This window comes from Pseudopodoces humilis, chromosome 24 (genome assembly GCF_049639895.1).
Source record: "Pseudopodoces humilis isolate 2021_Gansu_Grassland_sample_001 chromosome 24, ASM4963989v1, whole genome shotgun sequence".
Lineage (NCBI taxonomy): Eukaryota > Metazoa > Chordata > Aves > Passeriformes > Paridae > Pseudopodoces > Pseudopodoces humilis.
The window spans coordinates 5,645,621-5,750,819 of NC_142223.1; the positions used below are offsets into that span (position 1 = coordinate 5,645,621).

At 47.3% G+C, this 105,199-nt stretch overlaps 8 protein-coding genes across 18 annotated transcripts in view; 5 read left to right on the forward strand and 3 right to left on the reverse strand.

Annotated features, from left to right (window-relative positions):
• Positions 1-732: 732 nt before the first annotated feature.
• LOC102099107 (ATPase family AAA domain containing 3A) lies at positions 733-23,340 on the reverse strand. The gene is made up of 16 exons (XM_005530428.3): positions 23,075-23,340; positions 22,218-22,294; positions 21,525-21,626; positions 20,016-20,075; positions 19,630-19,699; positions 18,651-18,816; positions 17,781-17,850; positions 15,699-15,854; positions 15,451-15,507; positions 14,420-14,545; positions 13,480-13,604; positions 11,533-11,584; positions 9,850-9,920; positions 7,465-7,632; positions 7,089-7,197; positions 733-1,128 (listed from the first exon to the last, which is right to left on the reverse strand). Exons 1-16 carry the CDS (start codon positions 23,304-23,306, stop codon positions 949-951), a joined length of 1,821 nt encoding a protein of 606 aa, XP_005530485.1. The 5' UTR covers positions 23,307-23,340; the 3' UTR covers positions 733-948.
• A 1,442-nt stretch (positions 23,341-24,782) lies between these two features.
• Positions 24,783-46,020, reverse strand: VWA1 (von Willebrand factor A domain containing 1). Of its 3 annotated transcripts, none has more exons than XM_088066616.1 (7): positions 45,921-46,020; positions 38,235-38,355; positions 33,382-33,945; positions 28,655-28,933; positions 27,932-28,204; positions 26,973-27,242; positions 24,783-26,400 (listed from the first exon to the last, which is right to left on the reverse strand). In XM_088066616.1, the coding sequence occupies exons 1-7, from the start codon at positions 45,927-45,929 to the stop codon at positions 26,360-26,362; spliced, it is 1,557 nt and encodes a 518-aa protein (XP_087922742.1). In that variant the 5' UTR covers positions 45,930-46,020; the 3' UTR covers positions 24,783-26,359. The 3 variants fall into 3 exon arrangements, with proteins under 3 accessions (XP_087922742.1, XP_087922743.1, XP_087922744.1); XM_088066617.1 differs by lacking the exon at positions 45,921-46,020 and adding an exon at positions 38,433-38,854; XM_088066618.1 differs by lacking the exon at positions 45,921-46,020 and having other exon boundaries at positions 38,335-38,854.
• A 6,646-nt stretch (positions 46,021-52,666) lies between these two features.
• Positions 52,667-56,924, reverse strand: TMEM278 (transmembrane protein 278). Its single transcript, XM_005530430.2, has 2 exons — positions 55,913-56,924; positions 52,667-54,090 (listed from the first exon to the last, which is right to left on the reverse strand). Exons 1-2 carry the CDS (start codon positions 56,180-56,182, stop codon positions 53,848-53,850), a joined length of 513 nt encoding a protein of 170 aa, XP_005530487.1. The 5' UTR covers positions 56,183-56,924; the 3' UTR covers positions 52,667-53,847.
• A 2,264-nt stretch (positions 56,925-59,188) lies between these two features.
• MRPL20 (mitochondrial ribosomal protein L20) lies at positions 59,189-62,434 on the forward strand. The gene is made up of 4 exons (XM_005530431.3): positions 59,189-59,438; positions 60,504-60,614; positions 60,929-61,006; positions 61,822-62,434. Exons 1-4 carry the CDS (start codon positions 59,352-59,354, stop codon positions 61,996-61,998), a joined length of 453 nt encoding a protein of 150 aa, XP_005530488.1. The 5' UTR covers positions 59,189-59,351; the 3' UTR covers positions 61,999-62,434.
• Positions 62,435-63,143: 709 nt separating this feature from the next.
• On the forward strand, positions 63,144-72,496 carry CCNL2 (cyclin L2). 4 transcript variants are annotated; one of them, XM_005530472.3, is made up of 11 exons: positions 63,144-63,388; positions 64,188-64,262; positions 64,550-64,659; positions 64,910-65,030; positions 66,123-66,187; positions 68,956-69,055; positions 69,147-69,251; positions 69,464-69,605; positions 70,290-70,407; positions 70,489-70,581; positions 70,876-72,496. In XM_005530472.3, exons 1-11 carry the CDS (start codon positions 63,293-63,295, stop codon positions 71,228-71,230), a joined length of 1,380 nt encoding a protein of 459 aa, XP_005530529.2. In that variant the 5' UTR covers positions 63,144-63,292; the 3' UTR covers positions 71,231-72,496. The 4 variants fall into 4 exon arrangements, with proteins under 4 accessions (XP_005530529.2, XP_087922806.1, XP_087922805.1 ...); XM_088066680.1 differs by lacking the exons at positions 63,144-63,388; positions 64,188-64,262; positions 64,550-64,659; positions 64,910-65,030; positions 66,123-66,187 and adding an exon at positions 66,930-67,043; XM_088066679.1 differs by lacking the exons at positions 63,144-63,388; positions 64,188-64,262; positions 64,550-64,659; positions 64,910-65,030; positions 66,123-66,187 and adding an exon at positions 66,951-68,595.
• A 150-nt stretch (positions 72,497-72,646) lies between these two features.
• Positions 72,647-84,357, forward strand: LOC102099838 (uncharacterized). Of its 2 annotated transcripts, XM_014259160.2 has the most exons (7): positions 72,647-74,955; positions 81,665-81,716; positions 81,951-82,138; positions 82,481-82,636; positions 83,418-83,528; positions 83,712-83,742; positions 83,898-84,357. In XM_014259160.2, the coding sequence occupies exons 1-7, from the start codon at positions 74,815-74,817 to the stop codon at positions 83,927-83,929; spliced, it is 711 nt and encodes a 236-aa protein (XP_014114635.1). In that variant the 5' UTR covers positions 72,647-74,814; the 3' UTR covers positions 83,930-84,357. The 2 variants fall into 2 exon arrangements, with proteins under 2 accessions (XP_014114635.1, XP_005530489.1); XM_005530432.3 differs by having other exon boundaries at positions 83,712-84,357.
• A 1,106-nt stretch (positions 84,358-85,463) lies between these two features.
• AURKAIP1 (aurora kinase A interacting protein 1) lies at positions 85,464-89,547 on the forward strand. 3 transcript variants are annotated; one of them, XM_014259161.2, is made up of 4 exons: positions 85,464-86,263; positions 86,702-86,790; positions 87,446-87,888; positions 88,894-89,547. In XM_014259161.2, the coding sequence occupies exons 2-4, from the start codon at positions 86,739-86,741 to the stop codon at positions 88,999-89,001; spliced, it is 603 nt and encodes a 200-aa protein (XP_014114636.1). In that variant the 5' UTR covers positions 85,464-86,263; positions 86,702-86,738; the 3' UTR covers positions 89,002-89,547. The 3 variants fall into 3 exon arrangements, with proteins under 3 accessions (XP_014114636.1, XP_005530490.1, XP_087922800.1); XM_005530433.3 differs by lacking the exon at positions 85,464-86,263 and adding an exon at positions 86,264-86,371; XM_088066674.1 differs by lacking the exon at positions 85,464-86,263 and adding an exon at positions 86,443-86,578.
• An 11,260-nt stretch (positions 89,548-100,807) lies between these two features.
• MXRA8 (matrix remodeling associated 8) overlaps positions 100,808-105,199 on the forward strand; it is a 19,169-nt gene continuing 14,777 nt past the window's right edge. The window contains exons 1-3 of one of the 3 annotated variants that reach the window (XM_088066693.1): positions 100,808-101,029; positions 101,576-101,702; positions 102,051-102,141. In XM_088066693.1, the coding sequence (XP_087922819.1) occupies positions 102,093-102,141 (49 nt within the window). In that variant the 5' untranslated portion in view covers positions 100,808-101,029; positions 101,576-101,702; positions 102,051-102,092. Of the gene's footprint in view, positions 101,030-101,575; positions 101,703-101,922; positions 102,142-105,199 lie in introns of those variants that run through there. The other 2 variants (XM_088066692.1, XM_005530434.3) reach the window with 2 other exon arrangements.

The window sequence follows — 105,199 nt, forward strand, 5'->3', positions numbered from 1 at the left end:
AGCAAGGTACTCAAGGGCACAGATTTAGGTCAGGCCAATGTGCTTGTGCTGTGTAGCTACAGAAGAGGCCTCAGAGCAGAGCACTGAGTTCATATTCAGTTCAAATGCAGGAAAAAAAAAATCAAGATATTTTCTAACCTGTCTCTCATATGCACAGAAGAAGAACAAATGCCATCTCATCAAGACAGGCTCGTGTTCAGGGCTTGACAATGGCACATTTTCTCAGCTGTTCCAGAAATGCAGGAGAAAACCCATGTTGCAAGAGCAGCTTGATGGCAGCAGCGGGAGCAAACAAGCCCCATTCATCTCTCTCTCTTCAGACCATGCTGGATCTGTGTTCCCCAAACTCATCTCTTTAAGGAGAAAAGTGGTTCAGCTGGGGGAAAAAATATATGGAGCTGCTCTCAGACCACCTGTGTTGACTCCAACTCAACCAATTAATCCTCCTAAATGCACCTTTGTAAGAAAAATTTACTCTGAGACTCTGAAAGGCAACTCAAGTGATGCCACCCAGAGATGTGAGCGAGGAGCTGTCATGGACAGGATGCAGGGAAAATGGTGAGAAATGCCTCTGCTGGAGCACAAGCCCTACAGATTTAAATGTATGGCAGTGTCAGGCTTGGACAAGCCCTAGCTTCCCTTGGTGCTGGGACACTGCAGAAATGGCAGAGAAGCATTTGGGGTTTGTGCCTCTCCAGCAGGACAGACCATAGAGACCAACACAGCCAGTGGTATTTCAGCAAGGAGTCCTTTAATTCAGTTACTTCTCCCTTATTAAAACCATTTTGTTTTTCTGGTGCAGTTTAAAGCCACAAGACCCAAGGCAGCCTGCAGCAGCACGCCCTCCCTGGCACCAAGGGCCGTGCTGCTCTCCACAAGTGATTCCACCAAACCTTTGCCCAGAAGCCCCTCCCAGCTTTCTCTCCTCAGGTGAAGCCTGCAGGCTTCTCATACCGGTGTCTCTTTAGGGAAAGGTAGCAAGGGGCTCCTGTCAGTCCCTTTGTTTGCTTCAGCACCTTCTGTTTTCAGCCACTCCATCTTCTGTCGGTGCTGCTGCATCGCATCGGCCACGCGGGCATCGATCATGGCCTCAGTGAGCACCCCATCCTCCGAGGCATAGGCTGCTGCCTGTGGGGACAAGGACACCTCAGACAGCTCAGGGATGGCATTGCCCAGGACCAGGAGACATCTCAGACTGCTCCCTCTCTGTTGTTCTCCATGCATGGTTTCCCCCACAACACCCTCATTCCAGGTGGCACACAGAGCGATCACCACCAAGAAGCTCTGCCCACCTCTGTATTTCCTGGGAATCAAAGCCCTTGTTTTCAGAAGAAAAGGTCCCATACTTGGCTCGTTTAAATTTCTTCTCTTGTTCTTGAAGAGCTGCATGTGTGAAGCCAATAAGGTGAAGAGAGGTTGGGTGCAGGGGGGTGATGGAACAACTCCATCCAAGCAACAGAAATTGTTTAAACACTTGCACAGCCGAATGAATGTCAGTGCTGGGGGGAAACATGGGCAATGTGGTGCCTCTAAAATGATGTTTCATGTGCACTGATCCTGCTTTCCTAATACACTTTACTCAGGAATCTCCCCTGCATCACTTCTGTGCTGTGTCAGCTCCCACCCTGCACTCAAAAGCCCACAGGACCTTCCCTTTCCTCCCCTCTCCCAACTCCCCTCTCCAGTTCTGCTTGGCAAACACTCCATCCTGGAGCTGGGAGAGTCAGCACAGACGTGACCACAGCTCCTTGGGGAAAGGGCTGGCAACTCCTGCCCCCCTTGTCCAACAGTCTGCAGGGGGAACAGGCCTGTGAGGCAGCAGCAGAGGGACTGTCCCTTGGGAAGGGGACAGACAGGACAGCTGGGGCTCTGCCCAGCCATCCTGCAGATGCCAGCACAGCCGGTCCCGCCAAGTGAGGCAAGGATGCTTGTGCTGTCAGCTGTACCCATCTCCAAGGTAACAGAGCAGCCCCCAAGCTGCAGATTTCTAAATCTGGTTCCTCCCTCTGCAAGTGCTCCTATGAGCAGCTCTGTGTTGCGCTTAGGGAATGAAGGAGCTTGGGATGAGGAGCGGGATCCCTCCAGCTCCCCACAGCCATCCTGCCTGGCCCTAAGAGCCCCAAACCTCTCCCCACATCCACAGAGCCACATCCTGGATTGCCACATGCCAACCCTTCTGTCTCCTGTCCCAGTGAGGAATATTAACTTTGGTTTCAGACACACTGCAGTGTGATTCTGAGGCAGCACACAGAGGCTTCATTAATTATTGATGGTGCAAAACATCAGTTCCTGCAAGAAACAAGTCTGACAGCAAAAGCAGCACAGAAACAAACTCAAGTGTGACCCTTTTACACCTCCACTGCCCAGGGATGTCCACAGGGCAGAAGACAAAGCCCAGGATGAGCTGTTGCTTTGCTGTCACCACAGCGTTGTGGGTTAGAGCTGCCTATTACATCAGTGCTACCTCACTGCAGGAGGAGTAACTATTTCCAGAAATGAGCAAAAGGTTACCCAGGCTGGTTTTCAGGCTCCTCTAACCTACTTTCCAACCATTTTTTTGGGGGAACTGGTTAGAGCACAAAAGGTCTCACTTGCACAACTCACCAGAGCTGGCTGTTTTTTCATGCACGCAGCATCAAATCCTTTCCCTGTGCAAACCCTTTGCAATCCTTCCTCCAGGCAGCACTGACAAGTCAGGCTGGTGGTCCTACTTAAAAGCAGGAGTAAACACTGGCCTGGGGGAGGGAGTGCAGAGAAGGGGCAGAATTCTCTGTAAATAGAGAATTCTCTCTGCACAAAGGCTCTTGTGCTGCACTCACTGCCTGAGCAGGATCCTCAGCACTGAGGCTGCTACTTCTGCTTCCAAAACCTGCCAAATATTCCCACAGCACCTCTCCCAACCCCTCCTGTCCTCTCTGTAAAAGGGGAACACTGGAAAGGTTTTATTCAGACCTCACTCATCCAGTTTACATCCCCTCTCAATCCAGCCCTGGTGAGGTATTTTAAAATGAAAAAGCACCTTCCTGGGATGCATTTTTGTGCTTCCAGAGCTCAGAGAGGAAGGATGCCTGGCCTGCTCTCCTCCCTGCCACTGCACAGCCCATCCAGCCCAGTGTGGAACCTCCTGCAAAGCTGTGCAGTTCACGCTCTGCTGATTTTGTCAATGACTTTCTATTTTTAGAAAGCCTTAGGCCCTCACTGTCAAGAAAGCAAATGGGAGAAGCAGCTGCCCCTTCTGGGAGTAGCTTGCACACACACAAAAATGGTACCAAGCTTCATTTATATTCATACCTCTGCCTCCTGCATGGACAAATTTTAACCCATTTTATCCAGTGCAGCAATTCCTGTTTTATTCCTCAAAACGAATTATGAAATAATTTTGTTTGGTGGGGATGGAACAGATGACAAGTCCAGCCTAAATGACCTCATGTTTCATTTCAGCCAAGACTTGTGGTTTATTTTAACCTGGCCAGACTAATCTGTATCATTTGAATCCCATTGATAATGAAAATAGCCTGATTAAAAAAAACTCTACACAAAAATACAACAGCTATTTTAAAAATATAAACAGGGTTGAGGGAACAAAAGAAAGGCATTTATATCAGTGGCATAAAAAGGCAAGGAAATGACAGGAAGCTCACACTGGGACATAAAACTCCTGGGATTTCTCCTGAAGTGCTGCCAAAACAATTCTCCAAGATTATAGTTTAGAATAGTGAAAGGTTGCTTTTTGGTTTTGACATTTTATCTAAAGCACATCTGTAGATTTGAGTACAGTGCTGGGAAATCTGCACATGACTATAAACAGAGCTGAGGGGAATTTTTTTAAGGGGAAAATGCATCTGGTCCATGCTAGAGCCATAAAGGTCAGTGGAAAAGCACAAGGACAAAAGGGAATGCCGTCTTCTGCAGAAGAGATTAAAATGGATTTCTAGCAAACACACTGTTAGCTGTGCCAGACAGAAATATTTTTCCCAGTGCTAGAGGTTACACTTTTGGCTTTTCTGCATCATTTTTTTTTCCTCTTGGTAAATACAGGCCAGACCAAAACAGCAGTGGGCTAGAATTTTCATGTAAATGACAGGCAATCAATCTCAAATTCAGTTTATGGTGGAGTTAAGCCTCTGAATGCTGCAGCTATTGCTCAGTTTAACTGAGATGTTTTTTCAAAAACAATATTGGCAGAAGAATCCTTGTGGGAACTGACTGCAAGGGCACAGGACAGAGTGGCCACTGCTGCTGTCCCAGAGAAGAGCAAATGGTTGTGATGCTTTCACCTCCTAAAGCTTCCCCTTTCCCCAAACCACCTCTGGGATCAAGTTCTGGGAAGGGAAGATGATCCCAGAGCTGCTGAGGATTCCAGAGGCTCCAAACTCCATCAGGGCTGCACAAACACCTTCCTGTGCACAGGATTAAAGCTAAGGTGTGCACTCAGAAAGGGGCTGCTCACATCAGGCACAGGGTGGGATTGCGGGGTTTGACCCCTGCAGGGCCCAGAGATGGGCTTGGATGATCCCTGTGGGTTTTTCCCAGCTCAAAATATTCTGTAATCAGATTATTTCCCACCTTTGTCTGGCAGCACCTTGAATTAAAAGACCAAAAATGATATTTTGATACGAGATATAAGAAATACAGAGTGTCTGTGGTACATAAGCACCCTACAGCTGCTGCATCCAGCTGAGGAAAGCCTGATAAGGATTTTTTGGAGTCAGTTCCTAGTTCCTCCAGCCCCTACCTACCCTGAGCACTGTAGCTATGCAGTTAAGTCATCTTGCCAAGCTATTTTTAGCTCTGCTCAGCTCCCTGACCCAGTTCAGAGCACAGCCATCCACAGGGGTGCACCAGCACCACAGGAAGCAGAGCAGGAAGGCAGGAATTTGAGGCAGGAAAACACTGCCAGAAAGGCTTGACAACTGTGGCCTTAAACCTTCCCTGACAGCCCAGAGCACTGGAGCAGCTACAAAGGCACCTACAACGAGTCCCCAGTGCTAAAACAGGGCCTAAAATACCAACAGCTCCCAGGAGATCAGCTGGATGTGTGCAAAAAACACCTGCCTGGAGAGGGGCTTTACCCCAAACCCGCTGAGGGGCTTCGCACAGGCAAACCCAAAGGCAGGTGGGACATGTGGCCAGGCAGGTGGCCAAGGTCAGTGGCCAGAGCTGGCAGAACAGCAGCTCCAGCCAAGCTCTAGTCAGTCACAGCTCGTCCAAAAAATTGACCATGGCTCATGGGTTTTCCTATTTTTATAAGTTGAGTCCATTTGCAGATTGGGGGTTAATCCTCCAATGCCAGCTTCAGGAAATGAAGGAATTTACCCCAAGTTTGCTGCCCCCAACTCACTTTTGTTTCCATCTCTCAGGCCTGGGGCAGTGAGGTGTCCTTGATTCCCAGGCCAGGAGAGGAATTGCTGTGTCTGCCCAAAATGGGAAGGCAGCAGCTCCCACTGTGTGTGGAGTGTAGAGTTCTGCACTGAACCTCTGCAGGGTTACAAATCCATGGAATAAAGAAAAGCTAAAATCCTGAGGCATTACAAAGTGACTGAAAAAGAACCCCCAGAGCATCAACAGCTCTGACAGGCAGCTCCTAGGACAGTGTTCAAGACAACCCTTATCCCACCCTGGATGCCGTCAGGGCCCCATGTCCAGCCCCTGGGCTGCTCACTGACCCTTGGCACATCCCACTCCCCTTCCTGACCAACAAGAAATGAGGCCCCTTTGATTTTAACACAGATGAAGTTTCTTGCTACATCCAACCAACTCCAGCATTTCTTCCCACCCTCTCCTGCATGTTTGTTTTTTTCAAGCCCTTTGAGTGTTTCATGAGAGCAGAGGAACACAACTTCCCGCTGCAATTTTACATCAAACTTTGTTAATAGTGAATAGTGCTGGCAGCACAAGATACATTTTAAAAAGCTGTCAGGGAAAATTAATCACCCCCACCTTTTTCCTCCCTTCACCAGCACTTAAAGGATAATTGACGAAAGCCGAGATCATTCCTGGGGAGTAATGACAAACTTGCTGATAAGGGGTGATAAAAAGCAAGGGATCATTTATCACAACTTCTTATCACAGGAAATAGTTGGCAGCAAAGCCTTTCACATACGTGGGGCAGATGACAGTAGACATTTTGAAATATGATTCAATATCACAAAAATTATATAGGAAAATTAACCAGCTGTGTGCTACCAAAGAATAAAATAGAAACTAACAGCACTCAAATTGGACCTCAGCTCATGACTACTGCAATTAAAATTAATTTGAACTAGAAAGGAACAATATTTCTGCCCCTTAAAAGGTGGAAACCCAGTAGTAGAAGGAATGAAATGCACAAACTCCGTAAGATGATTGTGAGCTGCCAAACTTAATTAAAAATTTAAGAACTATACAAAAAGTCGCTTTATTTTTACAATCCCTGAAAGGAAGCTGACATGAATAAGGTTACATGACACACAAATTGGAGCACATTCCTTCAATTGAGATTTCTAGGTTAGTTTATGAAAATACACAATCCAGCAAGAAAATGGCAGCTGTGACAAAACAAGGTGAAAACCTGGTTAAAAAAAAAATCACTAAAAATCACTAAAGCTTGCATGTGAATAACTACTCCAAATGACTGCTTTTCTTACTTTTTATGTATGGAAGAAATACCTTTCTTTTTTTCCAGCTCCAATTACAGTTAGATTTGTTTCTTTAATAGCTTAAGTTGCACTGAAGTGTTTAAAACAAGAAGGGAAAGGAGGATGGTTTAGTACCCTAATGAGGGCAACAGCATCAGGCATCTCTTCTGCTGAGCTTGCAAAGCTGGACCATGACCATGGCCAGCATGGACTGCCCAAATTCACTCCAAACTCACCTGTTTTACTTAAATTCCGTAAGAGATTTCCCATTATGGATTATCAAAACTGTTCCTATTTATGGAATAAGGAATTATGCTGATATTTCAACACCCACCCCAGAGGCAGCAGTGTTCTGGTACCACCCTATGGACAAATGAAACTTTCACAGGGAGAGATGATCTGAGACTCTAGAATCAAATCCTCAAACCTTCCAGGAAGGGAAAAAGAAGGAAGGAGCAAAGCCCCACTCACCTGCCATGCAACAGCAAGCTGAGAGATCTCCCGGCCAGACATGCCCTCAGTCAGTCTGGCAATGTCTGAGCACTTCTTGCCATAATCAAACTGGGCCAGCTTCAACCTCCTGAAAGGCAGAACAACCTTTTGACTGATGTGTAGCTACAGCAAAGGAGTTCCTACAGTTTCCTGCTTGCATTACTGCCTCCTGAATTTTAAAGGCACAACAAAAAATCTGGGATGGCATTGCATCAAGATGGCGAGAGACATCTCCCATCTCTTGAGCTGCTTTTTGAAAGTGGGTTTATAGACAGAACATACAGGAAAGGGGATAAAAAAAAACAAGAAAAGAAGAAGAATTCTCCAAGGTGGGAGAGCTGTGAGGTGCACTCACTGTTTGCCCTCTGTGGCTGGCTTCAGGACGTGCTGGTCGAAATACATCCTGACAAGTCGCTCGCGTTCCTCCAGCTGGGGCAGGTCGAAGTTCACTATCTCATCTATCCTGTCATTGATGGCCCAGTCAAACTGCTCAGGCTGATTGCTTGCTAAAACAAGCATAAACCTGGAATTAGGGGGGGGAAAAAAAAAAGATAGACTGACAAAGCCATAAAAATAAAAATCTGTGAACTGAGTCTGAACATTGGGAGCTGTTGTAGTTAGGATTAAAGATGTTTCATCACTTGGAAAAAACCTGGACTCCTTAGAAATAGCTTTAACAGCATCTGAAGCACTGCACTAAAATGTGTTTTGGGCTGTTTAGAACAGTCTGATGTGTGCAGACCAAGCTCTGCTCCACGATACATGTGCTGCTCCAGGTCCTCCTGCATTTTGGAGCTGGAAATCCTTTTATTTTATTGCTTTGCAATGACACTTCTCCCCCGTGCCAATAAATTAATGTTTTAATTGATATCAGTAGTTTAATAGTGCCTAATAATTTGAAATGGGCTTTTAAGCACAGCTATTGGAATATTGATGTTCTTGCTGTCTGGCTGAATCATTGGCTACAAGGGGCTGTGTTCTCTGCTGTCATGTCTGGAGATAACTTGGCCAAGATAAGTGGCTTTTCGACCAAAAAGGACTTGCAGAAACACAAGCCTGGATTAAGGACTGCCATGCAGCCTGATACTCAGTCAGCTATCCTAGAAGATGATTTTGGGAAGTTTAAATGCAGCAATTCCCAATCCTGGTGACAATTCCCTGCTGAAGGAAGAACTCTCCTCAGGGTCCCACCAAAGCAGCCCCATTTACATGTCCCATTACACCAATCCCAGTAAGCTCCCATTCATGGATGAAGACTGCTCTTTGCCCAGAGCAGCAATAGGCTGCTCAGAAGTCAAAAGCAGTGCATGAATCACCAGGGCATGTTCAGTGTCCTCAAATAGCTCATGGTTGAAATCAGGGCTGAATTCAACTTGAAAGCTCATTGCAAACAAGAGCTCAGCTGTTCTGAGAGGAGGCAGAGCATCCCCAGCACCCAAAACACACCCCCAGAGCTCTTACAAAGCAATTTAACGTCAGGGGAAAGAATGAACCATCTCCTGCCTGTCCCTGATTCAGAGAACAAATATTTAATGTGTTTATTCTTGCAAATATAATTTAATAATAATAATTATACTGAACATGGCTTTATAGAGCAACTCCACGTATTATTTCAGAAGAGATTTGCCCTCCTCCTGAAGGAAAAACCAAGATTCTTGCAGGATCAACACCTTGCTTTGTAGCAATTTATTTATTTTAGAACAACACCCCTTCCCAGGCACCCCTGGGACAGAGAAGCTACACACAAGCAATTATCAGTTACAGGTGTATTGGTTCCAACAAGTTCAAGAGACCCCAAGGACAGAAAATGTCCTGGAACAGTGACCTTCCAGGATATTTGTTTCAATGGCATGAGGTTACTCAAGAAATCTTTCATTCCAGCCTCACTGAGGGGAGTTCATGATTAAATCAACTTCACTTTCCCACATAAAGCCAGAGACAACTTTTCTTGCTGGCTCAATTGTAAAAGGAGAAATTTTAACAACTAAGTAAAGTTCACACCAAAAAATCAAATATTATTTGAGGAAGGTGGAGGAACGGTCACCTCTCTATTATGCTAGCCAGGAAATGGTTTTGGCTAAACTGAGCAGTGCTGTGCAGGGAGTTCCTATGGATGTGACAAAGGGAGCAAGAGTGGGGCACAGTGACATTGCCACTCTGTCACCTCAGCCCTGCCATCCTGTGCTCAGCGAGGAAGGAACAGCTTTGGGATTCCACATGGAGTCAGACAGAAAGAAATGGAGTCAGACAGAAACTGATCTGCCTCAAAGTTCCTGCCCACACAAGCACAAGGTGGGAGGAGGTCACTGGAGAGGAACAAGCACCACTGAAGTGTTTTTCCAGGTGTCCTGGTTAAGGGCAAATTTTGAGAACCTCTCAGAACATGAAGCACCCAGCCAGGATGAACTTGGAATTTTTGTGGTAGTGATTTTCCTGAGCTCTTGTATAAACAGTAACTCACCAAGAAAGATAATATAAACATCAAGACACCCAAGATGTCCAAATACCACCCCAATTTCATGAAAAAAAATTCCTTCTGTTCTGATTTCCCAGTGCCAGGGAAAGTTGAAGGAGGACCGAGCTACATTCAGTACATCAACTCAAAGGGGAATATTCTCTGCAGATTTCTTTCAATCCCTCAGCAGCACAGATCATTTCCAACTTCCATTTATACACCAGAGACCTTTTAAAGACTTTACTCAATTCAGGGAAATATCAGCTGCAGAAAGTGGATACTCACTTGTTGCTGTGCTGCCCTGTTCTGTGCAGAAATGCATTTAAAGTTGCTCTGAGATCTTCACTGATTTTCTCCTGCAAAGAGGAAACCCAAAGGAGGATCAGCTGCTGAGGACTGCAGAGAGCTCATAGCTTTAAGCAGCATTATGGACAAAGGGAATTCTCTTATTGTCAAGCACTTGCATTACAGCAGAATCCAAAGCACTCTCTCACCTTGGGGAAAAAAATCAATTTATACACCCAGGAAAAAGGTTAGGAATAAAGCTTCCAGAAGACAGACTACAGATTTATCCACACACATCCAGTGATTTGCTTCAAACCCAATGCTCTGGCCACTGGCCCAGGTGGCTTTCCCTGCTATGGGAAGTTCAGTGTGATATTTAGAGGAAAATAAACCAAGGATTCACTCACACATTCAAATAACCTTCTGGAGAGCTTTTCAAATACACAGCTGGGATTCAATAGCAGGTCCAGACTGGTTGTACAATGTGGTGACTGATTTTGGAAACACAAATTATTTGTACAAGGGAAGATGCTGCTGTAACTTTGTTCCATGTAGCAAAAAGCAGTTTCATAATGAAAACTTTCCAGGATAAATATCTGTGGGGACAAAGCCCAAACCTTGCAAGGTACCAGCATGAATAACTTTCAGCATATGCCTCTTTCCTTCCTATTTTCCTGCTGCAAAACCCTGAACAAGACTGGGAAAGTGATGCGTTTTCCCTGGTCTTAAAATTAAGAGTTAGACACAGTTAAGGAATAAAGGGTTTTTATCTTGACATTTAATAAGGTTTTTCATGGTGCAACAATTTGCTAAGGTGGAATATGCTGAAACGTACATTCGTGGTAGAGCATGTGGACAATTTTATAGATTTTGTAAATTAGCATATTTAATTAAGATGTTTTAACGAGAGGTTTGAATGAAGAGCGTAGTATTTCTTTATTCCAAAGTATTTTTCCTTAGATGGGTTTAATTCTCGTTCATGGGATGTGTTTTAGAGGGAACTTTGGCTTTTTGAGGTAGTGTAGGGTTTTTTGGTTTTTAATGGCCAGGCTTTAGGATGTTTGGTTATTTTGGTCTAATAGAATATTAGGACTATGTCAAGATATTAGATTTAAGGAATTACAAGTACGTATGCTAAGGGTATTGAGAATACATAAGAGGTATTTAAAAGAAAAAACGAAAAATTATCATGGCATTGTCACCCTGAAAACTCAGTTTTCTGAGCTTGCTGACATAGTTTTCTAAAGACTTTCCCAGGAGAAACTGCAAACATAGATATGTATACATTCTTTCTGATACACGTCTTTTGATGGACATCTCTCACAGTCAGTGCGGTTGGAAAGGTGTTAACATGACTAGCCAATCCCTGGCCGTGGTCAGAAACCTATAAATTCTGAGAGAAGAAATAAAGTTCTCTCTTCCTTTCACCACACCTCGAGCCATGCTCGTGTGACCTATTTCGTATCCAGCAGCAACATGGCATCACCACCCATCTTTTGCAGGCAGGAATTTTCAGTTTCAAGATGCTCAAAACGCTGATTTCTTGTCTCTGACATCAGTTAATCAGGTGAGCACTGAGGCACCTGCTAGCTTCCATTTTTTGCCCATTGAAGCCAGATAATCAGAGTGCAGGAGGCTGCTGGCTGGCACTGATGCAGGAGCAGACACACACCAAGCACTTACTGTCGCCCTTTTCCTCAGGAACGCATCCGCTTCATCCACGAACAGCAGGAGGCTGCAAAAGGAAAGCACTACACAGTAACAGGACACAGGTAAGTGATGCTCAGCTAGCTCCAGGATCCTCCTGCCCCCACTGCCAGGCACCCACAGCTGGCAACACCCAAAGGATTGCACAAGCAACCTCATTTCCTCAGGCAGCGTTTCGTAGCTATGCTGCGGCAAGCTGTCCATGGCGCGCACCTGGCCCAGCCCAGCAGCTGAAAAATGGATTAATTTCACACACCTCAAGGCCATAAATCTGCCCCCAAGCCCCTGGAGTTCTGTTTCCTGGTGTTCAGAAGAAGACTGAAGCAAGACTAAGGCACATGGCCTTAAACTCCTCTGGATTTTTAAATCTAGATGAGAGTTTTCACAGGAACAGTTTGAAGTTTGTGCTGGCAGTGCTGGATGTTACTGCCAAGCTGCATTAGATATTTGAAATTTAGACCTGCTGAGAGTGCTATTTTAGCATTCCCTCCTCTTTAGAGAGATGTGTACAAGGGTACAATACAGAAATCTTGGTGACAGTGACACCTCCCTGCTATTTTTCTTCCTTATGCCACTCTGAAAAGCACAAACCAGAATCCTCTCCTCAGCCTGCTTTGTTATTTTGTGAGGTTTCTCTCTCCCAAACCACAGCAGCACCAATGTAATGGTTTTACTACCTGTGGAGAAGCGAATTAATTAAGTCCATGAATTATTCACCAAAATAAATTCACTTATAACCCAAGGGCAGTGCTCTTCCCAAGGGACTGAGCCTGTAAAGATGTTTATCAATAACAGAACCAGGATGCTCATAAAGCTGTCACAGCTTGTACTACCTCCTTCCCTAGCTTCGAACCCAGCTTTCTTCCAGGGGATTTCAGGCATATTAATATCTTCCAGCCAGCTCCAGCTTCTCCCATATACTCTCTGCAGAGAAGTGTCTGTTATCACATTTCAGTTAATAAAGGAAACAGCTAAGACTGCTGGATATTCAGAATTATATATGCTTAAATAAAGCGCTTAAAAAAGTGCTACTGGAGGTGAGAATATTGATTCTATGGACCCATGTAAGCTTTGATCAGGAAGTGTAGGAAGCTGAAATGTACATAAATTTTTATCAGGGCAGAGAAATTCAGACCCAGGCAATGCTGTAAAAGAATTCCTTAATGGAACCATCCAGCTGAGTATCCTCCTTCACATCTCTTCCAACTTCTCACTTAAATTCTAAGCTCACTTAAATTCTTTCCTTCTACAGTGCTGCAGGATAAAAGCTTAAAAAATTAAATCCTTAGGACGTTTCCCTGCTTTTTTCTTTGTAAGGGGAAATAGAAAGATTTAGATGATGAATGAAGCAAGGATTAAAAGAGACACTGCAAGATAATGTCCATCTCAAGCAATCAGAGAACACATAAATCACTGAGCAGCCACATTTACAGATCTGAGACTAAACCAGCACAAAACCCAAAGTGACACCCCCTGAAAGTTCAATATTGAATTTTACCATCCTGGCTGGACAAATAGCTCCTCAGCTATCTCTGCACTGTAAAAGTGTGAACACCTGATTTGTGCTAAATCTTCTAATTAGTCAGATCGTTCATCACCCTGAAGGAAATTTGTCCCAGCTTTCAAGTGGGCAGGAAGTGTCTTCCTGCTTGGTGAGATCAGACAATAAAGTTATGACTAATGTAGAAAAGTTGGTGTAGAAAGGGTTTGAGAGAACAAAAAAACAAAGGCTTTCAGCTTTTTAAATATTACTAATTAACAAGGATTCACCCGTTCCTGGAAAACTTCCGAAGATTCTTCGAAATTTCAATTTTCTCTGTGTTACCTCACTCAGTAATAGTGACTGGAGCTCAACTACACTGTTGTGGTGAGGGCTTTTTGAGCAAAAACCCAAACTGAGGATTCAAAAAAAGCTCAACTTACCCTCTCCGACTGGTGTTGGCCCAGTCGAACAGTTTGTGCATGGCTGTGACCCCTTCCCTGCCCATGGGAGCCACATCCCCTCCTGTCATGATGGCATAATCCATGCCCGAGTGCACAGCTAATTTCTGGAATCAAACAAAAACCAGCAAATTAAACCCTTTCTTTCACTGCAAGGCCATGGAGGATGAAGAGGGAATTAAAGCAGTTTAGTCCTGCCAATATGCTTATTTGCAGAGGGCTTCCTTATGTTCTTTATTGCTTAGTGGCATTTGTGTATTATTTTTTCCATTTCTGTCCATCTCTATTGGCTTTAGAAACCCAAATTAGGTGGCTTCAGAAATCCAGTAGGTGCCATAGAAAGCTTTAGGTGCCATACTCTCAGAAAATCACTGGGGTAAGAGTTTGATGTACTGACAGAAGGAAAAAAATTCAACTTGCATCAATTTGTTAAATCTGCCACTGTTAAAAAGTTGATGACACCTCAGGTCTTGTGGACAAGTACTGAAAAGCAAGGGAAAAAAGTCAAATTCTGACTCAAATCCATGTAAAAATCATCCTGGCAGTGCCTCTGCACAGGGAGCCATGCCTGTCTCTGCTCTGGGACTGTGAGCAACTGTAGGAAAGACCCACTTAGCCAAGGGTATAAACCAAACAGAGGTGGATATGAAGTGGCTGCTGCTGGGATTCCTACAACTCCCAGCTGCTAAGGGCCTTTTCCAGATGGAAAGGCTCCTCTGCCTCCTCTCAGCACCAGAATCCAAGTGGCTGCACCGATTCAGAGCTGAAGCAGGCAGGCTGCCCTATCCTCCCTTTCTAACAGAAACACAATGTTTATGCAACACTCCAGCAAGAGATTTCAACCCAGGGAGGCTTCTCAGACCCTGCAATTTTCAGAACACTTTGCAACGTATAGGTTGGCAGAATGTTGGCAGGGTTTCACCTTGGCAAAGAGAGTTTTTCCAGTGCCAGGGGGACCATACATCAGAACGTTCCTGTACAGGCTTTTGTTCTTTTTTGTGTTTCTTGTTGCTATGGCAATGTCTCTCACACGTGCTTCCAGTTGGGGCTGCAAGAAAAGAGTTAAATGTAAGGACCAGAAAGTACCAAAAGAGCTGCAGCTACCAGGCTTCCCAGATCACTACCTGCAGGAAGGAGGCACCACTCCAGGCTCAAGCTTTTAAGTCTTAACTTCAGCTGTTCATGACTCCATACCAAGGTCATTTCCTGTCTATGTGAGGATTTACTTGATTTTCTGTCCACTTGGCTACAATTCTTTCATAAGAAAAAGCAGCAGTGCAAGAAGCAGTGCAGTGACTATGCTAGGAACAGATAATACCTAAATATTCACTTCCTAATGGATATCCTGGGAGGGATATGTCAAAACACAAGCAACTCTTTGCAGTGCTAATTCCTTCTCAAGTCATAAACTCCTATTTATTTTACTACTGCATTTGGATCCCCAAATGAGAGCTATTCCTGCAGGAGCATTTTCTTTCAGCAGCTTCAAGCAGCTCCTAAATTTGCCTGATAACCAGGAATCAAATTCAGAAGCAAATATACAGAAGTAGCACTGATTAACAAGTTAAGAACCAATCTCAGGGTGGGCAAGAAAACACAATATTTAGATTGTTTTGGCCTAGAAGCAGGTCTGGGTTCAGTAATCCATAACTTCAGATGGCACAGGTGACATTGTGTATCTTAACATGCTGACTACAGAGAGAAACTGCACCAGAGCAGGGACTGAACCAAGACTTCCAACTGCTTTTCATAGAGGAAAAAATGGTGAACAGGCTGCTTAATGCGTGTCACACTGAACACAGGAGCTTATTAATGGTCTCAGTGTCCCAAGGGTGCTATGACTCCAAAACTGCTGGAATTACAGCTTTAGAAGTGTGTTTAAGGAACCAGCAGCTATTATTCAGAATCTAAAGTCATCCTTCACAGCCAAAGACAGGAAAACAGAGTACTCACACTGAGAACAACTCCTTCAAGGGCATCCTGAGCCTTGCTGGTCAGACGTTTACCAACCTTGAGAGGACAAATTCAGTTACTCACAGCTAAAAAAAACCAAACCACATTTTGAAAACTCACTTGGACTAAAACATCTTACAGAATGTCAGTGGGCTCATCCCATCCATTCTATTCTGTTCATTCAGACCCACTGATGATCCCAGGCTGAGTTTTGTTAAGTGCAACACAGAAACAAAGCTGAATTTTACCTTGACAGGATGTTTCAGAGCCTCCAGCACAGTGATCCGGGAGGTTTCCCTCACCAGGGAGGGTTTGCCCAGCCGTGCCTCTATGTAGCGCCCTGCTACAGCCGTGGCATTTTTGGCAGAATAAACCCCCACTGCCAGCAGGGTCAGGCCTGCCACCTGCAAAAAAAAGGGGGAAAGATTAGCAAAAACACTTGGCAAGGCATTGCTGCTGTGTGCAGCCTGCCCTGTGGTGGGGAATTAAGATTCAGGACAAATGCTGACCAGGAGGCGTTTATTTTTGGTAAGGTGTTTTATCCGTGTTCAGACAGTCAAGGTCTCACACTCCCTGTTCACTGACTGCACTTGCACAACAAAAGGCAGAGGAAGCACAAGTGAAGCATTTAGTCCTGAATCCAGGAGTACATCCTACCCAAAATGTGTGGGGCTGTCCAGATTTTCAACTTAACTGAGTAATGAAGAAAAACAGCCACATCAGCCAGGTGCTGCCTGCCAGAATGCCCCTCACCACAGCAGAAAATGAAAGCTGAATTTAAGATGCCATGGTAAAACAGTTGAATTGTGGCTGCCACCAAGAAAGGGCACAATGGGGAACAAAAAGGGAACATCTGCTAAAGGTGACAATTGTGCCAGCCCCAACTCAACAGGGAATCAGGGACTCCACAGGAGAAACAAAGCCAAAACCATCATGGGAATGGAAATTACCTCACTGGATGGGAATTACCATCACTGCACTGGGCTGTTCTTTCAGAAACCTCACAAAATGAGACATTCTCATCAATTTGCCAGTGAAGCAGCAAGACTCCAGACTTAGGAGTCAGCTTAAAGCTGATGCCAATAATTTATATCAGAGAAAAGAGCAAACTGCAGCAATAGCTTTTAAAATAAGCTGACTTCTCCTGCAAGTACAGATTTGGGTCAAAAACCTCAAGGACAACAAGGATGGCCCTGTTCAATAAACCATGAGGCACCATCTGTTCACTCTCACTCTGCCAAAATGTGTGATATCACTTCTGCTCTGGATGGAAACACAAAGGGATCAGAACTGTGAGTTCCAGGATGCAAAGAGTGAGGGATCTCCACACCCAATTCAGCTCAGATACAGAACACAAAACAGATTTCACCTTTTTAGCAGCCTCCCTCTAAAAACAGTGTCATGATGCTAATCTTTTAATCTATAAAAGCTAATGCTTTTATACCATCCAGCACAGAGCAAAGTTCCCTCTGCCTGGATAGATCTGATGTCAGTTTCTCAGGCTTTTGGACTTCACTGATGTTCATGTCACAAGATACAGAGAAACAGCTTTAAAACTGAGTTCTATATCAAACAAAGGAATGTGTCTCTGATCAGTAAACAAACTGAATTACATTAAAACCACAATGAACCAAAAAACTTGAAGTAGAACCTTTGGGGCTCTTAAAGTAACTGTCTGGTTCTTACCTTATAGTAATTTCAAAATTGTCAGAGCAACAGAAAACGTAAGTTATCCAGCTGTGTCATCCCCTTTCCAAAAATATACTTTTTTTTTTTTAAGCTAAATGTCCCAAATTCACAAGAGAAGAGCAAAAATGACCATAATGCAGGAAAGTGGTATCTGGGTCAAGTGATCAAAGCCCCAAGCACTGATCTACAAAAGATCTGAACGCTGCAGACACTTCAGGTACAGATGACAAAACGAGCCACTAAAAGCTTGTCTTGTTCTCCCCAGTGCTCTCAGGGAAAGGATGTTTTGTATCAGCCTGTGTGTATAAAATCAGAGGGTGGAGCAGATGGTGCTGACTGATTTAAAGCAAAAATTCTATTTTAACCAGCCACACTACCAAAAATGTATCTTTACTGCTGTTTTGTTGTAAGTATTACACTGAGAAACAACTTTATGTCTCCAAGATTCCATTGCCAAGCTCCTCTGTCCTATGAAAAGATGCTGCTCTGACTTTTAATCAATTTATTTAGCACACAGAAGAGTTCTCTAAGTGCTCTCTAGACTACATCAAAATCAGATCTAAAGCTGTGACACAATCAGGAGTTTAACACATTTACAGACAGGCTTTTCTGGACGTTACTGACAGATATCCCAACCTTACCGTGGCTGTGACTTTATCCCAGTCTGTTACAAAAGCACGGAATCCTTCCCCAAAGAGCATCCCAGCTGTCCTGCGGCAAGCAAACAGCAAGGCAAGCAGGAGAGAAAGGGATTTCAGGGACTGAATTGATAAACTTTCAAGACAAACTTTCAGACTGTAATAAAGTTGTTACTCTTCTGCAGAACTAGTCAAAGCTAAGGGCTCACCTCAGAATTAGAACACGAACAACCATGGAAAATATATTTATAGTCATTTGATACCTACACCTGAGTTGGGATTAAGTAAAAAAAAGCATCTAACTTTAAGATGGCATCAATTTATTTCTTTAATGCATTATTTGTGTTGAATTCTAAGTATTTTACTCTAAAGCTTTTTTAACCTCAAAGGACCTAAAATTAACCAATTCCAAACCTAAACACCCACCTCTGTGGAGCCAAACTGCTTTATAGCTTTGTGGTGGATGGTCTGAAAGAGCTGAGGGGAACTGAAAGAACTGAGGGGCTCTAAGAATTACTGAGTTGCAGGATTAGAGGACAGGGCTTGAAATGATCTGTTAGAAAAATAGCTCATTATAAATGTCTCTGGTTGCCATTCAGGTGACAATGTAGTGAGACAAGTGAGAGAGTTCACACAAGGGCACACAACACTGAAATTCCTCACAGGAATAAACCTCAGGTTCTCTCACACATGGGGATGCCCTTGGAGAAACACCAGGCTGAAATTCCTTGGAGGATTAAACCTCAGGTTCTTCCATGTGCTGTGACACACTTGAAGAAGCACCAGAATGGAACTCCTAAGAGGAACAGAGCCCAGCTTTCCAACATGCTGGGACACACATGAAGAAGCTCCAGACCCTGCCCTGCACCTTACTTGAGGGACTCGAGCACGGTCTGGCGGTGCTCGGCGGCCTTGAGGCGGATCTGCTCACGGATAATGTCAGCGTTCTCCCGCTCAGCCTTGGCACGCGCCCGTGCCTCTGCCTCCACCCGCAACATCTCGTTCTTGTGCCGCAGCTCCATCTCCCTCTCCACGGTAGCTTGGGTTAAAAAAAACAGCAAAGAGGTCACATTTTTGGGTAGCTTAATGCCAGGGAGCAGGAAAACCCCAGGGAAGTTACTGTGCATGGCTTGGAAGGAAAAGGAGCAAAACAGAGCTGCCAGTCCCAAACAGGATTTTGGAAGCTCCATTACTTCAAACATGGAATTGTGTGAAAGGAGAATTAATGAGAAATCCAGGAGTAAACTAACCCAACCCTACAGGGTTTCACCACTGGGCTGTTTTAGTCAGGCTACATTTCCCTCACTGGATGGCAGCACAGCTGTCCACATCTGTGCTCAAAGCAAGCCGGCCTTCCCATCCTGTTCAGTCAAACACAAATTGCCTTAACATTTCTGAGACCTGCACCCCAGTGGAGCTCTGCAAACCAAGGAATTCTGGCAATTCCCAACAACAAAAAGAAAATAAGCAAGTTTCACGCTACAACTTTTTTATTTTCTGCAGGAAAATGTAGATGAGGTGACACAGATTTAACCACTCCTCCCAGAAGATGTTTTGGCTTTTTTCCTCCTCCTCAAAACTGGTTCTATTTTAGGTTGTTCCAGTACAAAATCAGAATTTCAGTTATTCTATCAGGCGATACTGACACCTCATTGGGAAATCCAGGAGTGACAGGGCAGATGATTAGCAGTGCAGCCCTTTCCAAAACTAACCTTTGAAGCAATTGCTAATTTTAGTGCTACTGGGATTTACCTGTTCTTGCCAATCTGACATCAAACACAGTATGGACAGAAAAATCAGCACAAGGACTCCACATGCCCTCATGCCCTCAGCAGCTGAACAAAACACTCACCTCGCCTCATGGCCTCCTGCTTCTGCACAGATTCCTCCTGCTTCCTCAGATTTTCCTCATTAGCAAGTTGCTACAGGGAGAGATGACAACGGAAGAGACGTTGATGTTGTGAGAACTTCAAAGTGCCACAAATATTTTCAAGAAGCTGGTGCTCAGGTTGAAGAGTGTTTTCTTCTCCCCATCTCCCAGATTTATCCTCCTAATTCCAAGCTGCTGCTTCTTCCTAATGCCTAACCCTTGATGTGCCAGGCCAGCACTGCTGATGCTGAGCAGATAACATAGATAAACAGTGCCCAGCAGGACAGGGCACAGCTCCAGAGCATCCCCTGGATGTATGGAGGCTCCCAGCCTATTCCCAGCTGAATCAGAGCAGGAATCCACCTTACCTGCTGTCGCATTTGCTCATCGTAGCGCTGCCGTGCCAGTTTGTCCTGGTACTGGGCTCTCTTCAAAAACAAAACAGAACTCAGAATACACAGATTAGGCAGTTAAAAAAACTGCCTGGTCCTCAGAGAAATGAGGTTCAGAAGGGAAAAAGCCAAACTAAATTGGAAAATCCACACAAATAAGAAATTATCCTGGATTTGAATGTGAACAGGGTAAAATATCCTCAGCACCAAAAACTCCTCTGTACTGAGAAATCTCCACAGTCTGACTTCATTTTAAGGGACCACAGACGTCAAAATAAAGACCAAGTGTTTCTTGGCCCAGAAAAGGAGACTTCACTGGGAAAAACGAAGTTTTCATGTTCTAAACCACATTATCTGGACTGGTAGTCACCAGTCTATTGCAAGCAATAGAACTGTCAGGATGGTTTTGATATTTACTTGTTCCTCATTAATTCCTTTTATCATTTTTCCACTGTAACTCCAAATAAACCCAAGTAATCTTCACTGAATTGAAAGTGGGCTGAGGATCCACATCCACCAGGAGGGAGAACTCTGTATCAGGGGGTGACATCATTCTCTCCAAACACAGGGACAGCAGAACACCTTGGGAATTACCTCCTCATCAACAGTACAACATCCTGGAATAAACCAAGATTGAGTTTGCTGTGATTTCAAATAACCCGTGAGCTTGCTATGACTTCAAATGATGCCCTGTGAACAGCAGGAGGTGAAGAATCCTGAGAGCAGCTGAATGTGCAGCTGCTTCCTGGGCCCTTTTGAGCCCTGCTCAAAGTCCAAACTCTGCAAGAGGAAAAGCACCATGTGCCAAATAAACAGCTCTAGCAAACTTCCCAAGCTGTATAATCCATTAGAATTAACCAATTCCCTCATCTCCTGTGCTCTCAGAGTAAGAAATCACCATAATTTAGCTTTAAACATAAAGGCCAGCCTTTATTTTCCTTGTTTCAGGATTATTGCCATGTCAGTGACTCAAGCTCAAACAACCAGGAAGCACGGACACTGCTCACAACAACTCAAGATTTGCATCACTTCTCCTCTTAAGATATTTTTTCCTGTTTACTTCATAAGAAACAGGGTTTCAAGCTACTTAAGACTGAAATCCAAATAACTTCAGAGCCATTTCACTGTCCAGGCTAACGCTTACAGTTGATAAACCAGTATTACTCAACACTTCCCTGGAAAGCCCTTTAGGAAAATCCCAGAAAGCACAGAATGAGCACAACTGCTACCACCAGTTCCTCTGGACGTTCAAGAACTTGGGAACAAAAGTCCAAGAAGACTAAAAATCCAGCTCAACATTACAAATCCAGGACAGAACAGGGGTTCAGTCTGTGAACACCCCAGTCCTCTGGCTGCCCACAACCCCCTCTCCCCAAAAAGGGCTAATTAATTAAAGGAATAATGAAAAAGATAATTATTGCCTTTTCTATAAGAGAAGATACAAACAAGGTCTCCCCTCACTTGGCTTCCCCCTCATTCCCTTACTGCTTGATGCTGTTTGGTTTCTTCATTGAGTGTTTTCCTTCTCTCTTCTGCTTGTACCCGGATCTGCTCATTCTTCAGCTGTTCTATGGCAGCTTCGTACTCCTGGGGGAACAGTCAGAGTATGTAATTCCCATTAACAGACCATCCTGGAGAGAAATTCTACTGACAATTATATTCCAAGAAACCCCTCTGCAATCAGAGCAGTACCCTTAAAAGATGACCATTAACACAAGAAACTTAAATATGATAATAAAATTATTGTAAGAAGTATCATAATTAACCATTTCAGGATTAAACACAATTTAAAAAAATAAAAATCCAGGAGACCAACCACCACCCAAACAATCCCTAAATTCATTCAAAGGAGAAACAGAAGTCTGCCCTTCACCCAACTACTTTACAGTTCCCACAGAAACCCCTTGTCATTCCCCAAAAACAGCAGGAGTTACAAAATTCCAGGAGTTACAAAACAACTCAGGACATGCAAGTTTAATCAAAACCACAAAAAAAATGTGTCAGAATAGGCCAAATTAACTGGGACTTGACCTGCCAGAATTACTTTTTTTCCTAAAGGCAAATAGCTATGATTTCCTGAAGCTGAATAGAAAGGAAAATTCATCATTCCCTGCAGAATAAAGATTTTATTTTTTAACCCTCCCAAACCTGGCAGCTGTCTGAGGAATTCCAACACACCTTCAGTTTGGTTTGCTGTTCCAGCTGCAAGGTCTGCTCCTGCATCTGAGCAAGGCTCAGAGCATCTTTTGCATGGCCTGGAGGGTGGGAAGAGATTATGGACAGTGAGAGGTGTCTTCTCAGCAAAGAAGATGCTTAGACTGTTTGATCCATCCTGCTCCAGCTGTGCCTGCCTGGAGCACAGCTCTGCAAACGCACATTCAATCTTTCAGGGAATAAATTATTGTGAAACTTCTCAGCACACCTGTGGAAAAGATCCAACCAAGGCCAGGCTGGATGGGGCTGGAGCAATCTGGGACAGTGGAAGATCCCTGTCCTTGGCAGAGGGTGGAATGAGATGGGATTTAAGGTTTTTTCCAACCCAAACCATTCTGGGAATCTGTGATTTTATGAAGATGCTCTTTCTCCCCTCACAAACCCTGTAGGACACACTCAGAGCTCACTGACTGATAATGCTGATCCCGGGGCCCCAGGAGAGCAGGGCAGGAGCCAGAGGCGGCCCTGGGCAGGTGGGACCCGACAGGACATGAGGAATGGGAGGATGGGTGAGGCTGGAAAGACCCCGAGAGGCTCCAGCAGGGTCATCCCAGAGCACCGCGCAGAGAACTGTGTCCAGACACACCTGAAATATCGCCAGTGAAGGCCACTGCACACCCTCTCTGGCCTCTGTTCCAGAGTGGAACAGACAATTCCTCACGTCCAGGTGGAATTTCCTGGGCACCGATTCCTGCCCTTTCCTCGCGTCCCATCGCCGGGCCCCACAGAGCAGATCCCGCTGCCCGCTCTGACACCCCCTTTCCACACATTACCGCACCCTGACGAGCTCTCCCACCCTCTCGCCCCGTCCCCTCACGCACGGGACGCGTCCAGCTCTCGCGCCGCCTTGGCAGCGCGCTCCAGGCCCGTGGGGTCGAAGTTGCTCCATTTGTCCTTGGGCGCCTGACGGTCCCCGGCGCCGCCGCCACCACCGGGGACGGGCGGCAGGGAGAGACCGGCCCCGCTTCCCGCGCCTGTCCCGGTGCCCGGGGGTGCCGCGTCCCCACCGCCGCCCGGGGCGGTCCCGCGGTTGAGCCCGAACAGCCACGACATGAGGGCGGCGGCGGCTGCACGCGGGGGAACGCGCCGCGACCCGCGCGCATGCGCCGGAGGGCGGGCGGGCCTCCCATTGGCTCGCGTGGGCGCCGTACCACACTCTGATTGGCGGAGAGACGCCGCGTGAGGGCTTTGATTGGTTGAAGTAGGCGGGAGGGGCGGGACCGCCGTGTGGGGGACGGAGCGCCGGGAGGTACAAACGAGGTGGGCGGCGCTTCTGCGTAGCAATGGGAGTGCAGTGCGTTGCTAAGGGCCGCGAGGCGGGCACGGCTTTGGGGTTATCCCGGAGTTCCCTGGAAATCGGCTCGGGCCTGGCGTTATTTCCAGATTTCCGGATTTCTCCCGAAATCGCCTCCTTGGAATGGCAGAGAGGGTGGGAAAGCAGAAAAGGAGCGCGGAGAAACCTATCGCTGTGATTATCTGGGATAAAGAGCGGGATTTCCCTGGGAATCGGCTCCTAATCCGACGTTTTGGAATGAGAAGGATGACACAGAAGCTTCCAGAGAAGGGGAGCACAGGGAAACCCTTATCTGTGGTTATCTGGGATTTCCTTTGAAAATCGGCTCCTGATCCAACATTTCCCATGGAATGGGAAAGATGATGGAAAAGTGGAAAAGAGGAGCACAGAGAAAACCATCGCTGTGGTTATCTGGGACAAAGAGTAGGATATTCCATGGAAATGACCTCCTAATCCAAATCCTTGGAATGGAAAAGATGAAACAGAAGCCTCCAGAGACTGGGAGCACAGGAAAACCCATCCCTGTGGTTATCTGAGATAAAGAGCAGGAATTCCCATGAAAACAGTTTCCTTGTCCGACTGCTTGGAGTAGGAAAGATGATAGGAAAGGCTTTAGAGAAGGAAAGGGCTGTGGTAGTCAGAAACACGTGGAATTCTGCAGCCTGAAACAGTGTAAAATGCAGAACACACCTGGACCATGCCCAGCAACAGGCTGGGGACACGTTCTCAGATATTTTTTTTTCACTAAATGTTCATGTTTCTTCCCAAATGCGTGCTTAGAATCATGGAAACATGGAATATCTTGAGCTGGAAGGGATCACCAAGGATCAGAGTCCAACTCCTGGCCCCTCACAGGACACCCCAACAATCCCACCCTGTGCCTGAGCGTGTTGTTCACAAGTATTTACCAGTTATACCAAGATTTCTCCTTGTAAAATAATTCTTACTGGAACTGAGGCTTTATCAATACAAACACATTTCTATTTTTACATTTCTAACACATTTTTAGAGGGATAGGGATAAAGTTTTAGAGGGATAGGGATAAAGCCTGTAAGCCAGGCTATACAGGCATGGGTAGAACACACACTTCCCAGCCATTTAAAATTATGATGATTTAACATGGTCATCTCAGCAGCTTTTCCCAACTTTTATCATTCTATGAATGCCAGCTTTTCCACCCCTGGAACAAAACCCACAATTCATAGATTTGCCATCAAGCACAATGGAGTCATTCAGTAGCTCTTGTACTTTTATTTAACTGTCTTCAAAAGGGTGTTACAACTGGGGGGATGACACGTTAATGTATTAATTAACTATGCAGGCAGTTGTGCAAACTTAATTTGTGTCCTACAGCAAGAACAAACAAAATCATCTTATTCATGAGCAGTTCCAGGGCCTTTGTCATTCCTTCAACACTGAGATTAATCAGTCACAAATGCACATTCCAAACAAGGACACAAATCATGTGAAAATCTCTTTATAGAGTTAATGAATGACTCACCTGCCTTCTACCCCTCTCTCCTGAACAAGGTAGCCCAAGGAAAATGCTCCAGAAATGGGGAGACGAAGGATTCAGCTCTCAGGAGACAAAGTCAGGGATAAAAGTTCCTCTTAGCTCTGAAAGGAGCTGTTTTAAGAAGGGTTTGTGAGATTGCATGGGGCTTTCCAACAAACAAGTTCCACATGTAGGACAAATAAGCAGTAAATTTAAAATAGAGCAGGAGTTACTGAGGGAGGGTGTTCCCACTGATGCTGGGGTTTAGCAGAGAAGTATCTACATTTCTTTACAGCCCTAAGCCCTGAACTTTGAAACCATTTGCTTGGTCACTAGGTATTTATAATTTGTCTTTTTCATTTTTTTTTTTTTTTCCCAGCTCCCCTTTCCAGAGTAGATTAGCAACAGCGAGTTCAAGCCTGGGGACCAAAGGGAAAAAATCAGATTACTCTTCTCCTTTAAAACCCCTGACTTTTAAGTGTAGCTGAAGCTTAGCACTGGGTAGAAGCCCAAGACAAGACACCAGAGATGTGCTGTGTTTTCAGAGTGCAGAGGAATGATAGTGCTGGAGACTTATTGCCTGTAATTAGTCACAGAACAGACTAATTAATCTCCATGAGGACAGCAGGACTCCCATTTGGTGAAAAGGGGCTGCAGGAATGCCAGAGCAATGCAGTGGTAATGATCCAGGAAGGACCACAGAAACTATAAGAAGTGCTTTAGATGGTCTTGTCTGGCTTTTCTGGACTCTCAGCTGCTCCTTGAGCTCAGCTGAGGGCTGGAACCCCTGGAGGGACCTGCTGGGGAAGCACATTCCCAGGATTTGGGGTTTTCTGCTCTCTCACACTCCAGCTTCCCTGGCTTTTGGCAGCAGGAACGGATTTGGCTGCGTGGAATCTTTCTCTGAGCGCCCTGTATGAATGGCCAGGGCACTGAACAGTCAAGTCCTGAATGTGCTCAGAAGCTGCAAAAGTAAATCTGGATCGACCTTTAATAAACAGAGAACAGGGAGCAAGCAAGCAATAGTGAGGATCCACCACTTTGCCTTCTGTTTGTTCTTTGTCAGGCGTGTTTATATGAAATGGGTACAGATTTGGCATCTTTTATCAGATTGGTTGTTCCATCCAGCCAGGCCAAGCCTTTAAGCTCTGGGAGAACTTGGCTGGGGACAGGCTTTGGGCTGGACAAGCAGGACCCCTCAAGAGACAGCACAGGCTGGGAGATGAGGTGTTTTCCTCCCCTGGCTCCTCCTTTTTGTCCAAGTCCTTGTCCAAGCAAGATCCCTTACTCTGCTGGGCATCAGCTCGCTCCAGTCTTTCACGCTTTCTGTCTGTGCCTGTATCCTTGGGCCTCTGTAGCTGGAAGAACACAAGGAATAGAAATGTCAGCTTTAGCCAGCCATTCTCCACATCTGAGCCAGAGATCTCACCGCTGGGGACATTTTTACTCTCACTCCAGTCCCTTGCTGGGAAAAAGGGGTTTCTGTTTAGTAGCTTCTGTTTAGTTTTACTCCATCCTATCAGGGCTCCTTTAATGCCACAGAAAGTGGTTTCTGGGAAGCAGAAGGAAGAAAGAAGTGTTGTGTCTTTACAACTGGCTTTAATTGTTACCTGTCCCCTGCCACGCTGGAAAATGAAGGGCAACCAAGGCTTTAAATGACTTTAAAACAGCACTTCCAATGCCCATGCCAGGTTTCAGCTGTTTGTTATCCCGAAGTAGCTCCAAGACCGTCTCCACTGCACGTTTTTTTTTCTCCTGCCTGCAATAAACTCCACTAGGAGGAGTCTTACTCCTAAAAACGGGGAAAAGAGCCCAACTTTGGTCAATCCCTGTGGTGAAGCAAGACCAGTGATGAGCACAGGATATCCCAGCCCTTCGGGGCTCCTCTATGAACGCTCGCAACACCTGGCTAAGGATGTCTGCAGCTCACCTGGCTGCCTGTGCACACTGCGGCAGAGCCTCTGGCCGGGTTGGTTCCTGTACACGGGCTGGACACACACCTTGCCGCTGGTGCCCGAGGGCAGGTCACTGAGCAGCACACTGTGCACCTGCGGGGACACGCTGAGCACCGAGGAGGGGCCGCTGTGCCGCCGGCAGCGCACCCGGTAACCCAGCACCGGCCCGGCTGCAGAGTCCCAGGAGACTTTCAGGGTGTTGGGACCCATGTCCTGGAAGCGGAGGTGCTTCACCTTGGAGCCCTCTGCGGAGAGAGGATCCATGTTACTGCAGGACATTGTTCCAAAGTGAGTCCTACCATTCCCTGATCCCCAGGGGAATGCTGCTGGCCAGCCTGGCCTTTGGTGGGGAGATACAATCACTCTGCATCTCCCCACTGAAGGAGCTCGGTTTAATTACTCCTTAACTTTGTCCCGGTACCAGCATAAAAGTCTTTCTTTCATGCTGTCACACACTGGCAGTCACCTCCCACACCCTCAGCTCTGTCATCCCCTGAGCTCTTCACTCCTGAGTCCTGATAAGGGCCAGACTTTGCCTCCTGCAATATCTTCACAGGTATTTCTTCAGAGCACAAGTTTTTGCTCATTAACTTCTTAATTTCATCAATTTCTACCCCTCTGATGCCAAATCACCCCAAGGAACAGGCACAGAGGAGTCAGAAAAGGCACTTTTCTTCTTCAGTGAGATTCTTGGATCTGCAGGTGCACCAGCAGCTTGGCCATACCCCATGAACAGCTCTCACTGTGTGAGTGATTCTCTTTCAGCCCTTACACATCTGCTGTGTCCTAATGGCACACCCAGAGCTGCTCATGCAGCTTTTCCCTGTATCCCACCCCAGGGACTGGATTCAGAGCCCTCTGGATTCACCTCGAGGCAGGTGACCCTCTAGGGACACTCAAGGGACTCCTTGTGCTGCCACTTCCCCTCGCTTACCTTCCTGGGTGCAGGCCTTGGCTGACAGGGATTTCTTCTTCCCAGATCTATAGATGGCAGTCACTGTCACCAGGTAGGTGGTGTTGGGTGCCAGGTGCTCCACCACAGTGCTGTTGTGCTTCCCATCCACCTCCAGCACCTTCACTGAGTTCCCTGGGAGTGGCCCATACAGGAGCTGGTAGCTGGCCACGCTGTCCAGCACAGGAGCCCAGCTCACGTGGAAGCTGTAAGGCCCAGACTCCGAGATGAGAACCTGAACTGGGCTGATTTCCTCTGGAAGCAATGGAAAGAGATGTGAATGAGGATTTAATGAGCATTATTAATCTACACCATATTGGGCTTCAAGGGTGTGGAATTAAAATCAACCCAGCAAGCAGATCTTGATACTCATCACACAGATCAGCCCAAGAAAAGGGTTTACCTGGGCAGAGCAACTCAGCCAGAACTGTTCCTGCATGCAGAAAATTAATATTGTGTACAAGTCCACCTAGACTTTGCCGCCCCTGCCAGAAACCCTGCTGGTTTTCAGTTTGCCACCTTTTTGCAGGCTGCTCCCCAGCATAAATCTGAGTTATTTTCTGCACAGAGAGGCTGCTTCCTGCTCCTCTCCTTCCCTCTCAAACAGAGATTTCCCTTAGGTCATTCCAGCATCCTCTATCTCTACCTCCAGCATCAGGTAGGAGACATCTCCTTGTCCCCCAAGAGGGACCGTGTCCATTTTACCTGCCAGTGTCGTGACCCTTGTAGTCTGCAGGGGGAAGTAGTGCATGTTGGATTCAGGAACCAGAGCCACCTCATACGTGGTTTCTGGTACAAGGTTGCTGAGCACAAGGCTGGTGTGAGCCCCAGACACCTGTTGTGTCCTCTTCCTTGCTGGATCAGCTGCTGGGGCATATTCCAGGCTGTAGTAGCCAGTTTCCTGGGAGAGGAACTTGGGCCACATCAGGCGGAAACTGCTCGAGGTGACGTCTGTGGCATGGAGCCGGTTGGCTTGGATGGCATCTGGAAGAGGGACAGTGGCCAGAAATCACTGCTGGCATCAACCCCCAGAGCATGGAGCACCTGCAGTCCCAGCCCTCCGGGATGGGAGATGCATCTGGCAAGCACCACTGATACCTGATACAGATGTGTCTCCCTGTGGAAGTGACCAACCAGTGAAACCAAACCACTCAATTCCTGTACAGAAATTGCCCAGAGTATGAAGAACTCCATTTCTCCCTGCTCTCTGCTGTGCCCAGTGGCCAGGAAGAAAGGGCAGTAACTGGGGACTGCCCAGCACTGCTGAGCCAGCTGGACTCACCCCAGCTTAGGTCATGCCCCACAGGGCTTCACAGAGCTCCCTTGTTCAGTGACATTCAACACTCAGAGCCCTCTTGTGCCACCTCACCTCTCCCTGCCCCTGCACAAAGGCTTCTCTTTGAGGCTCGTGCTACCTTTGAGTTCCAGACCACAAATGCCAGGCAGAAGTACCTCTTGTGACGTTGAGCAGCTCCCCCAGCTTCCTCTGCTACTTGACCCTTCTGACATGTGTGGCCTTCCGAGCCTGTTTTGGGCAGAATTCCACTGCTTTCTGGTCTTCCAGAGGGGCAGAAACACACAGGACTTTGTTTCTAGATCTTGGGAAGTGACATAGGAAGACATGGAGCTTCTCTTCTGTTTTTAAAGGATTTTTAAGAGCACCCTGAGCCTTGACGTTCCAAATCTTTATAAAAGAACCTTCCAGTTCATGCTCAAACACTCACAGAGCTCTCTAGGTAGTTCTCACTGGTTTCCCATTTCACAGAGGTAAAGGGAGTCACAAAATTCCTCCCAAACCTGCAAGATGGGGTTGCTTTGCACTCCCAGACTTGTCTTTTAGCTGGGAGAGGATCAGCTCCCCGCCTCCAAGGCACTCCAAGGCCCTGCCAACTTCCCCGTACCAAATAAAACAATCTCAGTTTTTCCTCTGAGCTGTTCCCTGGCTCTCCCAGGCAGGCAGGAACATTCCCCTGCTCTGTGCCCTGCCTGCTCCCGTCCCATTCCAGCCCAGCCAGCCGCACTCCACCCACTCGGAGGGTGGGAGGCAGTATTAGGAGTGCTAGGGCACTGCGCCCTTCTGTGAGCCTCACAAACACCAGGGGCCAAGGCACGAAGGAACATGGAGCACAGGAAAGGCCTCAGTCCTGCCAAAAATCCTGCCAAAAGCTCAGTAAATGGAAATAAGTGAGCTTGGAGGCAGGGACACTGTGAATAAAAGGGGAAGATGAAAGGACAGGGAGCAGGAAGCCCAGAGCAAACAGCTCTGCCCGTGTTGCCAGACCCCAGAAGCCTTCAGCATATGAAGAGGGCAATAAACCAGAGAAAATAAATGCCCACAATGTGTTTCCCAGCCCCTCTGTTCCCAGAGGGAAGCAGCAAGTTAATATCCTGTACCAGATGCAGCCAGTGCCTGCCTAGTAACAGACAGGTGGTGACACTTGCCCTCCAGCTCCTGCCTCTTGGTGACTCCAAACACCACTCTGCAGCCACGAGTTTGTTGGCACCCCGTGAGCTCTGGAGAGATCAGGATCAGACATGCAGGAATGCTGCTGGTTTCATGATGAGGGTAAGAAAGGCAGCCAGGCAGGAGAACCTGTCCTAATCTGTGTCTGTGGTCACCCCTCTTAGAAGCTGCAGCTGGGATTTAGGACAAATCACTTCTGTGTCCTGCTCTGATGTAGGTGGGGAAAGGTTCTGATTTTGGGAGGGGGGACAACACTTCTCCATCTCCAGGATGGGCATTCAGGGTCTGAGATCACTCCCTGTGCTCACCTGCTTGGACTCAGTGCCAGGTGAGTCAATCAGAGCACTCCAGGCTCAAAGCCTTCGCTGTAGCAGGAGTTACCCAGGACCTCATTTTGGATAAGAAATGCATTGCCCTGAGCACACGTGGGACGTGGTGATACTTGGGGAGTGCAGGCTTCTGCAAAGCTTGGCTCAGGAGGTGGTGCCAAAGGCTGGAACAAGTCTGCAGCCTCAGCTCAGCTGGGCTGAGCACAGAGCAAGTGGCTGCAGGCACAGGATCTGATGTCTCCTTGGAGGAATATCTTAATTTCATAACGCTGGGGGAGTCCTTCCCCAGAAGGAGAGCACCAAATGCCACAGTTTGGGCACATTCAAGATGCAACTGTGGGAGCCTGAGCTTCTCCACAGCCTGAGAACCTTCCCTTCCTGCTGGGAAGGGCGGAGGTGCCTGCCAGGAGCCAGCTGTGCCATGGCCAGGCTGACTGGGAGCTGCATTCTGCAGAATTCTTCCATGTGCCAAGGAAAAAATGGCAGTGGGCACACCCAGTCATCCACAGTCCCTGTCCTGCACCCCTCCACAGAGCAGCAGCAACACTGGAGCTATTTCAGGTCCACCACATCTCAAGAGTCTCTTCCTGTGGAGATTGAGGCTTCTCAGCCCACCTGAGACAGCAGCAGCAGCTTGGCAGGAACCCCTGTGTTGGAATATCTATGGAGCAGGCATGAAACACCCCATTCCTGGAAAGGAGATGGAAGGAGGAGAGCAACTCTTGACAAAGCTTGTTTGTGCCTCTACAAAAGCCTCCACTGTTTTTTAACAGTAGCAGGAGATGTAGATAAGAGAGCAGTGATAATTAAACCAGTCTGGGCCATTCCAGAGTTGGAAAGGCCTAATTCCTGCCTGCCAAGATCCTGTCTGTCCCTGCTATCCCAGGAGGGGTGGTGTCTGAGGGCTGCCTCCTCCAGGCAGGGAACAGTGGACTTAAGTAGCTTTATTAAGGTGAAATCAGGTGATGTGACCAATGTCTGGCACTTTGCAACCCCTGGATTCATGTGGGAATCTCACCTTCCATTAGAATCCCAGCCCATCAGGTTTTAGGCCTGCTGGTTGCACAGAATGCTGCCCTCAGGCACAGCAGCTGTGATCTCTGCAGATTTTATGATCTCCTGTGCTGCAAATTTCTAATTCTTGGTATGCTATTTTGTATAACCTGGATTTGGGATGCACCAGGAAATGAATAAGCACGGAAACAAAATACCTGGAGGCCTGTGGGGTGGCTGGGACAGGAGGAGGGCTGTTGGTGCTGCCCAATTCTCACTTGGGGGAGAAGTGGGTGTTTGGGGGAGAACACAGGCCCTGGGAGTGGTTTTTTTAATGGCTGTGATTTGAAACATGAAGAAATTCCTACACACAGAGGATTCAGTGGAAAGGGGCAGCTCCAACCCACCTCACAGAGCACAAGTCAAATAAGAATGAAATCAGGATTTCCAATGGAGAGAGAACCTCCAGAAAAATGTATGAAAAGTCTGCAAAGTCACAGTAACTCCCTCAGCATTCCAAACAAATCCAGAGGCATCTGGGAGGCTGAGACAATCCCCAGGGACAGATGGCAGTGCCCTTGCCTTCCAAAGCCTCTCCTGAGGCCCAGATCATGGAATTTGATCTCCTCAGAGCCTTTCCTGGATGGTCTAAAAACCTGGAGTGATGAAAACTCCAATCTGCTGTGTGTTCCCTCTCCTAGCAGCCACTACAACCCTGCAAGGAACAGAGAGGTAGCGCTTGGGCTGCTGAGCAGAGGCAGGGCTGGGCTGTTCTTTCAAAGGTTGTGCTGGCCAAGTCAGGCCATGGATCTGGCAGATGTGGAACATGCTAGGACAGGGGATTTATGGAACAGAAACATTCCTTTCCTATAGTCTCAATGCTGACAGCAGGCACCGTCCTTAATTGTATTTTGTAAGAGAACAACTGCAGGAGATGGAGGTCTCAGCCCTCGATGGTGAATTTAGGGAGTCACATCTATCCTAAAAGAGTTGGAAGAAGCTGACAGGACCAAATCCTTGCCGGGGACACGCATCCCATTTTGGACGTGTTCAACACATTTATGTTCCTCCATCAGCTGGCGCAGAGACAGACAATGTTTGAGGGGAAAAAAAAGAAAAATCACCCTGAGCATGAAAATCAACTCAAGGGGCTCAGGCACTTTGTGTCCACAATCAGCAGCCTCTTGCTGAGGTGAAATCATTGCTGTTTGGGAAACCTTCGGTTAACCGCCTGTGCAGGTGGGGGCATTTTTGTGCTCTGCCTGGGTTGTGCAGATGCCTGAGCTGCATGACTCACTTCAAAGACTTGTGGAGTTTTAAGGGATTCAGATATTTTGCTGCCTGAGTTCCTCATTCCCAGCCGAACTCTTCACAAACACAAGTTCATCTCACCGAAGGGAATTTGTCCCACTCAGTCAAATATTCCAAGGGGAATATATTTGTCCCAGACCTCCCGGAAGCCTTGGTTTATTCTTGGACCTGTACCATGGTGGGCAAACCCCTGCAGTTTGCCAGAGCAGCACTTTTGGGTCAGGATGACCATGAGATTTGGGGAATTCTCCCACTGTCCACCCCACAGAGCCAAACACTAACCCATCCTCACCCCTGCCACCAAGTTCCAATGCCCCCCTCCAATGCCAGCCTACCTAGAATCCCATCCCTGAGCTCCTTGGTGATGATGGGCAGGTCATCCACATCCACAAAGTGCAGGTGTTTGTCCAAGGGCTGGCTGGCAGCAGCTGACAGCTCCAGGAAGTTGCTCCGGCCGGTGCTGACGATGAACACGGTCACCCCCATGTCCTTCAGCAGCTGCATGGGCTCAGAGATGTCATCCGTGGAGAAGCCATCTGTCACCCACACCAGCACCTTGGGTGCGTCTGGCCGGGCCCCAGCTTCCCCACTGAAGAGCTTCTCCTTGGCGTAGGACAGCGCTTTGCCCGTGTTGGTGTCACCCATGAGCTGCCGTGTGTCCCTGATGGCTTTTCTCAAGGTGCCACTGGACAGGTACTGGTCAAACGGGAACTCCATGGTGGGCGTGGTGCTGATGTGGATGATGCTGGCCTGGATGTCCCTGGGGCCAAAGGTGAAAGGGTGCAAAAGATCCCACATGAATTCCTTGACCTTGGAGAACTCATAGTGGGAGACGCTGGCAGAGCTGTCCAGCAGGAAGAGGAGATCTCCCTCTGTGTTGGAGATCAATGGCTGGGGACCTGGCAAGGGAGAGAGAAGGAACAGCATTAGTGGAGTGGTGTGAACCCAAACCCTGCACAGGCACCTCCTGGGAAAGCTCGGTTATCTTCTGCCAAATTCCAGGATTCAGGGAGAGGTGCTGGCTGAGATGGCAGAGGCACAACAGATCTCCTGGAACAGCAGGAGAGACCTGGCAGAGCATTCAGAAATGGAGGAAGTTAAAGTTAACTGGGAGCTACTATTTACAAGGGCATGGAGTGACAGGGCAAGGGGGGTAGCTTCAAACTTACAGCGAGGAGGCTTAGATGGGATATTGGGAAGAAATTCTCTGTGAGGATGGTGAGGCCCTGGCACAGGGTGCTCAGAGCAGCTGTGGCTGCCCCTGGATCCCTGGGAATGTCCAAGGCCAGGCTGGATGGGGCTTGGAGCAGCCTGGGATAGTGGAAGGTGTTCCTGCCATGGCAGGGGGTAGAATGGGATGATCCTTAAAGGTCCCTTCCAACCCCAGCCATTCCCTGATTCTGTTCGGCTGGAGAGACCTGCACCCCAGCTGGATCCTGGCCAGTTCCATGTGACCCACTACAGCTCACCCCATGCTACAGACACTCCCCCGCAGCTCCCTGGTGCTGGGCAGAAAACAAAAGTGAAGTCCAGGAATCACCACATCACTGAGAAGAACTGTGACCCCACAGGTTCCTGCCACTGAATGCCAGAACTCCCAGTGGCATTCCAGCAGGGCTTTGGTTTGTGCTGCTGGCTGCACAAAGCAAGGCAAAGCTTTCTGAGCTCTCCCCTCTGCTGGAAAGAGTACAAGCCACTGGTTTGGCTGGCAGGACACAGGGAGAGATCTTGGCAACACGGGGTTGTTCTTCCCCTCTGCTTCTCACCAGTTTGAGAAGTGTCCTTCGCTTCCCAAATGTTGCACCAAGCAGCTGGAAAAGTGTCTGGCCCTGGCAGGCAGGGATCAATGGCCAAAGGACCTTCCTGCTCCAGTAAACAACAGGGTCATGTGCACAAGCACTGGGAGGGGAACTGGGAATTCACCCAGAGGGTGCAGAAATCCCACTGCTGCCAGAGCTACCTGCATGGGGAACATGCAGGTGAGCACCAGTATGAAACACCAGGGAACAGAGGAGAGTCACAGCCGTGTCCTTTTGTGTGAAACCCCAAAAGAACTAGGGTCTGGGGAGTCACAGCCTTTTGTCTGCACCCTGCAGCTCTGGGGCATCAAGAGAGCTGGGCATCACGTTCCCATGCCTTAAACGCTGGTTTTCCCTGTCACTCACTGCTATGTTAATTAGGAAGAACCCCAGTCTGACACCACAGGGTTCTGCCTTGGTTAACAACCGGTTAACAAAACCAGCAGCTAAACCCACTGGTGGGTGGGTTAGGGGTGTGTTTTGGAGCTAAAGAGACTCTCTGTGGGTCAGGCAGAAGGCTTCTCCTTCACTCAAACACCATCCCAGCTGTAACACTCTGTCCTGCATGAGATGGGCACAAATTCCTCCTATTCAGCAGAAAGAATCCATTAAAAAAAATCGAGACACAAGCTCTGTCCCCATCAGGAGCACGGCAATGCTCAGAAAGTGACCAGACACTGCATCTCCCCCTCCCTGCAGGTTTAGGCTTTCAATTCCCTCATCCATCCTCCTGCTCCTTGTCCTGAATCCAGTACAAACATGCCATCCATGCCAGAGGTGGGGCTGTGGAGGTTTGTTACCAGCAAATCCCTGCTTACGCAAACAGCTGCTGTTTTCAGGCACTCTCCTCACTTCAGACAGCTTGGCAAGTTGCCAAGTGAGGATTTCTCACTTTTCAGGGAGGATTTGGAGGGAAAGGGGCATCCATGAGCACTTCCCTGACTCCTGAACTGTCAGGAATAACTGCAGATCTCATCCCTGTGCCCTGCTTGAGCCTAGGAGTGACACAGAACACACAGCAGGGTCCTGGTGCCACTCCCTACGTGATGCCCAGCCAATGCACTGGGCTCAGAAGTGTTTTGAAGGGCTTGATATGGGAGCAAAATGTCACTATGGAAACACAACGCTGCCTGCTGGCTTTTCCGGGAGGAAAACAGCTGGCCAGACTTCCCTGTGATGCTGACAGGAGACATCCGCTCGCAGAGCTCCCCATGCTCTCATCTGGGAGCTGAACACACACCACATGCCTGATTTACACAGGCTTGGAGCTTGTGGGGCTCAGTTACAGCCAAGAAGGATCATGTCCTGTCTGGGTTAACGGCTTTTGACATCCTATGTTTGTCTTCTCTCAAGAAGTGCTTGACCACGCAAGGAAAAAGGTTCTGCTCTGAGAGGGAGGCAGAGGGAACCGAGGAACACAGGCTGAGCTTCCCTGTGCCCCCTCTGGATCACAGTGAGAGGCAGGAAGAGGAAGGCACCACCTCTCCCTGGCAGAGAATTCTCCCCACAAGCCACCCAGGAGGGGTTTTACAGTTCAAACCACATCAGAGAACCCATGGGAGATGGGGAGGTCACCTGCATGATGAAGGGCTGACAGCCACCAAGCACAAAATACTTGTGTGGTTAAAAGCCTTTAGAGGTTCCAGGTGCCTTCAACAGCAGGAGGGGAGCTGTGCTGCCATCTCTCATGATCTTTCAATGAGTTTTACTCTCTCTGCTGTTTTATCAACAGTTCTGGGATCATGGAACTATGCCAGTGCTTCAGAGGTCAGTAAGTGCAGGGTCTCCCACAAAATGTGTATGAAGGGGCCATGTCTTCATTTTTCACTCACAACAGCAACATCCTTTTCTGCTGATGCCAGCCCAGGAAATGACAATCAAATTCCATTTCTCCAAGCCCAAAACATCAAAAGGCTGTACTTTACACAGCTGCAGCCGAGATCTGAATCTGGACCCAGAGAGGGAAGGGGGGAATTGGTCACGGTCTGCCTTGACTTTGTGCAGGAATCCAAAATCCATTGTCCAGAACAATCCAGTACCCATTGTCCAGAACAATCCTGTCATTTCTGAGCATGTGGAAACACCAATGGCCACCCAGCAGCTTCCTCACTTTGCCCACTGCAGCTGAGAACGAAGCCATGGTCACTCACATTCAGTCAAATCCCAAGAGATTCAAGACTGAATTTTGGGAACCTCAAAAAGAGGTTCTGGACACACATCCCAAAGTGTTCCTGTCCCTGTGACCATGGCACAGCATCACAGCAACCCTGGACAAGGCACAGGAGTTGTACCAGGCTGGGATGGGCATCTCCTGCCCAGAGGGGTCGTTCCCTCTCGAGGGAGAGGCAAAAGGCAGCACATCACTCACCCAGCTCATCACTAACACACACACACACACTTTGCCTCTGTAGTGGGGCACAGTCCTTCTGGAATGCCATGGCTGGCTTTGTCACACACCCTGAAGGTCTGAGCATTGTTCAGAGCCTGTGTTGGAAAATGCCACACGCTCCCAGGGCAGCAGGATGTCAGGACAATGGGAATTGCTGCTGCCTGGCTGGACTTGGAGCTCTGGGACAATGCCAGGAGCTGCAGCACCATTCCTGCCCCAGCTGGGACACTGAGGGACAGAACCCAGCACCCTGGGAGGGATCTGAGCCCCAGCCCCAGCCTCTCTGTGTGCCTCTGTGTACCAGCAGCACAGTCAGACCCCAGCAGTCCAGGCTGCTCTGTCTGAGGGGCTCCTGGCCAGGCAGGCACAAGATTCCCTCTCATTTCCCACCGGATTGCAGCTCCCAGGTGCAGTGAAAACCAATCACAACTATCCCTGCAGCCACAGAACTTTCTCCACTCATGAGCACAGGGCAGCACAAAATGAATTGCAGCAGCTCAGCCACCACGATGTGGGATGAGTCCCTGTCCAGAGTCCAGGAACAAGACATCCATCTCCTGCACATCCATTTCCCCACTGTCAGCTCTGCAGGACTGAACCATTATCATTTTCCATCAGCAGTATCCAAGAGAAAGCATTTTAAAGTAGAGCCGTAATGATTGAATTACAGGGATCAGCAAGAGAACACTGTTAATCACTGGCTTGACTTCTCTCAATGCCTGTCCTTCAGTCTACAGTGAGGAGCGAGGACTTTTCCATATGATTACTCTTAACTCTGCAAATTTCTGGAACAATTTCCTCTTCCCCACTGGAAACAAACGCACAAAATTACTTCCTAAGCAGCAATTGCAGACAGGTTTGTTTGTACACAAGTACATCCAAACACCTAAAGCAGCACTGTAGCCTCAGCTTTTATTCTGAAAAGGGTTTGTGAGGAGAGCAGGAGGCATGAAATGGGGTAGAGCGCCACAGGAAAGCCTTTGCCTTTTTGGGCACTCACCTGGCTCAGGTGTATCCTGTCCCGCAGCAAACCGAAGCCACAGACCAAGGGAAAGCAGCGCCTTGGCCAACATAGCAGAGCCTGGTCCTGGCCAAATTACCTTAAATCCACCGCCTGGGCTCTGTGAAGGCAGACCAAAAGCCTGAGATCAGTCATAGTCCGGATCCACCAGATCCCAGCGCAATCTCACTCCCATGCCTTGAGCTCTCTGCTCCTCGACGTGTGTTTTGCTAGGCTGTGGTGCGAGCTCTGGCTCCTGGAGGCAATTTTCCTTCCTCCCCCACGACTCCTTTTAAAGCCATAAATACATCTTGACAGGAATAGCTGGAGGAGAGGCACACACAACGCTCCTGCTGCTCTTCCTCCTCCGAGTGAAGCTTGCCCCAGGAGCGGGGATTCAGTCTGTGTGCAGCTGGACTTGGTTTGAAAAATATATCCCTACAGATAAAACTTTGGCCCTGCAAGGCACTGGCAGCAGGCCAGTTACCAGAGGGGGGAAAAAAAAAGGAAAGAAAAGCTGCAAGAAATCCAAAGCTCTCCTCTCTGGAATAAGCCAGAAGAAGGAAAAACACGATTAAAAGGGAAAGAAAGAGTAGAAAAGGCTGGGGAGCTGCCCTGCCCTGGGAATATTGGCTAATCTTCTGGGAGGAGCATTGCACAGGTCCTAGTGCTGCCAGAGGGTCCCTCCCACAGGCTGGGGCACACTCAGAGCCTGTGTCCCCTGGGGAAGGGCTACTGGGGCCACCAAGACATGCACAGCTTGCAGGAAGGAGCTGCTGCCCAGGTGGGAAAGGCCAGGGAGAAATATTGGGAATTGCAGCTGGCACAGAAGCAGCCCAGGGATCATCTCTTGACGTGGTGTTAAATATGGGTTCAAGTCTGGGATCCCGAGGCAAAGAAGAGAAACCTGTGATAAATCCCTCACTAGATGAGGGGAGGGGAGCAGACACCAAAGATGCTGAGGTCCAGCCTCTCTGTGCTGCTGTGTGCAGGGAATTTCTACTAGAATATCAAGAAATCAACCCCAATTCCCTTTCCCAGGGCTGTCCTGCTCTCCTCACTTTGCATTTGGCTCCCACTCATCAGGTGATGTGACAATAATTCCCTTTCCACTGTAAGTTTTGCTATGTGCTGCCTCTGGACAGGTCCAAGATGTTACCAGCAGAGGGAAAAACTGGAAAATTACATCCAGTTATAAAGAGATCCATCAATCTTCATCTCCTTAACATGGGGAGGGACCAGCAGGCCAGGCTGAAAAGCAGCTAAGAAAGGAAGCTTTGGGGATTTCAGACACTGGTGAGCATTATTTCCTCCAATTTTATTTCCTCTCCCCTGGGAACTGTAAAAAAACTCACTAGGAGTTAGGGGCCAAGGAGTGCTCAGAGTGGAAAAAAGTTGTATCCAAACTCATCCACCAAATGGAAAATCAGGCTGAAGATCCAATTAAAAATCCACAGAGTCAGACTGTTGAGAGCACTTGTTTGTGTTCCCCTCCCAGTTTAGGGCCCATCTGCATCCCAAGGGAGCTGACAGCACCAGGATGCTCCAGCACTCAGTCCTGTGGAGGTGACAGCCTCACCCAGTGCTCCATACAGGCTGGAATCAGGATTATCCCAGGTTTTAAGGGAATGGGATAGCCCTGTTCTCACTCTGAGATCCCCTCCCAGGTGGCATCTGCATCCTGAGGCAGGGAAGCTGCAGGCTCAGGTGGCAAAGGAGCTTCCAGGGAGAAATTACACAGCAAAGCAAATCCCACAGTCTAAACCCCCATCCTGAGAAATCCATCCATTCCTGCTGCACAGATTCCCACTCAGTTCTCATGGATTGACCGTTAGGGCAGCCAAGAAGGCAAAAGGTTTTTCAAACCACTGCTGAGTTCAGGACTTTCCCAATCTTATCCTGGTTCTCTGTTGGTGTTTCTGTTCTTGCTGTTCTCCCACTGGCTGGATTCTGAAGCTGGGACATGGGAGGGATGGGCTGGAGGAGGCAGAGAATGGAAGCAGTGGAAGGAAATCATCTCCTTGTTCCCACATGCTTGGAATGTGCCTCTGAGAGCCCTGTCAGCCAGACCCAGAGCATTTCTAGCCCATTTTCTCAGCCCATTTTCTCACATTTTTCTTTGCCCCACTGCAAATCCATTTGGTTTTCATCAGCTAACCCAGACATCCACCTGCTCCCATCGTATTCCATCCCATCCTCCTCCTGCCCCATCTCCAGACCCATTCAGAACCCCTTGATTAGGGCTGCTGGATCCAAGGAGATGATTTCCTTCTATTACTCACTTCCCAAGGAAGTGTTGCTCATTTTAGAATAATTCCCTGTTTTTTTGCCAGTTTATCCCTGTGGATGCCATTCACACCCTGAAGCCTGGAGGGAGCCTTTATCTCCCTCTAAGTCCTGCTGGGATAGATGCAAGCAGGAAAAAGCAGCCTGGAAAATAATTAGATCTTACAGGGTTTGGGTTTATTTTTAAACTTTACAGGAATTGGCAAGTCCTGTTTCCAGTAAGCCCAGTGCCTGTGCTCGTGCTGATTCTTTCCTGGAGGCATCCTGCATCTGAAGCCAGAGGTGTCACTCCAGCTTTGCTGCTGATTAAATCTCAGCTCAGTCTCAGCTCCCCATCACTTCTGAGCTCCCATTCTCCACCTGCTGTGGATTTGGCCAAAGTTCCCTCAGGGTGATCCCCTTCTCGCCATGACAAGCTACAGAACAGGAACAATGAATAATTGTAGGACAAAGCCCAGATGAAACCACCAACAGTCAATCAACCACGTTTTGATTGTGATATTGCTGAGGCTCAAGTTTTTGTAGAGCCCTCAGTGCTTGGGGTTTTTTTGCTGCAGCTGCTGGGACATTCCAGGGATGTAAACAATCCCAAATTTCTGAAGAGATGCAACATCCTCTTCTCTGAGACAAATTCTTGCAGCTGGAACAAGCAGGCTTTTGGGAACACAGTCTTGTTTGAGCTCCACATGGCAGGTTTTTTTGGAGGGGGGTCTATATATGGCAGTTTGGAAATTCCCCATTTGGAAAGGAAGCAGAGCAGCTTTGGGGGGGTGAGGAGGGTGAAAACTTCCCCTGGAACTTCAGGGAAAGCTTGTGCAGCCCCAGCAGGGGTGAGAAATCACCCAAAGAGACAGGAATCCCACTGGACAGGGCTTGGGCTGGAAGGCCAGACCTTGCTCAGCTCTTACCAGCCCAAATCTGACTCAGAGGATGCTGAAGAGGAACAGAAATACCAACATCACCAGATTTTCCCCCAGAATGACCAGGAACAGCTCACCCACTGTGCCACACTTAGTTTCTGCTCAGCTGCAGGGCACCAACTTCAACTCCCTGACCCCAGAAATGCCAGTCTGACTTCCAGCCCGGAGTCAGGCTCTGAGTTTGTCACTTCTCAGTTACCACTGTGTCATGTAGGGCTCAGCTTCGAGTCATCTCTTATTTTTGTTTGACTTGGAAGACAAACTACAAAAATAGATGTGTTTACTCACAGCATTCACCAGTTTTATGTTTCTCAGAAGATAAGCAGTGCTGAGAATGACTCCTCAGTAAGACTCTCAGTAAGGTCTAGTTTATAGATGATCTCTTTTATCCCAAAGCTCCCTAAAAAAGCCACATAGCACAAGAACATGGCCACTTATGGGGTGAAGAGCAGCAGCCTGAGCTCTGAGCCCTAGATTCTGGGTACCTCAAGCTCAGAGATTTCATTTTTTCCTTGCTGTTGTCTGGAATTGCAGTAATTCCACCACTGGAGCAGGCTCAGAAACAATGACCCCCAAAAACCAGGTAGGACACAGGCTCAGAAACACAGACCCCACAAAAACCAGTCAGGACACACCTGAGAAACACTGACCCCACAAAAACCAGTCAGGACACACCTGAGAAACACTGACCCCCTCACAAAAACCAGGCCTGACACAGACCCAGACATTCTGGAGTGTCCAAATCCCCAAATCCCACAGTCAGTGCAACCCTCACCCCAACAGCAGAGTAGGAGGACACAGGGAGAACTGCATCCTGAGGCTTTGCCAGACCAAAGCTCCCCATCCCTGCTTGCCATGACAGAGCTGCCATAAATAAAGGAGTGGATGTTCCACGTAAAGATCTGATTGCACAGTGCCAGGAACTGCACAGAAGTGAGGGTACAAACGTGGGTGGGCCCCTGGATGTCCCGAGCAGACATTCCCTTTAGGACCAGCACCTCTTTCCAAAGGCTGCAAGACTTGTGTTGAAAGCTTCAGAGGGAGGAGTGGCTGATTCAGATCCCAGATCCCTATAGCCTGGCTGAACCAACTTTTCCATGCAGCTCATAATTCCTTGGACTTAACTGGGCATGAATTTGATGGCTCTGAACAGGGGGGAACCTTTCATGTTTCTTCCCAAGAATCTCTAGCAGTGATTCTCCAAGATTTTAAATCCTTCTTCATTTCCTTCACAAGATAGGATTTGACTGCCTTTTTTCCCAGCTGGACTTCACTTTGCTTGCCAGGAGCCCAAATAGCTCCAAAAATTGGACTCACTTCTAAGCAGTACAAGCAAGGTCTGGATGAGGAGGTCAATTTTTAGCCGAAGGCTATTCTTCGGAGTGGATAATTTTCCATATTGCTTGACGTCTTTGCCCTATCTCCATCCTGTTAGGAAAGCCCAGACAACTTGGAAAAGCCAAATTTAAGAGAATCTCCTTAGGACTGGGTTTCCTGAGGAATTTCCACCTACGTAAGGAGCTGCTGCTTCCCCTCAAACAGCAAGTTCTCAGCCTTGAGAACTTGCAGCCTCTCTCAAGAGTTGTAATCTCCTACATTTGTCCATGTGGGAGAGAGGAAAAAAAAAACAATTTGAAGCATCCTGCAGGGATGCAGAGGAGACTCCAGCATTTGGAGAGCCTTGTTTGTCTGCAGGGAGGTGCCAGCACAGGAACCACCAAAGCAGAGGAAATCAGATTCCCTTCCCCAGGAGGCTGCCCTGGCATCTGTTTCTCTTACTTCACCTTCTATAACCAATTTCTTTGAATCCCTGCAGTAATTAGGGCAGCTTTGCTTGTGCTGCTTTCAGGGTGCTGGAGGGCTGAGTTAACTCTGTCATGGTTTTTATTTGGCTGTTCCGTCCATCTCTGGCTCCTGTTTCAGGGGCCATCAGGACATTATTCCCCTTTTTCTGGGGCCACAACCCCATGGTGATTGGGGACAGAGCAGAGCTGCTGTTGCCATCAGCTGCATTTTGGGTGTGCTCTGTTTTTGGAGGATTGTGTAAATCCTGCCAGGCTCTGAGTGTGATGGTAGGGGCAAAGCAGCAGGGACAGTGATGGATGGGCCTCTGAGCACCCCTCAGCCCCAAAGTCAGCCACAGCAGGAAAGGCAAGCAGCATGGGGCTGGGAGTTCCCATCAGGAGAAGCTCCTGGCCCCCACTGGAAGTGCAGCTGCAGCAGAGCTGGCAGAGACTCACTGCTCTCAGCCTGGAATTTGGAGTGAGGCTGATTTTCCATCAGCCTCAACACCCAGGTGACAGCTCCAGCCTCCCCACTCCCAGCTCTGCAGCCTTCTCGTTATTCCTTAGTATTTCAACTTTTATATTTTATGTTTTGGTTTTTTTTTCCATGGATTTGTAACCCTGCAGCTCTTCAGTGCAGAACTCTACACTCCACACACAGTGGGAGCTGCTGCCTTCCCATTTTGGGCAGACACAGCAATTCCTCTCCTGGCCTGGGAATCAAGGACACCTCACTGCCCCAGGCCTGAGAGATGGAAACAAAAGTGAGTTGGGGGCAGCAAACTTGGGGTAAATTCCTTCATTTCCTGAAGCTGGAATTGGAGGATTAACCCCCAATCTGCAAATGGACCAAATTTATAAAAGGATAAAAACCCATGAGCCATGGTCCATTTTGGGTGGTTTTGTCTGCCCTAAATGCACCTGAAGGCCCTTTGATAAATAGAACTGCTTTTTATTCCCTTAATTTTGTCTGGCCTCTGTTTTTAGGTAGCCCCAAAAGGCATCACTGGGACCAGAGAATCTTCACTTTAGGATAAATCCAGACCTAAAGCTGCCACACTGGGGTGGAACAGCTCCAGCACTGCTGTGCTTGCAGCAGAACTGCAAACTGGGCCAGCCTGGGACAGAGATTTACAGTTATTTCCCTGCTCCAGGCTGCCAGAATGGCACCAACCCTCATTTTCAGGGTCTCTTGCAGAGCTGACTCTAAGGTAGGATTTGCTGAGGGCTGGCTTTGCATGTGGGGCTTTCCCCAGCCTCTCAGTGGGAAGGCACAAACATGTGAACAGGAACAAAGCTCGGAGCACATAAAACAATCACTCTTTTTGTGTGGAGCCAGCAGGGCAGCTGGGGACAGAGTGGGAAGGAAGGGAATGGGTAGTCCCTGTGCTGTCAGCAGGGCTTCTCCAGCCCAGCTGGCCTTGGCCAGCTCCCCCCCTGCTCCTGGAACGCTTGAGAAGTTGTCCCCCCGTGGTGGTTTGGTGTCAGAGGGGGCACAGCTCTGAGTCAGCTCCTCCTTCAAGGCACCAATTCTTAATTTTCCACAAGTTCAGCAAGTTCTGGAGGTGCAGGTGCCTTGTGGAGACAGACTTTGGAGCACAGACAGGATGGGACAATCAGCAGGGAGTCAGTCTTAGGGGAATATCCTGCCTGGATCAGCAGAGTTGAGCATAAACCACACAACCCCACTCCTTACCCCATCACCCAGAGTTTCCATAAGGGAATCCATGGGGGAACAGCAGGAGCCTCCCTCTGGGGACATAATCCTGTGTTTTCCACCTTCAATCATTTCTGGTAAGGGCCACGCTGAGGTCTGAAAGGGAAGGATGGACTGGCTGGTTGAAAAGTGTAAGTAATGAGGGGGATGAGCCTTGCTGCCATCAACAAGTTGTTATTTCCAGTCAAAAAAAGGCAGATTATAAATCCTGATGGATAAACAAGGCCAGGGAAGCGGAGGCCTCTGCTGGGAACTGCTCTGCCTGACATCCATCCCCTCCTCACTGCCAGCCTCACATCCTCCCACGTCAGCCTGGGGAAATTGCTGCCATTCCCGCAGTTTGTGGAGAAAGAAGTGGCTGGACGTGTGCAAAGCCACCCAAACAATTCCCATCTCTTTTGGGGATAAGAGACTTTTGTTCCAGAGCCGGGTGCTGTAATTCCTGAACAATGAAAGAACAACCAGAGCACAAATATCCCCCCACAATTAAGAATCGCTGTTAGATAGAAATGTCCTCTCTGCTCTCCACCCTTCCACGGGGGCTCAGGCTCCCTCTGCAAGATAAATTTGCTTTTTCAGCCAAGAAAGAGGAGGCAGGTGATGTGAATGCAGAGCCCATCCACATTCCTCACTTTCCAATTTGAATAAGGAATCAAATAAAATCCAGTAAGAAGCATTACTCAAGTAGGGGAAGAATTGAGGTCCCCCATGAGGGTTCTGAAGGGATCAGCCATGTGGAAATCTGCCACTACAGCAAACTCCTGGAGAATGGCCCTAAAAATCCCCCCCAAAATGGGGTGGTCACTGGAAATGCCACCAAACACTGAGGGAAATGGGAACAGCAACAGAATAACAGCTGTACCCACACCAACACTGACCCTGTGCACTCAAATCCTGGTGTTCACTGAAAATCTGCAATTCCAGCTATTCCTCCCTTTCCCAGCTGCAGCCCTGAATCAGGGAATGAAGGAGCACTTACCACTGTCATTTTCCCTGCTGGATCTCAAAAGGACAACCAAAGCTGCAGATATTTATATAGAATGGGTTACAGGGTGGAAAGCAGGGAGGAAATACCCAGCTGGAAATTTCAGGTGGTGCTGGTGCTGCTCAGGAGGGAATCTGTGTTCAGATTGGGCTGCTCCAAGTGTGGGGCCTGTTCTGCTCCCCTCTCCCTGCTCCCTGGGCATGGCTGTCCTGCAGAGGAAGTCTGGTAGATCCTGTTTTGCAGAGTTCTCCCACACATGGGGCTTTTTCTGCCCCTGCTTCACTTCCTGGCACCTGTCAAGGACATTGCTGTCGGGATGCTTTGCCAATAAAAGACACTCAGAGCTTCTCTCCCCATTTGTTCTCTCTCTTCCCTCATCTCCAGGACTGGCAAGCTGGGCAGGAATGGAGAGAACACCTGCAACAGGATGGAGAGATCTCCCAGAGGGGAAAACAAGGAAAATACAGCATGGAACTGTGAAACTTTTTTTTAAAAAAGGGCTTTTTGCTTGCAGTCCCTCAGACCATTCGTGTTACTGCTTCCATCATCAGCGTAGGCTCCCAAGTCTTCTCTCCCTTCAGGGAATTCCTACAAATCTCCAAAGCAGGGGTGGAATTCTGGGGGTTCTTCCCCTGTTCTTTCCTGGCCCTTCAGACCAATCCATGGCAGGATGTGAGGAGACACCCGTTGCTGCAGCTTTCATCAGCAAAACCCAGCAAAAACCACAATGTTTTTACCCCCCATATTGGACCTCTGCCCCTGCCCAGAATCCAGCATTTTTCCAGGACTGCTGATCAAAAAGCAGATGGTTTTAGTGCAGGGATTCCTGGAATCATCTTTTGTTACATTTGATAATTAATATGGGGTGACAAGACTTTCCTGTGAGGCAGCTCTGGAGGAGCAGGGAAGCTGGAGACTGAGCCAGGCCGTGTATCCTGCAGTATCCCAAATCCTGGCGGATGCCAGCAGGAATGCAAAGACCCCTTTGCCCTATGCTAGACCAGAGTAAGATATACAAGGGATCACAAAGCCCAAAGAGTTTCAATTTCTGGTTGTGAACGATCCAGCCATGGGAGGAACTCCAACAGTGACCTCATGGAAATGTCTGGTGCCAGAGAAACACTTGGCCAGGCTTTGGAAGGAATTTTCCCCGTCTTCAGGATGTTCATGGGGTTTTTCTGAACAGCCGCATCCAGCAGGACTGACAGAGAGATGCTGCATCTGTTTTGGAACAGCTGCTGTGCTGGGGTGCAATTCCATCATCCAGGGATTGTTTTCCTCTCTCCTTCAAGGTTTTCCTGGGACAAAAAAGGGATTTGTTGGTCTCCTGTTTTCCCCTCTAATCATTATCAGTGGGAATCCGCCAGTTGCTGTGGAATGGCTCAGCACAAACACAGCTTTGCTGCTTCCTGGTGGAATTGAGGCAATTCTGCTGCTGCTGCAGCATTTGTACCCCAAGAAATTTCCAGCTGTCTTTTCCCAGCTCGCAGGGTATAACAAATTCTGTTCCCCATCACTGCTGCCTTGATGAGACAACCCCAAAATCTCCCCACACACTTTGCCTGCCACATTGGTGCAGCTAAAATTATGGCAAAGAGCAGCAAGATGTTAAATGACCAAAGCAAGCACCAAGAAGCCCCGTGAGCAAAGGGCCCAGGAACCAAGCAGCTGAGGTGAGTTCCACCCACAGGACCTGTGCAGTCCCAAGGAAAGTTGATTTTCCAGGTGCTAACAGAAATGGTCTAGTCCAGGTAGGTAGAGCCACACCCAGGTATTGAGAACAAACCAGAAAAATGAGAGTTATTCACACCCTTATTCAGCTGGGTGACATCTTTAATTGCAACCAGGCAAAAGGGGTTTCTTTCTTCTCAGTGCTCCCTCTTTTTCTGTGGGATACAGAGTATCATGAACAAAGCAGAAAATCAGGAGGCTGAATAAGCCCTTCCCCTGTAGCCTGAACTAAAATCCCCTGGTGCTCTGAAGCACTGACAGATTTCCTCTCTGTGCTTTATTTTTCTCTGTATCTCTGAGTATCTGCAGCCCAGTTGTGCCTAGGAGTATCCCAAGCAAAGGGCTTTTCCTGGTGCATCTGGCTCAGGCTGGGCCAGACTCCAGAGCAATAAAATATGTCCAGCAGCAGGTGAAGGGCAGCTGGTGCCTGCGAGAAAAGTGCTCTTTGTCACAGCATCTGTCCCCAAAAGTGACACAATCCCAGCCTCCCTCTCCAGGGGTTGAGAGCTCTGAGGGGAAAGGCAGTGTGAGAGAGGGGAGCCAGCTCCAAGAAAAATAGGAGCTCTCCACAAGCAGTTTGCTTGGATTTCTTCCCTCCTTCCCATGCCCTGATGTGGTAAAGCCCAAGTCCCTGGCAGGAGAACCAGGCCCTGCACAGCTGAGCTCCTTTCAAGACAGGGATGAGGATGAGGAGTTTTGCTCTCCAGAGCGATTTGGCAAACACTTGTTCCTCTCACTGAGTGCTGTGTGAACAGAGGGGCTCTGCTTGCACCTTGGCAGCAGCTGGTTGAGGAAGGCTGAGGGATCCAGAAAGGTGGGACTCCAAATGTGAGGGGGCAGCTAAAACAAACCCCAAAAGTCAATTCTTTCCCAAATATGCTGAGCAGAACCCCAGCCTCAGCATCACAGCAAGAGCTGAAACAGCCCTGATTGGTGAGGGCAAACTGCTGAAGGACTTTTCAGGGACAAAGCTGATATTCTGAGCAGCAAGAAGTCTGGAGGAAGTCTGCTCCCCTGGTTTCTAATTTTACTTCTGTTCATCCGTGTAGGGTCTAGGGCTTGGTTTCCTCAGCTCTGTCCTAAGTGCTTGGGAAACAATGGGGGAGGCACAAGTGGAGCTGGCAGCACCTGAAAGCAGGGAGGCAGACTAGACAGCACCACTGGCCCGGCGGGAGATTTTGGCTTTGATTCTTATCTCTCCCTGAGGTTCACGCAAACCATTGGAAGCCAGGTCCAGCCCTGCACATCCTGTCTGCTTTTCCCCTCTGGAGGATTGCCCACCGCGTCTCAGAGGGCAGGAGCATACCAGCATCTCCTGCTGTGACACAGCTGTCCTAGCCAGAGTGGCATGGCTGACCTTGGTGATGCTGAACCTGTCAGAGGAACAAATTGCTTCGTGCAGAGATGTCCTGGCTCCTAAAGCACCCCAGAGTCAGGATGGCAGAACAATCTCCAACTCCTGAAAGGGCTTGGAAAGGTTTTTCAGCTTCCCCTTTAATATCCAGTGTGATAACTTGTGCCAGGAGATCTGGTCAATGCCCCAATGTGCTGAAAGACAGGAAAAGCACAATTCTGCTTTCCCCCTTCTCCTCCCCAAATATCAGCGGCAAAAAGTCCCTTCAGAGGCCAACAGCTCTCTGTGCCTGCAGGAAATCTTCAACAACCTTTCATTTCATCCTACTGTGCCTCATGCCCTGGAGGTATCAGGGATTTGCTCAGGGCTCGTAGCAGCAGCAGCAGCAGCTTTGCCCAACAGCAGATCCCAAACTCAGATTGCTTCCCTGGGGACACCCAGTACAGCCAGCTGCATCCCTGTTTGCTCCTGCTGAAAGGGGACTCAGAGCCAGATCCCCTCACACTCTTGGCTTTTGCAATAGGGATGGACAAGATGCCTGTTTCTTCATGCAGAATAGCTGAGTCTTTATTCACACAGCTCACATTTATGTGAAAATCAGAAGGCACTGTGTGAGCAATTCATTGGAACTCAGTTCATTGGTTGGGAATGGCTAGTGTATGTGTCCATCAAGTATTTTTCTTTCTAGATATGTTCACATTTTTGTCTTCTGCTTCTGAGAAGTGGATGTTTCATACACGAGTAGAATTTTCCTCTCCACAGGTGCAAGCTATCGTTTCACAAGAATAGATCATTATGCAAACTGATTCTCATTATTTTAATTTTTTTTTCATGGGGAAAAAAAAGAATTTTTTTCCTCAGGCTAGCTGTTAGCTTAGCCAAAATAACAAGGCCTTAATTTACAAGGCTTTTCTTTTATAAGGTTTTACCTATATCTAGCACTTGGCCACCTGCCCTGTCTGTTCCCACTTTCTCCTGGCACTTCTCACCCCGTTATCTAAAACCATTGTCCTCAGGGGGTTGGGATGAGCTGACCTTTACAGCCCCTTCCAGCCCCAGACCATCATGTGATTCCTCAGGCAGATTCTTCCTTTGCTGGGGAGGGATGAGGAAGGTGCAGGGGCTGGGAAGTTGTGATTGTGCCCTTGCACCATGAGCTGCCAGGATGGGCAGAGCAGTCCCATACGATGCTATTGGCATTGCAACACTAGGGAAGGTGTTGACAAAAGAGGAATTTCAGCCTCTTGGTTTATTCACTGTCCTGCTGAAGAGCAGGAGCAGAACTTTGAGGTGAGCAGGAGGAATTAACTCTCCTGTTCCTCCTGACGCTGCTGCTACCAAGGGGTCATAGAGCCAGCACCTCTGGAAAATGCTCTGTCAGCTGCAGACAGCTCCCTAAAAGCTCATCAGCTGACACAGCTGCAAGCTGGGGTGCTCCCTAAGGGCCAATGTCCCTTCCAGTAACTCCCAGTCATCCTCCTGAATGCAGGAACATCCTGAGGAAACACCTTTATGCTCCCCCTTGCAGCTGGCTCAGGACAGAGAAGACCATAGGTCTGGTCTGGGGGAAGGAACCTAAGGCCAGGTCCCCGGCAAGGCAGCATTCCTGGAGCACCTGGAGTTTGTCCCCTGTCCCTGTGTCACAGTCACTCGTGTCCCTGCTCTGTGGCCAGGGAGGAGCTGCCCTGGAAAGCTGGCAGGTATTCAAATGCTCCTGGCACCCAGGGACACACACCAGCCTGGGCTGGTGACACAGCAGGGGCTGGCCCAGTGCCTGCCCAGCCTTTCCCTGAGCTTGGGCGCTGGTAGGAGCAGGGCTATGAGGCACGGCCAGGGCACAGCACAATTCGCTGCTCTGCTCCTGGCAAGGGCCTCTTGTTGGGCTGAGAAATGTCCCTGGCTTCTCCCCCTGGGAAATGGGGAAGGGATCCTTCCCTTCCCTTGGGCTGCCATGGCACAGCCCGGGAGTGCTGCCCAACCTGACCTGGCACTGCTGTGTCACATGAGGATGGTGGCAGTCCCCTGGCACTGCTGTGTCACATGAGGATGGTGGCAGTCCCCTGGCACTGCTGTGTCACATGAGGATGGTGGCAGTCCTCTGGCACTGCTGTGTCACATGAGGATGGTGGCAGTCCCCTGGCACTGCTGTGTCACATGGGGATGGTGGCAGTCCCCTGGCACTGCTGTGTCACATGGGGATGGTGGCAGTCCCCTGGCACTGCTGTGTCACAAAGGGATGGTGGCAGTCCATAGCAATCCCACTGCCACACACAGGCACAGGGCTCACTGCCAGCAGCAGCCCAGCTCTGTGGGATCCATGTCCCCGTCTGGCTGTGGGAAGTGTCTGGGATCAGGTGAGGCAAAGCAGTGACGGCCACTTTGGGTGGTGACACTGACACTGGTGGCAGTGACAGAGAATCCCTGCACTATGCCAGGACATGCTGATCCCCTGGAGTTTCCTTTAGGGAAACAACACTGTCTTTTCCATCATAGGACCACACCAGCACATACTCCCTCCCACTTGGCATTTTTCAGCCCTCAGCAGCTAAACAGGATCAGATCTGGCCAAAAATGCAGGGAAGAATGCTGTTAACCAGCAATGGCCCTGCTGAGGCAGCAGGATCCATCCCATAATCAATGCCCAGGTGCATGGTTCGGAGGGATCCTGCAGCATGGACACCTCAGATGTCCCAGGCTCAGCCCCACAACCCCATCTCAAGGCCTGGACACAGCAGAAGCAGCTGCTCCTCCAGGCACAAAACTGGCTCCATCAGGAGTTTGCAAACAATGCAGGGAGTTAGGGAAAATTCCATCTGGGAGGGTGACAGCTAAGCAGTGCCCAGCCGAGTCCCAGGGGAGCGTTCCCAGCACAGTTTGTGACCCATTCTGCAGCCACGCTGGAGGATCAGCTGAGACAAGAGGCCCTTGCAGGCACTCCCAGATTATTCTTTCTTTAATCACTTCCATCCATTCTAACCAAGTTCTCCAGCAGAACTGGAAACAATCACCAGTGACCAGTTAGAGAGAGAGGAGGGAAGGCAGGGAGGACGAGGGATAACTTCCCTGAAGACAGTCACGTTTCAGTGAAGCTACACAAATGGAAAGAGCACAGGGAACTGTCCAGAACATGTCATTGAGAGTTTATTACCATGCTATATTTCCATGCAGATCCTGCCAAATTAGCTGCAGAGTTATCCACAGAAAATTAAGCATTTGGAGCAATAAATGCTTGGGATGAGATGGAGAGCAGCACATCCTCTCATGGTATGTGCAGCAGGTTCCAGCTTCCTTTCCCCTGGCCTCCCTCAGAGCAGAAATGTAGCATCCTTCCAATAAATTCTTTGTTGTCCTTGGCTCTAGAAGATGATCTTCCTGATCTCAGTTCAGCTTAACAGATGGTTTATGTTTGCAGCACCCCCAGCTGAGTGTTCCAACAACTGAAGGCATCTGATAATCACTGGGACATCTTCCTGTGGCTTCACCTGGATCAGCCAGTGACAGGGAAGCACAAATAATAAAGACCAAAGGAACTGTATTTTAGAGTCTTGTGAGATGCTTCATAACCAGGTCAGTGCCGTGGCTCTGAGCATGGAGATGTTGCAGGGGAATTAAATACATACATAGCTGAACTTAAAAAAACCCCAAACAGTGAAAATAAAGTTCTTTCTGTCCTCCCTGCTGTGCTCTGGGCTGTTGTGGGAGCTGCCAGGACAAAGCCCTGCCTGTGGGAATGAAGAGGAGGCAGAGCCAGGGATCCCCCACATCTGTGGGCACAGTCCCTGCCTGGCACACAGGCTCTCCAGGCTGGCACAGCTGCCTCAGGACCTGATCCAAGGCTCAGCATGTGGCTCTGTGCTCTCTACGGGAAATTTAGGATCAAGCCATCTTCCTCTCAGAGCTACAGCCCTCCTGGGAATGCCTGGCTGGGGCTCTTTACCCTGAGATATAGCCTGAGCTGTCTGTTCTGCTGCTGACATTTCAGGTAAATTCATTTCCCCTCTGTTATTAAAATAGTCTGTGAAGTGAAATACCAAACTAAATTCAATTTTGCTTTATTAGGGATGCTGTAGCAAATGATTCCAGGTTTCTTTGCAGGGACAGCAGTGGGGATGGTTCATTACAATACTTGCAGCCCTGCCAGGCTGAAGAATGCTTTCCTTGTAAAAGCAGTTGGATTAAACAACAGGTGAGCAAAAGGAACAGCAGCTCGTATCAAATATCTGTAGCCAGTGAACAGACACTGCCCTCAGGCAAGACCTTGTTATCCTGTAGCACAATCTCCCTTGCCTGGAACAGAACCTTCTTGTTCTTCTTCCATCTTGTCAGAAAATGTCAACTGGTTTTCCTCTTTTTTCTTTCTCCAGTTTGCTTCCCCCTGTAGCCACCCCTGCTTATTCCTCTGGGTGGTATCAGGGCCACACAGGGCAAATAGCAGGAAAAATCAATCCTCAGAAAGAAAACAAAAATAACATTTTACCTTACAGCGCTATGAAGTGGGGAACAACAAGTGGTTCTGCTGCAGCCCAGGCCTTGAGACAGAACAAACTCCTCCAGGGAGGATTGGACACAAACTTTATTTCTAATAAATGGTTCTACTAGGGACATGGGGGTGGTGGGGACAGCATCCAGCAATGAGCAGCACACAGACAGGAACAACACCAAAGAGGATTTGGAAGCATGAAGCTGCCCTGCCCTCCCCATACCTGTCCCACATTGTTTTCACTCTGGGGCAGTTTTTCAGGATAACTCAGAGGGTGACCTGGCTGCAACAGCTCTGCAGGGAGGGCTGGGGACGAGGACAAGGCACAGGGAGGGAACACTGCTGGTGCTGCAAGGTCACACCCAGGCCTTGAGCTGGGTGTTGCAGCCCCTGGCACAGCACCAGCGGCCCCCCTTGTAGAGGGCCAGGCTGTAGGGCTGGAAGCACATGAGGAGCTGCAGGCGCCGTGCCAGGCTGCAGTAAATGGCCATGGCCACCACCAGCAGCGGGGACATGATGACAAAGCCCAGGATGATGAGGGCAGAGGAGCTGTTGTCATCCAAGATGCTCTTGCAGTAGCGGGCAGAGGAGTGCAGCACCTGTGGGGAGAGTGAGGCAGAACTAGGATCATTGAATTGGAAAAGAGCTCCCAAAAGTGCCACGTTAACCCACTCTGCCAGGGTCACCCGTCATGTGGCCTGGTGGTTACAGCAGTGGCCAAAACACCCTTGAGTTTCCAATGTTGCCATGGAAAAAGACATCTCTTCCCTCCCTCAGAGCTGAGCAATCTTCAGGTACACTCTGTGACTGATATCAGTCACAAGCTTTCAATTATCAAGTTATCAAGCTTTCAATTATCCCAGCATCCCTGTGAGACAAGAGCACTTCACACTGATCCTGGAGCAGGAAGTACTCATCTTTATTAAAACATCCAATGGTATTTGATAGGCACAAACCAAAGCAAAAAGCCTCCTGGTGCTACATTGGTGTGGGTGGCACAACACTGGGAATAACAAAAAAATAAATAAAAATACAGAAATCCGTTAGGGTCTGCAGACAGAAGTTGGTTATTTCATGGCTCTCCAGACCCCTTTGTGTTCTGCTCTCTGTGAACACTCATTTCTACCTGAAAAACCTGACAGGAAAGACCATTTGCAAATAAAACCTCCCAGGACCTGGCTGAGTAGTGTTTAAAGCTCTCCTTTCGTGCTGGCAGCATTAGAGCTGAGCTGAGTACTCGGCTGTTCTGCACTAACAAATGCTGCAGGCAGTCCCCATGTCCCGAGACTTTATTCTTTTTCCTTTCAGCAGTAAAAGGAACACAACCCATCATCCTAAAACCCAACAGTAAATCCACCTAATGGAGCTGCAGTGTAGAAATCAGCCTCTGGCTGCTGGGGAGGCACTGAAAAGTCATGGCCCAAAGACAGGAACTGCTCTAGGAAAGGCACAATCCCTTGCTATGATTTTATTAAAGGAAAGGCTGTTTTAAAAAGATTCCTCACTGCTTCCAGCAACACAGGGGCTTTCACTTCTGGTCCACTTGGCTGCATTCAAAAACATATTGCATCTCCTCAGAGCCTTTGAGTGTGTGTGCAAAGGAGAACTTGAGGTTTTCCAAGGTGAGGGAAGCTGAAAGGGGCAGTTCTTGGAAGGTTTTTTTTCCATTTTCAACCCAATTTGCAGTCCCTGTATGACTTATGACTTTATGACTTATGAAACAGGCACATTGAGCTGGTCTAACAGCCCATGCCTGCAAGGAAAGCAGGGAACTGCTTTTTCACATCCACGCTTGGTCAAGTGATCCCAAAAATGTTTAAAGGAATATACCAAGAAGAGATTTGTAAGTAAGGAAATAATGCAGTGCAAAGGGCAGCAAACAAAGCCTGGATGGACAAAGGAGTCTCTTTTCTGGTGTGAGGAATGCACAGAATGTTTGGGAACAGGAATGTTATCTTGGCATGAGAAGGGGATTATATATTCTGTCAGATTTTACTAATCCGATCATTAGGCAGATCCTAATGGATCTTAAACTTAGTTAAACAGAAAGCAGCAAACCCTACCAGAGCCCAGGCGGGACTTTGAGCTCTGGAGTTCTGTTTGGCAGCTCTCAGTGACAGAAATCACAGGGAAGAGAGAAACATTGTGAAATTAAAATGCTAACAGCAACTCCATCAGGGCAGGGAGTGTGTTCACCTCACCTGGCACCTCTGCTTGGCTTCCATGGGGACACAAGTTTATTGCCCAATTTCCCAAATACCTGTTCTTGTCAGCCCAGACTATTCACACAGGGAAAAGTCTGTTTCCTTAGGGAAACAAAGCCAAAACTTGGGGAGCGTTGCCTGGCCTTCACAGCCATTGCTCAGCTGGGGCTCAAAGGAACCCTCAGGTGTGGCCCTGCCTTTGAGGAGTGGCACTTACCTGGGAGTGGCACTGGAAGCCAAAGTAAACCACCACAATGGTAGGAAGCAGCACAATGGTGAAAATAACAAACATCAGGAGCAAATTAATGAGGAAGACCAGGGAGTTCATGGTTCCTATCACCAGGGTCCATGCCAGGCAGCACCAGGGGCTGCGGGGCTCCCTGGGAAGGAGCTGGTCATCCATGTCATACAGGGGGAGCCCAGGGATCATCCGAGACTTTTCTGAGAGGATTTCTGCTCCAAAGTCCTCAGGGTCCCTGCCAGACATACTTCAAGAAGATCCACCAACCCACGCTCTTATCCAAAAGGGTTTCCTTTTGGTCTAACAGAGCTGGGAAGGAACTTGCAAAGGCTTCTTCTGTCTCTTCCACAGGTGGTCAGGAGCCCTTAACCAGAGATCATCATGGAGCAAGCAAGGAAAGGTCTCTTTGGGCCCCCTACTCCCCCAGGGCCTGCTCAGCACAGTTTGCTTCCTTCAGATGCCTTGCCAGCAGTGTCCCAGCCTCAGTCCCAAAGCAGATCTGCTGGAAGTTTGGCAGTAGCTTTTATTTTGGTTTAGAATCCAGAGTCCTACCAAATTTGCTGTATTTCCCAGGATTATGATCCCAAGAGGTCCCAAAGGGTTGCTGTGGTAGCTGTGATGGGCTGCTCAGTGGGCTTTAGTATCCCACTCCACCTTTGAGCTCAGCTGGCTGTTCAGCTTATCAGGCTTACGTGTTCAGAATATCAGGTTTAGGCACCCACAGGCAGTTCCTTGTCTTCAAACCGCCTGTTCATGCTCCTCATCCTATACCCAGGCAAATATTCCTGCCCAAGTCTCATCCAAATGAGGTGAGCAGTGAATATAAAGGATAGCAGGCGTTTCCCAGTCTCTGGAGTCCTCGCCCTTCCGTGCAGCAGAGATGGGAGCAGCGTGTGGTGCTGTGACTGCTCTCAGCTGCCTGCAGTCACAGCCACTCAGACCCAGCAATTTCGTCCCTTCTGAGGCAGCTGAGCTTTGCAAGGCTGCTGTGTTTACAGAACAGCCTCAGAGCTGCTCTCTGTGCTGCCAATCCTTCACATGTGTCTCCCCACGGCAGCACCCAAGAGCCATGCTCCAGCCAGCCATGGTCCCACTCCAGTTTTAACTATTCTGACTCTGATTCATTTTCTAAAATTCCACTCTAGATTAAAAACAAAACAAAACAAACGAAAACCTAAGAGAAATTTATAAGAATCACTGTGTTCCTCAGAAATCATCCGTCTGCAGTCATCTGTTATTGTTTGCAGAACATATTGATACTCTCATAGAGGAGGCACAGCAATTATCAATTATTTAATCTACCTCATAAGATCAATATTATTCTAAGAATTTCAGTGACATCTCCATGCCTGTGTAGCCTCCAAGATATAGTGGCAGTAATAAGAGAGAGATATTAAAAAATACAGAGAGAAACAACCTCTAAACCAGACAGCAGAGTGTGACAAGTCCGTTTCCATCATGTTCCCTTGCTGCACTCCCGGGCTGGATGGCTCCCAGGGGAGTTTGCAGGGCAGCAGCCTCCACTCAAGCTGCAAAATGTGAAATCTCCTCTCAGATCTGTCCAGATATCCCGAGGGAAATAAATGCTGGATCCATCCTGTTTTCAGTGCTGCACAGGCCAGAGAGAGTGTTAATAATAAAGTCTGAAGCTGTGCAGGAAACCATAAATGTGACAAGTGGCAGGGAGCTTTGAAAGTCTCAGTGTCTAAATTCTGTTTAAAGACATAATATTTTTCAAGCTTCATTTATGCCTTTGAAGTGGAAAAAAGGACAAGTCACACAAACAGAAAGAACCCAACCCAAAACTATAGGAAGAGGAATCAATTTTAGGCTTAAACCATGGAAAGATGAACTTGGTGCCGGGCAACTAAAAATCCTACAGCTGCTTTTATCATCTGCTGGTGATGGCACAGGGGTGTGGTGAAACACAATTTAAACATTCATAAAAGTGCCATAAATTCTAAAAAGTTTTGCTAAATCCAGTGAAACTTTCCAAAGTTCTTTGGCTATAATGAAAATGTATTTTAACCTTTCTAGGGAGGTCTGAAAATTGTGTTCTATGCAATTCTTTTCTACACCTTCTACTGATTCTTGTAATAATCAAGTGACCTTTGTGTCAGACAAACCTCAGCAACATGAAGATTCCTCTCTAATTCTGTGAAATTTCCACGTCCTTAACAAGAACTTTCCCAGAAGTGGGGAAGATCCTGATGATGGAGCAGTTTATAATAGGAGCATCATTGCTTTGGGATGCTGGAACTGGTGATGATTAAAGAGCACCAGAAATACACATCAGTTCTCTGACGCCAAGGATTGCTCCTCCCAAGGAATCATTTTCAGGCAGCACCATCTTGTGGTTTGCTGCAGTTCATAAATTTCCAATTTATGTCTCCCATTTTCTAACCCTAACCTGACAGGATGGGTTAATAACCAATTTATCCACTATGGAATCCTTCCAGTTACTGAAAACACCACCAAATCTTCTCACATTGGTTGTTGGAGCACTGCTGGGGATACAAAGCCCAAAGTCTGCTCCAAATCCCTCACTGAGCTCTGGGAATGCACACCCCAAGCAGCCCAACTCTTTTCTACAGGGAATTTTGGCTCCAGCTCCGTGGTACAACCCCACCACACAGTGTGTGGCTGCTTCCAGGTGAGCTGTGGGTTTGGGCTGGTTTGGGTCACACCTCATGCAGGTGATGAGGGTGTCGTGGTCACTTGAGACGGCTGGGATCAGGTAAAAGTTCTTCACCAGAGGGTGAATGTCTCTGGTGACCACGGACCTGAGGGAACGGCTGGAGTTGTGCCAGGAGAGGTTTAGGTTGGATTCTGGGAAAGGTTCTTCCCGCAGAAGAACCTGCACTGCCCAGCCTCCCCGGGGAATGGGCACAGCCCCAAGAGCCCCAGGAGGGTTTGGACACCGCTCCCAAATATGCACGGGGTGGGGTTTTGGGGTGGCAGGGCCAGGGTTTGGATCCTTGTGGGTCCTTTCCAACTCAGGATACTCCATCCTCAGGCCGGGGCAAAAGATGCCCAACACTGAGAAAAGCCACTGTAGTGCGGGAGAGGGGCCGGGGGAGGCAGAAGGGCTGGGAAAGATCCGGGAAAAGGGCCGGGGAAGGACCGGGAAAAGGTTTGGGGACAGGGGAAGGACTGGCGGAAGGGCAAGGGGAGGATCGGGAGAAGGGGGAAGAACTGGAGGAAGGGCTGGAAGAACGCCCGGCAAGGATCGGGGGAAGGGCCGGAAGAAGGACGGGGAAGGCTCGAGGGAAGGATCAGAGGAAGGACCGGAGGAAGAACTGAAGAAAGGACCGGGCAGGCTCGGGGACAGGATCGGAGGAAGCAGCGGGGGCAGGGTTGGAGGAAGCAGCGGGGAAAGGCTTGGGTGCCGCCCCGGAAGGCTCCGTGCCCAGCCATGGTGGTGCTGAGCGCGGCGCGCTGGCTGCGGAGCCGCCTCTCGGAGCGCTTCTGGAGGGTGCAGGAGGTGCTCAAGTACGCGCGGGTGAGTGCGGGGTCCCCGGGCCGCCGCCAGGCCCAGTTCGGCCCTGTCTCTGCATCCCCCTGTCCAACCCCGGCATTGCCCTGCCCTGTGCCCCTCGCAGGCTCCCGAAGCCAGGGGTGCCCCTGCATCCCTGGAAAGTGCCCCAGACTGCTCCAAGCCCTATCCAGCCGGGGGTGGTGGCCCTGCCCGTGGGTGGCACTGGGCGGTCTTGGAGGTCCCTTTTCCACCCCGACCGTTCTGCGATTCTGTGGTTGTCTCGTGCTGTAAATTGATCTGTATTAAATACAGAGTGCTGGAGGCTGTGCTGATTGTGTTTCCTTCTTGAGTGTTCTTTTATTTTGTTTGTTTTACTGGGTAAAGAAGCTGGGGTAAAAAAATTAACCTTTTTCTCAAGCGCATTTTGAAATGGGATTTCTGCTAAAGTTGAAGCACTGTGCCGAGGCTAAGGAAGAATCTTTCTCAAGGGCATCCTAGGTAGTACATCTTGACGTAATACTGAAAGAGAAAAAGTTGAAGGAAGTGAGAATATTTTGGTATTGTAGCACCTAAGCTGCCCACAGTACCTGTTATGGTGCAGCACTGATTGCTTTTTCCTGTGTTATGTTAGATGGATGTCAGAATTTTTATTTTTTTAAAATATTTTTTTTTCTCTTTGGGCAGTTCTTTGACAAATCAGAGGCTCCTGCCCCATCCCTGTGCTCATACAGACACAACTGAGGGGAGCTCAGGAATGAGAATAAATATGTGAATTCAGGGTTGGGTGAAAGAAGTGACCATGATTTTGTGATTGCCTTTCTCACAGAACCACAGCCCAAAGTGAGGCCTGGTTTTGCTTTGGCTGGACTGGGATTTTTCCACCCTGTTCCAACTCCTTAGCTTCAGGTTTTCCAGGATAAAAACCAAGGAAAGAATATTTTCATTATGTGCCAACTGAAGGCTTAAAGGGTGCTTGTGAAGGGTTCAGTGATCCTTGTTATGGAAAGATGTGAATACAAATGAGCTTTATTAGTGTTATATCTTTAAATCTAATTGAGTAAGACCATCCTGTTTTGGTTTTTTTCCCAGCATTTTCGTGGCAGGAAGAACCGCTGCTACAAGCTGGCAGTGAGGAGTGTCCGCAGGGCTTTTGTGAGGTCCACCAAGGCCAGGAGGGAGAAGAAGAGATTCCTCAGAGCGGTAAAGAGCAAAATATTGGGTGGAAACATCAAAATGGGAGGAAGGCAGAAGTGAAACAGCTGCTTTTTTTACTGGAGGGTTTCCTTCCAGTGGGTGAAAAGTAGGAGTCCAAGGCAGCATTTTCCTGGGTCATGTTCATGTGGGTCCCTTCCAGCTCAGGATATTCTATGAATGGAATATTTAGAATGGAAAACTAATATTTATTTTCTTTCCTATGAAAATGTTATATTTAGTAAGTATGAGCAGACCAGTGTGGCAAAGGGTTTACTTTTAAAGTATTTTATTATGCAATATATTAATTTTTACACCTTCAGCTCTGGATTACAAGGATTGAAGCAGCTTCCCTTGAACATGGTTTGAAGTACCCAGCCTTCATAAGCAACCTGGTCAAGGTAAGGATGTGGCTTGGAGGATAGTTACTTACTAATTAGAGTGATGAAAGGCTTTCTGCTTGTGAAAGCAGTTTCATCCACTTCAGGAACTACATTCTGCCCTAAACTTGTTTTTCTTCCCTATATGGATTATTCCCTTTCATCCTGGTGAACACTGGGGCTCCACTTCATGTTCTGTCCCCAAAACTTAGGAATGAGACTTTTAAAATGCTTTTTTTATGGGCATTCAGTGACAGCTGCTTTTACTTTTACTTCAAGAAATTTAAAAATACAAAGCTTGGATTAGCAAAAAGCCCAAAAACCTAAGAAATCCTTATTCTTTTCACTGTCTGTGTGATTTAGGGAGCGTGGAGAGTGCAGATACTTGGTGCCATTGTCCCTTGTTTTTAAAACACACTGGGAATTTGTTTCAATTTGTTAATTCTGTTTTAATTTGTTCGAGCTGAAATAGATGCCATGGATTAACCTGGAACACGTGGCCTTGAGCAAAATTAGAGATTTTTCTTCAGTTCTTGGTTTCTACCAGAAAAACTATAAAGTCTGTAAATAATTTTTACATGATGGGTTAATGAGACATCCATGGCCACGGAGTGCCTGACAGTCTTTAACAAGCTCCAAATTGCACAGTGCAGAAAAAAGTTAATCTGCCTTAAGACCTCAGGTCTTAAGCCTTAAGAGTGTTTAATGACACTTAACGAAGAGCGTTTATATAAACAGTAAAGAGTGTTCCTTATATTTAATAAAGAGAGATTAAGCCATTGCAGTGTCATTCCTAAAAAGCACAGTCCTTAACCAACAATTTTTCTTGCCTTTAGACACAGGTGGAGCTGAACAGAAAAGTTCTGGCTGACTTGGCTATTTATGAGCCAAAGACATTCAAGTCCCTGGCGGCCTTAGCCCAGAGGAGGAGACAGGAAGGGTTCCTGGCTGCCCTGGGAGATGGAAAAGAACCAGAGGGGATATTTTCACGTATTGTGCACCACCATTATTGATATCAGAGTCTGTATGTATGTTTTAGAAACAGGAGTTTGATTGTGAAGCAAACCTGCTGTGGGACTGCTGCTGAAATGGAGAATGTGGAACAAATCCTCTAAGGATTGTGTGGGTGTGAAGGTTCTCCTTGATGGCTTTTTTTTCCCTGTGTTGTTGTCACTGAAACCTGTTAAATTAAAAGCACACTTCAAGGTTAGCAGTCAGGCCATACAGTGACTTAATAAAGCTTTTTTTTTTTTTTTTTTTTTTGGCAACTGCTACTAGAAAAAAAAACTGAACTGATTTGTATGGTGAATTCTGGTGCTGAATGGGGAAAACACAGCTGGGATGGGGAGGAGATGTTGACCCTCACACATGGACCCTGGGTGTTAAGGACACATGTAGTTTGTACTTTTTAAGGACTTTAAATAAAGACATCTTTATTGATAACTGCAATGGGGAAACAATTTGTGTTAATTTTGGCACTTCACTGGGAAAATACAGCCAGGGGATGGAGGGAAGGCGGAATCCCGACCCTCACACATGGCGCTTGTGTTAAGGACACACATAAGAACTTAAGAAAGGTATTTTTTTTTTGGTAATTGCTCTGAAGAAACGATTTTTGTGGGGAGTTCTGGCGCTGCACAGCAAAAAAACAGGCCAGAGTGTGAGGGAGATGTCAGCCCTCAGACATGAGCCCCAGCGGCCCCCAACTGAAGGATATACATAACCTGTTCTGTTAAGGACTTGATAATAAACATATTTTAGTTGGTCGCTGCTATGGGGAAACAATTTATGTGGTGAAATTTGGCGCTGCACGGGGGGAACCCAACACACATGAACCTCGGTGGGCCCCAAGTTAAGGACATACATAGTCTGTTCTTTTACGGAATTAACAAGAATACTCGGTGAGCGCTGAGTTCCAGCCCCCCTCACGGCGCGTCCCGGGGCGTCCCCGCCCTGTCCGGATTCCTGAGCGCTGCGTCACCGCGCCACGCGCTTCCCGGACGGCGTCGTGCGTCATGGCCCTCACGCCAATCAGCGGCCGCGGCCCCATCGCGCTCCACCAATCGGCGTCGGGCGGATGCGGGGAGGGGAAGGAGAAGGGGCGCGGAGCCAGCGAGACGTCGGCACAAAATGGCGGCGGCGGCAGGAGGCGGCGGCGGCCCTGCGGGCCCTCAGGCGGCCGGCGCGGCTCCCGCCCCAGTGCCGTGTCCCGGCGCGGTGCTGATCGGCGACCGGCTGTACTCGGGCGTGCTAATTACGCTGGAGAACTGCCTGTTACCCGAGCACACGCTGCGCTTCACGCCGTCCATGAGCAGCGGCCTGGACCCTGACACCGAAACCGAGCTGCGCGTCACCGGCTGCGAGCTCATCCAGGCGGCCGGGATCCTTCTGCGGCTGCCGCAGGTGGGACTGGGCGCAGGCGGGGAGAGGGCCGGGACTCAGCGGGCCTGGGCCCTTCTTTGTGCAGCCCTCGATCTCCCGGTTAGCGGCCGGGGAGGCCGCGGGGCCGCCCCGCAGTTACTGGCCGGGCAGGCCGCGGCGCCAGCCGGTGTTCGGGGATCGTTCCGGGCCTTTCCGGCCCTCCCCGGGTGCCGGAAGCAGGTGATGTCAGCGCCTTTCTCCGCCGCTCCCGTGTGCGGATCGGGGATTGTGTAAAGACGGATTTCTGAAGACTCTTTTGGAGTCCTGGTGACCTCGGGAAGGTTTTGTTTCCCGGAGAACTTCAGGCTAAACAGCCTCGTTGCTTTCTGAGCATAAAATTTTACAGGCACCTTCCAGCTATCGAGTCTTAGCATATTCAAATATGTGCAAATCATGACGTTATTAGATTCCTCCTATTTCCACGCCCTAAAAGCAAATTTTTTTTCTGGCATACTTTCATAACTTTAAAATTTATTTGGTTTGTGTTTTTTTCATTTTGCTATTTTATAAATTTTATTAACTGAGAGCGTATTTTTCACATTTTTTATAAAAGAAAATTGTGATTTGCTGTCTGTATTTGACTTGTAGGCAGTTTTTACAGTGTTGACAACATTTTGGGCAACTTAATTACTTAAGTAGCAATTCTGATTTTCTTTAGATACCCTTGAACTTCCTCCCATGCTTAATTAATTTTCTGGGTCTTAAAGGTTTTTCTTAAAGAAATTTCTCTTTGGAATTGGTAGTTTTGTTCATTATCCCCTGTTATTATCCATTTTTTTAGGTGGCTATGGCTACAGGACAGGTGCTATTCCAGCGTTTTTTTTATACCAAGTCTTTTGTGAAGCATTCCATGGAGGTAAGAAGGCATTAAATTACATCTGTTGCTATATTTATCTTCTGATCTCTCTTGGCAAGTTGTAATCTGAGATGTGATCAGTGTTAGGAACTGGTCTGGAGATTACAGTTATAGAGCAACATGATTTTACAAAGATATTTAGTAGTGATTTTTGTCAAGTATTTAGTTTTTTCTTACTTTTCCACATTTTTCCCTCACTATTCCTCCTTAAGATGTTGAAGGAGCTCAATTCCTGAACTGAAAAGGATACACTGTCTAAAATATTGTATTTTATGCTTATTTTTCAGCATGTGTCCATGGCCTGTGTTCATCTGGCATCCAAAATTGAGGAAGCCCCCAGACGCATTCGGGACGTGATCAATGTGTTCCATCGCCTCAGACACCTGAGGGAGAAAAAGTAAGCTGAGAATTCAGAATAATCTGAACTATCTGTGTTGTGTTTTAATTATTAAACTTCATGACAGCATCATTCCCCGTTTCATAAATCAGGGACTATTTTGAAGGGATCTCACGAAGTGAGCTGACCTGTTTTAATAAATAAGTTTTTTGATTATATAAATAATAGTATTTTTTATTTTTACACAACTCAACCTGAGTCTCCGTAGGGATTAAGGTGATCATCTTGTGAGTTTGACCTTGTCTTGCAGAAAACCTGTGCCTCTAATATTGGATCAAGAATACGTGAACTTGAAGAATCAAATAATTAAGGCAGAAAGAAGAGTGTTGAAGGAGTTGGGATTTTGTGTTCATGTGAAGCACCCTCATAAGGTTTGTACTTTATAAATTCACTATATAACCAATGTTTCATATTCTGTAAAGCTTTGAGGAGGCTGCCTGGAAGCTTTGTGGACTGCACGTGATAATCAGTGAATTCAGTGAGATTAGTTTCTCACCATCCTGATGTTTTCTTTCTCATTTAAGAGACTCTTACTAATTGGTCTTGTATCACTGCTGAGTGACGGCGAGGTGGATGCAGGTGCTCAGTATTCCTCGAAGGCAGATTTGATCAGTAGGTAGCTTTGGTGGTAGAAAACATCTCCTGAACTTAGATCTCTAAGCAGGGAGGAATTTGGAGGCCTGGGGTTGTCATGATCACTCTTGATGGGAATGTGCTGAGGTATTAAAGCTCTGTGTGCCAGTTTAGTGTTTGCAGCATGTTAAAACCACACTCAGGCTTGGCTAGCAAGGAGACAAGGCTCAATATAAAAGTAACAAGGGTCAGAGTGTATGACACTTCAAAGACGCAATTACCTCAAATATTTAAATTTTGCCTTAACTGGTCAAAGAACTTCATATTTCTGTACCAAAACAATTTGGGATCTTGCTCTTTTCTCCTCTAAAAAAACTCCTGTTCAGAGCATTCTTTTTAAGCTTCTTGACTTTCAGAATTTCCTTCTGTCATCCACCCCAGAGGACAGCTGTAGTTTGTTAATTGGGGTGAATTTTGCCATTATTCTGCCTCTTTGCAGCCTTGTTTTCCTTTCAAACCAAAGGAAAAACCCTCAGAACTGAATGAACCATTGCACAGTGTTGTCTGTTCTCTGCAAGCACTGCCAACTTGCCTCACTGCTGATTGCACTCGGCAGCTTTTTCTCCCAGGCTGCAGCTAAAAAAGGATTTGTGAGGTGTCTAGGAGAACAAAATCAAACCCAGGTGAGGACAAGGCCTGGCTGAGTGGCAGGATGGAAGGGCTCGGAAGGTCAGAACTGGTGTGGATAAACACTGGGGATGGTGCAAACACTTCATGTGGAGTGTTTTAGGCCTTGAAAGAGGATCACAGATGCCTCATGGATGTCCCTCTGAAATAAGCATGTGGCTCTCCAGATGCTTATTAATAACTCAATAACCCATATCTTCCAGATAATCGTTATGTACCTTCAGGTATTAGAATGTGAACGTAACCAACACCTGGTCCAGACCTCATGGTAAGTTGATTTTCTTTATTCTAAGAGACCAGAAGGGGCAGTAGCAGAAATATGTCACTTGAGGCACTGGGCAGCACTGCTCAGCAGTGCTTGGGGCCACCCCAGACAGCTCCACTGTCCTTGGTGTGCCCCAAACTACTTCCCAAATGTTGAGCGGCCTCTTAAGTTCGAGGCACAGTTTTAATGGTAAGGTAGCTTTCCACCCTGACGTCTCACTTCCCTCCTCTTTGCTCTCACTTTCCAGCTGAAGGGAGAAGGTTGGGTGTGTTTAGAGTTGTTCCCTTGGGTTCTTGTTCTTCAGGGAAAACTTGGGTGTAATTCAGGTCTGTTCCCAGTGCTGGGAGATGGCTTTTCCCAGGGCCTGAGCTTGATTCCAGGTATATCAAAACCTCAGCACAGATAAATTTCTTTTATCTATGTGGATAGTGGAAGATGTCAGCTTCTAAGACTGGATAGATGGATAGCCTGGATTCATGTTTGCCAAGAAATGTCCTCTGCCTTATTGCTCTCATTTAATAAATATTTGCTCGGGGGTGGGAAGCTTCTGTAAAATTCCACGTCCTTAACTTCACCAAATAATGCTTTTAAACCGTAATGCTTTTTAACAATACCAATGGTCTAAAAAAAAGCTACCTTTAGTGAATCCAAAGACCATATTTCTGCTGACTGAACTGTCTGGTACTGTGACCTGTGTGTAGAGAACCAGTTTTGACTTTTCTTTTCTGTACTCTTTTGATCAAAGGGTAGCCTCTGAGGGTAAGTGACTAAGACTTCTCCTCTGCTGCCCATGGTGCAGGGATAGCTGCCGTCTTCAGTCAACCCAAAGCTCTCCAAAGAGAAGGCTGGCTCTAGACAGGTGGTATATACATGATAGTAGAGTAACTGGCCAACTGCTTCTTGTGCTTTATAATTTTATTTTTCACTCTGCATTTTTTGATTGTTTGTATATTTGATAACCTGAGTGTTGAAGTTCTGAAATTTTTGTTTTAATGTTCTATTTCTCTTAACTGTTATAATGTGATATGTTTCTTACATGATAAGGCAAATTAAGTTGGGGTTTAGATCTTAAAAAGGGATGAATTAACAAGAACAAAAATGAATAGTTTCCATTTGTAAACTGGTATATGTGTGAAGCTTGGAGACAAAATGTGGTATTTAGAGACACTTCCCAGAAGCATTGCATGGAGCAGTGTAATGGGGGTTCTGGACTGCCAGGAATCTGCTGCTTGTGGGAGGAGGGGAGGTGATGGGGAGGGAGGGAATTAACCCAATTGAGAAAGGGGTTAGACGTTACAATAGCACATCTGTGTGCTCGTGTTTGTTGCTTCCAGTACCCAAAACTGGTGGGTATCCAGTATAACTGGTTTTTGACATGTGCATTTTTACAACATTACCTTTTTCTTAAGCTATTGTGACAAGGATTCATTTCCTCCTGTGTCTGACTGAGCCCACGGGGAAGAGGCCAAACTTGGAAGCTGGCATGGTTCTCAATTTGACAAATCAGAAAAAAAGCTTTGTAGCTTTCAGATGTTTGAAGTCACCCTTTCCTTTATCACTTCTTTGGCCAAAAAGTTTGTGCTCTCTTTGTAGTGGGACAAGAACTAGGTTTAGAAGTTCCTTTCTCCCAGAAAGATGAGCTGATGCTCAATGTTGCTCTTTTGGGGCAGCAGTTGCTCTTTGTGTAAATAAGAATTGAGGACAGCTGGAGCAGGTGGGAGATGGAAACTCCTGGGATTCCAGTTCCTCCTCTCTGTCCTTGTAAATGTTGCAGGTGCCTGGCCTGTGGTCTCTGCTTTGGATATTTTGGGGGTCAGTGAATCTTTGTATACTGGGTACCCATATGGTTAATTATTACTTTAAAGTATTATTTTAAGGATTTTTATTATGTCTGGTTTTAGTTTTTCTCCATCTGATATTTTACTGACGTATGTGCTCCCAAGTCTAGATCTTCTAAATCACATCAGCTGACAGATTCACAGGCATTTACTTTGTGTATTTAAGATTTAACAACATAATGCTTAAGTGTACTGACTGGAATATGTGCAATATTTTACAGTTTTCTCATTCTGTGAATATTCATTTTAAGCAACCTTACTGAAATGGGACAATTTGGAAACCTTATTTCATATGCCAAAGAGGAGATCTGCCTGAATACTGACTGTTCTCCCGAACTGATGTTTCCAAACACCCTGATTTCTCCTGTGGCTGACTTTTTGCATCAAAAAGAAATCTGTTCTGGATGGAAATGGGCCCTTAAATCCCACTGGAAGTTGACCTGTGCTGAAGAGGATTGCATTTCATGGGAGAACTGCTCCAGGAGCTGCAGCTTTTGCCAGACACTGGTTCTGCCGTATTGCAGGGAAACATGTGAACCTAAAATTCTATAACTGAGTATTTCTGAACACACTGTATGTTGTCTTGATGAAAATAACTTGTTTATTGCATGAGAGCAGGCCAGTAGAGATCCAGCAGCAAAAGTGAAGTTAAAATTGGTTCTCTTCTCACCACTGAATTTTCAGCAGTCAGACTTTGTTTCTGTCACACGTCCCTCCCCTTGAGGGATTTATTTTTAGTTATTTATTTTATTTTTGTATCAGTAAAATCATTCAGCTTTTCTGTAGATTTACAGGAATGTCATGTTGAAGTCTAGTAACTGAATGCAGAAATAAATAGCCCTTGTAGATGTAAAACCAAGTCAAAAACCAAAAAAAAAAGAGCCCCAAAGAGCTTTGCAGTGCCTTGCAATCTCCTGCTCTCCTGTTTTTCAGGAACTACATGAATGACAGCCTGAGAACAGATGTCTTTGTGAGGTTTCAGCCAGAAAGCATTGCCTGTGCCTGCATTTACCTGGCAGCTAGGACACTGGAGGTGAGCCACACTTCCATGGATTTGGGGGTTTTTTTTCAAGCCTTTTAACAGGGGGAGAAATATGAACTTTGTCTCTCTCTCTCCCTTTCAGATCCCACTTCCAAATCGCCCACATTGGTTTTTACTGTTCGGAGCAACGGAGGAAGAAATTCAAGAAATTTGCTTAAAAATCTTGCAGCTCTACACAAGGAAAAAGGTTTGGTTCTTTTTCATGTTGGGAGCCCTTAAGTAAAGGCTGCAGCTCAGAGCAGGAGTTGGAAAATTTGACCCTGTTTGAAACCACAGCTGCAAGCCTGGAAGTGAACAAAGAGCAGTCACTGTCTGGGACTCCTTCGATTTTCATTCCCCTCCCTGGGAATGAGTAATCAGGAAATTCATTTCTCACAAGCAGTGCTCCTGTGTTCACAGGTGGATTTATCTGATCTGGAAAGTAAAATAGAAAAGAAGAAATTGGCTATTGAAGAGGCAAAAGCACAAGCAAAAGGTCTGGTACCTGAGGGAGTTCCGAGCTTGGATAACACATCAGGATTCTCCCCGATCCCAAAAAATGGTAAATGGTGGATAAGTCATTTTTAGTAACTCTTTCACATCGTTTATGTATATTTACCCTTTTGGGAAGCACTTACAAGTGTGGTTTGGGGCTTGTTGGGGATTTTTTTAAGTGCTTCTAGCACTACTAAACTGGCAGGGTTTGAATAGAATTGTAACTTTTTGATTTCTTGAATCAGATAAAAGCTAACATCAAATTAGTCCGAAATTAAGACTAGTTTAAACCCATATAGGCCAGGGATTTGCTTTTATGTGGATTTGGCCATAAACTCAAATCCTTGCCACTGGCATGTTGTGCTAAAGCAATATTTGAAGCAGAGGTGCTCTGGCAGGGATAACATTTTGGGATGTTGGGTGGGGAATTTGTTGGTTGAATGTTTCCAGTCTGTCTCACCTAGAAGACAACATTCACCATCTTCTTCCCCAGTTTACCTTTCAAACAATGCTGAATAATTGGCAAGGAAAGGAGGGTGGTTTTCTGCCTTTTCTTGCAGTTACTTCAACACTTCGGCAGAAATGTTTCAGATGAGTTTCTGCCTCGTGTGAACTTGTTCAGATGTGCTTGTGGGTGGCTGTGTGTGCAAAGCACAGCTGTGCAGCTCTGCTTGGTGCAGACATGGGGTGAGGGGAGGCTCAAGTCCTTTCAGGTACTTTCCAAAGAGATAACAAAGGCTTCTTCTTGCAGAGTCTCCAAAAGAGGTTAAAGGGAATAAACCTTCACCACTACCTGTGCAGGCCATGAAGAATGCTAAAAGGAAAACTGAGGGAGCCAAGAGAACCAGCTCCAACAGCCCAGTAAATGGGTAAGGTTTTATAAGGAAGCAGCTGATTTTCTCCCATGAGTTCTTGAAACAAAATAACCAACTGTTCATTGTCTCTGGCAGTGTCCAGAAAGTAAGAGAGAGCAGGAGTCGAAGTGGCAGCAGAGATCAGAGTTACTCCAGGTCACCATCGAGATCTGCATCCCCTAAGCACAGGTAGGGTGTGCTCCCAGTCCCTCCCAGTCTTCAGTTTCCCTGTGCCAGCTCTGATAATCATCACCAAGAGGCTGAGGTGACCCAGGAGTGTGTTACTCTGGGTGTGGGTGTTCACAGTATTACTGTACCTGAAGCTGGAGAACAGGATAAGAGTTCCTAAAAAATCAGTGTTTTTACAGTAGCCAGATGGAGGCTTAAGACACAAGATGAGTTTTCATGGGGTACTGAACAGCAAAATACAGAATGAAGTTCTTAAAATTCAAGAAAATCATTCTTCCTCTCCTTTTTGTGTAGGAAAAGTGAGAGTTACTCCACGTCCAGCGGCTCCAAATCCCACAGCCGCTCGCGGAGCCGCAGCGATTCTCCCCCGAGGCAATTCAACCACAGCTCCGGCTACAAGGGCTCCAAGGTGCGGAGCTACAAGAAATCCAAAGACTACAAATACTCGACGCACAAAGCGCGCAAGTCGCGCAGCCGGAGCTCATCCCGCTCCCGCAGCCGCTCCCGCGAGCGCTCTGACCACTCGGGCAAGTACAAGAAGAAGAGCCACTACTACCGGAACCACCGGCACGAGCGCTCCCGCTCCTATGAGCGCACCGGGCACCGCTACGAGCGCGAACACCCGGGGCACAGCCGGCACCGCCGGTGAGCCCCAGGGCTGCTTCTGGGGGGATCCCTGCTGGTGAGCCCCCAAGCTGCTTCCAGGGCTGCTTCCCAAGGAAATTCCTACTGGTGACCCCTGGGGCTTCGTCCAGAGGGAGTTCCTGCTGGTGAGCCCCAGGGCTGCTTCCAGTGGGAATTCCCTCTGGTGAGCTGGGGTGGCTTCCTGAGGAAATCCCCTCTGGCACCTGAGCACAGAGCTGGGAATGCCCACTGGGGCTGCTTTCTGAGGGATTTCCCTCCAGCACCCGGGCACAGTTGGTGAGCTGGGGCTGCTTCCCTCAGGAATTCCATCTGATGCCACTGGTGAACCAGGGCTGCTTCCCTCAGAATTCCCTCTGCCAGCAGAGCTTGCTCCCAGTGGCTTATGCAGTACCAGGGTTTATCTGGCTCCTGAAGCACCCCTGGCTTGAGCTATGTTCTGCCAGCGGTTTGTGCTCATCCATGAACCCAAAGGAAAGATTGATGGGGTAGGAAGTGATGTCAGGAGTGCCCTGTGCTGGGGTGTCACTATCCACCCTCATTTGGTGCTCCTGTCTTGCTCTTGAGTGATTTCCATCCCCAATGTAGTGCAGTGTTTGGGACTTTCAGTCCTGCAGGCAGCGGCTCCATGGCCCATCCTTGGAATGCTGTGCCCAGCAGTTCTTACCTGTGGAACTGGAAAGCTCCTCAGCCCCCTGGGAGTGCTTTGGTGCTAACAATATCCTCTTTTCATACTGGCTCTATGATGTTGTGCAGGTGGGAGGTGACTTTTTTTAGACCTGTTGCCTATATTAGGTTCTCTGTGTATATATATTTTGCAGTGTTACAGTACAGTATGGGAAAATGGCCTTCCTAGCCTTTACACTTTACCCACAATGTAAATAAGCATTTGTTTAATACAGGTGAAGATATATACAGAAAATTCAAAACTTGAATTCTATCAAAAAAGACTTGTGTAGAAAATTCTGATAAATGTGAAAGTATTTAGCTCCATGCATTGAGAGTAGTATATTTTTATCTGTGCAATGCTGTGTGCGGGCCACCAGCTTGGAAGACATTTCCTATATATCCATTTGAAGTGGTTGAAAATTCTTTACTCAGGATCTTTGACACTCTGAAGAATTCGTAGTTTGTCAGTTTGCATGCTTGATGAACAGAGCATTTAAAGACCAATTAGCAGAGCCCCACAGCCCAGTAGTATCAGTTCTAGTGGTATATCTGCGCTGTTACTCTCATGCTCCCTAATTTCATTAAAGTATTTGATTTTCTATTACATTCACTTGAGAGTAGTTTCTTATGAGCTACACCACTTGTGCCTACTCATAAAGAAAGAAATTGGTGCAAATTTAAGAGATTTTCAATAGATACAAGACTTGGAATCAACATTCCCTTAAAGGCAGGAATTTTGGGCACCAAACCTAAAATCCCCTGATCCATAAAGATTTGAGGTGGAAAGTGCATTTCTCTGACTTGAGGAGTAGCTGGCAGGTCCCAGCTAAGTTTCCTGAGCTGTGTTTGCTCTGGGCCTCCTCACCTGGACAAAGGAGGAAGAGCTGGGGTTATCTGAAGGTTGCACAGCTGGGCCTTGGGAGAATCCCATCCCTTGGGCTTTGTGCCAGTTCTTGGGGGGTGAAAATGTTGGTGTGGCTGAGCGTCTGTGGTGGGTTTGGTGTGCGAGCTGCTGGTACATTGGAGGAAGTCAGTGCTGCTGCTGAGCAGGGCAGGAGCTGGCAGAAGTTCACTTGAAATAAAAAGCCCCACGTGCATCTGTGTGTGTAGACAGCTCTCAGCCCTTCAGGTGAGTTAAGGCTTTGTTTTCTTAATCCCTGGTGACTCCACTGTGGCTCTCAGTCATCAGGACCTCTCACAGGTTGGTCTCTGATCTGTTCCTGGCGTTTACCTGCAATTCCCTCTGCTCTGAGAAATGTTCTGCTTTGAAGGGTCAGCACTGAAACCTGATTGGTAGAAGACCCTACAGGCTGGGCCAGGTGCTGATCTGCATTCCTCAGATAAATCCCACCTGCTCTTTCCTCAGATAAAATCTCCTACCTGCTCTGGCCACCCACCCTGTCCTTCCTGGGAAAAAATCCTCAGTTTCCCAAAAACGGTTCACGCAGCAGTAAATTCATTGCCAGAGCTGCATTTGTCTCCCTCGGCAGAGGCTCGGCCACCGAAGCTTTGTCAGGTGAGAGCCTAAAGGATATTTCCTAGAGGTTGCCAATCCCAGCTGTGCAAAATTCCAGCTATGCCAATGTCCCGAGCACAAACAGGTCACTAAGCAGTTTTAGCTTGATGGGGATTTTTTAAAAAGGTTTTCCAGCCCCACCAGAATTGTGGTGATGCACAAAGGAAATTGTTCTGTGGGAAGGAAGGTAATGGATTAAAGCACCTGGGGAAGTGTTGCTGCTTGTGAGACAGAAGTTGCTGGAGTGGAGCTTTATTTGGAAGAAAAGAGAAAAACAAGTATCAATATCCAGGGCAGCCTTGCTGCTGGCTTCCTGCCACATCTGCTGTGTGCACAGGGATCAGTTTTTCCCCCACCCTTAGGGAATGGGAATCCAGGCTGTTCCAGAAGCCCCAGCTCAGCTCTGCTCACAGCCAACACTGAGGTAGGAGAAATGTCTGGAAGGATTTTGTCATCTTCATCTCCCCTGGGACTGTCATGGGAACATCAAACCTGAGCTATCCAGCAGCAATACTCTAATATATATAAATCCTGTACATTTTTGGAGCTGTTGTAGGAATTTAGAATTAAACCAACAAAAGGGAAACAAGGCAGACTCAGCTGTTTGAGGCTTTTCTACAGAATTTTTCTAAATTACCAAATCTGTTCAGTTTCCCAAGTACAAGGGCAGAGTCTATCCTAGCAGGATGAAATTAGTTTTAAAAGCGTAGTGATCTTTTTTTTAAAAGAGTAATATTATGCTTACAGATGTAATTAAAGCCTTTAAACCTCCATCCAGCAGTTTCTGCATGACTGTGCAGATCAGTAATACGTTCTTGATTTGGGAAGGCACATGCCAGTCCTGGGGGACAGGGTGAGGATGACCTAAGGATAGGAGCCTGTACTGATTTCCAGGACCAGGTCATGCACGGTGAGGAAGGGAGAGAAATGGTAGTGCACACCCCCAGCAGCCCTCGGCAGAAACTTGGAGAGTCCAAAAACGGGGGTTCCTTCCTGCCTCTGCTTCATCCCCCCGTTCAAGAGCTGAATCCTTTCCTTCTGTCCATTCCTGGCTGCCGTGGAGGAATGATTTTACCCTTGTCCCGATCTGTGGGGCCGATAAATGAGGGTCGAGGGGACAGGGGCTGCTCTGCGGCCATCACTGTCACCCGCAGGGCTCTGAAGTTCGTGGAGCAGGGTTTGGGTACCAGCCCGGGAGCGGGACAGGCTCGGGTCGCGGTGGCAGGGGGAAGAGCCAATTCCCCTTCCCCGGCCGCTCTCCGAGCCCGTTCTCTCCCGGAGCCGGGCGGGGGCGGCGCCGGGGCGGGGGCGGGCCCGGGGCGGTGGGCCCGGCTCCGCACAGCGCAGGTTGAGAATCGCGTGGGCTTGGGAAGCGCCGGGAGCGGAGCGAACCGGGCCGAGGCAGCATGGCCCAGCCGCGCTGCCGCTCCGTGCTCATCACCGGCTGTAGCCGCGGCATCGGCCTGGGGCTGGTGCGGGGGCTCGCAGCCGCCAGCCCCTCCCCGGATTTGGTCTTTGCGACCTGCCGGTACCCCGAGAAGGCGCAGGTAAGCGGTGCGGGGGCGCCCGGGGTCCCCGGGGTGGGGTAAAGGGGTCGGGAGGGAGGAGAAGGCACTTGGAAGCGCGAATCATCTCGAGCATCCCTGTGCTGGCAGCGAGAGCCCGGGCTGGGATGGAGCCGGGAGTGAGCTCCCGTCCGGGGTAGGAGCTGGGCCAGGATAGCAGGGAGCTCCCCGGGGCTGGAGCTGGCGTTTATCGATGATACGGAGCATTCCCGGGAGGAGAGCGAGCGGGACACGGCCGGGCAGCTGCAGCATCTCCAACGCTTCTTTTCATCCCCGAGTTTCTCTCTGGATTTGCTGCTGGAGATGTCTGTCCTGTTCTCCAGATCTGCACAGCCCGGAGCCCTGCAGTGGCAGCCCATCATCCCTCAGAAACCTTTCCCGTGGGACCTGCCACAGCTTTCCTTCTCTCTCTCTACGTACGGCGTGTCTGTGTCCCCAGCAGGAGCCTCTTGCCCTGTCTGCCTCTTTGCTGCACTTGCAACAAGTGAGAAAGACCAAATGAGCAATGAATTAAACACTTCTCTTAGTGGCCGTCCTGCCTGGGCAGGGGTCAGAGTTTCTGCTGGCAACAGCTTTTGTTACCTGCTGCTCGTGGATACACTTGCAGCCCTCTCTCTCCCATTTCAGCCCAAGTCTCTGCTGCTGCAGCATCGCAGCAGTTTGGGGACTGCCCAGTCCCAAAACTTCTATAAAAGACTGCCACACAAATTTCACACACACCTCAAACTTTTGGGAGGCAAATAGCTGAGGGTGATCAGTCACTCTGTGCCCAGCAGTGTCGCGTCTAGGCTGATCTCAGCTCCCCTCGGTGAGGGGGAATTTGGGCAGCACAGAAACACACACAGGTACCCATCTTCCTGCTCCTTCCCTGCGGTGCTCCAGAGCTGCAGGAAGCAGAGCACTCAGCCCTGCGACTATTTCAAACCCCTCTGGAATGGCCCAGACATTTGGAAGGAGAATTGATACCCACAGTCCCATTCCTGCATCTCCCCTACTTAAAGCAAGGCAGAAGGCAAATTCCGTGGCACGTGCAGAGGGAAGCAAACAAAGCCCCTGTGTCTGTTCCTTCTGGGGGATTTGGTTCCTTTCATACAGATTGACCCCACCGTAGACGGTGACCACACTGTCCTAGCAATAAACCAAACACAGCTTAGCTTGTTTACTGCTTAGCTACAATAAAACCCTAAAAGGTACTGCTCAGGATGTGGGACAGGTAACATCTGCAGTCGGACCCCTGCTTCTCCAGAAGCTGATGCTGCTCTGCAGGTACTTATGAAACTGAAGGAAAATATCTTAATTTTAAAAAAAGACAAAACAAAAAACCACCAAAACTAAACACACCCCCCAAATACCTCCACCACAATGATACATTTAGGGTATTTCTGAATGAAAATGCAGAGAAACAGCTCAGCAAGGCTGGGATCAGGTGCACAGCTCCCTTTCTCGGCTGCTCTTCCCTGCGGCTCCCCCCGAGACGCTCCTGGCACCACCTGAGCAGAAATTCACTCCATTCTGTTCCCTTTTAACTCCTGTTACCTGAGCTGGCACAGCTCCCAGCACTATTTCCTACGAGTGATTGCACAAGAGCCTGGTGTAGTAGTGGCACAGGAAAGCAGCAGAGACATCTGACCTGTGTTAGATCGAAATCTCCCTTCGTGGTTGTTTGTCCTAAAGCTGCTTCAGCCAGTGCTGAGGGAGGTTCCCTTTTTCACAAACTGGACCCTATGATTTTTCATCATAGTGGTCTCAGATCCATTACATGGAGAAGTGAAATAGTTCCTTCAACAGGAAGAGCTCCCTAGGAAACAGTACACGGGCAAATCTCAGCACAACTCAGCAGTTTTGGGATTTTATTTTGTGTGGTCAGTATTTAAAAATCTGGAGCAAAAAGGCTGTAAACCTGCACAGGAAGATGAAGCAGCCTTCAGGCAGTGCCATGTGTCTGGCGAGAGTCTGGGTCACTCCTCGCTGGCAGGAGAAACCTGGAAAGCCTCTGGCAGGTCGTCTCCTGTAGGCAGAAAGCTGGCCAGGAGCCACGTTCCAGCCACCCCAGTGGTGATCTTGCTGGCCACATGGGTGCATCCTGAGCTTTTTTAAGGGGGCAAGTTTTGTCCTTGGTGGATGAGGGTGGGTTTTTGTTCTTTGTAAGGACCTCTAGGCCATGTGCTGTGTTTTGGCAGGACATCAATAGAAATCTCTGCAGTCAGCTGAAAGCATATTTCTAACAGATGGGTTTGGAAACTCCACAAGGAAGAGAAATCTTTAGTAAAGGTATTGTAGTGGTTTCACCAGCATTATCTGCCCCATCTGCAATGCATGGAGCTGGCACAAATCCTTCTGACCCTCTGAGAGTGTTCCCACTGTGCTGCTGGTCCTTGGGGCTGGCAGAGGGCAGGAACAGACCTGCTCCAGCCTCCAGCTCTGGGAATTTTGGTCATGGGAGCACCAAATTCAGCTGCTGCTCTCAAAGCTTTACTCCAGCCTGGCAGTACTGCTGAGTGTGGTAGGAAGGGCAAAGGTTCAGTGATTTTCTTGTAATTTTTAATTTTTTTTCTTTCTCAGAGAGGAACCTTTGCTGTCACTGAATTTCCAGTCAAATTTTGAACACCCAGAGTTCATGTTCCTGCTCTCCAGGGATTGGCACTGCAGGATCAACTTAGGGCACAGACCTGTTTATTGGCTGTGCACACTGGGCTGTGAAGGGAGTTTTTCTTTCTCTGCACACCTGGCTCAGTGCTTTTTCTCCTGACAGCAATTCAGGTGGTCTAATTTTGTTTTTCCCCTTTTGTTGACCACATGAAAAATCCTCCTCAATACAAGCGAATTGTCCCCCACTTCCTCTCCTGCATGAGAGGATGAACCTGGAGAACAGCAACTTTGGACAGTTCGTTTAAATTCTGCTCTCTGGTTTGTCAGAGCAGCGTTTTCCCATTGCAGAATGGAGTTGGGCAGAGCTTGAATTAAAAGGCTTTTAAAAATAATCTTCCAGTGTTTAGAAGACAAGTGATTACATACACTTAGCTGCTGGCAAATGCACTTCCACCCTGGGCAAGAATCTCTCAGCAGAGTGATGACTGAATATTTCTGAGCCCTCCAAACAGTGGCCAGAGAAGAGCCCCTAAAGACCTGCCTTTCCAAAGATGTTGGGGAAGTCTGACTTTGCTTTCCTCCCTTTACCAGGAAAAGCAGCACATCTCCTCTAACTCCCTAACCTTGGGGTAATGCTGAACAGCTGCAAGCTTTTGCATGTGAGTCTGTGCTGGCAGAAGTTGTGAAAACTCGAGTTCTGGGGCTGAGGAGCTCCTAGGTGGCCTCCCCAGAACATTTGCCTAACAAATGGGCTACAGATCACACGATAACGTGCAGCAGGCCCGCAGGCAGCCAGATAACCACTGCCCCTCCTGGAAAAGCACCATCGGAGACTCCTCCAACCACACTCTTCATTCCAATCTGCCTTTTCTTGGGCTGCTCCAGCGCTGACAGTGGGAGCAGCTACAGATCTCCTGGGAAATAATCCTGATGTCCCGTCTTTGCTCTCCAGATGGGCACAACCCCAGTGCAGTCATTACCAGGGAGCCAGTACAGACTCATGGACCCAGCTGGAATTCTCCCCACACTCCGCTTTTTCTTCTTTGCTCCTTCTTCCCTCATCCTGCTTTCCCATAAAGGGGAAAAACTCTGCCCTAAAGGACTGCACTTAAAAATGGTACAGTCCCTGAAGACCCCTGTGTGATGGGGGAAGGAGGCGATGGCCACGGGGTGAATAAATCTGTGGTGCCCAGAGCTGTGGGATCTGCACAGGAGCATCTCCTGTTTCTCCTGCTCTCCCCACAGCTCGAGTGAGTTCCCAGGTGAACAAATTCCTCACTGCTCGAGTCCTCTACAGAACTCTGGGAAGCTTCCAGGGCTTAATGTGCAGTTTTCCTTGCTCTGAAGCAGGAGATTCTGTTACAAACTGTGCCCGTTCCCTTGTCAGACACGGAGCTCTCTGCTCACTGTCACTGTCAGCTTTAGGGCTTCTTTTTTCCCCTTTAACACATATTTTAGCCATGTGGTTTGCAACTGGAAAGAGCAGCTGAGTGCACCAGATCTATCAGGCAAAGGGGGCATTTCTGAATGTATATCAGAGAGGGCATTCTTGAAGTATTTCTAATTTTGGGTTATTGCAGGGTTGTATTGTTTGGTTTTTTTTTTTTCCCTGAACGTGTTTTACACTTCCTACAGCAGTGAGGTCTGGCTCTTCAAAAGTAAGAGAGAGCTGCGGGTCAGGGCACTGCTGTGGAAGCTGTTCCACGGTTGAACAGTGAGCTGGCTGTACACTGTGATACTGAAAAGCTGTCTCAGAGGGACATAGAAAAATAGGATACACCTCTGGCTTTGTCCCGAGTGCAAGCAGGATGAGGTGAAGGATTCCCAAGCACCTTTATCTTGCCCGAAGGCTGTGTTTGTTTGGCTTGATTGCTTCCAACTGGCTGAGTGGGGCCAGGCCCTTTCCAAGAGCTGTAACTGAAGTGGATAATGCTTTCATAAAGATGGCAAAGTAAATCTTGCTAAATGACAAAGACAACAAAACATTCCTGGTTGAAATCTGGCAATAAATACTCTGTGTGCTGATGAGTCTGTGTCAGGAGCCCTGAGTGCCAGAGGATCTTGTTTAAATCAGAATAGGCTGACTCTTTGTTAATCGTAATTAAAAAACAGCAAGCAGGAATCAACAGATGCTAATCAGAGTTTCATTCTTGTCTTGGACTCCGTATGAGCTGATTCTCAGGGGTGATTGTTCAGGTGCAGAGCAGTTCTACAGCTACTGTGCTAAATAAACACAGTGTTAGGGGGGGTTGTGTTGTTGCTTTTTGTTGGGTTTTATTTTTCCCGTTTGTTTTTAAATTATCTGTCACAGCACACTAATTAAAAATTACTTAGCTGGGATATGTTGGCTGTACCTACTTGTCTCAGTCCTCCTTCTCTCATGTTCCTTCCAGTCACAGGAGGGGAGAAATAGGCTTTCCTGCAAGTTTTAGATGTTCTAACTGGATTTTTCAGTTTATATCAGGTGTAACATTCTTCAAGACCAAAGCTGTCTAGATCAGCTTTGTGCCTGGGAGCTGCTTCTCAGAAATGTAAACCCCTGAAGTGGGAGTCACTTGTTAACTAAGTAATTAACTGGAAAACCCATTGAATTTTAAACCTAATTTGCATGCAGCTATTGTAATTTCATGCTATGGTACTGGAGAACGCTTCAGTTCTTAACTGAAAATACTGCTTACTCACTTCAGAAGCCTCTCAGTTGCTGTTGCTACTCAAAGCAGCTCTGGCCTTTCAGCAGGAGTTGGTAGCTCATTTCTTTGCACAGTAAAGAATATAAATAAATGAACTATAAATAAATGGACAAACCTTGAGAAGCCAGAGTGCTCCTGGAGATTATTAGACACTAAGTGATACTGTCAAACTGAAACCCAGTGACAGTGCAAAGGCACAGAATTACTGCAGGCCTTGACATGGTAGAGCTATTTCATCCTGGACTATCAGGAAACAAGACAGTGTGTTTTGGGCCTTTAATTTATGGAAATCTGTCCCACCAAGCCCTGTACAAAGCAAGGAATGTCTTCTGGTTTTATGCTTCTGACCTGTTTTTCCTTCCCTCTCCCCTTAATAGCCTTAACTGCAGTTGTAGATTGGCCTCGGTGGGAGAACAAATCTCCCAAACAAGCCTGGAGAGAACCCTGCAGGGTCTGATGTGAGATAAAAGATGTGATCCATTATGGTTTGTCAGAGGACACAGAGTCCCTGAAGTGTCTCCAAGGGCAGAGAAGGATTCTTTCCAAACCTGCCCTCCTGACCCCTATTCCCAAAGGGCTTCTAAAGAAAGGGATTTGCTTGGGCTGGAATGTTTGGCCAGGTTGCTGTGTCTCCTGAACATGATTGGGAATATGGAATCCATCTGCTGTCTTTGGCCACTTCCCACTTGGCTTCATGGCACAGAAACCTGAGTATTCCAGCTGGGCCCATAAATTCAATTTGGACACACTTTGTGCAGCCGGAACACCGGGGAGCACAGATTTCTGCAGGAACACCAGCCTGCTGTGCTGACAGGCAGATGGGTGAGTTCCAGCAGGGAGGGAATTGTTCTCCTGGACAGTGGCTGTGCCTGGGACTGATTTCATGGTGGGCTTCACCTCTGCTTACAAGAACTGACGCTAACAAGACTGCTGGGGAAATGGAATTCCCATGGGGAAACTGCTGGGGAACTTTTCCTGCAAACAGGAATTCCAAATGGCTTTTTAAAAGTGTTCCTGTTGCCCTGAAGTGATGTCCAGCACTAGCTGAGCTTCAGGAGAATTATGCTTTTCTTACAGAATTGTGGAGGCACTGGATTTTTACTGGAATGCTGAGAACTGAGCACTAAAAATGAGAAATATCCCACTAAAAATCCAGCACACTGGAATCTGGACTAAGTAGGGGAAGAGTCTAATTTCTTGATCTGGCTCTTATGAAAGCTGCTCAGCAGGTTGGAAAACAAAGGAGAATCACTGCCTTCAGTCCAATAATGAAAATATTTCAGCTGCAATTTTGGAGGTGCAGAATTCAAAGTGATTTATGTAATAGCCATGGAGATATGTATTTTTTATATATATACATATTTTTTTATATATGTATAGATATATAAAATAAAAAAAAAATTTCTTCCTAGGAACTGCAGCAGCTTAGCAAGCAATACAGCAACATCAAGCTCCTGCAACTGGGTGAGTAAAGGGACATTGCATTACATACATTTCTATGTACAGGAATTTGTTCAGCTTAGGTGAGTGCACCTTAAAAAACTAGTCTGAGTGATGTAAAATCTGTGCATTTTCACCTGTGTGCTGCCCAAATGTCCCCACTGAGCCTCAGCTTTGGTGTGGCACGGGTTGTCTTGTGCAAGGCACACCCTGAACCCTGCACTGTTCACTGGGGCTCTTCCTGCCTGCTCTGTGCAGATGTGGTCTGTGAGAACAGCATCAAGAAAGTGGTCAAGGAAGTGGAAGAAATTGTGGGAGACAAAGGCCTGAACTGCCTCATCAACAACGCTGGCATCAATGTGCTTGCCTCGCTGGAGGAGGTCACAGCAGAGACCATGCTCACCATTTATGAAACCAACACCGTTGCCCAGCTGATGGTCACCAAAGTAAGGACTGGGAGGGATGGGCTTAATCTGGAGCTTTTCCACTAGTGAAGCTGGACTTGTCCAGGTATTTGTCCCCTTGGAACTGCACAGAGACAGTTCTGACGCAGACCTGCCTGTCTGGAGAGCAGTCAGAGCTGCTGTTTGTGCACCTGGTGTGCATCACTGCATGGCAGGTGGGTGAAGAGGCTGCTGGAGGAAAGTTTCCTCCGGCCACTGGGTCTGAGGAGCCATCACCACGTTGTGCTGGTGGCACAAAACTGTGCTGGGATTCCTGCTTTGAATGAGGGAATGATTCAATTCCAACCCAAATCACCAAGTTAAAGCAATCTCTGGTTTTCACAGGCATTCCTCCCCCTGCTGAGGAAGGCAGCACAGCTGGGCACTGGAATGGGCTGTCACAGAGCTGCCATCATCAACATGTCCTCTCTTGCTGCCTCCATGCAGCTCGTCCAGGCAAATGAGATGTTCCTCAAGGTCTATCCCTACAGGATAGCAAAGGTCTGTGGGCTCCTGTGGGCTGTGCTCTCTGGCTGAGGGCAGGTGGAGACCAAGCTGACCTTAGGAAGGTGTCCAGCCCCTCTGTGGACACAAAAAGTGTTCTTTATGTGGGTGGGAATGGGAGCTGTGGAACACTGCACCTGCAGCAACTTCTGGAGAACAGGCTCCCAAATCCCTGCTCTGATTCAGATCCACTCCCAAGGGATTTGGCATTCAGGGAAGAGCTGATGCCATTGAGTGTGGGTTCCATTAGCTGTGTTCGTCTCCCATCCAAGTGAGAGAGCAGGCAGGAAACTCATCAAAAGGTGTGCTGACCTGTATGTGGTAATGTCAGTTAGTGACAGGTGGGATTTTTAGTTTTCTCACATCCAGAGATTGAGTTTGTACAGATAGTCAGGATCACACATATACAGTTTCTCCTACACCACCTACTCATAAGCTGTTAAATGCTTGTTTCCCCTGTTCAGAAGTAAATGAATGTTTGTGTAGTGATTAGTGTAGAAAAACACAGTCCTTATGTCAATATTATTCTCCTCACAGCTCCTGAGGTGTTTCAAATGCTACTTTATCTTCCATTACAACTTAGTTTCATCTTTCAGCAGTAAGTTTGTGGTGGTAGAACTTTCAGAGTTCCTAGAAAGTCTGGATGAGTTACTGAGAGCCTCTTCCTGTGCCAGGAGACCACAGGGTGGAAGGGGGTTGCCTACCAGCTGGGCTTGAGGTCTTGCTCAAGGCTCATAAACATATTAAGCATATTAATAGGTGGTTTCCATTCCTGCAGACTGCACTGAACATGATCACCCGGTGTCTCGCTGCAGACTTGAAATCAGATGGAATTCTCTGCATTTCCTTGCACCCGGGCTGGCTTCAAACAGACATGGGTGGAAACATGGTGAGTGTCAGTGCTGGAAATGTGACAGTGGGGCTCCCTTGCTGTCCCAGCCCTCTGGCTGCACACCTCTGTGTGCTGTGACACACAGAAACACATCCTCCTTCATTCTAGAACCTCCTTAAATACATTTAATTCTCTTCTGCAGGATATTCCCAGTAATGACCTAAATTTGATTCGTTCCAGGCTCCCATGCAGGTGCAGGAGGCTATCCCAGGTATTCTCTCTGTTCTGGACCGTCTTGGTGAAAAAGAAAATGGTTCTTTCCTGGACTGGCAAGGGGAAACTCTGCCGTGGTAGAAGTACATGGAACTCTACAGGCACAGCTCATCAGTCACAATTTAACCTTGCCACTCTTGTCTGTGTCTCTAGGGTTTTTTGACATGCTTGTTCAATGTGGCTGAGTCTTTCACTTGGTATTGCTCTGCTCTGCTCCGCACTAATGCTTCCTGCAAACGCTACGGTGCTCTCGGTGATGGGCATCTTCTGGAACCCTCTGAAATGGATTCAAACCTGCAAATTATATCCAGGGGCTGGTGGTTCCTTTTCACTTCCAAACCCAAAGTGGGCTTCTGGCTCTTTGCAGAATTGAATGACCTGACCTCAGAATAAGGCCCGTGTAGGCTCTCAGACTCTAGTATGCTCAGTTTTCTCCAGAAAAAAGACTCCTTTGATTTCCTTTGTTTCTAACTGAGCCAAGGCTGAAATTGCCCAGCTCTAAACCAAGGCAGTTTGGTAGTTCTGTGAATTCTGTGGCAAACTCTGAGTGTCCCCAAGTTGCCAGTGTACACCAGGCACTTGCTTTGTTCCCAGTGGGTGACTAACAGCCTGATATGGGGGTGGGAATGTTGTTTTGTACATAAACTTCTGAAGTGTCTTCAATAAAGTCTTGATTAAACAGTCTGTTTACTGAACTGTTTACTTCATTTAATTTCTCCTCATAGGTTTCTCTTTCCTGGCAAGGCAGTTTTAGTCCTAATTTTCAGGAAGAAACTAACCCATGCTAAACTTGCAGGGTAGTTGGGTTTGACACAGTGGGGTGCATCTAAAAGAGAGACAGACCCTTGTTCTGGTCTGAAATACTAAAAGCAGCTGGTGAATAAATCTGTTGTGTTCTGTCTGAGGTAGGTATAAAAGCAAAAAGCTCTTTGAAGTCTGGGATTGGCTTCAACATCCCTCCCTCATGCCAGCTGATTAGGCACTTTCATGCCTTGCCAAGATGGTGAGTTCCTGTGCCCAGCAAGAGAAGATAAACAACAGCCAGGTAAAGGGAGAGGACAGGTGTGGCTGTCCCTGGACAGCAGCCATCAGGACCTGCCCCCAGATCCAGACGAGGGTGTGGCAGGGAAAGGTGTCTGTGACAGGTGTCTCCATGATCCCTGTATCAGCAGGGACAGGCCCACTGTAACAGCATCACAGAATCCTTCACAGCATCATAAGATCCTTCACAGAATCGGTTAGGTTGGAAAAGCCCATTGAGTCCAACATGTGATTGATCCCCACCTTGTCACCCAGCCCAGAGCACTGAGTGCCACATCCAGTCATTCCCTGGGTGCCTCCAGGGATGGGCACTCCACCATGTTCCCATACTTAATAGCCCTTTCCATGAAGAAATTCCTTCTGAGGCCCAAAACTCCTCCCAATGTGGCTCTTTGTGCCATGTTTCCCTCCTCAGGACTGGTTTTAGGCGACTCAGCAGGTGAACACATCCCAGCCACTCACTTTCCACGTGTGGCTGAGGTCTCCATGCAAACTGGTGGGTAGGGGACACACCTGCGTTGAACTGGTTGAAGGATTTAGCAAAGGATTTAGGATTCAGCAAAGCTGGGGACGTGTTTGGAGCAGGACTAGAAGCAGCTGAGGGAGCTGGGAAAGGGGCTCAGCCTGGACAAAAGGAGGCTCAGGGGGGACCTTCTGGGTCTGCACAGCTCCCCGAGAGGAGGGGACAGATGGTGGGGGATCAGGATTTCTTCCTGAGAACAGGGACAGGAGGAGAGGGAACAGCCACAATTGCACCAGGGGAGGTTTTGGTTGGATATTCAGAAAAATTTCTTCATGGGAAGGTTGACAAGCATTGAAATGGGCTGTAAGGGACCATGAAGAACTGTGAGGGAACCATGAAGGACCAGGAGGGACAGTGAGGGGCTGAGAAGGGCCAGGGAGGATTGTGAGTGACCATGAGGGATCATGAAGGACCTTGAGGCACCATGCAGGACTGTAAGCAGCCAGGAAGGAACTTGAGGGGCCATGTGGGACAATGAAAGACCATGAGGGTGTGAGTAACCATGAAGGACCACAAGTGATGGTGAGGGACTGTGAAGGACTGTGAGGAGCTAAGGACGAGGAAGGATTGTGAGTCATCACAAGGGATCATGAAACACCACAAAGGTGCCACGAGGGGCCGTGATAGACTGTGAAGGACCATAAGGAACTGAGACAGGCACTTTGAGGAATCATGAGGGGTCGTGAAAAAAACACGAATGCCCATGAAGGACCGTGAGGGGCCGAGACCGGCACTTCGAAGGATCCTGAGGGGCCATGAAGGACCATGAACGCCTGCGAGGGAGTGAAACCGGCACTTCGAAGGATCCTGAGAGACCGTTAGGGACTATGAAAGCCCGCGAGGGAGCGAGACCAGTACCTGGAAGGATCCTGAGGGGCCGTGAGGGACCGTTACCCGCCCGCGCCGCCAGGGGTCGCTGCGGCCGGCCGGAAGTTCCGGTGGCAGCGGGCGGCCGGTGGGTGATGGCGGCTATGGTGGCAGGGCCGTAAGGGGAGGGGGAGAGCGGCGGCCCGGGGGCTCCGTGCGGGCCCTGCCCGGGCGGGCAGTGCCGGGAGGGCTGAGGGTAAGAAGGCGGCCCATTGGTAATTGCCCGTTCTTAAGCCGCGCGGCTGCTTCTCCCGGCCTTAGGGAGGAACAGGGCTGTGCCAGGAAGCTCGGCTGGAGTTACCGTGTTTTTAAAGTTAAAACAGCCCAAGCTTTATGAATAAATCCCCTCCGTGGCTCAGCTCCCCCGGTACTTGGCCCCCACAGCAGAGCCCGACAGACTGAGGTTAAAACCATGAGGATGTTTAGGGTCTCAGCCCGTCTTTTTGGGACGTGGGGTTGGTTGAATAGGGAAGGTTTCTCAAAGCTGCATGTTTGCATTACTGAATAAATGTTCTTATTTGAACAGTCATTGCTGGCTCTGCCAGTGAACAAAGTGAAGCAAAATGTTAATATCACGGCTGAGTTCACAGTTACTGAAGGCTTCGAGAATTGCAGGTAAATTGGTATTGTGTGACCAAGTTTTCTGTTTGTTTGGGTTTATTTTCCTGGGGTAATTTGGCTCCCAGAAGTTTCTTTTCCACCAAGCAGTGCAGGAGAGAGGAGGCTTTTGTTGAGTTAGTGGTTGTCAAATGTTTGCATGTCTCTGATTTACTGTGTAAGTGTGGTGTGGCTTTGGTTTAACCTTTTTTTACCCTTAGGAGAAGATTCCTTAGCAGCAGAGAGGTTTGATAGAGCAAACACTTCTTTACCATTCCAAGTTGATTTTCCATCAGAAAACACAAAAACATTCCACTTAATGGAGTCATGGAGAAGTTTGGGTTGGAAGGGACCTTAAAGGCCATGGAATTCCAACCCCCTGCCATGGGCAGGGACACCTCCCAGTGAAGGGGAACTTCCACCCTGCTCTGCCTGGGTGACCTGGGCAGCTTACCCGTTAAAGAATAATATATTTTTAAGATGACAGCATTGTTAGAAATAAAAATCGAAATTTCTTCCTTGCTTTTGTGATGAGGATACAACTTCTGTGAGGGTTTCCTTTTATTAGCCTGATCTAGCCAGAGCTGTCTGGCGTTTTGAGAGCTGGGCAGAGCTTTACTTGTGCTCCTGCTGGAAAATTCTGCCTTTTAAGTGCAACCCCTTTCTCCCAAAGGCCACCTCTTGCCCAGGTCAGTGTCCTCCTTCCTCTGCTGCCGCTCTCCGTCCGCACGCTACAGCACCCAGCCCCCTAATACAAGTGGGGCACAGCCCCACCAGTGGCACATGCTGGACCCTGAGCTGGAGGAGATCCTGATTCCTAGGAAACTCTCCATCAGCCCCTTGGAGAGCTGGCTGACAGTGAGGTACTCCCTCCCCAAAGTTGAGGGGGCTCAGGAAGAAGTGAGCCACGAAAGCCCACAGCCTTCCGAGTGTCCCCCTCCTGCTGGGACTGGGTATGTTGGCGAAGGAGAGGGAGCCCTGGGTGACAAAGTGCAGTGCAGAAATGTCCTGAAGATCCGCAGGAGGAAAATGAACAGGCACAAGTACAAGAAGCTGCTCAAGAGGAGGAAGTTCATCCGCAGGAGGATAAAGGAGGGGCGCAAGAAGAAGCGTCAGGTGAGCTCAGGGGAGGGAGAGTTCCCTGACAGAAATGTGCCCACACATCAAACCAGCCTCTGTTCAGGTGTTGGATGATGGATTTAAGTGGATTTGGGGAAAAATAAGCCTGAATGAATTCAGCATTTACCCTCAGGCTGCACCAGGGGAGGGTCAGATAGGAAACCAGCAGAAATTTCTCCATGTAAAGGGTGGTCAGGCGTTGGAACTGCCCAGGGAGGTTTGGAGTCCCCATCCCTGGAGGAGTCCAAGGAATGCCTGGACTTGGCATTCAGTGCAGGGTGACAGGGTGGACATCAGTCACAGCTGGACTCAATGATCTCAGAGATCTTTCCCAGCCTCAGTGAATCTGTGATTCCAAACATAAAAGTGGTAATTGCTGGGCATAACTTTTCTTCCATGACAGTAATTTACAAATATGTGTGAATAACGGCGATGAATTTTAGCATTTGTGTGAAGGATGAAATCATGTGTCTACCTTGGATCAGGGAGACTGCTTTAATCTTTGTTTCTTCCCTGTCTTGCCACCGTCCTCAAGTGCTTCTTATTTTATTTTTTTATATAGAAGCCTTTTACTTCCTTTAATAGAAGAGGTGAGGGAAGACATGGGGGCTTGTTCAAGTTGGGATATTCTTGTTCAGCACTGCCTTTCATGGGATATAGTTTAGTTAACTCTCTAGGAATTCTCACTTTGCCCAGATGCAAATTGGGGTTAATTGTAATTCCACTGCTTCAGATTTTCAGTGAACTCTGTAAAATCTTATTTTCCTTACCATTTCATTGTCCACCTTCTCAGTTTTCCTTGCACAGGACTTTTAAAATGATACCAAAATTCTTGTGCATTTTAATGTCTTCTGATGTATTTTCTGCAGTAAAATTCAATATTTTGACACTTGAAACCTTTGTTTCCTTTGTGTGTGTTACACCTACACTGTCCTTGGGACACGTAGGCAGTGGCTGTTGCTTCTAAGCTGTGTTAATTTTTATTTTTTATCCCTGTTTTAGATAAAATTTGAGAAAGATTTGGAGCGCATCTGGAAAAAAGCTGGCTTGAAAAGTACTCCTGCAGGGTGGCAAACCCCCAAGATCTACCTGAGGAGTTCCAGGCGTTAAAAAAAACCCACCTGTCATAAATTTTAACCTGCAGTTGTAATTAAAAAAAATATTTAAGTATGTTGATGACATTTAATCTTTTTCTGATTGTGATGAAAATAGTAGGAAGGAGTTTTCCAAGGACAGACTGGCAGCTTTTCCTCCCCAAAGCGCTTTTCTAGTGGTTTGGCACTGCTGTCCTGTGATCATTGATGAATTTCTGAAGTCCGTCTTTGAGATGAGACTGAACCTAAGAAAAATCAGATGTGGGAGATGGGATCAGTGAAAGAATTCCTGTTGTTTATATGGCACAAACCTTTGGAAAAGTTCTTTTCTAAACTTCATTCTTTCACAGCCTTACTGCAGAAAGGTTGGGGTTTTCCTAAGAGTTGTGGTGGGATGGGAATTGGATCCAAATTCTATGGAATTTATCTGCAAGAGCTTTTGTTGTCTCATCTGGAGTCTTGGTGTGCAGGTGCCTTGGGCATTGTGTGAGCATCCTTAAAAGGCACATTTATTTTTGTGTTCTATTTTGTGCTAATAAAAAGTGGTTATTTTTGTCTTTGACTGACCCCTGTCATGTAGAACATCCAGATATTCATCAAAGTAGAAGCTCAGAGCTAATTATTCATTAACTACAAAAACTCATGTGCCTGAGACAAGCCTGATACAATCAGCTGGTTTTGCATGGTTGAATTGTGAAAGCTGTGAAAAATACAGCTAAAATAAACCCTATCGGAGGACTTTTTATCTGGGCTCTGCTTTGGGCTCCGCTTTTGGTTTTGGGGTTTGAAGCAGTTCTGGGTGGTTTAATGTGATTTAACTTGTGTATTTTGGCAAAAAGATGGGGTGGACCGAGGGGGAAAAGAATGATCTCCTTCAGGATGAAAATTATTCCCTTTTTTCTGCTAGGAGAGAATAAACTGAAAGGGAGAAAAATAATCTCTGGAAACCATTGCTACAAGATGCAGTTTAGGGCATCCTGAGCCACAGCTTCTCTGGACCTCACCCCCCTTCACAGGCAAGAATTCCTTCCTAACATCTTGAATCTCAAGATTTGTGTTTTCCTTGTCAAAAAACTGTCTTACAAGGCACAAATTAGGTTTTACACCCCAGGGCTGTGTCAACTTCCTTCAATGCTCTTGACCACAGGATGGAATTTGAAACTCACTTTACTGAATAATCAGGGAGATGGAAAGTGCCCCAGATTTTCTGTAGAGGGAGCATGAGTCCAGGATATACTCACAAAGCTTTAGTAGGAGCTGCCCTTCCTCTTCAAAATATCTGCATCCCACTGAATCTGCACACTTAATAAAGGTTTATGTGCATGTGTGGCTGTGGTAATGAAAAAAAAAAGCTGCAAACAGGAAAGCTTTGATTTAAAATTCCCAAAATACTGAAGATTTCCGTTATTTTGCTCTTCTGAGAGGAAATGGTTGAAAACCAGACAAATTAATGGTATTAATTACAGAGCTTGGGGATAACTGGTAGGGTGGTGATTTTATGTCACTCATTGGGCTGGAAAGGTCCCTCAAAATTGGAATATAAATCAAATGTCTCTTTTCCTTAATTCTTGGATTTCATGCACTTAACTGCAGGCAGCAAACTCAGCTGAACAGAACAAGTTCAGGAGTTTTCTCAGTGATTAGGTTTGTGCTGGAATGGGTTGGCTTTAAAATAGGAAATCAGCTGACTTGGAGGGGATGAAAACTCTGATTTTTGTTTCTCTGAACCAAATCCCATTGCAAATGTGGAGGGTGTTGCACCATTTTGGAAAGGCCAGAGCCCAGCAATGTGGTGGCAGTGGCAAAAATACCATTTATTTTTAATGTTAGCAAGTAATAGTTCCTGGCAATCAGGATTTTGGTTGTTTCCTTAACCTGGAGAGCAATAATTCTTACCAGAGTAAGAACTACATGCATTTTTAAGAGTCTTCTCTAGAAAATGCGGTGCTCAATGACATCAGCGTGGATTCTTGAAGTTTTTTAGAGGCTTCTGGACATAAAATAAAAGTTATTTCAGCCACAAATAAATCTAGTTTAACTTGAAAGTACTTTCCAGCTGAGAATCGGGCCTGATTGTATATGGGAAGGGGAATAATGGGAAATAACTGATTCCTGCAGCTTTTTCCTAAAAGCCTGGATCAATTTTCAGTACTTCATATAACTAGAAAATTGCTTTGTGCTCCATGGTGGTAGAGATGAGGTGTTGGAAATGACAGGAGACTTCTGTGATTAAAGCAAAATCAGGAGATTTATGATACTGCTGGGGAGTACAAAATTAATTCCAATGTTTTTATAAAGTAGCAACCTCTCTATTCCACTGCAAATCAGGCAGTGTGGTCCCTTTGGTAACAAGGATTGAAACCCAGTGGGTGGGAAGCAGAAACATTTAAACTGTGTGTAAATTGCAGCAGATCAGCAATTGCTGTCTGAGTTAACCCTGTGATGGTCTGGGGTATGCAGAAGAGACTTCAGCTCCTGGGCAGCCACTCTACAGTTCTGCATAGGAACATTTTTGGATGTTGTCTCCTCTAGTTTTGACTCACTTCCCATTAATTCAATTCCAGTCTGAGTTCATCATGGTCTGGGATCTATTGATGGCTTCTCCTGCTCCAGGGACCTGATTCAAACCAGGAGCTTGTAAAGGCACTAGGGGGAAAACACTGCTCTGATTTGAGGCTGGTTGTAGGCAGGCAAAAGGTTTGAGAATTCTTAAATCCTGAAGTGTGTGGTGCAGACTGAAAGGATTTATTCCCAGTGTTTTCAAGGATGACTTCATGTGGACAGGCTGTGGGATGCCCCTGTCTGCACAGAACTGGAGCAACAAAAAGAGAAATAAAGAGAAATATTCTTCCTGTTGTATTGGCTCCTGATAGCTGGTGTGCTTAAAACCTGTTATTTTGGAGCATCTTTTAGGGTTGTCTTTTGTGTATGTGGTTTATTTCTATTTGGGATTTTGTTTGTTGTTGTTTGTGGGGTTTTTATTTGCTTTGGGTTTGTTTTTTGGTTGGTTGGTTGGTTTTGTTTTGGGGTTTTTTGACATCAGAGGGAGAGGACAGGGGTGATGTGTCCTCCTTTTGCTGCTGGGGGATTTTTCTGCAAAAAACCCAAGCTGTTCTGATATTTTTGTTGTGAAAACCGTTCTTTCTTCCAATAATAAACTCCAGTCTCAAAAGGGAGTAAATCAGCCAATATCAGGGGATATTTATGAGAATTTGGTGTACAGAACACCTTTCAGGGCATTAATAGGACCTGAGTACCATTAATAATTAATACCATTAATAATTCCTGAGCAGGAACAGTAGGCATCTTTACTCTGGTGAGCTCATGCCAGGTTAAATAGGACACTTTCATGTGAAAAACCAAGGTGTTGGTGTACATTGGTTCCAGGAGCTCTGACCTGCTCCTTCTCAAATCCTGGAGCTAGCTCTGCCTTGGTGGGACTGATCCCTGATCCAAAGGTTCCAAATTTAACAAACCAGGTTTGTTCCCACCAGTTGAAAACCTGGCTGAGGTGAAATTACTAACCTTGCAAACAGCACCTGGGGCTGACTCAAATGCCATCTTTTCTTTTCACCATTCATGCTGTTCTCTGTTTTCCAGGAAAACATCCTCATTTGGGGTCATTTGGGCTGAACCTCTCCAAAAATAACAGCACTCTGTACCCAGCCTGGAGCATTTGCAGAGCTGAAATGGGTTTGAAAAGTGATGGGTTTTTTGTTACTTTTTTCCCCTGCTGCTTTTTAAATAAATAAATAAAAATGTCAATAACTGTAGCTCCTGTAAACATCTGAGGTATCTTGGAGCAAACACAGATTCCGGTTCTCCTGTGGAAGAATCCGTTCTTGCTTCACTTTCCCTACAAAACTGAGGAATAAAACTGAAACAAGGAGCTCTGTGAGTCAGAGAATTTAAGAAAACCATCTGATACATCACCTTTGTGTCAAATCCCAGATTTAGGGATTTGTTTTGTCTTGCTCCTTGTGTGGACACTAAGAATCCTAAAACTGAGACTTGTCCCCCTTGAATGTAGCTGGAATTTTCTGGAAAATAATGGGAAAAAGGAGGAGTTTGAATGGACAGTGGCACCTTGACAAGGCTAAATGGAAGTGGCTAAAATTTTGTTTGAAGTAGAAAATATGAACTATTTAAAAAAATTGGTGTTTTTATTACTTTTTCAGTAATTGGCACTTGTTGCTGCTCAGGCAGGTGTTGTGCTGAGGGAATGTCACTGCCTTTGGTGTGTCCAGGTCTAGAAAAAAAACACTCCTGGAGCCTCTCAGCAGCTGGAATACTTTGGAATTCCTTTCTCACTTGTAAAATGATTGGTGTTAAGAAAAGGATGTGGAATTGTGAGCAAGGAGTTGGCACAGCAGGTGAAAAATTAATAGTTTGGAATTTTTAAGGGAATTAGTTCATGGTAGGACAATCTGGCTGAGTTTTTTCACCAGCCAGCAAGGAACTGGTTAAAGCTGAAGGGAAAAAGAGGTGGAAGAAATCGAGTTGGAGTCAGCGAAGTGTGAGCAGCACCAAGTTACTCACTGGCCTCACTCTGTGCATGAGTCAGGGCTGTTTCCTCAGGGTCAAAGGGTTTTCCCTGTTGTCAGCACTGGCACAGCCAGGCCAGGATGGGATGGCACAGCCAGCTGGAATATGCCCAGCAGCACCAGGTATATCCCCAGGGTAAATCTGGGACTGCTCACCCTGGACTTGACTGAGCAGCCTTTGGATTGCTCAAACTGTTTGAGTTCCTGCATCTGTGGCTTTGCCCAGGTCTCAGTGGGCTCCCCCAGGGGCTCTCCCTGCCTGATTTTGATGCCTTAGCATTTCAGTTTTTCTATTTTCCATGGATTTGTAACCCTGCAGCTCTTCAGTGCAGAACTCTACACTCCACGTGCAGTGTGGGCAGACACATTTTGGGCAGACACAGCAATTCCTCTCCAGGCCTGGGAATCAAGGACACCTCACTGCCCCAGGCCTGAGAGATGGAAACAAAAGTGAGTTGGGGGCAGCAAACTTGGGGTAAATTCCTTCATTTCCTGAAGCTGGAATTGGAAGGTTAACCCCCAATCTGCAAATGGATCAAACTCATAAAAATGGGAAAACCCATGAGCCATGGTCCATTTTGGCTGGGTTTTGCCTGCCCTAAATATACTTAAAGGCCCTTCAATAAATAGAACTGCTTTTTATTCCCTTAATTTTGTCTGGCCTCTGTTTTTAGATAGCCTAAAAATGCATCAATTTCACTGTCTCCGTGATGCTGGAGAATATCTTGTGTTATTCTTGGTCTCCTGCCATCCCTGACTCCTCTAGGCCCATGGGAAGGTGGGGCAGGGGTAAATGTGTCCTGCTTGCTGGTAACGTCATTCCTCAGGGAAGGGAAGGCAGGAAAAGCTTTCTCTCACCAGTAATTCTCACAAAAACCTGGAACTGGGAAAAAAAAAAAAAAAGTAGAAAATAACAATATTTGTGCCTTGGATGGCAACACCTTCTCCTGGAGTGATTTCTGATGGTGGAGAGGCGAGCAGAGAAAAATGTTGCTTCCAGTGTAGGAACAGCTCCTTCTGGAGTGGGGCTGCCAGGATAGTTACCTGAACTTTCCTACATTGTTTTGGGGGAGAAATATGCATTTCCACATTGTTCTGAGGGAGAAATTGCATTTCCACACTGTTCTGAGGGAGGAATATGCATTTCCGTCTTGTTCTGGGGGAGAAATAGGGATTTCCATATTGTTCTAAGGGAGAAATTGCATTTCCACATGTGGTGTCCTCCCCAAAGTGGAGTGGGAATTCTCACTTGATTTCTAAAGGAGGAAAATCAAGCAGCACCCTGGGGTTTTTTAGAAAATCATGGTGGCCAGAGTCCTCTTGGGTTAATCCTGAGAAAATACACTTTTCAGATTACCCTTAAAAGATGACTAGGCTCCATGTTTATGTGTCTAAATTTGGAAGCATTATTATATTGCATTATGGAAAGCACTCTCCTTTCACCCAAAGTATTTTTATTTTTAATGAAACAGCCTGCAAACCTGAGGTAAATAACACAACTCTGGGAGGCACCTTTGATCACCCTCTTCAGCACCAACCCATTAATTTTTCCACTCTTTTCCCAGTCATTTCTGATCTCAAAATAAACTGGAATCCCACTGTTTAATTATTTTAGGTGGGTGCAATGGATGGGCTGCAATTAGTTGCAAAACCTCCTGATACCAGAGCTCTGTTCCCATGTGCAGAGACGCCACAAAATGTGGTTTGAAGCACAGTGCTGGTGTCCACAAATGGGACACAAAATTCCAACTCTCAGCTCCTGAGGACTCCCAGAATTTTCTCATTCCTCACAGGAATGAGCAGTGCTGGGTACTTGTGGCTTGAGCTTTTCCCAGGTCAGGGAAACCTGACTTTGTGCTGCCCATGGGAGGAGTGAAATTCAATTTGTGCCGTGCTTGTGGTCAGGATTTGTGTTGTGGTCAGCCTGCTCCAGGGGCTTGGGAGTGACCTGGAATACTGGATAGTGATCCAGGATTTTTGGACACTTTTCCAGCTCAGTTGCTTCTCCCCTGTTTTCCCCAGAACTTTGTGTAGGATTAACAATGTCCATGTAAAATGCCTCAAAATCTGGAATGACGGAGGATGCAGAATTCCTGCCCCTTTAGAGATAGGACCCAGGTCTGGTGACTCTTCTCTGGAACGCAGAAAGTGGATGAGGAACAGCCAGGAACTGCTGCATTCTCCCACAATTCTGGAGACAAACATGGGCTGAGCAGAGTGCAGAAGGGTGATTTGATGCCTCAGCCATTTCCTCCTGAGCTTCAACGCTGTCTGCAGCTGTCAGATTGGACCAGGACTGGGGATCCATCCTCCAGAGCACAGCCTGATGGATTCTTTGTGGATTTGGGAAAGCTTGAGATGCTCCAGAACCACATGGGAGTGAGTCAGTCCTGTGTCATGGGTTGGATACTCTCCTGTCTCAGGCACTCCAGGTTCAAAAGTTGATTTCTGGGGACCTTTTGTATAAATTTAGAAGGTTTGGGAGCCCTCAGTTGCAAGTGACCCTGAAAAAAATCTGATTTCCTAGGAAAATCCAGTTTCTGGTTGCTGCTGTGGACCTTAGGGAAGGATTAACAAATGCAGATACATGAACAGAGCCACTCCTGGATTTCTGATTGCTGTAACTCCAGAGCTGCACATTTTTCCATCCCCTCAGGGTTCATGGAGGGATTTCAAGCTCATACCTGTTTTTTCTTTAACACTCTGTGTTGAAGGTATCCCTGGCACTCAGAATAGACTGGGATATGGGTACTTAGTAATTTAAATGAAATTAAAGGTAGAAAATATAATTTCACTGGGGTAAAGGAGCAGCAGATCAAAATGACTCCTGATTTCCCTAGGGAATGGGAATACTGGGAAGATCTGAAAGGCAAGAGGGATGAAATGGGGTAACTGGAAAGTTAAAAATGAGGGTTCTTCCCAAAATCTGCCCAGGCTGATATGCAGCTGGTCCAGGCTCTGCTTCCAGTTCTGCCACTGCTCCGCTCTGTGAGTTTGGGTGACTCATTTCCTTTTGTGCTCCATGGCTCCCTCCTGCTCCTGTCTGTTTAGATTCCAAATTTTTCCTACCAGGAGCTGCCTGTGCTGTGTGGGACAGACCCAAGAGAGAGCCTTGCACACATGAATGAGGGACCAGAAAACACATTTAATGTGATTTTAGTTATTTTTTAACAGCATTTAAATTGAAAAAAATCATAGCAAGTACTTAAAATTAATTTTTTTTAAACTAAATTTATTTTTATAGAGAACTGATTTTTCAGATTTACTTTCTTACAGTTTGGTCATGCTAAAAATATTAAACTTAACAGAAGATTATAATTTATACCTGCTTTGTGGGTGTCAGTAAGGTGCTTCTTTTTGTCTCTTTTTCCATCCCCAATTTATTTGCTGCCTGTTGTTTTCCCATTTCTTCTTGGTCAGTTGTTTTTTTGGTGTTGTTTTTTTTTCTTTTTCTGGGTTGCTTCTGTCTGGAATAAAAAAATAAAAAAAAAAAAAAAGAAAAAAAAAATCAGCGTTGGTTTCCTGGGCAATTTCTCTGTTTTTGTAACTGGTTTCTATTAATGGTTTTGAGATGAATCCCGGGAATCTGAAGCTTTCCAGCCAAAGGGGGTGTTTAAATATTGTGCCATCCAAGGGTGCTGGAATGCAGGGAGCTTTTGGAGATGCCTTGTGGGTGCAGACAGAGCTCTGTGACCTGCTCCAAGGACAGCAGAGCTGGAAGAACACACAAACACACGGATTAACGGGAATAATCCATGCAGCTGGAAAACTCTGGATGATGCAGTTTAACTCCTCACTTGGGCACATCCAGGTCTGTCCCAGACAATCTGCACAGCTCAGTGAGTTCAGCAGATCAAAACCCTCTCAGCATTTCCATCTGACTAAATTCCTGCATTCGTGAACATGCATGATAATTAGTTTCTGCTCCATGGGTTATTGGGAAGTGGAGCTTCCAGCTGGAGATTCAAGGAATTTGAAATCAAGAGATTTCAAGGAGGAAGTTGAGGAGCTGCCTGCAAAGGACAGCCCCAAACCCACCTGCTGTTCCTATTCCTCTGGTTTTGCTTCAAAATGAAGCCTCAGGCTGCACCAGGGGACATCAGGAGGAATTTCCCCATGGAAGGGCTGTTAAACATGGGAATTGCTGTTCAGGGAGGTTTGGAGTGCCCATCCCTGGAGGTGTCCCAGGAATCCTCGGAGCTCTGGGCTGGGGACAAGGTGGGGATTGGTCACAGGCTGGACTCTGATCCTGGAGGGATTTTCCAGCCTCAGCAATCCTGGGATTGAGGAGTGCTTGGGTACAGCATGGCAGTGACTGCCAGTGGGTATTTCTGTGAACTTCACCTGTCTCTGGCTATTCCAGGGCTGGTATTTAATGTTCCCATGATATTTTTTTATTCACCCCAGTCTAAAGGTGTCAGAGCTCTGCCCTGCTCATCCCCCAGCCTGTGTTTGCCTCAGCTGCTTTGGTGGCTGCATCTCAGGCTGCTGATTACAGTGGATTCCAGTGAAATGAAACAAAAAAACATCTGGTGAGACCATCACCTTGTCATTCTGGATGTGCCCTTCAGAAAAGGCAAATCAGGGGTTTTTGTGTTTGTGGCTGGGGAACAAGCAGGGTAATGCTGGGGCTGAGAGGTGCCTGACTTGTTCCAGCCCTGCAGTAATGACAGGCTTTGCTTGGCAGCCCTGTCATTGTGGTTGGCTTTCAATTCTGTCCTTTCAGTTCACAGTTCTTGCTCTAAACTGGATTATTTCAGGCTTGCTTAAGGGGTTCGTGGCAGCTGGAAGATTTGGTTTAAAGAGAAAAGCTTTGCCACCAAGTGAAAAATAGTGTCAGTGTAAATTAACCCTGAAAGGCACTGCCTTTCTTTTGCTGTTCCCATGCAAAGTTCTTTTTTCCCATATTTTATTTTGAAGAATCCTTGCTGCCTTTGCCACTGCCAATTAGCTGTACTCTTGTACTCTTTATTCATACACTGTAGCATTCCCTACTACATTTCTGTTCCAGGATTTTTATCCTTTCTTCTTCCCATGAGTAGGTATTTTCTCTGATCCTGGTGGAATACTCTGGGTCCTGTATTTAAAGAAGTTGTTGATGATAAGCCTGGAGTGTTGACAAATCCTGCACACAAGGCCTTGTACTGTAATTTGTGTCAACAGATTATTAATGCTGACATTCCTTTTTAATTCACGTATTTATGGCTGTGAAGATGGGGTGGAAGGGGTCACTTCCACTCCTGTTTCCCAGGGTTAGTGGCTCTCAAAAATTGCAATTAAGGATGGGGGATTCCCGTTGGCATCAGACCTTTTTCCTAATCTGACACTTGCTCAGTTTTAACTGCTGCTGATCTTCCATTTGTATTTCTTGGGAAGTCTCTCAGTGCAGCCTGAAAAGAGGAAACTTCCTGATAGTCATAGCTTCCCACAAGCCAATTACCCTTGTGACCCCTGCACTTTCAGCAGGGCTTTGTCCACCCGAGCCACTGCTTTAGATCTGAATTAGGTGTGAAATACAGATTTTCTTTTGCCACAATGAAAAATAGGCAACTTCGGGAACAGGGGAGCCTTTCTTCTGCTGCTGACCTGATCTGATGGCAGGTGCAGAGCCTGCAAAACCACTCCTGTTGCTGCTGGAAAGTCCCTTTTCCTTGCCTGGATGAAGCTGCTTTCTCTGGTCAGGATTTGTGGTCAGCTGGAGATGAGCAGTGGGCAGCCAAGGGATGCTTGGTATTGGGACAATCAATCCCAATTCCCCCTGGGAGTGGGGAAGGAGAAAGGCTGGGGAGCACGGCTTAGCTCAGAATGGAGAAGCTCGTTAAGAATTCAGCTTCTAGACCAGGAAAAATGTTGACACAGCTGCTCTTCCAGGATGTCTTTGGAGTAGCAAAGCCCCAGGAAGCAGGGCTGGCTGCAGACTGTCCAGGATTAGAGAGGGGATAAGGCGGAGATCTGCAAACCCTGTGTCCCTTTCCTCCCCTCTGTGAACCCCAGAGAAGCTGCTGCTCTTCCCGTGGGTGATTTTAGGAGATTTCATCCTTGTTCAGCCTGGACTTGGCTCCTTGCAGTCAGGAAATATCCAGTCCGTGACAGCAGCAACCGCAGCAATCTGCTCCCTCCCAAAAACCCTGCGAGGAGCAGACAGTAACCTCTGCAGTGCCACAGCTGGGAGACAGAAAGGTGCTGTGAAAAACGAGGTTCACTCGCCTGATAAATTTTAAAAGGTTTAATATAAACAAAAAGGCAATAGGAGACAAAGATAATAGAGCAAAGGGTTAAAACGGCAGGGTGCTTGGCTCTCTGCCAAGGGTACACCTGGTGCTTTTGAAACACCCTTTGTATACCATCCCCTGCTACATAGATTTATGCATATTCAAACTTTTCCAGGAACTGTTTTGCACGGTCACTCCTCAGGTCTCCCTTTTTAGAGCACACACATTTGGTTTTAATGTCTCTTTTATAATCTTTTTATTTGGGCTGGGGTTCTTTCTTCTACAGGCAGTCAGTATTGATAGCAGCCTGGGCCCCATCATCTGTTCACTGGAGGTTATCCGTGCTCTGACAGGACATAGCCCTAACGTCCAAACTTCTTCTTGACCTACGCCTAAAAACTTTTTAGCTACTAGCAGGAGAAAAAAGAAAAAGACATAGTAAAAGCTATTCTAACATATATTCATCTTAATACTTGCAAAAAGCCAGTATCACAATATGTATTTATAACAGTGGTAAAAAACCCTGGAATTGCAGCCTGGAAGGTCCTGTCCATGGTTGGGAGGGAGCAGGGGAAGGAGAGAATGATGGATTTGCTGTCTGTTCAGTGGGAGCAGCTTTGTTGCCTCCCAGTCAGGCATTTTCCAGGCTGCTTTGAACACAGCCTGCTCTAGCTCCCTGATGGAGACAACAGTAAAGGCTTCTTCTTCCATGAGACTCCATGAGATTCCTGGTCCAGCAGCTGCTCTGGATCAGTGCTGTCCTTGTTGTGACACCTGGCACAGATCAGGGACACGGGAGCAAGAGCCTTTGCTGCCTGCAGGTGGTTCTAGGATTGGAATAATGAGCATTCCTGAGGCTGGCAAAGAGAAACTGGTGAGATTAGGGTTGCAGTTAGGCTGGATTTGTTCATATCCAGGTGGTGCCACAGCTCAGGTGATGAGGGTGGGAATGTGGAGGGAGGGGCTGTTCCTATCCCATTACCCCCAAATCTCCTCACTTCATAGAAATGTCAGAGTTGGCGTTTCCAGGGAAATTTTACAAAGTTCTTGTCTGAAGATTATTTTAGGATTTTTCCCTAGAAACAAACCAGTTCTCTGGATCCGTCTTGGACAGTGTGAAGTTAACAGCAGGCTTTTGTTTTTTTTCATGGTCATGCTGTCTAATAATAATAATAGCTTCAGTTTCTTGGAATTTGTTTGGAAGTCCTGGTTCTGTCTGATGATGGAGACAGGATCCTGGACTGGGTGAAGTTCTGATCTGGATGCTCCCAAAGTTTCCCTTGTTGCAGTGTGTAGTTACTTAAATGTTTGTTTAGGGGGCAATTATAATTATAATTCTCTCCTCTTTCCTGAAACTCCTTCCCCTCTGGGATAGGGGGAATCTATTTTCCGGGAGAGCAGAGAGACAGAAAAATGTCAGAAGGAAAAATTCAAGTGTGGCAATTAAGTTTATCCTCATGGATCCCATGGGAAGGCTCCTGACTTGTGTTTTTAAATTCTCTTATGGAGTCCCACAGACATTTAAGGACAGTCAGTTTTAATTCCCTTTCTTCACTTGATGACTAATATGGCTGAATTGTAAAATCCAATAAATCCAATCCACTAAATGGCGTTAACCATAAGCAACAATAACCTGACAACGGAATGCAAGAAAACAGAAAAACTGACCATATTTTAATTTTCCTATATGTAATTTTACTTTTAATATTCTAGCAGCAGCTACTCTATTTCCTATTTTATACTCTATTTCCTGACTTTATACTCATTGTAATTTTCCTGTAAATACCCAGCCCTTACTTACAAATCACAGGACAGGGTAAATATTGTTTTCTAGGTTGTCTTTGGAGACTGGAGCTGGAAGTAAAACCATATGAGGAGACCAAGATCAAAACCCTATTGAAGGCAGCAGAATAAATCCAGTCTGGAGGAGTGCCAGACAAAGGGAGAAACAGCTGGATCAAGTAAAGCATGAGGAAAATTGGTTCCATCCCTAAGGGGAGGGAGAAAGATTTGTTTTGTCAGCCCAGAGCTGTGTGGGACCAACTTCCAGTTTCAACTGAAACTTTGATGTCAGAGTCAGGGAGGGCTCAGAAGGTCTCAGAGGGAGGGGAAGGAGGAGAGGGATCTGCAGAAAGTGTGAGGGAAAGGAAGGAGGTGGAGTGGGACTGGGGAGGTGGGGAGTTGGAAGTTGGAGGTGGAGTAATCCTGCAGAATCTGAGCTGCTGTCCTCAGCTCTGGGGATGTAAACTGATGAGGTCATAGTGTTTTCCAGTTACAGAAAAGAAAGTTAAAGGAAAAAAAATCTTCAGCTTGTTTTTCAAGAGAGGCAAAAACTCTGAGAAGTTGAAGAAATGGAGCAACTTGCAAAACTCCTCCTGTGGCAGATTTTGCTTCAGCAAAGTAAGCTCTGAGCTGCTGGTCTGTTACTTGTTTTTATTTCAGCTGCACAATGGGGCTGGGGGTTGGCTGTGAAATTTTGAGCTGTTATCTTTGTAAGATTTTGTTCAGATTCCTAAATTTGCTCTGTTTTTTGTCTGGGGAGGGGAGGGAGTTGTGGGTTTCCTCTGCTTTTTTGGGGAGAGAATGGAAAAATATTTGAGGTTGTTGGAGTTCTGTTCACATGTTTGTGCAATTTTTTTTTTTATTTTTTTTTCCTATCAACAAATTCAAAACCAATAAGCTTGGGTATGAGTACAGCAAAGCTTTCACAGTCATATTTACAGGACTTAAGGTTACTTTTTTAGGTTTGAAGAAGTAGAAACAGCTGAGGGTGCATGTGTGTGTGAGGGTTCAGATGGAGGGAAAAAAAGATGTGTGGTTTTTGGGTTTCTTTTCCTCTTGTCAGCATAAAGACAGACACAATTGACTTTTGGGTAGCAAGGTGCAAGAAAAGAGTAGGAAGTGAGGAGCAGAACTTTTTTGGGGGCTTGTGACCCCTTTCTCTTCCCAGCCCTTTTAAAAGGCTGTGGCTGACACCTGGGCCACTCAATTCCTCAGCACTGAGGTGGAGTAAGGTGAGAAGTTCTCCCTTTGGTCCCTAATTAATCCACTTTCCATGTCACCACGGCATTTTTGCAATGCCTCAAGGCAAGGTTTAGGAATTGGCAAATGATGGATTAGTCATAGGTGCAGAAGGGTTAAAGTGGCTCAGAAATCTGGGGTGTGGGGTGGGTTAAACAGGAGGAGAGGCCACACTTCTGTCACAACCAGTCCAGTGACTCCCAGTCAGGTTTGGCAGAGCACCGAGGGCAGTAATAGCAAGTTGGGCTGCTGCAGAGCCGGAGGTCCCATGGGAGCATGGATGATCTCTGACAGAATTTCAGGTGCATTTTGGATTTACCTGGTTGCACACCAGGCAGCCCTGATGTTTGAGCCCACCCAAATCAGGTTATAACTCAGTAGTGCGGATGGGAAGGAGAGAAGGAGGCAAATCTATGCTGTGAGGAAATCTGTTATCCCTCCTGCACGGAAACCACTCCTTCAAGTGTTAATGTCTCAGGGAGGAACAGCCGTGTTTGGAATGGCTCTACAAAACCATTCCATGGGCCTGCAGCCAAGGGGGAGCTCACAAGGCAGGGGAGGATTTCTAAAGCTCAGAATCCCATAAAAGCTGGGTCCTGTCTGTGCCCCAGGTGGGGATTGGCTCTTTGTAGAGACACAAAGTTTTTCCTTTCTGCAGTTTCCTGCTCTCTGCATGTTCCTACCTGCAGGGTGGGCTGGAATTGTTGGAGCTGGATGGGTATTTAAGGGCTCTGACATCCTTTTTGGAAGTGGGAGACTGCTGCTGGGAAAGTTGTCCCAGGAAGTCTTTAAAAATAAACAAGCACGGAGATTTAGAGAAAATCCAAGTTCAAAGCCTGGCTTGACCATCAGTGGGATTTGAAGGGAAATTCTGTTTTACTGAAAAGCTGAGTCTTGCAGGCTGGACAGGAGGTGAATGGGAGAAGTTTAGGAGGAGCTGTTTTGCGCACCATATCCCTCCTCCAGATGAACCCAGATGTTTCTCCTGGTTCCTGCTCAGTGGGTTAAAAAAACCTGGCTCCCAGAGGAGAGCTGGGCTCATTTATTTCACTGTCACCTTGCTGCTGCTGCTGTATCAGCAGCTGTCAGGGCCTCTCAGCCCCCTAAAGAGTCAGGATGGAGCCCCTGCCATCCCCAGAGGGTTTGGGGACAGTGTGGTGGGACTGCTGCTTTTCCCATAATTGTGTAATCACCCTACAGAGCCCATGGAAGCCCCTCTAAACAAAGTGATTCATGGGAGAAATGAGGAATCTGGCTCACACAGATTTGGGGAGGAGCATGTCCTTTCTGCAGGACTTTTCTGCTCTGGTCATTTTGCATCCCCCAGTATGAAACAGGGACTCAGTGGTTTTATCCAGCACTGAGCTGAGCAGCAGCTCCTGTGTCCCAGGAGGGAGTTTATCCCAGGATTGTTCAGTGAGGACTCAGGGGACAGTTTTCTGTCCTTGCCATTCTCCAAGGACACTACCTGGAGAGCTCTGAGCATGTCACACATCTTTCACAGCCCGAGCCTTTTGCTTCTAGTTTGCCCACAGTTTTTTTGTGGCTTAATTCTTCACGTGAAAAATGGATGGGATTCAAGAAGTAAGAGTTGGCTCTGCCTTTTACAAGGGATTAAGAAATAATTTTCCAGACTGCTTTCCTCTTCCTCTACTGTGGGACCAGAGAGTAACTCTGGGATCCTGCTGAATCAGCACAGAATGTGTCAGGGGATAGCACAGAATTGTCTTTTGTTGGTATTTTTTTGTTGGGTTTTTTTTGTGGTTATGTCACCCAGAGAAGATAAAATGATTGTCTATCCCATGGAGCTTGAAATTCTAAAATGAAAGCCCCAGTTGAGTTCTGTGTTGACAGCTCTGAAGGCAGCTGAGGTTTAGAAGGTGAAGAAGCTGAGGCCTGTGATGACAGAGGTCAGAGCTGTCACCAGGTACATGAAGACTCTGGTTTTGCAGTTGGCTTACCAAAATCCCTGCTTGCAGCTGACCCCAGTGCTGCAGTTCATGAGCTGTCACCTTTACTGGGCTGTGGTTCTACCTCTGTTCAGAAGCTGCTGTGTCATAAAATCCCTTTTTAAAACAGGGCTTGGTTGCTCTGCTTGTCTCATACAGCAGAGCAGGGTCCCACAGCAGAGGGAAGACACTGAAAAGAGAAAAAATCTCATTCTTCCTTCCACTGCTGCTCTCTGCTCAGGTTATTGAAGGTCACTTGTTCTAAATTCCATTTTTTCCAGGCATTCAAGAGGTCAGAGACATCCCAGATTCCTCCGATTTCTGAGTGATCTCATTTACAGCTTTGTCAAATAAGTTTGAGCCTTACCCATGAACTGATGAATGTGTGCAGATTTCTAGCATAGCTGGGGAATCAGAACAATCAGTTCTTCCTTCTTTGTCTGCTGGAGTTCCTGTGCCTCTTGTGAATAGTTATCCTTTTTTTTCCC

Excerpts from the sequence above, each read along its gene's own strand:
- LOC102099838 (XM_005530432.3), top strand. The coding sequence starts at position 74,815 with ATGGCCCAGCCGCGCTGCCGCTCCGTGCTCATCACCGGCTGTAGCCGC. Across the intron at positions 81,717-81,950 it reads CATCAAGCTCCTGCAACTGG|ATGTGGTCTGTGAGAACAGC; the intron begins GTGAGTAAAGGG and ends TGCTCTGTGCAG. Across the intron at positions 82,139-82,480 it reads CCCAGCTGATGGTCACCAAA|GCATTCCTCCCCCTGCTGAG; the intron begins GTAAGGACTGGG and ends TGGTTTTCACAG.
- AURKAIP1 (XM_014259161.2), top strand. The coding sequence starts at position 86,739 with ATGTTAATATCACGGCTGAGTTCACAGTTACTGAAGGCTTCGAGAATT. Across the intron at positions 86,791-87,445 it reads GAAGGCTTCGAGAATTGCAG|GCCACCTCTTGCCCAGGTCA; the intron begins GTAAATTGGTAT and ends TTTCTCCCAAAG. Across the intron at positions 87,889-88,893 it reads GGCGCAAGAAGAAGCGTCAG|ATAAAATTTGAGAAAGATTT; the intron begins GTGAGCTCAGGG and ends TCCCTGTTTTAG.
- MRPL20 (XM_005530431.3), top strand. The coding sequence starts at position 59,352 with ATGGTGGTGCTGAGCGCGGCGCGCTGGCTGCGGAGCCGCCTCTCGGAG. Across the intron at positions 59,439-60,503 it reads AGGTGCTCAAGTACGCGCGG|CATTTTCGTGGCAGGAAGAA; the intron begins GTGAGTGCGGGG and ends TTTTTTTCCCAG. Across the intron at positions 60,615-60,928 it reads AGAAGAGATTCCTCAGAGCG|CTCTGGATTACAAGGATTGA; the intron begins GTAAAGAGCAAA and ends TTACACCTTCAG.
- LOC102099107 (XM_005530428.3), bottom strand. The coding sequence starts at position 23,306 with ATGTCGTGGCTGTTCGGGCTCAACCGCGGGACCGCCCCGGGCGGCGGT. Across the intron at positions 13,605-14,419 it reads GAAAAACTCTCTTTGCCAAG|AAATTAGCTGTGCACTCGGG; the intron begins GTGAAACCCTGC and ends GTTTGATTCCAG. Across the intron at positions 7,633-9,849 it reads ACAGGGCAGCACAGCAACAA|GTTTATGCTTGTTTTAGCAA; the intron begins GTGAGTATCCAC and ends CCCTAATTCCAG.
- TMEM278 (XM_005530430.2), bottom strand. The coding sequence starts at position 56,182 with ATGTCTGGCAGGGACCCTGAGGACTTTGGAGCAGAAATCCTCTCAGAA. Across the intron at positions 54,091-55,912 it reads GCTTCCAGTGCCACTCCCAG|GTGCTGCACTCCTCTGCCCG; the intron begins GTAAGTGCCACT and ends CTCTCCCCACAG.
- CCNL2 (XM_005530472.3), top strand. The coding sequence starts at position 63,293 with ATGAGCAGCGGCCTGGACCCTGACACCGAAACCGAGCTGCGCGTCACC. Across the intron at positions 65,031-66,122 it reads ATGTGAAGCACCCTCATAAG|ATAATCGTTATGTACCTTCA; the intron begins GTTTGTACTTTA and ends CATATCTTCCAG. Across the intron at positions 70,408-70,488 it reads TCCAACAGCCCAGTAAATGG|TGTCCAGAAAGTAAGAGAGA; the intron begins GTAAGGTTTTAT and ends TGTCTCTGGCAG.
- VWA1 (XM_088066616.1), bottom strand. Across the intron at positions 28,205-28,654 it reads AAGGGTCACGACACTGGCAG|AGGAAATCAGCCCAGTTCAG; the intron begins GTAAAATGGACA and ends CATTGCTTCCAG. Across the intron at positions 27,243-27,931 it reads CAAGGCCTGCACCCAGGAAG|AGGGCTCCAAGGTGAAGCAC; the intron begins GTAAGCGAGGGG and ends CTCTCTCCGCAG.